The sequence below is a fragment of the Phyllobates terribilis genome, unplaced genomic scaffold (assembly GCF_046119375.1).
Source record: "Phyllobates terribilis strain yellow unplaced genomic scaffold, ASM4611937v1 Scaffold_36__1_contigs__length_13169755, whole genome shotgun sequence".
NCBI lineage: Eukaryota > Metazoa > Chordata > Amphibia > Anura > Dendrobatidae > Phyllobates > Phyllobates terribilis.
Window position 1 is genome coordinate 8159619 of NW_027362796.1, and position 144179 is coordinate 8303797.

Consider the following 144179-nt stretch of genomic DNA (forward strand, 5'->3'; position numbering starts at 1 on the left):
GAGGTGTACGGAGCGGAGCCGCGCGTGAACGAGGTGTACGGAGCAGAGCCGCGCGTGAACGAGGTGTACGGAGCAGAGCCGCGCGTGTACGAGGCGTACGGAGCGGAGCCGCGCGTGTACGAGGCGTACGGAGCGGAGCCGCGCGTGTACGAGGCGTACGGAGCGGAGCCGCGCGTGTACGAGGCGTACGGAGCGGAGCCGCGTGTGTACGAGGCGTACGGAGCGGAGCCGCGTGTGTACGAGGAGTACGGAGCGGAGCCGCGTGTGTACGAGGCGTACGGAGCGGAGCCGCGTGTGTACGAGGCGTACGGAGCGGAGCCGCGCGTGTACGAGGCGTACGGAGCGGAGCCGCGCGTGTACGAGGCGTACGGAGCGGAGCCGCGCGTGTACGAGGCGTACGGAGCGGAGCCGCGCGTGTACGAGGCGTACGGAGCGGAGCCGCGCGTGTACGAGGCGTACGGAGCGGAGCCGCGCGTGTACGGGGCGTACGGAGCGGAGCCGCGCGTGTACGGGGCGTACGGAGGGGAGCCGCGCGTGTACGGGGCGTACGGAGCGGAGCCGCTTGTGTACGGGGCGTACGGAGCGGAGCCGCGTGTGTACGGGGCGTACGGAGCGGAGCCGCGTGTGTACGGGGCGTACGGAGCGGAGCCGCGTGTGTACGGGGCGTACGGAGCGGAGCCGCGTGTGTACGGGGCGTACGGAGCGGAGCCGCGTGTGTACGGGGCGTACGGAGCGGAGCCGCGTGTGTACGGGGCGTACGGAGCGGAGCCGCGTGTGTACGGGGCGTACGGAGCGGAGCCGCGTGTGTACGGGGCGTACGGAGCGGAGCCGCGTGTGTACGAGGTGTACGGAGCGGAGCCGCGTGTGTACGAGGTGTACGGAGCGGAGCCGCGCGTGTACGAGGTGTACGGAACGGAGCCGGACGTGTGCGAGGTGTACGGAGCGGAGCCGGGCGTGTACGAGGCGTACGGAGCGGAGCCGGGCGTGTACGAGGCGTACGGAGCGGAGCCGGGCGTGTACGAGGCGTACGGAGCGGAGCCGGGCGTGTACGAGGAGTGCGGAGCCGGGCGTGTACGAGGCATGCGGAGCCGGGCGTGTACGAGGCGTACGGAGCGGAGCCGCGCGTGTACGAGGCGTACGGAGCGGAGCCGCGCGTGTACGAGGCGTACGGAGCGGAGCCGCGCGTGTACAAGGCGTACGGAGCGGAGCCGCGCGTGTACGAGGCGTACGGAGCGGAGCCGCGCGTGTACGAGGCGTGCTCAGCGGAGCCGCGCGTGTACGAGATGTACGGAGCCGCGTGTGTACAAGGTGTATGGAGCGGAGCCGCGTGTGTACGAGATGTACGGAGCGGAGCCGCATATGTACACCCTGGCCACACCCCAATATACGCCCATTTACTATTTCTTTCTTCCCTGGCAGGAGTTGTCAGAGGGGCGCTGGTATGAGGGGCATTCAGCAGACAGCCCTCATCCCCATTCCTGATATGCATGGCCCCCTCATCCCCAATCCTGCTATGTATGGCCCCCTCATCCCCCATACTGGTATGCATGGCCCCCTCATCCCACATCCTGGTATTCATGGCCCCCTCATCCCCCATCCTGGTATGCATGGCCCCCTCATCCCCAATCCTGCTATGTATGGCCCCCTCATCCCCCATCCTGGTATGCATGGCCCCCTCATCTCACATCCTGGTATTCATGGCCCCCTCATCCCCCATCCTGGTGTGCATGGCCCCCGCAGACCCAATCCAATCCTGGTATGCATGGCCACCTCAGCTCCAATCCTTGTATGCATGGCCCCCTCAGACCCAATCCTGGTTTGCATGGCCTCCTCAGATCTAATCATAGTATGCATGGCCTCCACAGACCCAATCCTGGTATGCGTGGCCCCCTCATCCCCAATCCTGGTATGCATGGCCCCCTCCTCCCCAATCCTGGTATGCATGGCCCCCTCAGACCCAATCATGGTATGCATGGCCCCCTCAGACCCAATCCTAGTATGCATGGCCCCCTCAGACCCAATCGGGGTATGCGTGGCCTCCTCAGACCCAATCCTGGTATGTGTGGCCCCCTCAGCCCCAATCCGGGTATGTGTGGCCCCCTCAGCCCCAATTCTGGTATGCGTGGCCCCCTCAGCCCCAATCCTGGTATGAGTAACCCCCTCCGCCCCAATCCTGGTATGCCTGGCCCCCTCAGCCCCAATCCTGGTATGCGTGGCCCCCTCCCACCCAATACTGGTATGCGTGGTCCTCTCACACCCAATACTGGCATACAGTACAGACCAAAAGTTTGGACACACCTTCTCATTTAAAGATTTTGCTGTATTTTCATGACTATGAAAATTGTACATTCACACTGAAGGCATCAAAACTATGAATTAACACATGTGGAATTATATACTTACCAAAAAAGTGTAAAACAATTGAAAATATGTCTTATATTCTAGGTTCTTCAAAGTAGCCACCTTTTGCTTTGATGACTGCTTTGCACACTCTTGGCATTCTCTTGATGAGCTTCAAGAGGTAGTCACTGGAAATGGTCTTTTTTTTTCAGTATGTCAGCAAAGTTTTTGGCACCGGTTTGCTGTTCAAAATAGTTACCTACAGGCCAGGTATTTAAAACTGTGGTTTTAGCCATTTGTAGTGAGCGTGGAAGATATTGTCGTCCATTTAAAATGGACAAGATGCGTGGCAAGGGAAGGGGAACTGGACGTGATGGTGATGGTGCATGCAGAGGCCGAGGCTGTGGGCAAGCTGAAATTGTGCCACAACAAACACCCTTCTCGCCTGACCTTCCTGTCCCAATTCCTAGGGGACCGCAGCACACCACTACTGAACCCAGAGCAGTGTCAAAAGGTTGTTGGTTGGATAGCGGATAATGCTTCCAGTCACTTAGCCACCACAATCACCCTGCCTTCCACACGGTCAAGTCTCAGTAGCCGTGAGTCTGGACCGCATATTCCTCACCCTGATCCTCCTTCCTCCCACCATGCCGAGTGCCCAGAGACAAATGATCCCACACTTGGACACTCTGAAGAGCTGTTCACTTTTCCATTTATACATTCAGGCCTCTCGCCCGGTCCACTTGAAGCGGGGCAAAAGGAGATTGCATGTAGCAATGTCAGAATATTTGAGCAGCCACGGTCACACGAAGGCAACGGTGGGAAAGTGTCACAAGAGGTGGACGATGAAGAGACACAAATGCCAGAAATTCAGGAGGAGGACCAGGGTGTGGAAGTGGAAGACGAGGTGGTGGATGATATAGTAACTGACCCAACCTGGCAGGAGGACATGGAGAGCAAGGACAGCAGCACACAGGGGGAGGGAGGCAGATCACCCAACAGGCAGGAAGAAGCAGTGTGGTGGCCGCAGACAGAAGGCAGGCATCCGTTCCCCGTAACACCAACACGAAGGAAGTTGCCAGTTAGGTCTTCCCGAGTCTAGTTGTTTTTTAAAGACTCTGTCGATAACCCCAAAAAGGCCATTTGCACCACCTGCCAGGCCAGCCTCAGCAGGGGTGGCAAAATTAGCAGCCTGACCACCACCAGCATGATCAAGCACATGGCAGCAAAGCACCCGACTTTGTGGGCCGAACCCCAGGGTCCAGGAAGAGTGTCTGTGGGTGGCACTATTGCTTCTTCCGCTGTTGGGCATGCAAGCCAATCCCCTGTCCATGGTGCATGCGAAAATGCCTCCTGCCCTGCACACTCTCAAGAAGCAGCATCAGGAAGCACGTCCTTGTCCCAGGGCAGCGTTCATTTGTCTATACCCCAGTCCTTGGAACGCAAGCGCAAATACACAGCCAACACCCCACAGGTCACACTACTAAATTCTCACATTTCACGACTGCTTGCTTTCGAAATGTTGCCTATTAGGCTCGTGGTGACGGAAGCATTCCGCAACCTGATGGCAGCGGCCGTCCCTCGGTACTCGGTCCCCAGCCACCACTATTTCTCCCGGTGTGCCGTCCCTGCATTACACAAGCACGTGTCCCAAAACATTAGCCGTGCCCTCAACAGCGCATTTACTGGGAAAGTCCACCTAACCGCGGACACGTGGACAAGTGCTTGTGGGCAGGGATGGTACATCTTGCTGATGGCACACTGGGTTAATATAGTGGAAGCCGGGACCCAGTCGGACCTTGGGATGGAACACATCCTCCCGACGCCAAGGATTGCGGTCCCTAGGTCAATCAGGGTTGCCCCCACAGTCTACAACTCCTACACATCATCCTCCTTAGCCTCCTCCTCCTCTACAGCCTCCATCTCCAAAATGACCACATCAGTCACAAGCTGGAAGCACTGTAGCACTGCCTTGGCCATGCGGCAACAGGCTGTGCTGAAGCTAATACGCTTAGGTGACAAACCACACAATGCTGAAGAGTTGTGGACAGCTCTGAAAGAGCAGGCAGATCTCTGGCTCACACCGCTGAACCTACAGCCAGGCATGGTCGTGTGTGACAATGGCGGAAACCTGGTGGCGGCTCTGAGGCGAGGCGAACTCACACACATACCATGCCTGGCCCATGTGCTTAACCTCGTGGTTCGGTGGCTTCTCAAATCCTACTCAGAGCTGCCGGATCAGCTTGTTAAAGTATGCGCCGCCTGTGTGCCCATTTAAGAAAGTCACCTACAGCTTCCGCTGCCCTTGCCATGTTCCCACGCGTTGGACCTCTACACTGCAGATGTTGGGACGGATTTGTGAGCAGAGGAGGGTAGTTGTTGAGTACCAGCATCAACAAGGCAGTCGGTATTCAGTTCAGACTCCACACATAAGACCTCAGGAGTGGACATGGATGTCAGACATATGTACCATCCTCCAAAACTTTGATGACTCCACCAAGATGGTGATCTCGCTTCTCTGTCATCTGAAATGCTCTCTGCTCACAATCAAAGAGGATGCATTGCAGGCGGAGCACGATGAGATGGAGCAAGGAACCATACAGGGTGATTACACACAGCCCAGCCTCATCTCATCTCTCATCCCAATGTGGATTGGGTGACAATGAGGAAGAGGAGGAGGAGGAAGAACAGGAGCTAGTTTCATAGGCTATAGACGGTACTACCTGCACAGCTGTCATACCGTCTGTTCAGCGTGGATGGCCAGAGGACTGAGAGGAGGAAGAGAGCATGGTCAGTCATCCTCTTGGTGAGGACACGGAAGCCTTTTCTGTTAGCAGTCTGGCACGTATGGCTGAGTTTATGTTATGCTGCCTTTCCCATGACCCTCGCGTTCTCAAAATTTTGGGTGACAGTCATTACTGGTTGGTGACACTTCTAGACCCACGCTACAAGGAGAACTTTATATCTCTTATTCCTGAGGCAGAACTATTAAAAAAAATCCCATCTGAAAACGCTGGGGGCATGGGTCACAGTTCGTTGGACAACCAAGGAGTACAGGCGAAAGAGACACAACTTCAATCCAGCAGAGGCAGGGGAACAGTGTCAAAGTTCTGGGAGAATTTTCTCAGCCCCTCCCATCGCACAGGCCCTGAGGCGCAGAGTACTCTCACAAGGAGTGCAAAGTTTGGGAAAGATGCTGAGGGAGTACTTTGCCGACCGTACCAACGTCCTCCGTGATTCCTCTGTGCCATATAATTATTGGGTATCCAAGCTGGATATGTGGAATGAACTGGCTCTCTATGCCTTGAAGGTCCTGGCCTGCCCTGCCGCCAGCGTTTTATCAGAGCGGGTTTTTAGTGCCACTGGTGGAATTATAAGTGATAAGCGCATCCGCCTGTCAACTGAAAATGCTGACAGGCAGACTCTTATAAAAATGAACAAGGGCTGGATTGGGCCAGACTTCTCAACACCACCGAATGATAGCAGCGTAACATAAACTCAAATCCAGTGTCTTTTCTTGAGAGGTGTATTCCCATGCACCTCCACACCCACACATGGGTATACGCTTCCGGATTTTGGCTATTTGCTCTTGTCCTCCTCCTTCTCCTCATCCTCCACCACCATATCACCAGGGTGACCGTGGTCCGTGATGCAACATCCACATAATTTTTTTAAAGGGTGTTTATGATCAGGGCCGGCGTCAGCACCCGGCGCACCCGGGCAAGTGCCGGGCCCTGAGCAGGCAGGGGGGCCCACTGGCGGTCGCGCACCCCGCCGGGCTATGGGCGGAGGAGAGCGGTGTCAGCGCCCGCCCTTCTCCGCCGCTTGCTCAGGGCCCCGGCAGCCGGATACTTACCTCTCCCCGTGCCTCTGCAGATCCGCTGTCTTCCTGCTCCGCGCTCCCTGTGACGTCTCAGGTCAGAGGGCGCTGTGACATCTTTCCACCGAGCCATCATAGGGAGCGCAGAGCGGGACGACGCCGGCAACGCTGGAGTCCGGACCCGAGCAGCGGGCAGCAGGTGAGGAGGAGGGAGGTGAGTATTTTGATTTTTTTTTTAATGTATGGAGGCATGGGGCATAATATGGGGGGTAACATTCTGCATGGGGCATAATATGGGGGGGGGACATCTTGCATGGGGCATTATAAAGAGAGGTGGGGTGACATCCTGCATGGGACATTATAAAGAGAGGGGGTGGTGACATCCTGCATGGGGCATTATAGAGAGAGGGGTGACATCCTGCATGGGGCATTATAGAGAGAGGGGTTGACATCTTGCATGGGGTATTATAGGGAGAGGGGGTGACATCCTGCATGAGGCCTTATAAAGAGGGGGGTACATCCTGCATGGGGCATTATAAATAGAGGGGGTGACATCCTGCATGGGGCATTATAAAGAGAGTGGGTGACATCCTGCATGGGGCATTATAAAGAGGGGGGGGTGAAATCCTGCATGGGGCATTATAAAGAGTGGGGGGTGACATCCTGCATGGGGCATTATAAAGAGAGGGGGTGACATCCTGCATGGGGAATTATAAAGAGGGGGGTGACATCCTGAATGGGGCATTATAAAGAGGGGGGTACATCCTGCATGGGGCATTATAAAGAGGAGGGGTGACAGCCTGCATGGGGCATTATAAGGTGGGGAACAGCCTGCATGGGGCATTATAATGGGGGGGGACAGCCTGCATAGTGCATTATGTGGGGGGAACAGCCTGCATGGAGCATTATAAGGTGGGGGGGGACAGCCTGTATGGGGCATTATGTGGGGGTAACAGCCTGCATGGAGCATTATAAGGGGGGGGGACAGCCTGTATGGGGCATTATGTGGGGGGTAACAGCCTGCATTCAGCATTATATGGGGGCCAGTATCCTGTATGGAGCTTTATAAGGGGACCAGTATCCTGTATGGAGCGTTATATGGGGGCCAGTATCCTGTATGGAGCTTTATAAGGGGACCAGTATCCTGTATGGAGCGTTATATGGGGGCCAGTATTCTGTATGGAGCCTTATATGGGGGCCAGTATTCCGTATGGAGCCTTATATGGAGGCCAGTATTCTGTATGGGGGCCAAGTATTCCATATGGAGCCTTATATGGGGGCCAGGATTCAGTATGGAGTGATTCGCTGGTTTCTGAGCTATTGTGGAATTTACAATAGATATCGCTCATGTAATGTAAGAAGTGAAATCTTTGCATTGTACTATATATATATATTTCTCTGCGGTATCTGTGCATCATGAATCGTGGCATGTATTAAAGGGGCCCACTGAGACTCTTTCGCCCGGGGCCCAGAAAAACCTGGAGCCGGCCCTGTTTATGATGCCCATAAAAAAAAATTTTTATACAGTATGTTCATGTATACCCCCCAGGGGTAAATGTTTGTCGGCCCATACACTTAGTGCATGGCATTACAAGTATAGGAGGTCCGCTCCTTTCTAATAACATTTTTTTATGAGGCCCTCCTCCACGTCTCTTCCAAGGGGCGTTGGAGTGCCTCCCAAATTTTGGGAGCCCTTGCATTCACTGCATAGGCAAACAATAGGAGACCCACTTCCTAATAATGGGAACATTGTTTTCAAGAGACCCTCCTCTAAGTCTCTTCAAAGGGGTATTAGGGTGCGTCTAAATTTTGGGCAGCCCTGCCACTCACTGCATACGCAATAACAGTATAGGAGACCCACTCTTTAGTAATGGGAACAATAAAACTTAGCCGGCTAATGGCTCTCTAAGAATAGTGAAGGCCGACGACTGGCCCTTTAAGAATAGTAAAGGCCGCCTGATGGCCCTATAAAAATAGGCTTTGTGACTTTCAGAGTCCCTCCATCATAAATGAAACATGATGCGTCTGATGATATCTCACACACCACATGGCCAGATAAGGTTGTAAAATGTTAAAATGACATTACCTATTCTATGGGGCAGCTCAGATCACCATTTTTTTTCTCAAAAATGATTGGAGAATAATAGTTGCAGAGAAAATAAATGCATTGCATACTGATGTCATACGGATACACGGGCGAGAAAATATCGCATTACACATGGATTACCATACGGAGAACTCGTGCGACTCTCATCAGTGAAAATCGGAACGATTTTGTCTACGTGTAGTGTGACTCCGGCCTGAAGCTTCTGTTCTGCTCCTATAGTCTCAGAGATTAACAAGAACACATCCATCACAATAAGACTTTATACACACAAGACTTGTGTTATTGCGGAAATTTATACCTCAAACTGTGTTTTCATTTGAACTTTATGTCTATATCCATATATAGATGTACTGTATATGTATATATATAGATAGCTGTATATTTACATATATCTATGTGAGGACACAGCATTTCTTCTTAATTCTGCCAAACGCAATGTTAGTCAGTGGGCACAGGGACAGGAGCTATTGTCAGTGACTCTAGTTGTAGATGTAATTAATTGTTGGAATCTTGAATGGCTGCTGTGTACGGATTATAGCGCCCCCTACAGCTTATTGTCCTGCTCTCCTTGTGGAACAAAGGCACATACTAACTGACCCATTGATCATTGTTAGTTTCCTGTCTACCTATTGTATTAGTGCATTCAAGGTTGTTCTCATGCAAATATTGAAGGACTGGCTATGAACACTTGGACAATGAGAGAAGACCTTCTCCCAATCCTGTTGGAAAATACCTGACTACAAGCTGTGACCAAGAAAAGTAGGATCTGCCTCTTTTCCCACACACTCTACAGCAAGCCACCGACCAGCTGGAGGAACACAGATCTGCTCCACTGACCATCACTGAACCCTCAAAGACACTGGAGAATCCAGGTTGGGGACAATCAGGTCACCTGGCCACATACCTCACTGCACTCACTCAGCTTCCTAAGCTTGCCGCTACCTCCTCCCTGGTTGCCGGCCAGAAGTTGGGGTAGTCGGCCCTGGATGCTCCAAAGTCACAGCTGCTCAGAGCCAGTGGAAAGGTGAGACTATGTCATGTGCACCATCTCATGTACTTGCTGGGGCTGTACTGTATGTGACTGGCTGGTATTGGTGCAATAAATTATTGCCGCACTGTGTTACCCTCACCCTGTCTGGTCTGAGTGCTGTCCTGCCCACGGGAAAGGAGAGCGGGCGTTCAGTGGGGTGAGCCCTGGTCCATATGGTTTTCTAAAGATGAGACCACCCACTGACCCTCATGTCTCCACACTATCTATTTATTATATTTCAAAATGTTTATGAATTTCTCTATAAAATGATCTATGACAATGATTATATAATGTACATTGTGGACCATTCAGCCTCAGATGCAGAGTGTGAACATTGCCAAAAATCTATATTGTACATTTAACTGAAATAAATGATACAATTCATCAGAAATGTTAACCATTTAAACGGTTTTCGAAAAGTTCCGGATAAATATGAACAAAATGTAAATGTTCATTGATAAGACGTGAATTCAGCGGGTCGGTCCTGAGGGAATTTACATCCCAGGTAGGAATTCAGGGGATCTGGGAAGGGATTTCGCACCATATGAACAACACTGGATGGATGGGCCCAGATAACCCGGCACCCAGGCTGGAAAAGATCCATACGCTGGTTTTCTTCGATTCCTATATGAAAGAAATAAAAACAAATATTTTCTAACGCTTTTCTATTTTTTTTTTATAATTATTTGATATTAACCCCTTTACCACTTTGGGCTTCTCCATTTCGTTTTTTGCTCCCTTTCTCTCCAGAGCCATAAATGTTTTATTGTTCCGTCAATGGCCATGTGAGGGCTTGTTTTTTGCAAGACGAGTTGTACTTTTGAACAACACCATTGGTTTTACCATATTGTGTACTGGAAAACAGGAAAATAATTCAAAGTGTGGTGAAATTGCAAAAAAAAGTGCAATTTCACAATTGTGACTCACCGGCGCCTGCGCACAAGTTTCCTGCTCCACCTGGCTACACAGATGGCAGGAAGAAGAGCGCCGTCCATACAGGGCAAATTGCGCAGGCGCGGGATCCGGCCGGGAACTGCACGTCACAGGCCCCTGTGACGAGCAGGGGAGGAGGGGGGATAAGGAAAGGAAGCTAATAGGCGTGAAGCTTGCCAAAACTAATTTAATAAAAAGCTATTACACAGCAAGTAGACCTCTAATATGGGACATACAGGTGAGTATAGATTCATACTTCTATCACCTGGATCCCAATATTAGAGGTCAGATAGGTCCCAGGGGTGACAAATTCCCTGTAACATGTTAACAGCCATGGATGGATCGCAACTGCACCTGTGGCTGTTAGGGGCACGTGACAGCTGTACTGATCAGCTGTCAAGTCCCTGGAAAGGTGCGGTGTCATCGCCGGAGTCCATACGCCTCGTACACATGCGCGGCTCTGCTCCGTAACCTAATACACGTGTGGCTCCGCTCCGTAAACCTTGTACACGCGCGGCTCTGCTCCGTACATTTCGTACACGCGCTGCTCCGCCCCGTACAGCTCATACACGCGGCTCCGCTCCGTACACCTCGTACACACGTGGCTGGGCTCCGTACATCTCGTACACGCGCAGCTCCGTTCCGTACGCCTCGTACACGCGCGGCTCCGCACGCCTCGTACACGTGCGGCTGCGCTCCGTACGCCTCGTGCACGCACGGCTGCGCTCCGTACGCCTCGTGCACGCGCGGCTCCGCTCCATACGCCTCGTGCACGCGCGGCTCCGCTCCGTACGCCTCGTACACACGCGGCTCTGCTCCGTACACCTCGTACACACGCGGCTCTGCTCCGTACACCTCGTACACACACGGCTCTGCTCCGTACACCTCGTACACGCGCGGCTCTGCTCCGTACACCTCGTACACACACGGCTCTGCTCCGTACACCTCGTACACACACGGCTCTGCTACATCCACACTGTAAACCCCTCCTGACCCCACACATAAACTTCAGCTCATCCAGCACCATGACAACCAGCACAGCAGAGTCCTGCATCCACTGAGGCCCCTGATCATGTGACCCCTGACTCCTCCCCTCCTGTGACCTCATCACAGCTCCTGTGCGCACAGAGCAGCCATATATGTGGTGGCGGCTCTGCAGGTGGAGGTATGTGGAGACCCCATTACTGGGCGCAGGGGGCATTAACCCCTTTAGCGCGGAGACTCTTTTGGGGTCTTGTGTTGCCCCTTTATAAGAATCATAAGGTTTTTGTTCTGTTTCCTGTAATAGATACATACGACCCAACTATGGAGACAGGAAGGGAGGAAACGTATTGTTCTCATAATACAGGACCCCTTTACTGGCCCCACAGTGTAATGCCCCCATTATGCCCCTTATGCAGGATGTATGATGACCCCACACAGTGTAATGCCCCCATTATGCCCCTTATACAGGATGTATGATGCCCCCCACAGTGTAATGCCCCTTATGCAGGATGTATGATGCCCCCACACAGTTTAATGCCCCCATTATGCCCCTTATGCAGGATGTATGATGCCCCCACACAGTGTAATGCCCCCATTATGCCCCTTATACACAATGTATGATGCCTCCACACAGTGTAATGCCCCCATTATGCCCCTTATACAGGATGTATGATGCCCCCACACAGTGTAATGCCCCCATTATGCCCCTTATACAGGATGTATGATGCCCCCACACAGTGTAATGCCCCCATTATGCCCCTTATGCAGGATGTATGATGCCCCCACACAGTGTAATGCCCCCATTATGCCCCTTATGCAGGATGTATGATGCCCCCCACACAGTGTAATGCCCCCATTATGCCCCTTATACAGGATGTATGATGCCCCCACACAGTTTAATGCCCCCATTATGCCCCTTATGCAGGATGTATGATGCCCCCCACACAGTGTACTGCCCCCATTATGCCCCTTATGCAGGATGTATGATGCCCCCACACAGTGTAATGCCCCCATTATGCCCCTTATGCAGGATGTATGATGGCCCCACACAGTGTAATGCCCCCATTATGCCCCTTATGCAGGATGTATGATGCCCCCACAGTGTAATGCCCCCATTATGCCCCATATGCAGGATGTATGATGCCCCCACACAGTGTAATGCCCCCATTATGCCCCTTATGCAGTATGTATGATGCCCCCACACAGTGTAATGCCCCCATTATGCCCCTTATGCAGTATGTATGATGCCCCCACACAGTGTAATGCCCCCATTATGCCCCTTATGCAGGATGTATGATGCCCCCACACAGTGTAATGCCCCCATTATGCCCCTTATGCAGGATGTATGATGCCCCCTCACAGTGTAAAGCCCCCATTATGCCCCTTGTGCAGTATGTATGATGCCCCACACATTGTAATGCATTATGCCCCTTATGTAGTATGTATGATGCCCCCTCACAGTGTAATGCCCCCATTATGCCCCTTATACAGGATGTAGGATGCCCCCATTATGCCCCCTGTGCAGTATGTATGATGCCCCACACATTGTAATGCATTATGCCCCTTATGTAGTATGTATGATGCCCCCACACAGTGTAATGCCCCCATTATGCCCCTTATGTAGTATGTATGATGCCCCACACAGTGTAATGCCCCCATTATGCCCCTTATGCAGTACGTATGATGCCCCCCACACAGTGTAATGCCCCCATTATGCCCCTTGTGCAGTATGTATGATGCCCCCCACACAGTGTAATGCCCCCATTATGCCCCTTATGCAGTATGTATGATGCCCCACACATTGTAATGCCCTATTATGCCCCTTATGTAGTATGTGTAATGCCCCCATTATGCCCCTTATGTAGTATGTATGATGCCCCCACACAGTGTAATGCCCCGATTATGCCCCTTGTGCAGTACGTATGATGCCCCCCACACAGTGTAATGCCCCCATTATGTCCCTTATTTAGTATGTATGATGCCCCCACACAGTGTAATGTTCTCCCAGTACCGCCTGAGGTCCTGCAGTTGGAATAATCCCTCTGGAGTTGGTTTTCCCTTTGGCTGCTCCCCTACATGTAGACCCTCGAGCATGTATACATGCATGTAGGGGAGCAGGCCTCACTAGATATCGAGGCTTTGTACAGTAATATACCGCATGATGATGGTATCAGAGGAGTAAGACGTTTATTGAAATCGAGATCAATAGAGTGTAGCAGACATAATGACTTCATGGAGGATCATAGAATCATAGAATGGTAGAGTTGGAAGGGACCTCCTGGGTCATCTGGTCCAACCCCCTGCTCAAAGCAGGATTCACTAGATCATCTCAGACAGATGTCTGTCCAGCCTCTGTTTGAAGACGTCCATTGAAGGGGAACTCACCACCTCTCGTGGCAGCCTGTTCCACTCATTAATCACCCTAACTGTCAAAAAGTTTTTTCTAATATCTAATCTGTGTCTCCTCCCATTTAGTTTCATCCCATTGCTTCTAGTCTTTCCTTGTGCAAATGAGAATAAAGATGATCCTTCTACAATGTGACAGCCCTTGACATATTTGTAGACAGCTATTAAGTCTCCTCTCAGTCTTCTTTTTTGCAAGCTAAACATTCCCAAATCCTGCAACCGTTCCTCATAGGACATGGTTTGCAGACCAGTCACCATTCTGGTCGCTCTTCTCTGAACTTGCTCCAGTTTGTCGATGTCTTTTTTAAAATGTGGTGCCCAAAACTGTACACAGTATTCCAGATGAGGTCTGACCAAAGAGGAGTAAAGACCGATAATGACTTCACGTGATCTAGACTGTATGCTTCTGTTAATACATCCCAGAATTGTATTTGCCTTTTTTGCTGCTGCATCACACTGTTGACTCATGTTCAGTCTATGATCTATTAGTATACCTAAGTCTTTTTCACATGTACTGTTGCTTAGCTCTATTCCTCCCATTCTGTATATGCTTTTTGCATTTTTATTGCCCAGATGTAGTACTTTGCATTTTCCCCTGTTAAAAACCATTCTGTTGGTTGCTGCCCACTGCTCCAGTTTATTTAGGTCTTTTTGAATCCTCTCTCTCTCTTCTCTAGTATTAGCTATCCCTCCTAGCTTTGTGTCATCAGCAAATTTAATCAGTTTACCCTCAATTCCTTCGTCTAAATCATTGATAAAGATGTTGAACAATACAGGTCCCAGGACGGAGCCCTGTGGTACCCCACTTGAGACATTCATCCAGCTGGATGTGAAGCCATTTACAACCACCCTTTGAGTCCGATCACTAAGCCAGTTATGAATCCACCTAACAGTTGCCTGGTCCATTGCATACTTGGTCATTTTTTCAATAAGGATGATGTGAGATACTTTGTCAAATGCTTTGCTGAAGTCAAGATATACTATATCTACAGCATTTCCCTGATCCACCCAGTCAGTGATTCTGTCATAGAAGGAAATTAAGTTAGTTTGACATGACTTGTTAGTTACAAACCCATGCTGACTCTGGTTAATCACTTCATTCTTATCCATGTACTTACATACATGTTGTTTAATAATTTGTTCAAAGATCTTTCCTGGTATAGAAGTCAGACTCACCGGCCTATAGTTCCCTGGGTCCACCTTCTTCCCCTTTTTGAAGATAGGAACAACATTTGCTCTTCTCCAGTCTTCTGGGACTTCTCCTGTTCTCCAAGAATTTTCAAAGATTATGGAGAGTGGTTCTAAAATTTCTTCTACAATCTCCTTCAGTACTCTGGGGTGTAATTCATCTGGACCTGGAGACTTGAACTCATTTATGTTAGCTAAATATTCCCTCACAATCTTTCTGTTTACTGATAACTTGGATTCCTCTATTCCTTTAAAAGGACAGTGAAGATCAGTTGATGTTACATTTTCTTTCTGAGAGAAAACAGATGCAAAATAGGAATTAAAAAGTTCGGCCTTCTCAACATCCTCTCTTACCATTTCTCCATTTTCATCCTGTAAAAATCCTATAGCATCTTTGACTTTTCTTTTACTTTTGACATACCCCCAAAATCCTTTTTTATTGCTTTTGACATCTCTTGCAAGCCTTAATTCATTGTCAGCTTTAGCTAACCTGATACGTGCCCTGCAGGATCTGCAGACTGCATTATAATCTTCTTTAGATATGCCTCCCTCTTTCCATTTAATAAACATTTCTTTCTTTCTTTTTAGCATGTGTTTAAGTTCTGTGTTCATCCATCCTGGTTTCCTTAAATGCTTCCCATTCTTCCTACTTTTCGGGATTGTTAACGATTGTGCTTTGAGAATCTCATTTTTAAAAACTTCCCATCCTTCCTGGACATTTTTGTCCTTAAGGACATCCAGCCATTGGATCCCTCCTATTCTCTTTCTGAGTCTCTTAAAATCTGCCTTTCTAAAATCTAACCTTGAAGTTTGAGTCTTCACATGTCTTCCTCCTCTAGTTATCCAAAATTCTATAATAGCATGATCGCTGCCTCCTAGGGTCCCAGCCACCTTTACCTCCTCAACCATTTCCTCCCTGTTTATAAGGATTAGATCCAAAGTAGCAGATCCCCTTGTTTTCTCCCCTACCTTTTGGAAGATAAAGTTGTCAGCAAGAGAGGATAAGAATTTGCTTGACCTGTTAGTTTTACTTGAGAGAGATTCCCAACAAATGTCTGGATAGTTGAAATCTCCCATGACCACTACGTCATATTTTTTGGAGAACTTGGTCATTTGATACATAAAGAGTTCATCCATATCTTCAGCTTGCCCAGGTGGCCTGTAGTAAATGCCTACAATGGTGTCCTTTCCGTTGTTCTCTCCTTGTATTCTTACCCAAACAGTTTCCACAGAACTCCCAGTCTCTGAAGCTTCAATCTCTGTGCAGATATACGCTTTTCTAACATACAATGCGACACCTCCTCCTCGTTTATCAAGTCTGTTTCTTGCAAATAAGTTGTATCCTTTTAGCCTTTTATTCCAATCATGTGTATCGTCCCACCAAGTTTCAGTGATTCCAATGACATCATATTCCTTTTCCTGCATTAGTAGTTCCAATTCTCCTTGTTTGTTGCCCATGCTTTGTGCATTTGTATAAAAACATTTTAGTTTGTGATTGGTTTCTCTTCCTCCCATATTTTTATTATTTAGATTTTTTTGTCTTTGTTCTTCTTTTCCACTTCCAGTAGCAGAGATCTCAATAGTATTTGTCAGCTGTATGGCTTTTTCTGGCCTTTTGCTTCCCTTCCCACATTGTTCTAGTTTAAAGCTCTTCTGATGAGTGTAGCAAGGCGACTTCCAAATACATGTTTTCCAGTCTTCGTAAGGTGCACCCCATCTCTAGCAAGTAGTCCATCGTATAGGTAATTCATTCCGTGATCCAGAAATCCAAATCCTTGTTGACGGCACCATCGACGTAGCCAGTTGTTCACCTGTAGAATCTTATTCCACCTCATTGTTCCATGGCCATCCACTGGGAGGATGGATGAGAAGACCACCTGCGCTCCCAATTCTTTCACTTTCTTGCCTAAGTCTTCAAAGTCACTGCAGATGGTTTCCAGGTCCTTTCTTGCGGTGTCATTTGTCCCCACATGTATTAGCAGGAATGGGTAGTGATCTGTAGGTCTGAAGAGTCTTGATATCCTGTCAGACACATCTTTAATTTTTGCTCCTGGAAGACAGCACATTTCTCTTGAGGTTATGTCTGGTCTGCAGATAGCGGCCTCTGTTCCTCTTAACAGGGAATCCCCCATGACCACCACTCTCCGTTTTTTCTTCACAACATTCTTCTTTCTCCATCCAGGAGGATTCTGAGGGCTTACAAGGTTATTCATTGCTGGCAAAGTCTTATCTTGCTGTATTTCTTCATGGTTCTCCTGTGTGAGAGCCTGGTACTGGTTCCTGAGCAGTATGGGTGCTGACTGCCTCTCGATCCTCCTGCTTCTGTGGGTCACATGCTTCCATTCCTCTGTTTCGTCAGGTGCAGTTCGAATTTCTTCTCTTTCTGAATCATGAAGAGATAATTCTGCTCTGTCTAAGAACTCTTCACCTTCCTTAATGATTTTCAAGGTAGTTAACCTCTCTTCTAGATTTCGCAACTTTTCCTCCAACAGGGACACAAGCTTGCATTTCTGGCATGTGAAGTCTGGCTTTTCCACTGGCAAGTCTGTGAACATGTAGCAGGATATGCAGCTCACCAAATGGCTCCTGGACTCTTCCATGTTCTTATTGTTAATGTTCTGAAAACAGTGAAAAAAGCTTAAAAATGCGCGCGCCGAGAGGCGCGCGGTTTACCGATGTCCTCTTTTCAGCTCCAACAGCCAAAATCCAGTGTTCTTTGAGCTCGCGGAGACTCTTCACTTACCCCAAAATGCAGTGGGAATATGCAAATTATCTCCTCAGGACTCCTCCCCTGGTTTACCGATGTCCTCTTTTCAGCTCCAACAGCCAAAATCCAGTGTTCTTTGAGCTCGCGGAGACTCTTCACTTACCCCAAAATGCAGTGGGAATATGCAAATTATCTCCTCAGGACTCCTCCCCTGGTTTACCGATGTCCTCTTTTCAGCTCCAACAGCCAAAATCCAGTGTTCTTTGAGCTCGCGGAGACTCTTCACTTACCCCAAAATGCAGTGGGAATATGCAAATTATCTCCTCAGGACTCCTCCCCTGGTTTACCGATGTCCTCTTTTCAGCTCCAACAGCCAAAATCCAGTGTTCTTTGAGCTCGCGGAGACTCTTCACTTACCCCAAAATGCAGTGGGAATATGCAAATTATCTCCTCAGGACTCCTCCCCTGGTTTACCGATGTCCTCTTTTCAGCTCCAACAGCCAAAATCCAGTGTTCTTTGAGCTCGCGGAGACTCTTCACTTACCCCAAAATGCAGTGGGAATATGCAAATTATCTCCTCAGGACTCCTCCCCTGGTTTACCGATGTCCTCTTTTCAGCTCCAACAGCCAAAATCCAGTGTTCTTTGAGCTCGCGGAGACTCTTCACTTACCCCAAAATGCAGTGGGAATATGCAAATTATCTCCTCAGGACTCCTCCCCTGGTTTACCGATGTCCTCTTTTCAGCTCCAACAGCCAAAATCCAGTGTTCTTTGAGCTCGCGGAGACTCTTCACTTACCCCAAAATGCAGTGGGAATATGCAAATTATCTCCTCAGGACTCCTCCCCTGGTTTACCGATGTCCTCTTTTCAGCTCCAACAGCCAAAATCCAGTGTTCTTTGAGCTCGCGGAGACTCTTCACTTACCCCAAAATGCAGTGGGAATATGCAAATTATCTCCTCAGGACTCCTCCCCTGGTTTACCGATGTCCTCTTTTCAGCTCCAACAGCCAAAATCCAGTGTTCTTTGAGCTCGCGGAGACTCTTCACTTTCCCCAAAATGCAGTGGGAATATGCAAATTATCTCCTCAGGACTCCTCCCCTGGTTTACCGATGTCCTCTTTTCAGCTCCAACAGCCAAAATCCAGTGTTCTTTGAGCTCGCGGAGACTCTTCACTTACCCCAAAATGCAGTGGGAATATGCAAATTATCTCCTCAGGACTCCTCCCCTGGTTTACCGATGTCCTCTTTTCAGCTCCAACAGCCAAAATCCAGTGTTCTTTGAGCTCGCGGAGACTCTTCACTTACCCCAAAATGCAGTGGGAATATGCAAATTATCTCCTCAGGACTCCTCCCCTGGTTTACCGATGTCCTCTTTTCAGCTCCAACAGCCAAAATCCAGTGTTCTTTGAGCTCGCGGAGACTCTTCACTTACCCCAAAATGCAGTGGGAATATGCAAATTATCTCCTCAGGACTCCTCCCCTGGTTTACCGATGTCCTCTTTTCAGCTCCAACAGCCAAAATCCAGTGTTCTTTGAGCTCGCGGAGACTCTTCACTTACCCCAAAATGCAGTGGGAATATGCAAATTATCTCCTCAGGACTCCTCCCCTGGTTTACCGATGTCCTCTTTTCAGCTCCAACAGCCAAAATCCAGTGTTCTTTGAGCTCGCGGAGACTCTTCACTTACCCCAAAATGCAGTGGGAATATGCAAATTATCTCCTCAGGACTCCTCCCCTGGTTTACCGATGTCCTCTTTTCAGCTCCAACAGCCAAAATCCAGTGTTCTTTGAGCTCGCGGAGACTCTTCACTTACCCCAAAATGCAGTGGGAATATGCAAATTATCTCCTCAGGACTCCTCCCCTGGTTTACCGATGTCCTCTTTTCAGCTCCAACAGCCAAAATCCAGTGTTCTTTGAGCTCGCGGAGACTCTTCACTTACCCCAAAATGCAGTGGGAATATGCAAATTATCTCCTCAGGACTCCTCCCCTGGTTTACCGATGTCCTCTTTTCAGCTCCAACAGCCAAAATCCAGTGTTCTTTGAGCTCGCGGAGACTCTTCACTTACCCCAAAATGCAGTGGGAATATGCAAATTATCTCCTCAGGACTCCTCCCCTGGTTTACCGATGTCCTCTTTTCAGCTCCAACAGCCAAAATCCAGTGTTCTTTGAGCTCGCGGAGACTCTTCACTTACCCCAAAATGCAGTGGGAATATGCAAATTATCTCCTCAGGACTCCTCCCCTGGTTTACCGATGTCCTCTTTTCAGCTCCAACAGCCAAAATCCAGTGTTCTTTGAGCTCGCGGAGACTCTTCACTTTCCCCAAAATGCAGTGGGAATATGCAAATTATCTCCTCAGGACTCCTCCCCTGGTTTACCGATGTCCTCTTTTCAGCTCCAACAGCCAAAATCCAGTGTTCTTTGAGCTCGCGGAGACTCTTCACTTACCCCAAAATGCAGTGGGAATATGCAAATTATCTCCTCAGGACTCCTCCCCTGGTTTACCGATGTCCTCTTTTCAGCTCCAACAGCCAAAATCCAGTGTTCTTTGAGCTCGCGGAGACTCTTCACTTACCCCAAAATGCAGTGGGAATATGCAAATTATCTCCTCAGGACTCCTCCCCTGGTTTACCGATGTCCTCTTTTCAGCTCCAACAGCCAAAATCCAGTGTTCTTTGAGCTCGCGGAGACTCTTCACTTACCCCAAAATGCAGTGGGAATATGCAAATTATCTCCTCAGGACTCCTCCCCTGGTTTACCGATGTCCTCTTTTCAGCTCCAACAGCCAAAATCCAGTGTTCTTTGAGCTCGCGGAGACTCTTCACTTACCCCAAAATGCAGTGGGAATATGCAAATTATCTCCTCAGGACTCCTCCCCTTTTACTCATAACTTATTTATTTTTGACAGGAAGTACTTCCACCAGCTCAGTGGTACTGCGATGGGGAGCCCTTGTGCCCCCTCGTATGCTAACCTATTCCTTGGCTGGTGGGAGGAATCCACAATATTCAGGGATGATCATAAGTGATGGCATTCATATATTGGGGTATTGTACAAATATATAGACTACATTTTAATCATCTGGTCAGGGACGAGTGAACAATCTTTTGAATTTGTCAGAGAACTGAACATCAATAGAGTCGGCCTGAGATTTACATCGGAGTTTAATTATAACCAGTTGACTTTCCTGGATGTACTAATCTAGATAGAACGGGATGGGACCCTAGGAACACTCATCTACCATAAACCTACAAGCACTAATAAACTATTGAAGTGGAATAGCCACCACCCCATCCCCATAAAAAGAGGAATACCCAAGGGTCAATTTTTATGGTTGAGAAGGTACTGCCATAATGTCACAGATTTTAATATACTGGCAATAGACCTGAACACCAGATTAAGGGATTATAGGGTACTCATGGTACATTTTGGATTCCACATCATCGTTTGCAGAAAAATGGGAGAAACAGACTCCTCCATACCTAACCAAGAGACCAAGAAAAAGATGGGGTAGCACGAGTAAGAAAAACTTATGACAATCAGAGTGACCTGGGATATACTTGTGGCCGACCCAGCTCGGAGGGTGCTGTGTGATCTACTCCCACAATAACTTTCAGAAAGGGTTGGTCAATTAGGGACCGTTTAGTGCATAGTTTCTACCAAAAAACTGCACCCAAGGGGACTTGGCTAGATAGAAGAATCTGTGGTTTCTTTAGATGTGGAGAATGTTGTACATGTAATTGGATGAGACCATGTAAATCTTTCTCGAGTTCCTCCACGAGTAAAAACTTTTTTCAGAGGGGTTATTCCAACTGTAAAACCTCAGGACTTGTATATATGACCACATGCACCTGCCCCCTAGATTATGTAGGTAACATGTAAGCAAATAAGAAGAAAGGGTAGCACTCACCGGTCCGTAAAACGTACTTCTTTATTGTATGACATCGGTACACTATTCCTGGACCAATTGTCTTCCCCGTACAAAGTTGCCGGTTCTTGTTTTATTTTTTGTGTTTGGACAGATTATGTAGGCAAGACCAAGAGGGAGTCTAGGAGGAGGGTGGGGGGCATTTGGGTGACATATGCCATGGTCAGGACACCCGATTAGCGAGACACATGAATAGTGTACATCGAGGTGAAACCAGAGACATCTCCTTTTGTATCATTGATGTGGTTAAACCCAATGTGATAGGAGGTGATCACAATAGATATATCCTCAAAAAGGAAAGTGAGTGGATTTCCAGACTGGATTGACTAGACCCTAAGGGACTGAATGAGCCAATTTCCTATGCTTGTTTTGTGTGAATACAGCCCCATTCCGGATTACATTTTGGATTTTATACTCTATTCATTGCTACTCAGTTCCCAGTGATTGGAGTTCACATATTATTGTACGTCATCGAGATATCTGAGCTTCTATATCAGAATTATTTCTTATCAGTTATATCCTACATATACTATTTAGTAACTAGCAAATGTGATGATCCTTGTGTATCTCTAATTATGCAATGGGGGTCTAATGTGATCATTTAGGAATATACTGTGGGCCATCATCCCATATTTTATGTAGTGATAAAGTAGATCTACGTGCCTATTGCATGATGGGAGAATGTGAAATACTTGTTTTTAGTCTCCCATGACGCTGATCTCAGAGATAGGACTTTTCTATGTTGGTGGTATGCAATCCAAAACCATTATGCGATCCGGCGTGGAACGCATGCTTCCGGACATGCGCATTCGCAGATAGGAGACCGTGATGCACTCCAGCATGGAACGCACATGTCCGGTCACATTTGAGCTTTCTTCCGGCCTGTTGTTTTGTGCTGAATTGTGGGGAATACTTGAGAATTTATTTTTGTTCCATCTGTCTTTAGTTGATCCCACTGATACATCAGATAAGTCCTCAGAAAATTATAATTAGAGGAACCCATGGACACATTAGGATTTGTGAAGCTGACCTCCGCTCTCCTCTATTTCCTTTGAATTTATTGTGCGACCTGTATTTCAGAACAGTAGCTCTTGGTTTTTCATTTCCATGTGTAACTTGAATTTGACTCGTCTTTGATATCTCTTTCAAACTTAGTTTTTTCGATGTCTGAGATCCATCCTCCAGACTTTGTAAATTCTTTTACATATTTTGTTTGAGTTTTGTATCCAAAAAGGCGGAAAACTTTCACCTAGTTTTTTTTTCAAGAAACAAATATCAAACGCATTGTGACTTGGTTATCCTTTATAAATTTATCTTTATTAAGTTTTGAAAAGGAAATACAAATACAAACGCCGGGTACTAGTTGTGCAACAAGTAGTAGGTCAAACATGACCACATAACCATAACAATAACCAGTATTTCCAAAACATTTGAAAACAAAATGAAAGAAGTTAACACAATCCAAAGTAGAGTCGCTGGTAGAACATTGGTTCAATGTGTTTTAGGATATACCAGCGTGGTGACTCTGACTTAAACATTAAGTCATTACATATTCATGTTGGTTAACAAATAAGGGTTATAAAAGAAAAAACGAGTAGTTAAAACCAAAAACACAAATATACACAAAGACAAAGGGAAGTGGGGGAAGGGATGTATGGGTAAAAGGGTTAGGGTAACGTCAGAGAGGCTCCTGAAGTATAGACTTTACCTTGACCTCATAGGGGAAAGTTATCAGCGGAAGATTTAAACTCCAGTAGGACCATGTTTTATAAAATTTTTCATGGGAGTTATTGATCGTGTAGGTGAGCTCCTCCCTTAACATAATCTCATTTATTTTCGAGAACCATAGTGAGATTGTCGGGATAGTGTTACTTTTCCATAGCGAGGGAATACATGCTCTAGCAGACGTGATCAAGAGTCTCAGTATCGAGTTTTTATATGTTTTTAAAGGGATGTTGCTGTGATGGAGAAGGACGAAAGCTGGGTCATGTCTTGCTCCATCCACCAACGTCACGTTACAACACAGACTGTCCAGGAGTTTGCGGAACCTCATCAGGAGAATTCCCAGGCGTTGTAGGAAGGTCATACAGGCACGTGGAGGCCACACACAATACGGAGCCTCATTTTGACTTGTTTTAAGGACATTACATCAAAGTTGGATCAGCCTGTAGTGTGTTTTTCCACTTTTAATTTTGGGGGTGACTCCAAATCCAGGTCTCCATTGGTTAATAAATTTGATTTCCATTGATGATTTTTGTGTGATTTTGTTGTCAGCACATTCAACTTTGTACAGAATAAAGTATTCAATGAGAATATTTCATTCATTCAGATCTAGGATGTGTTATTTGAGTGTTCCCTTTATTTTTTTGAGCAGTGCATTTAATAGAATGTATAGTGAGTAAACTATAATATGTGGGATGCACGTCAGAGTCGCTAAAAAAAATGTATTAGAAGACATTTATCTGATGCAATCAATCCCACAACATTAAACGTCTGTGGTTTCAAGACGCTTCACCATGACATATGATTCAAGCCGTGTTAGTTTCCTTGATACCATGGTGATCAAGGATACACAGGGCCACCTAACTGACCACTATTCCAAGCCCACCGATCTCAATGGCCTATTACACTTTTCTAGCAATCATCCAAGGTCGATGAAGAAATCTATACCTACATCACGATTTCAGAGGGTCAAACGGATTGTGTCCAGTGAAACTATCCGCAATCAGAGGTTACAAGAAATGTCGACCAAATTCACTGAACGAGGCTATCCACCTAGCTTCTTGCATCCCCAGGCGTCGAATTCCAGAACTGATCGTCCAAACAGGACAGAAGGACAGAATCCCCTTTGTTCACACGTTACACCCCTTCGCCTACATCTTACATAAAACCATTAGGAAACACAGGAACATCTTACAAACCGGTTATTCCACGATCCCTGCGTTCCAACAACCCTTCCTACCGTGTTTTAAGAGAGCAACCAATATTAGAGACTCTCTGGTATGTGCCGATTTGGGCGCAGCGTACCTAGGTCCTAAACAATGTTTTTTGCAGAATCCCAAAATGGGCACATTCCCATGTCTCCAATGTCGTCAATGCAACAATGTCCTCAGGGGTAGCATTGTTCATCACCCACAAACTGGCAAAATATACAACATCAAAGGGTACTTTACATGTGACAGTTCATATGTGGTATATCTTATTAAATGTGCATTCGGCCGAATCTATGTGGGGGAGACGGCACAGCCCATAATGGATAGGATTTCAAAGCACAAGTCCACAATTTGGTGCAAAAACCTAATGTTACCCATTCCCCAACAGTTTATCACGGCAGGACATAGTATTTCTCAATTCAAATACCAGTTATTGGAACAAGTTTTGACACCACGTCGGGGAAGCGACCGAGTGAGCCTTCTCAAACGTAGATAAGCCTACTGGATTCATGAATTACAGTTCTTAGAGTCGAAAGGCCTTAATAGGGACTATGAACTACTGGCTTTTTATATAAGGTTTTTTTATGATTGGAGTTTGGTTCTCATTGAACAATTGGTATAGAGAAACTTGTCACCCAGGGATCTTATGTGACCCTATGTTGAAATGTATTTGACATTTGGAAATGTGGTCTTCAATTTGAATAGGTCAATAATATACATGTTTTGATCTCCATATCCTACTCATATATTGTATCCTTTATTGCAGATTATTCCTCTCTGGCACACTCTTGTCCCCTCTCCTGGATCCTTCTCCACTCCAACAAAGGCTCTGCCTCATGCCCATTGGGTCTTATGCTCTATACTGGTGGAACCCACATTCTCTCTCCCTGGCACTCAAACTTCCGGCTCACTGGAACGCATTTACACCAGCCTGCGGAACGCACAGCTTCCTGGGAGCAACGCGTCACTTCCGGTGACGTCACACGTGCACTTCCGAAGTGCACACTACACAGCACTGCGGGATTGGTGGCAATTGGTCAGCTGATACCATCCTGCCCCTGACAACGCTCACAGCACCAGGAACTAGCGGTGGACACCGCGTTCCTCTAAGCCACTACGTGCAGTACCACCTTATAACCAGGAACTAGGGGTCACAGGTATGCTACGTCCAGCTCTATTCGGTCTATCTCTGCCTCCATAGTCCCTCTCAGCTGATAACTCTGAGTCTGCCACTCTCTGCTCTTTTCTGCAGACCCAAGTAACCAGTGTCACCATATCTCCACACTTTTGAATTCCTACCTTTGAATACCATCCAGGAGGCTAGTAGGTGTCGTCACACGTGCACTTCCGAAGTGCACACTACACAGCACTGCGGGATTGGTGGCAATTGGTCAGCTGATACCATCCTGCCCCTGACAACGCTCACAGCACCAGGAACTAGCGGTGGACACCGCGTTCCTCTAAGCCACTACGTGCAGTACCACCTTATAACCAGGAACTAGGGGTCACAGGTATGCTACGTCCAGCTCTATTCGGTCTATCTCTGCCTCCATAGTCCCTCTCAGCTGATAACTCTGAGTCTGCCACTCTCTGCTCTTTTCTGCAGACCCAAGTAACCAGTGTCACCATATCTCCACACTTTTGAATTCCTACCTTTGAATACCATCCAGGAGGCTAGTAGGTGTCGCCTCTCTTCAATTTGTATATATACTTGCTCTATACTATGATGTTGTATCCGCATTAATGGGGTTTGACGAAATATTATACACTGTTTAAGAGGGGTTTGGGAGAAATTGTTAATATTTTCTCAATATTTCCCTGACAGTGCGTCTATGAGAAACGTATTCAGCTGCAGACTCCAAGGAAGAAACTGCTTGTTGTATGTGTCCTAAAATATAAAGGTTTTATTACTAGATATAAAGAAGAAAACTAAATACTGTAAAATAATAAATCTCCTTATATGTTTCCTCTCATTATCTCCAATAGTTGTATTATTACACAGGATTTTTATAATGTTCCATCAGCTTATCTTTTTCTCCTTCAGGTCTCTACAATATCGGATCCTCTCAGTGAAGATCTTCTATATAAGAAAATTTTTCTGATTTACCCATCAAAGATGGATATGGACAGAGACAAGATGGCGGAGAGGATATTACACCTCACCCTAGAGATCCTCTTCCGGCTTACTGGAGAGGTGAGAGATTCTGATGACGTCACATTACATCATTCTTATCTATGGAAATAACAGATGGACAGAACTGGAGAGGTGAGAACTCTGGAAATGTCTGGAGTGAGATTTATTACTGTGTCTCTCCATAACCAGAGATTAATCACGGGGCCTCCACCTCACCCCCTGATACATGAGGACATCAATGACCAGATCCTAGAACTCGCCTACAAGATGATTGAGCTGCTGACTGGAGAGGTGACACTGCTGGGAATGATGGGACATTATACAGTAACACTATGAAGGGATCGGGGAGATGACGGTATCATTGTGTGTGTCAGGTTCCTATAAGGTGTCAGGATGTCGCCGTCTATTTTTCCATGGAGGAGTGGGAGTATTTAGAAGGACGCAAAGATCTATACAAGAACGTCATGATGGAGGTTCCCCAGCCCCTCACATCACCAGGTAATAGACAGGACTAAATACACACGACCTATAATTATCTGTATGTAAAGAATGAATTCAGTCCCTGTATGTGTTTCCTCCAGATCTATCCAGTAAGAGGACAACACCAGAGAGATGTCACCGTCCTCTTCTTCCACAGGACTGTAAACAAGAAGATCCCAATGTTCCTCAGGATCATCAGGTAGATGGAGAGAAGGAGTCATGAGATCTCCCCTATGATGTGTAGACGGCTGTAAAGGTTTTGTATTTTTGGATTCAGTCTTGTTTTATCCACCATTATTATGTTTTATATTTGTGTAATGAGAACGGTGGAGAAGGCAGGATTAGAGCCAATCATAGATGTGACTTCTCCATCTGTCTGTGACTTTTACAATATTTGTTTCAGGGTGAAGATCTGACCCATAGTAATACTACAGAGACATATGTGAGGGATGATGAGCGGTGTAAAGAGGAGATTCCTACATATGACTACCCAGGTGAGTAGTAATCACTGAATACTGAGAAGTCACAGATTCTTCTCAGTCACCGGCTGTGGCTGCTTTATCGTTTGTGTAGTCCGGCTGTATCACAATCTTGTGATCACCATTTTGCCGCTAGACCACAACATTCTCCTCCGTCCGAAAATGTTCAGATTACTTTGGGAAATTGTGAAAGCCCTTTTCTATAGAACTTACAACCTGGAGGATCCACCTACCCCCTGGGATTAGATGATGCTGACCGTTACCTGCCCAGGTCTGTAAACTACAAAGCCAAATGACAGCGTACGCAGAATGTGCAGATGATCAGGCCCCATTTTTCAAATCTGACAGATGTCACTTTATGTGGTGATAACTTTGAAATTTTTCACAAAGGATAATAAGAAACAAATGGACCTTACAAATTATTTTCCAACTTCTTTTGAATTTGACAATACCCTATATACAGCTGTACACTACTGTCTGGGCACATGGCAGGTTAAGAAGGGAAGGAGCGACATTTAGCTATTAGGAATGCAGATTTTGCTGGAATAGTTTGCAGACACAATGTATTGGGGGCACTGTTCATGGTCACATGGAAGCTGAAAAGATGGCTACCATGAACAGGCTTGCCTTAACTACCCCATTTACATATTTCACAAATTACTTTCCTCATCACCCTTTAACCTCTCTACATGGATCTGGACTTACACAGAGACCCCTAGGCTTGGGCCACGGTGTTACCTGCTGTTCTGTGGAGTGACATGGGAAGAAGAATAGTCAGATAGCCGGGTCAGAACAGGAGGGCAGAGAAAATACAAAATCAGAAGACACAAGAGTAGTCAGTAAACGGGCCGAGGTCACAACAGAAACAAATACACAAGCCGGGAGCTGAGCACAGAGGACTGAACCAGAGGAGAACAAGGCTGTATCTGGCAGCTTCCGGCAATATGCTTCCAGCTTTAGTAGGGTGCGGTGCTTTCCAAATGGCTGAAGTAGGGAGCAGATTATTCCAGCTGGACAGCACACACACCCATACTGCAAAACTGGATGGTACTACTGGTCCCTGCAACCCTAATCTTAGTGGCTGCGCAGAGCCTGCGCCTCGCAGAGCTTCTGGTTCTGACGTCTCTTCCATCACCAGCGCCGCCTGCAGAATGAATAAGGCGGCTTCTGGTGTCAAAAGTAGACCTCACACAAGTCGAAGCAGGAGGAGAAGTAGACGTCCCAGAGGAGTTGGGACACACCTTTTGCAGAAGCAGTAGAAATCCCCATAAAGTGACTCCATTTTGGAAATTATAACCCTCAGTGAATTAATTTATAGGAGAAGTGACTATTTTGACTCTACAGTCACTCTCCAGAAATTAGCACGCAGTGGATGTTGGAGAGTGAAAATTGCAAATATGCTATTTTATTACCCAACACACAGTGCCCAGATTGTGCTCCAGGAGACACACACTGTAAATTAAGTGGGTTCTTCTCATTATAGTAATACCAAATACATGGATGCTGAATGTGACTTAGGCACATAAACTACTGCAAAGCTCAGAAGTGAGGGGGAGATCTGACTTTGGGAGAGTGGATATTGCTGGATTGGTTTATGGAAGCCATGTTGCTTTTCAAGAGCCTTTGAGCCACTAGTAATATGGAAACCTCTGTTTTTCCATTGACAGATGATGGATCTGAGTGGGGACTTGTTTTTTGTCAAATAAGTAGAAGTTTTTATTGGTATTATTTTCGCCTACATAACATTGTTTGGTGGCTTTTTATTCCATATTTTGGAGGCAGAATGAAAAAACAGTGGAACTCGCTCTACTGATCCATCCTATGAAGTTTCCTATTAGACAGTCATTGTCCTGGTGAATAAGTGAATTTTTTTTTATATAACTTGCCTTTTTTATGGAGAGTTTAAGTAGAAATGTTCAAAAATATAAAATTCAAGGATTTTTTATTAAAAATAATAATTGGTTTTATTCTTGGCAGATGTCTGTACCAGGAGATCAGAGGGACAGCTGACATTTTCAGTTTTCAAATCAGATAATTTTCAGATCCAACAGGATATAATTGAAATGAATGACATTTCTCCAGATTTACCATCATCCCTTCACAGCAAAGATCTGTCATCTGATCCTTTGATACAGGTCCTGTCTTCTGATTCATTACCGAACACTAAGGAAAATCAAAGTCACAAAACAAGCATTAAAAAACAAACTGCTTCTAAAGCAAAGAAGCCATTTTCACGTTCAGAATATAGAAATAGTTTTCCTCTCAAAAAGTCTTTTCTTAAACCTCAAAAAATTCACACAGAGAAGAATAGATTTTCTTGTTCCAAGTGTGGGAGATGTTTTAATCAGAAATCAGATCTTGTTAGGCACCAGAGAACTCACACAGGGGAGAAGCCTTTTTCCTGTTCAGAATGTGGTAAATGTTTTACAGAGAAATCAAATCTTATCGCACATCAGAGAATTCACACAGGGGAGAAGCCATTTTCCTGTTCAGAATGTGGTAAATGTTTTACAGAGAAATCAAATCTTATCGCACATCAGAGAACTCACACAGGGGAGAAGCCATTTTCCTGTTCAGAATGTGGAAAATGTTTTAACCAGAAATCAAATCTTAATATACATCAGAGAACTCACACAGGGGAGATGCCTTTTCCATGTTCAGAATGTGGAAAATGTTTTAACCAGAAATCTAGTTTTCTTAAGCACCAGAGAAACCACACAGAGGAGAAGCCTTTTTCATGTTCAGATTGTGGGAAATGTTTTGTACAGAAATCATATCTTAGTATACATCAGAGAACTCACACAGGGGAGAAGCCATTTTCCTGTTCAGAATGTGGGAAATATTTTACAGAGAAATCAACTCTTATCAACCATCAGAGAACTCACACAGGAGAGAAGCCATTTTCCTGTTCAGAATGTGAGAAATGTTTTTCAGAGAAATCAAATCTTATTGTACATCAGAGAACTCACACAGGGGAGAAGCCATTTTCATGTTCAGAATGTGGGAAATCTTTTGCAAAGAAATCAAATCTTACCAAACATCAGAGAACTCACACAGGGGAGAAGCCTTTTTCATGTTCAGATTGTGGAAAATGTTTTGGACACAAATCATATCTTAATAAACATCAGAGAACTCACAAAGGGGAGAAGCCATTTTCCTGTACAGAATGTGGGAAATATTTTACAGAGAAATCAACTCTTATCAACCATCAGAGAACTCGCACAGGAGAAAAGCCATTTTCCTGTTCAGAATGTGGGAAATGTTTTACAGAGAAATCAACTCTTACCAAACATCACAAAACTCACACAGGGGAGAAGCCTTTTTCATGTTCAGAATGTGGGAAATGTTTTACAGAGAAATCAAGTCTTATCAAACATCAGAGAACTCACACAGGAGAGAAGCCTTTTTCTTGTTCAGAATGTGGGAAATGTTTTAACCAGAAATCAGATATTGATAAGCACCAGAGAACTCATACAGGGGAGAAGCCTTTTTCATGTTCAAAATGTGGGAAATGTTTTAACCAGAAAGCGCATCTTGATAGCCACCAGAGAACCCACACAGGGGAGAATGCCGCAACTACACCCAACTAGTGTCTGTAGAAACTAGAAAAAAAACCTAGCTGCACAACTAAAAATGCCACCACACACCTAACTAACTAATAAGCTGTTGAGGAGTTTCTCATACCTCCTGAGGAACCAGAGAGGAGGCTGCAAAACACTCTCAACAAGGGGAAAGGAAAGTATGAAGTAAAATATGAAAACTCTGAATGAGAAACAAAAACACATTCATATAGGGCAAAGAAGGCAAGCTAAGGAGAACCAAAAATAAAAGGAACAAGTATAATCTCCCAGAAACTCATCACTGTTAGAATTAAAAGGTACTGGGAGGGAAAGCAAACTGACCGGGAGGATAGTTTCACCTTTGTGGTGAAACTTACAAAATTTATCCTCACCAACTGTGTACGTAAAACCCATCCATTTATAATGACCACGGACAAGATAAAGATTCCCAACTCACATCAGGACCACAAGATCCCAGGGACTTTCAGCTGCATCACAACTAATGTAATGTACTTAATTATATGTAGCAAATGTCCAGCTGGGGGTCTGTATGTAGGGGAGACCAGGCAAAAACTTAAAACAAGGATGAATTCTCATCACCACCCAAAAAAAGAAAAAAAGAATAGATCTACTTGTGTCCACACATATTTACCGCCACAACTGCTTATCCCTTTCCGAAACTGATAGTTCTGCTTCACGTCACTTGTCTTATCTATTGCATTATTCCTGTGCCCTGTTGTGTATAAATATGTGACTCTTCAGATTTTGTGTTATACTATGCCTGATGAAAGACCTGAGTAGTCTAGAAAGCTTACTGACTAATGGCTAACTGAAAAGATGGTATCCTCCACTGAGGACTTTCAAATTTTAAAGTTTTTCTCCAAACAGCAATTTTAAGATCTCTCCACAGGTGTTCAATGGGATTTAGATCCGGATTCATTGCTAGTCAGAACTGTCCAGCACTTTGTTTCCATCCATTTTCTGGGTGCTTCTTGAAGTATGTTTGGGGTCATTGTCATGCTGGAAGACCCATGACCTAGCATGCAAACCCAACTTTCTGACACTAGGCACTACATTGTGCCCCAAAATCCTTTGCTAATCTTCAGATTTCATGATTCCTTGCACACAGTCAAGGTACCTGACCTGAGGCAGCAAAACAACCCCAAAACCTCTTTGAAGCTCCACCATATTTGACTGTATGTGTTTGTAAATTTATTGATTATGTTGCACATTGGACAGAGGAACATCCGGATCTCAAAAGATGGACTTATAACCTTGAAATTATTGATATTTTTCAACAATTTTGGTTCTCAAGTCCTCAGACAGTTCTCTTCTCCTTTTTCTGTTTTCTCCATGCTTAGTGTGCCACACATATGCACACAATGCAAAGATTGAATCAACTTCTCCCTTTTTTATCTATTTTTAGTTGTGATTTTCTTATTGCCCACACCTGTTACTTGCCACAATTGCGTTTGAACAAGCTTCACATGCTTGAAACAGAGTTGTTTACCCACAATTTTGGCAAGGTGTCAATAATTTTGTCCGACCTATTTTATGTGGTTTTGTGTGAAATTATGTTCAATTTGCCTTTTTTTTCTCTGTTTTCTTGTGCTGTTTCAATAACCGCAAAGGAAATAAACGTGTATAATAAAACATGTAATTCCAATAATTTTCTGGGAGAATTACTTCATTTTCTGGCACAATTTCAAGGGATCCAACACTTTTGACCATGACTTGTTTTTGTTGCCTTTTTAATTTGTTGCAGCATATCATCCTCTTCATGTTTAGCTATATTAGGAGGCTTGTAGCAAAGTCCAGTTAGCAGCTTTCCATTATTGCCATTTCCATGTACATTACCCATACTGACTTTACATCAGGGATGTAAAGCTCAAAACATGTAGAGGGCCAAAATGAAAAGTTGTGGACCAACCAGTATACAGTATAATGGGCCCCACATAGTCCTCCATACAGAATAATGGGCCCCACAAAGTCCTCCATTCAGTATGATTGGCCCCACAAAGCTTTCCATACAGTAAAATGGATCCCACAAAGTCCTCCATGCAGAATAATGGCCCCACATAGGTGTGGTGGTTCTGGTGTCGTGGGTCAAATATAATCACCAAGAGTTGGGCATGTGTGCTGTACATTGTCGAAACTGCCCCCCATGTCGTCATTGAGCTTGAGGTCTTAAGTTGGTTTTAACGAAAATACCCACCCGTCTACCTATTTTTCTTTCCTATCCATTTGAATGTAGTGTAACCATCTATGTTTGACACCAAGTCATGGCTTTCATCCAACCAGGTTTCTGTAATCTGTGGCTGACCTAAGAGTCTAATTCATTCATTTTGTTTTCAAGACTTCTTTCATTTGCCTGCAGACATTTAATACTATTAGCACATTTATTACTGCTACTCGCCTCCTTACTTTCCTTGAATGTCTCACTCTGTCTATTCTACCCCCTTATTTGCACGGCTACCCTCCCTCCCCCAGATCCTAGTTTGAAAGCTCCTCCATCCATCTGACCATTTTTTTTTCCCCAGCACATCTGCTTTCTCCCCATTGAGGTGCAGCCTGTAGCCGACAGAGAAGTCAGCCCAGTTCTCCATGAACCTAAACCCTTTCTTCCTGACAATTATCTCCTTAAGTTCCCGCTGACTTTCTAGTGACGTAGTGGTATCAGCAGTATTTCTGAAAACACCAAAATGCCCTTCAGTACGGTTATCAATAAGGGAAAAACAAAAACATTAAACTTTAGGAGGGCGAAGTTTGATCAGCTGATAGAAAACCTTCAACTTATTGACTGGGACAAAGTTCTTAATCAAGGAAATACGAATAGTAAATGGGAAACCTTCAAAAGAATTCTGAATACTCAGTGCGAGAGATATATACCGTATGGGAATAAAAGGGCCAGAAATAAGAGGAAACCAATATGGTTGAACAAGAACGTAAAAGGGGCGTTAAATAGCAAAAAAGAGGCATTCAAGAGATTAAAACAGGAAAACAGTAAGGAGGCACTAATGTGTTACAAGGAAAAAACGAGAACCTGTAAAAAAACAAATAAAAATAGCGAAGGAGGAAACAGAGAAACGTATTGCTAGTGAAAGTAGATCAAATCCCAAACTGTTCTTTACGTATATAAATAGTAAAAGGATTAAATCGGATAATATTGGAGCGATAAAAAGTGAGGAAGGCAAAATCATAGAGAAAGATGAGGATAAAGCTAATCTATTAAATAATTTTTTTTCGACAACTTTCACAAAGGAAATAGAACTAACAGGAGAAATGAGAAGTGACAAGCTTAATCCTCCACTAAGTATGACAAATCTAACCCAAGCTGGGGTACAGAAACGCCTCAGTAACATTAAAATAAACAAATCACCAGGACCTGATGGCATACACCCACGGGTACTAAGGGAACTAAGTAAAGTGATAGACCGTTATATCTTATATTTAAGGACTCTGTTGAGACTGGGTCTGTACCACTTGATTGGCGACAGGCGAATGTAGTGCCAATATTCAAAAAGGGAGCGAAAAGTGACGCCGGAAACTATCGGCCGGTGAGTCTGACGTCCGTTGTGGGCAAAATTTTTGAAAGCTTCATTAAAGAGGCAATTACGGAGCATCTTGATGCTAATAATCTTTTAATCCCGAACCAACATGGATTCATGAGGAATCGCTCCTGCCAAACAAACCTGATTGACTTCTACGAGGAGGTTAGCTCTCGAGTAGATCAGGGAGAACCAATGGATGTCGTGTATCTCGACTTCTCAAAAGCGTTCGATAGCGTGCCACATAATAGGTTGGTATACAAAATGAGAATGATGGGGCTGGGGGAAAATGTCTGCAAGTGGGTAGCTAACTGGCTAAAGCATAGAAGGCAGAGGGTGGTTATAAATGGAATATACTCAGATTGGGTAAGCGTCACTAGTGGGGTACCACAGGGGTCTGTACTAGGCCCAATGTTATTTAATATCTTTATTAACGACATAGTCAACGGGATAAATAGTAAAATATCAATATTTGCAGATGACACAAAGTTATGTAAAACAATTAATACAAAAGAGGACAGTGCAGACCTACAGAGGGATTTGGATAAGCTGGGTAGGTGGAGCATTAAATGGCAAATGAGGTTTAACGAGGAGAAATGTAAGGTCATACATATGGGAAGGAAAAATGGAAGTCACCAGTACTCACTGAATGGGAAATCACTGGGGCATTCAGAGATGGAGAAGGACTTGGGCATCTTAATTGATAGCAAACTAAATTGGAGTGCCCAAAGTCAGGAAGCTGCTGTAAGGGCAAACAGGGTAATGGGATGTATCAGAAGAGGTATAGCTGCAAAGGATGAGAACATTGTTCTTCCACTGTACAAAGCTCTGGTCAGACCACACTTGGAATACTGTGCTCAGTTATGGGCCCCAATATATAGAAAGGATATAAATGAGCTTGAAAAGGTACAAAGGAGGGCAACAAAATTAATAAAGGGAATGGAGGGACTGCAATACCCAGAGAGGTTGGCAAAACAAGGACTATTCAGCCTGGAAAAGAGAAGGTTGAGGGGGGACATAATAAATGTGTACAAATATGTTAGGGGACAGTATAGAGATCTTGCCCGGGATTTGTTCAAAAGGAGGGATATTACGGTAACAAGAGGGCATTCACTAAGACTGCAAGAGAAAAGGTTCCAGCACCAGCATAGGAAGGGGTTCTTTACGGTAAGAGCAGTGAGAATATGGAATTCACTGAGTGAGGAGACGGTAATGTCAGATTCACTACACCAGTTCAAGCAGGGACTGGATGCATTTCTAGATACCAGGCAGATTTCAGCATATACTTAAAAATAAAATAAAATAGTAGGTTGATACAGGGATTTATTCTGACTGCTGGTTTCAGAGTCGGGAAGGAATTTTTCCTCAGGTGAAGATTGGATAAATCATTTGGGGTTTTTGCCCTCCTCTGGATCAACTTTAGCAATTACAGAACTAACAGGTCGAACTTGATGGACGCAAGTCTTTATTCGGCTTTACAAACTATGTTACTATGTTATGTATGTCACTTGCGCTCAACACTAGTCGCCTGTCACGCTGTCTCTGTGTACTGGAGGTAGGGGGCCTAAGCTAACCCTAAGCTGGGGCCCTGACTAATCCCTCTACCTGGAGGTACTGTTAAAGGTACAGAGGTCCAGGCCGCCAGCGTAACCCCTACCTCCTGAGGATCCCTGCACCTAAGTAATCTAGTCCTGAGAAGGACCCCGATCACAACAAAAGGGGACGAGTAATAATATGCCCACACTCAGTACTTTGACGAACGAGACAGTACAAGGGAAAAACCAAAACCACCTTGCATACAAAAACTACACAACTACAACAGAGGGAACACCAACGGGAAAGGAGATAAATGATAAAGCGAGGAAGGGAAAAAACTCTCCGAATACACTTATCTCTGAAACTCCAAATACCACGATCCGCTCTGTTAGTCTGCATGAAATGCTTTCACCGACACTTCCCTAACAGACCGGCAGGCATTTGAAGTAGTCTCACTACAGCAGCATTGATTGCAGCTGGGCGAGGCTGGACCTCGTCTAGCACAGAGAGAGAGAGAATTAACTCCCTCACTGCCGAAAAACACAAAGCACCAAAACCTCAGCTGCGAGAAGTCAGGCTGTGTAATCGTGACGATCTTCGTGGCGACACACCCGTGACAGTACCCCCCCTTCTACGAGGGGCCTCCGGACCTTCAGGGCCAGGTTTATCCGGGTGAGTCGTGTGGAAGGCCCGAACTAATCGGTCTGCGTTAATATCCGACGCAGGAACCCACATCCTCACCTCAGGACCATACCCTTTCCAATGAACCAGGTACTGAAGGGACCGGCGATTAAAGCGTGAATCGATGACCCTCGATACCTGGAACTCCAAGTTACCATTGACCACCACTGGAGGGGGAGGTAAAGGTGACGGTACCACCGGCGCCACATACCTCTTAAGCAACGATCTGTGGAACACGTTGTGAATTTTAAACGTAGGGGGGAGGTCAAGACGGAATGCCACCGGATTAATTATAGAACTGATTCTGTACGGCCCGATGAACCTGGGACCCAGTTTCCAGGAGGGAACCTTAAGTTTTATATTCCTGGTAGACAACCATACCCGATCGTTCACACTTAGGTCCGGACCAGACACTCTCCTCCTATCAGCCATACGTTTGTATCGGTTCCCCATAGTATTCAGATTCTTCAGCACCCCTCTCCATACTGAAGCGAGTGATGAGGAAAATCGTTCCTCCTCAGGAACCCCCGAAGAGCCCCCCCTACTGAAAGTACAAAACTGGGGGTGAAAACCATATGCCCCAAAAACGGGGACTTACCAGTGGACTCACTCCGCCTATTATTAAGAGCAAACTCTGCCAGAGGTAAGAAAGAAGCCCAGTCCTCCTGGTTCTCTGACACAAAACACCGGAGATATGTCTCCAAGCTCTGGTTCATTCGTTCCGTCTGACCATTGGTCTGAGGATGAAAAGCCGATGAGAACGACAAATGCATCCCCCGCCGTGCACAAAACGCCTTCCAGAACTTGGACACAAACTGAGACCCCCGATCAGACACCACCTCGGAGGGTACCCCGTGAAGCCTCACAATCTCCCCAATGAACACCTGCGCAAGAGTTTTAGCATTAGGGAGAGCCGGAAGAGCGATAAAATGTGCCATCTTGCTGAACCTGTCCACTACAACGAGTATGACCATTTTACCCGAAGACGGAGGGAGGTCCGTAATAAAGTCCATAGACAGATGAGTCCAAGGACGCTCCGGGATCTTCAAAGGTAAGAGGGCCCCAGACGGACGGGTATGTGAGGTCTTAGAGCGCGCACAAACCCCACAGGACGCGACAAAAGTTACCACCTCCTTATGTAAGTTAGGCCACCAAAACCGACGCGAGAGGAGATCCACAGTTGCTTTACTCCCCGGGTGTCCTGCAAAAACTGAGTTATGGTGTGCCTCGATCACCTTTTGTCGCAACTGATCTGGAACAAACAGTCTCCCCGGAGGTCCAACAGGGCGTCCCCCTGAGCCTCCAATACCTCCTCCTCCAGCTCAGAGCATACTGCCGAAACCACCACCCCCTCCTGAAGGATAGGAATCGGGTCGTCCGTATTCCCGGCCCCAGGGAAACTACGAGATAAGGCATCCGCCTTTACATTTTTTGACCCAGGACGATATGTAACGACAAAATTAAACCTGGTAAAAAACAATGACCACCTAGCTTGTCTGGGATTCAGACGTTTCACGGACTCCAGATATAGCAGGTTCTTGTGATCGGTGATGACGGTGACCGGATGGACTGCCCCCGCCAAAAAATGGCGCCACTCCTCAAAAGCTAACTTAATGGCCAAGAGTTCCCTATTCCCGACATCGTAATTCCTCTCAGCGGACGACAATTTTTTTAGAGAAAAAGGCGCACGGATGCCACTTACCAGGGGACGAACCTTGTGACAATACTGCTCCCACCCCTACCTCGGAAGCGTCTACCTCTACAATGAATGGCTGTGACGCATCAGGTTGAATGAGTATGGGTGCCGAGGCAAAACATTTTTTCAAGGAGGAAAATGCTTGACAAGCCTTGTCAGACCACCTAGAAAAATCCGTCCCCTTTTTAGTCATGTCTGTGAGAGGCTTAACCATGGACGAGAAATTACGAATGAACTTCCGGTAATAATTAGCAAACCCCAGGAAACGTTGTAGTGCCTTAAGATTCTCTGGCCGATCCCACTCAAGAACTGCCCACACTTTCCCAGGGTCCATACGAAAACCGGACGCTGAAACCAGGAAGCCTAAAAACTGGAGTTCCTGTACGGCGAACACACACTTTTCCCATTTGGCATACAGTTTATTATCCCGCAAGATCTGTAACACCTGCCTAACGTGCTCCTGATGAGACACCAGATCCGGCGAGTAAATTAAGATATCATCCAGATATATGACAACAAACTGTCCCACCAGGCGGCGAAAAATGTCATTAACAAAGTGTTGGAACACCGCCGGGGCATTAGTCAGACCGAATGGCATGACAAGGTTCTCATAATGCCCCTCCGGAGTGTTAAACGCCGTCTTCCACTCATCCCCCTCCTTCATCCTAATCAGATTGTACGCCCCCCTAAGATCCAACTTAGAGAACCATTTGGCGCCCACGATCTGATTAAAGAGATCGGGAATAAGTGGGAGCGGATACGGATCTCGGACCGTAATCCGATTAAGTTCACGGAAATCCAGGCAAGGGCGTAGGCCTCCATCTTTCTTCTTAACAAAGAAGAACCCCACAGCCATCGGTGAAGATTAAGGTCTAATATGCCCCTTAGCCAGACTTTCTGAAATATAATCCTTCATGGCCTGCCTCTCAGGACCAGAAAGGTTATACAACCTAGCTTTAGGTAACTTGGCCTCAGGGAGCAGTTTTACAGAACAGTCATACTCGCGATGAGGAGGTAGTTCCTGACACCCTTTCTCCGAGAATACATCCTCAAAGTCCGCCAGAAATGGAGGTAAGACCCAAGGAGTAACCGCACCGATGACCGTGTTCATGCAGTTTTTATTACAGAATTTACTCCATTGGCTTATCTCTCTGGATTGCCAATTAATAACCGGGTTATGCTTAGTTAACCAAGGAAGGCCCAACACTATAGGAGTGGGAAGACCCTCCAACACGTAGCAAGACAACAGTTCTTTATGTATCGCCCCCACTTGAAGTTTTACGTTATGCACAGCTTGCAAAAAACTTCCCTGACCGAGAGGCCTGGCATCGATCGAGAATATGGGGATGGGTTTAGCCAACTCACTCAATCGCATACCTTGAACCCGGGCAAACCGAGCGTCCACCAGATTAGCCCCGGCCCCACTATCCAGAAGAACATATATCCTCACAGTTCTCGTACCCACCACCACCTCCGCAGGTACGAGAAACTGAGACGAACCTAGGGACGAAATACCTACTCCCAGATTGCCGTCCACCACACAACCTGGGATCAACAGTTTTCCGACGACTCTTCACTCTGCAAGGGACGGGATGGACACCCCCCAATAAAATGTCCCTTTCTCCCGCAGAAGAAACACCTTCCTGTCTTATGGCGCACCACCGGTCCCCTCCCCCGAAATGATGTCCCTCCTAATTGCATAGGCTCCTCTGGACTGACCAGGGGAACCACCATATGAGGGGACCTTGTAGGAGGTGGAGTCATCACAGGGGGTGGAGTTATCCCGCACCTCTCCCGAAGCCGTCTGTCAACGCGAATAGCAAGGGCCATAGCGGCTTCCAGTGACGCGGGAGAGTCATACTGTGCCAACACATCCTGTAATTTGTCGGATAAACCTTGACAAAACTGGCTCCTAAGAGCCGGGTCATTCAACTGGGTGTCCGTGGCCCACCTACGGAACTCCGAACAGAATTCCTCCGCCGGACGATCTCCCTGCTGGATCCTACGTAACTTAGACTCAGCAAGGGAGATCCGATCCGGGTCATCATATACGAGTCCCAGAGCAGCGAAAAACCTATCCACTGACTGGAGAGCCGGGGAACCCGAGGGAAGAGAGAACGCCCAAGATTGTGGGTCCCCTTGTAGGAGCGAGATGACAATTCCCACCCTTTGTTCTTCACTCCCCGATGACCGAGGCCGCAGCCGAAAGTACAACTTGCATGCCTCCCGGAAAACAAAAAACTTGTCCCGCCCCCCAGTGAACCTGTCAGGGAGAGCTACTTTAGGTTCTGGTCCGGCTTGCTCCTGAGGATACAAAACCTTGGACCTAACGTCCGCCAGCTCCATGGACAAACTCTGCAACTGCCGAGCTAGACCGGCTACTGGATCCATGGTAGCTGGAGAAAATCTAAGTGGTCGGTGAAAATGTCACGCTGTCTCTGTGTACTGGAGGTAGGGGGCCTAAGCTGACCCTAAGCTGGGGCCCTGACTAATCCCTCTACCTGGAGGTACTGTTAAAGGTACAGAGGTCCAGGCCGCCAGCGTAACCCCTACCTCCTGAGGATCCCTGCACCTAAGTAATCTAGTCCTGAGAAGGACCCCGATCACAACAAAAGGGGACGAGTAATAATATGCCCACACTCAGTACTTTGACGAACGAGACAGTACAAGGGAAAAACCAAAACCACCTTGCATACAAAAACTACACAACTACAACAGAGGGAACACCAGGGAACACCAACGGGAAAGGAAATAAATGATAAAGCGAGGAAGGGAAAAAACTCTCCGAATACACTTATCTCTGAAACTCCAAATACCACGATCCGCTCTGTTAGTCTGCATGAATGCTTTCACCGACACTTCCCTAACAGACCGGCGGGCATTTGAAGGAGTCTCACTACAGCAGCATTGATTGCAGCTGGGCGAGGCTGGACCTCCTCTAGCACAGAGAGAGAGAGAATTAACTCCCTCACTGCCGAAAAACACAAAGCACCAAAAACTCAGCTGCGAGAAGTCAGGCTGTGTAATCGTGACGATCTTCGTGGCGACACACCCGTGACATCGCCATATCCTCATCATTTTTTTCTTTACTTTTGAAAAAATCCCAACCCTAACATAACCCTAACCTTAACACAACTCTAGTCCTAACTGTAACCCTAATCCTAACCCCAACCCTAACCCTAACACAACCCTAACCCTACCCCAAGGGATCTATTCACTATAAAGAGGCAGCAGAGTTTCTCTGGACTCTATCTGGCCTCTGTTTAGCGCTGTCCTTTTTTTCAGAGGTTCACAAAACTGTGGCTAATGGCACTTTTATGCACATCTAATTAAAAGACAGACACCGTGGGATCACAGGCAAGACTGCGTCCACGTTGCCTCCATCTGACTCATTACAGGGAGTCTTCCGCAGGGGGTTCCATCTGAATCATGTATTTCAGAGATTTACACAGAAACCCCGGTGTAAGCCCTCAGCGCAGAATACAGGATAAATGTGAGCTGAGCCATCCTGCGATCTTTGGGAGGCAGAATGAACAAATCAGCAGCAGGTAAAGAATTGATTTTATTTATTTTTTATACCGTTCCTCATGTGGTATACCGTATTTTTCGGACTATAAGATGCACTGGACCATAAGATGCACCTAGGTTTTAGAGGAGGAAAAAAAAAATGTAAGCAAAAAATGTGGTCATGATGCACTTTTAAGGGGGAGGGGGTCTTCTGCTGACACTGGTATAGGGGTAATGTCCCCCAATTCTGACAATATCCCATATTCTGATATATGTGCCGCCCCCCTTCCTTTTATAAGTGGTCCCCATCCCCATCCTGGTATGCCTGACATCCCTCCATCCTGGTATGCATGGCACCCCTCATCCCTATCCTGGTATGCATGGCACTCCTCATCCCTATCCTGGTATGCATGGCACCCCTAATCCCTATCCTGGTATGCATGGCACCCCTCATCCCTATCCTGATATGCACGACACCCCTCATCCCTGTCCTAGTATGCATGGCACCCCTCATCCCTGTCCTGGTATGCATGGCACCCCTTATCCCTGTCCTGGTATGCATGGCACCCCTCATCCCTGTCCTGGTATGCATGGCACCCCTCATCCCTGTCCTGGTATACATGGCACCCCTAATCCCCATCATGCTGCACATTAAAAAAAAATAAACACTCCTACTCACCTCTCTTCTCTCCTCCAGCGCTGCGTCCTGTCTGCCTGCACTGATCTTTCCATGTGAGCCGCGCATGACGTCACTGCGATGCGCGGCTCACATAGAAAGCTCAGCTGCCGGAAGACACTGCTCCCCACGCCGGGACTGTGTGCACGGGGAGCAGTGACTTCACTCTCCTTCATAGCGGCACACAGCGGAGCTGCGCTGCGGCTGCTGCTGGCTATCTCCTGTGCTCGCTCATTAAAGGGCATGAATATTCAAACCCTCCCCACGCCCATGGGCGTGGAGAGAGGTTGAATATTCATGCCCTTTAACAGAGTGCACAGGTGATTCCGGCAGCAGCAGGAGCCGCAGCGTGGCTACACTGTGTACCGCTATTAAGGAGCATGAATATTCAGTGCTCCCCACGTCCCATGGGGCGTGGGGAGCAGTGAATATTCATTTTCTTTAGCAGCAGGGACAGTGTAGGCTGCAGCGGGCGGCTGCTGCCTCCTGTGCCCCGCTCCTCCACCTCTACCGCTCACCCCACACCCCACATATATAAACACCACCCACCCCCAACATTCGGACCATAAGACGCACCCCCCATTTTCCTCCAAAATTTGGGAGGAAAAAAGTGCGTCTTATGGTCCGAAAAATACGGTAAGTGATTAGACTACTTTATTCTTTGGGTCGGTGCGATTAGTGATACCAGATTTATATCGGGTTTTTATGTTTGGCTGCTGTCACACTAAAATACACTTATTTTTGCAAAGACTAGTTTTTGCATCGCCATATTTTGATAGCTATAATTTTTCCATATTTCGACCGACAAAGTCATGTAAAGGTTTGCTTTTTGCCGGACAATTTGAAGTTTTTATTGGTGCCATTTTCTGGCATGTGACATTGTTTAATGGCTTTTTATTCCAATTTTTGGGAGGAATAAACAAAAACCAACAGTTCAGGAAGTTTTTTTTATGCTGTTCCACATGTAGGGTGACCACTGAATTTAAATTCTTAGTGATATTGGACGTTTTTTGATATCTGAATTATTTCTGTCGTTACAGAGTGTCCAAGTAAAAAATTGTTTGATTAAATCCAAAATGGATCTTAAAGGCAGAGAACAGGTCTGGCAATCTAAGGCTATAGACATTTTTAAAAAAGGTAGTACATGTGGTTTTAGTGACACCTCCACCTCAAATAAAGAAACCATACGTCAATACAAAAATCTATTATTCAAGAAAACCAAACTTTGGTGGACCAAAACTTCACTTGAGAATTATCTAGATCAAAAAATAATTCCTGGGAGTCTGAGAATCCAGCTTTTTCCCACTTTAGAACTTGAAGATGAAATCCTTGTTAGTAAATGGATCACAGTAGCCACTACATGCTCCATGTTGTTCATTAAGATCAAAGTGGACAAAAATACCTCCTAAGGCTAAGTGCCAACGATGCAGAAATGCTGTAGATTTTTTCCGCATCTCCCTAGCAGGAAAAACGCATGCGGATTTTACATGCGTTTTTCCGGCCATATAGAAGTGTTTGTCAAGCGTTTTTGCATGCATTTCCGCATGCGGGTTATCAAGCGCTTTAACAAGCAATTTTAGCATCACTTGGAATAGTGCTTCACAACTTGGTCACACTATATAAATCCATGCAACCGGCATGGATTTATATAGTGTGACCAAGTGAATAGTTAAAAAAAAGAATAAAAATGGTAAAAAATAAAAATAAACATTATACTTACCCAGGGGTGGATTAAGAGTAGCAAGGGCCCCGGGCAGTTTAGAAGGCGCAGGCCCCCCCCCCACACCTGATTTATCACGTGACATGTCACATGATCCCCTGTGATAGATCATGTGATAGTTCACGGGAAATTAATTTGGCACAATATTAATTTTGCTTGCTTATCTGAGAGCAGCACAATATTGGGGCAGATACCCTGATTCCAGCGATGTGTCACTTTTTCAGCTGCTTGTTGTCATTTTGAGAAAATCAGTTTTATCTGCTGCAGATCTAGCAGCTCTCTGAATGCTGCGCTCTGTATAGCCCCGCCCACACCACTGATTGGCAGCTTTCTGCCCATGCTCAGTGTACACAGAAATCTACTGATCAGTGATGGGGGTGGGGTCCTACAGAACTTACTAGTCATCTAGTGATAATTACCTGCTGACAAATCAATGATTTTATCAAAACAACACTAAGCAGCCCAGTAAGTGACACATTACTGGAATCAGTGCCTCTAACCCTACATTATGCTGCTCTCAGATTAGGTGGCAAAAACCTGATGACAGATTCCCTTTAAAGGAGCTGTAAAGACAAAAAAGTTTGTATTAAAAAAAATACAAGCCATTTGTTAAATTAACTTTTTTTCATTGTTAATTCACATTAGACTGTATCTTCAACACTTTTGTCAGCAGGTCTTATTACAGACTCTGAATAGGGCAGCTCTCTCCCTCTCCCTCAGCAGAAAGTCACAGCATGGTTAAAAAACGGGATCTTTTATGATTTTCTCATAATAAATAAAAAAGGACATGCAAGTCCTCCAAACTATTTTCCGTTTCTCTATAGGGGAGGTCCTAAATCTTTCTTGTTCTTTAGTTGATCACATGTCAAAAAGGCAAAGCATTTACTATGAACTCGCCTAAAAAAATATACACTTGGAGAGTAATATCATCATCTGCATGTAAATACTCCTTGACTCTAAGGGCTCGCTCACACTGTCGTATAACACGGCCGAATGCTATGTGATGTTTTATCGGATAGGACTCGGCCCTATGTTATACTATGGGACAGTGCGATTATTGGCATGAGAAAATAATCTCATTCGATATTCGGACCATGTGCACCCATACAAGTCTATGGGTGCACGTAAAACATTGGACTGCACTCGGATGTCATCCAAGTGCAGTCCGATGAACACTCACAGAGACTATGGAGAAGATGGAGAAATTAAGCTCTCCATCTTCTCCATATCTGTGCTGCGAGAGAATCGGATCACACTCAGTTGAAGCTCTCACAGAGTTTGAGCCGAGTGTCATTAGCATAATTGGCCCTATTCTCTTGCATGAGAGAATATATGGCTTAGTGAGTGGACCCTAAAACTGAATAGTAGTGACGGACAGGCACCTCACAAGCGGGATCCATGTAGCTCTCAGATGTCATGTAGGTAGGGCTTCACTCCATGGGGTAGGGCTTAATTTCAAGGTATATAAAAAAATGAACTTCAAATAAAAATTAAATGAACACAAAAAGCAATAATTGAATTATTTTTTTCGTATTTATGTTTGCAGCCCCTTTAAAAACCCTTTGAGGACCAAGGCACATATATGTCCCATAGTTTTAAACTGGAAAAAAATTTGATTGAATAAAATTTAAGGTCCTCAAAGGTTTAAGTAGGTCATAAATTCATATGAATACTTGCTCATACAATTGCACATGCCAAAAGATGAAGAAGAACAGAATCAAAAATATGACATTAAGTGGAGTACTTACAGGTATTCAAGGTGAAAGAGACCAGCAAAGGCATCGTCTCGAATGACAATAAATGAGTTAGAATTCAACAAGACAGCAGGTTAGAAGCGAACCAGACTTTATGGTGCTCAGAATTAGTCAAGCAGAATTTATTGACTGCTCTTGCAAAGCACTGAGACTCCCGCTGTGTATAGATGGCGCCGTGCGGCCTCCCGCTGTGTATAGATAGCGCCATGCGGCCTCCCGCTGTGTATAGATGGCGCCGTGCGGCCTCCCGCTGTGTATAGATGGCGCCGTGCGGCCTCCCGCTGTGTATAGATGGCGCCGTGCGGCCTCCCGCTGTGTATAGATGGCGCCGTGCGGCCTCCCGCTGTGTATAGATGGCGCCGTGCGGCCTCCCGCTGTGTATAGATGGCGCCGTGCGGCCTCCCGCTGTGTATAGATGGCGCCGTATAGATGGCTACGTGCGGCCTCCTGCTGAGTATAGATGCCACACGGTGCTCCCCCCAGAGACAGCAGGAGGCCGCACAGCGCCATCTATACTCAGCGGGAGACCGCACGTAGCCATCTATACTCAGCGGGAGGCCGCACGTAGCCATCTATACACAGCAGGAGGCCGCACGGCGACATCTATACTCAGCAGGGGGCCGCACGTAGCCATCTATACACAGCGGGGGGCGCACGTAGCCATCTATACACAGCGGGGGGCCGCACGGAGCCATCTATACACAGCGGGGGGCCGCACGGCGCCCCCCCCGAGACATCAGGAGGCCGCACGGCGCCAACTATACTCAGCAGGAGGCCGCATGCAGTCATGCACACACACAAACATATACAGACACGCATAAACACATTTGAAACACAAAAATACATACAGACATCACACTGACATCTGCCCACACACACACACACACAAACAGACATCACACACACCTGCCCACACTCACGCACACATCTGTGTGTGTGTATGTATAGTGTGTGTGTGTGTGTGTATAATGTGTGTGTATGTATAGTGTGTGTATAATTTGTGTGTGTGTATTTTTTTTTTAAGTTAAAAACAAGTAAAATGCTTGTGGCATCAATATCAAGACTCCAGATATAAGGGCCTATTCACACTGAATTTTGCAATGCATTCATCTCCTCTTTCCAGGCTTCTATCTAAATCCCTGAAAAATGGCATTCAGATGTGCCTTGACATAGCCATTGATTTGAACAAAGGCAAACCGAGGCTAAAGTCTGAATCTTTAGGCTCCATTTTCTCTGCTTTCAGATGTCTCATTTCAGACAGCACAATCCTGAATTTCAGGGATTCAGTTGTAAGCCTTGTGTAAAGACCTGAATGCAGCGCTGAATGTAGTGTGAATAGGTCCTTACATCCTACACCACCTCAGGGGATTGTTGTTATGGAGTATTGCCCCTGGGTGGCCGCAGTTATGACCACCACCAGGGCTCGCGGTCACCCACCCTAGCTTTGGTATTCTGGGGAGCTGGTATAATGAATATCTGAGAAGAGCCCTAGAAAAGCAAGAACATTGGACAACCAAGAGGTGGTGGCCTCAAGTCAGGTGTAGTGTTCAACAGGGCAAGACTTTCTAACCTGCCCACACACACACACACATATATACACACACCTGCCCACACAGACACACACACACACACACACCTGCCCCCACACACACACACACCTGCCCACACACACACACACACACACCTGCCCACCCACACACCTGCCCACCCACACACACACTGGACATGGGTATACAGAGGATATGCAGCCGGTAGCATGCATACACACACACACACACTGGACAGGGGTATACAGAGGATATGCAGCCGGCAGCATGCATATACACACACACACACACACACACTGGACAGGGGTATACAGAGTATATGCAGCCGGCAGCATGCATATACACATACACACACTGGACAGGGGTATACAGAATATATGCAGCCGGCAGCATGCATATACACACACTGGACAGGGGTATACAGAATATATGCAGCCGGCAGCATGCATATACACACACACACACACACTGGACAGGGGTATACAGAGTATACGCAGCCAGCAGCATGCATATACACATACACACACTGGACAGGGGTATACAGAGTATATGCAGCCGGCAGCATGCATATACACATACACACACTGGATAGGGGTATATAGAGTATATGCAGCCGGCAGCATGCATATACACACACACACAAACACACTGGACATGGGTATACAGAGGATATGCAGCCGGCAGCATGCATATACACACACACTGGACAGGGGTATACAGAATATATGCAGCCGGCAGCATGCATATACACATACACACACTGGACAGGGGTATACAGAGTATACGCAGCCAGCAGCATGCATATACACATACACACACTGGACAGGGGTATACAGAGTATATGCAGCCGGCAGCATGCATATACACATACACACACTGAACAGGGGTATAGAGAATATGCAGCCGGCAGCATGCATATACACACACACACACTGGACATGGGTATACAGAGGATATGCAGCCGGCAGCATGCATATACACACACACACTGGACAGGGGTATACAGAGTATAGGCAGCCGGCAGCATGCATATACACACACACACTGGACAGGGGTATACAGAGTATATGCAGCGGGCAGCATGCATATACACACACACACACTGGACAGGGGTATACAGAGGATATGCAGCCGGCAGCATGCATATATATACACACACACACACACACACACACACACACTGGACAGGGGTATACAGAGGATATGCAGCCGGCAGCATGCATATATACACACACACACACACTGGACAGGGGTATACAGAGGATATGCAGCCGGCAGCATGCATATATACACACACACACACACACACACACACACACACACACACACACACACACACACTGGACAGGGGTATACAGAGGATATGCAGCCGGCAGCATGCATATACACACACACACACGTGTGTGAACCTGAACCACAAAGGAGCAAGTATGTACAAGTAGAATGAGGCCAAGCGTATAAAGCAATATGCCTAGTGCTTAGTGTAGCATGTCAATGATCCTGGGGTAGCCTAAAAATAATAACATATAGATGAGCTTAACTGTATAGCATAAGATGATTGTAGATATAAAGTGACCCTACACAGGCGGCGAGCCAACTGATGGGATCAGGGAATGAATCCCTCTTGTAAAAATTTAAATAGAGTCAATGACTAATGAAGGAAGTGTAATGTAAAGGCTCCGTCACACTTAGCGACGCTGCAACGACCCCGACAACGATACGACCTGTCAGGGATCGTTGCTGCGTCGCTATGTGGTCGCTGGTGAGCTGTCAAACAGGCAGGCTCACCAACGATCAGGGGAGCAGTGACATCGTCGAAAGAATCTTTCCACGATGTCCTGCTCCTGGTTACGAGCCAGCTGAAGCAGGATCAGGCTGGTAACTATGGTAAACATCGGGTTACTAGGGGCACACGCGCTCCTAGTAACCCGCTGTTTATCATGGTTACCACTCTGCTACAGTGAGCGGGAGGTTACCGCTCACTTTAGCAGGCTCGTAACCATGATAAACAGCGGGTTACTAGGAGCGCGTGTGCCCCTAGTAACCCGATGTTTACCATAGTTACCAGCCTGATCGCTGCTCCCGCTGGTCACACACAGCGATGTGTGCTGACCAGCGGGAGAGCAACAACCAAAAAATGGTCCAGTACACTTTGCAGCGATCAGCGACCTCATAGCAGGGGCCTGATCGTTGCAAAGTGTCACACATAGCGACATCGCTGGTGAGGTCACTGTTGCGTCACCAAAACCGTGACACAGCAGCGATCTCGCTAGCGATCTCGCTATGTGAGACGGGGGCTTAAGGTACGGAGTATTCCAAAGAGAGGGAAGGGGGAGGGGAAACAATGGACACAACACCAGATCAATGGCAGACAGTGTTATATATAAGAGGGGCTTAATGACCGGCTGTGGAGAGAAGTGCCCAGAAGATGCTGGTTAGGGGAAGTGTTCAACATGAGGGCCAGGTCAAAGCTTGTAGACAAGCAGACAAGATAGGTAATATGCCTTATACTTCTGCTCTAAGGGGTCCAGGGTACCGAGTATGCGCCACACTCTGCACCCTGGGCCACTTAGGTAATATGCCTTCCATGACGTCATGTTCGGTGTTTCTGCTTTGGGTTTTGGCTTGCAAAACGCAGATTTCATTAGAATAGATTGTGGACTCCATTAGCTGAGCCCCTGAGGTGTCAGCACACGCCCCAGATGACCCCATATTGGAAACACCACTGCCTAAGGAATTCATCTAGGGGTGTAGTAAGTATTTTGAACCCATAGGCGCCTTACAGAATTTTATAACATTGAGTCATGGAAATATGACATTTTAGTGGTAAAAATGCAATTTTTGTATTTGCTACAAATTTGTCAGGTACACAAGGGTTAATAGGTGAAACTGAACCCCATAATTTATTAAATAATATATCCTGAAAGCGGTGATGTCCCATATGTCGTCAGAAATTAGTTAGCCCACACCTCAGGGGCCACTCATTGCCATGGTGACTCGATGTCATCATGACAACATCCGGGTGACCAGAGCTAACAAGTTATTTAGGTCATGTGCAGTGCATGATCTACCTAACTGGTGTCAGTGCAGCACGAACAGTTATAAAGCATAGCAAAGCTCCTGAATATATATTATATATATATATATATATATATATATATATATATATACACATACATGCAGTTGTGCTCAAAAGTTTACATACCCCGGCAGAATTTTTTATTTTTTGGCCTTGTTTCAGAGAATATGAATGATAAAGTTTTTTTGTTTTCTCCCCTCATGGTTATTGGTTGGGTGAAGCTATTTATTGTCAAACTACTAAGTTTTCTCTTTTTATATCTTAATGACAACCAAAAACATCCAAATGACCCTGAGCAAAAGTTCACATACCCTGGTGATTTTGGCCTGATAACATGCACAGAATTTGACCCAAATGGGTTTGAATGGCTACTAAAGGTAACATCTCACCTGTGACCTGTTTGCTTGTAATCAGTGTGTGTGCGTAAAAGCTGAGTGAGTCTCTGGGATCCAGACAGACTCTTACATCTTTCATCCAGCCACTGACGTTTCTGGATTGTGAGTCATGGGGAAAGCAAAAGAATTGTCAATGGATCTACGGGAAAAGGTAGTTGAACTGTATAACACAGGAAAGGGATACAAAAAATATCCAAGGAATTGATAATGCTAGTCAGCAGCATTCAAACTATGATTAACAAATGGAAAATCAGGAGCTCTGTAAAAACCAAACCACGGTCAGTTAGACCAACCAAACTGTTGGCCACAACTGCCAGGAAAATTGTCTGGGATGCAAATTAAAACCCACAAATAGCATCAGCTGAAATTCAGAACTTTCTGAAAACTATTGATGTGGCAGTTTCAAGATGCACAATAAGGAGGCACTTGAAGAAATATGGGCTGCATGGTCGAGTCGCCAGAAGAAAGCCATTACTGTGCAAATGCCACAAAGTATCTCACCTAGAATACGCCAAACAGCATAGAGACAAGCCTCAAAACTTCTGGAACAGGGTAATTTGGAGTGATGAGACCAAAATTGAACTTTTTGGCCACAATCATAAACGTTACATTTGGAAAGAGGTCAACAAGGCCTATGATAAAAAGGAACACCATTCCTACAGTAAAGCACGGAGGTGGATCGCTGATGTTTTGGGGATGTATGAGCTACAATGGCACAGGAAACTTGGTAAAAGTTGAAGGAAAGATGAATGCCGCACGTTATCAGCAAATACTGGAGGCAAATTTGCACTCATCAGCTCGCAAGCTTCGCATGGGACGTACTTGGACGTTCCAACATAACAATGATTCAAAACACAAGGCCAAGTCGACCTGTCATTGGCTACAGCAGAGCAAAGTGAAGGTTCTGGAGTGATCATCTCAGTCTCCTGACCTCAATATCATTGAGCCACTCTGGGGAGATCTCAGGCGCGCAGTTCATGCTAGACAGCCCAGGAATTTACAGGAACTGGAGGCTTTTTGCCAAGAAGAATGGGCAGCTTTACCATCTGAGAAATTAAAGAACCTCATCTACAACTACCACAAAATACTTCAAGCTGTCATTGATGTTAAAAGGGGGCAATACACACTATTAAGAACTGGGGTATGTGAACTTTTGATCAGGGTCATTTGGATGTTTTTGGTTGTCATTAAGATTTAAAAAGAGAAAACACAGTACTTTGACAACAAATGGCTTCATCCAACCAATAACCATGAGTGGAGAAAAAGTTTTTTTTGTTATCATTCATATTCTCTGAAACAAGGCCAAGAAAGGAAAAATTCTGCCGGGGTATGTAAACTTTTGAGCACAACTGTAAGAGATTTCAAGAATGTGGAATGTTAATTGGAAGATCTAGGAACTGCAAGTTATCAGGCAGTAATGGGCAAGCTGAAAGGATATATAGGAGAGATGAATGTATGTGATCCTTATGGTATGTTGCTTTATTATTGCATGTACTGGTTTCTTGGTTTTGTCAAAAAAAAAAAAAACTAAATGAAAAAAATCTCAAATGTATTGGATTAAAAAAAAAAAGACTAAGAAAAAGTCTTCTCCACTGTGTGGGTTCTCTGGTGCCTAATCAAATCTGATTTCTGGTTAAAACATTTCCCACATTCTGAACATGAAAAAGGCTTCTCCCCTGTGTGAATTCTCTGGTGCTTAATCAAAGCTGATTTATGGTTGAAACATTTTCCACATTCTGAACAGGAAAAAGGCTTATCCCCTATGTGAATTCTCTGGTGTTTAACCAAATATGATTTATCGTTAAAACATTTCCCACATTCTGAACATGAAAAAGGCTTCTCCCCTGTGTGGGTTCTCTGGTGCTTAATCAAATCTGATTTCTGGTTAAAACATTTCCCACATTCTGAACATGAAAAAGGCTTCTCCCCTGTGTGAATTCTCTGGTGCTTAATCAAATCTGATTTCTGGTTAAAACATTTCCCACATTCTGAACATGAAAAAGGCTTCTCCCCTGTGTGAATTCTCTGGTGGATATTAAGATGTGCTTTCTGGTTGAAACATTTTCCACATTCTGAACAGGTAAAAGGCTTCTCCCCTGTGTGAGTTCTCTGGTGCTTGACCAAAGCTGATTTCTGGTTAAAACATTTTCCACATTCTGAACAGGTAAAAGGCTTCTCCCCTATGTGAAGTCTCTGGTGCTTGACAAAATCTGATTTCTGGTTAAAATATTTCCCATATTTGGAACAAAAAAATCTATTGTCCGCTGTGTGTATTTTTTGATGTTTAAGAAAATACTTTTCAAGGGTAAAACTATTTCCATTTTCTGAACATGAAAATGGCTTCTTTCCTTTAGGAGCAGTTCGTTTATTAATGCTTATTTTTTTATTTTGATTTTCCTTAGTAGTCGGTAATGAATCAGAAGACTGGAGCTGTTTCATAGGATCAGATGACAGATCTTTGCTGTGAAGGGATGATGGTATATCTGGAGTAATGGCATTCACTTCAATTGTATCCTGTGGGATCCCAAGATCATCTGATTTAAAAATTGAAGATGTCAGCTGTCCCTCTGATCTTCTGGTACAGTCATCTGCCAATAAATAAACAACTATTAATTTTGAATAAAATATCCCTGAAATTTATATTTTTGAACATTTCTACTTAAAACGCCTGTAGAAATGACAAGTTATTGACAGAATGACAGTGAAACGTGAAAACCTCATAGGATGAACCAGTAGACCGTGGTGTTCAACTGCTTGTTCATTCTGCCTCCAAAATATGGAATAAGAAGCCACCAAACAATGTTATGTAGGCAAAAATGATACCAATAAAAACTTCTCATCCATAAATCAATCCAGCAATATCTGCTCTCCCAAAGTCAAATCTCCCCCTCACTTCTGAGCCTTGAAATGTGCCCAAACCACATTCAGCATCCATGTATTTGGCATTACTATAATAAGAAGAACCCACTTAATTTACGGTGTGTGTCTCCTGGAGCACAATCTGGGCACTATGTGTTGGGTAATAAAATGGCCAATGTGCAATTTTCAGTCTCCACCATCCACTTCGTGCTAATTTCCGGAAAGTGCCTGTGGAATCGATACGTCTATAGATTAATTCACTGCGGGTTATAATTTCCAAAATGGAGTCACTTTGTTATATTAAAGAAGTTGTCCAGTACTTTTTACAATTGCCCCAATGTCCCCCAATGTATTTACCCTGTACCCATAAGTCTTTTTGTAATTACCTTCTGCAGTCCTTCTTGCCTGTGAGCGGCACTATCGCTGGCCGCTGTCAGGCATCACGTGACCCCCGATAGCGTCACTCACAGGCTAGAAGGACAGCAGAAGGTGATTACAAAAATTCTTATGGGCACAGGGTAAATACATTGGGGTACATTGGTCAATTGTAAAAAGTACTGGACAACTTCTTTAAGGCTTCTGTAAATAGTGTGTCCAATCTCCCCTGGGATCTGCTCCCCCACGTCTGCTTCTGTCACCAGGCGCCGCCTTAATCATTCTGCAGGTAATGCTGGTGATGGATGAGACGTTGGAACCAGAAGCTCTGGGCAGCACAGGTTGTGTCCAAACACTAAGATTAGGCAGCCTGGGACCTGTAGTACCATCCAGTCTGGCAGTATGGTTGTGTATTCTGTCCAGCTGAAGTAATCTACTCCCTGCTTCATCCAATCGGAAAGCACCGCACACTACTAAAGCTGGAAGCATATTGCCGGAAGCTGCCAGATACAGCCTTGTTCTCCTCTCGTTCAGTCCTCTGTGCTCAGCTCCCGGCTTGTGTATTTGTTTCTTCTTGTGACCATTTACTGACTACTCCTGTCTGATTTAGTATTTTCTCTGTCCTCCTGGTTATGACCCGGCTACCTGACTATTCTTCTTTGGGTTAAAGGATGATGAGCAAGGCAATCCCTGGGATCAGGAAAATGGAGTACATATCGCCAAGCCTATTCGTGGTAGCCATCTTTTGAGCTGCCAGGTGACCATGAACAGTGCCCCCAATACATTGTGTCGGAAATATATTCCAGCAAGATCTTCATTCATAAATGGCGCTCCTCCCCTTGTGCCCAGACAGTAGTGTACAACCGTATATAGAGTATTGTTGGATTCAAGAGAAGTTGGAAAATAATTTGTAAGGTCCATTTGTTTCCTTTTATCCTTTGTGAAGAATTACAAAATTATCACCACATAAAGTGACACATGTCAGATTTGAAAATGGGCCCCGATTAGGGACAGAAAACTGGCTGCAGGAAGGGGTTAAATCAGAGTATTTTGGGCACTAACTACTGTAGTCAAAAACTGACTATAGACAAGAACACATCTACTAAAATGATCAAACTCAACAGTCTTCATCAGTAATAAATGAGTAACTAGTGGTGAAACCTCTCTGGGGTAATTGGAGTATGGGGCTCGGTGGCTCTTAGCAATCTAAACTATCATAAGGGACAATATTTTCTGTCAGGTGAGTTTCAAGAAGAAATATTAGACATTGAAACAGAACTTTTTATAATAGTGCAAAGATGAGGGGTCTTAAATTTAGATCTCGGGCATTGGGAAGAGGTAATGGAGACCTTCTTTTAAAGACTACCAGGGAGTTACAGAGTCAAATAAGTGAGTCAGGCCGATCACACCAAAATCAAACAAAATGAACCTGTAAAAAAAGACAGAATAAAAGATATGTTACATCCTCAACAACAACGTATATACAAGGGAGAGCTCCAACACTAAACCGGAGTCACACTCATTTATGGTGGACCATTGGAGCTACTATGAGTCCTGACCAGAAGAGTAGAGAAAGTATTAGTGCCCCCATTTCAGGAGAGATTGTGCAGTAATCTGAATTCCTTAGGACTGAAAACATAATGGAATTTATGACGCGGTGTGAATCCATGAAACCAGGGCTCGAGTCATGCCAACACATCTCCTGCAGGTGTGAATAAATGTATATTTTTGCCATCACCTAGGCACAGCTTAGAGATATATCATGGCACAGGTGTAATGATTTTTATGTAGTTTATCAAGATCCTGTTTGAAGTTAGATGGTTTAAAAAGAAATTGAAAAGTCAGGATAAAGGGAAACTCTGTTGTTATTGTACAGAAATTCACACTTGCCCCTCACTACACATTTAATGTTGTAGATCATAAAAGTGAAGTTTGGCCAGAAAGACTGGACCTGGTCTTGTAGAGCCCATAAGAGCACATTCAGCAGCACAGAAGGGAGAGAAGGTAGATTCATCCAATAAGATATCAGGGATCTAGGAAGCCAACAGCATCATTACCCTCCGCTTTCTCTTACAGGCCCATCATAATTTTGATTTTCTCACTTCTCAGCACATTCTATGTACGCTGTCATTTGGCTTTGTAGTTTATAGATCTGGGCAGGTAATGGTCAGCGTCTCCTAATCCCAGGGGGAGGTGGATCCTCCAGGTTGTAAGTTCTACAGAAAAGATATTTTACAATTACACATAGTAATGTGAAAATTTTCGGATGGAGGAAAATGTTGTGGTCTAGCGGTAAAATGATGATCACACGATTGTGATACAGCCGGACTACACCACCGATAAAGCAGCCACAGCCGGTGACTGAGAAGAATCTGTGACTTGTCAGCATTTAGTACCCAGTACTCACCTGGGTAGTCATATGTAGGAATCTCCTTCTTACACTGCTCATCACCCCTCACATATGTCTCTGTAGTATTAATATGGGTCAGATCTTCACCCTGAAACAAATATTGTAAAAGTCACAGACAGATGGAGAAGTCACATCTATGATCAGCTCTAATCCTGCCATCTCCACCGTTCTCATTACACAAGTATAAAACATATAATACTGGTGGATAAAACAAAACTAAGCACAAGACCTTCACAGCCATCTACACATCATAGGGGAGATCTCATGATATCTTCTCTCCATCTACCGGATGATCCTGAGGAACATTGGGATCTTCTTGTTTACAGTCCTGTGGAAGAAGAGGACGGGGACATCTCTCTGGTGTTGTCCTCTTACTGGATAGATCTGGAGGAAACACATACAGAGACTGAATTCATTCTTTACATACAGATAATTATAGTCCGTGTGTATTTAGTCCTGTCTATTACCTGGTGATGTGAGGGGCTGGGGAATCTCCATCATGACGTCCTTGTACAGATCTTTGTGTCCTTCTAAATACTCCCACTCCTCCATGGAGAAATAGACGGCGACATCCTGACACCTTATAGGAACCTGACACATACAATGATATCGTCATCCCCCCGATCCCTTCATAGCATTACTGTATAATGTCCCAGCATTCCCAGCAGTGTCACCTCTCCAGTCAGCAGCTCAATCATCTTGTAGGTGAGTTCTAGGATCTTCTGGTCATTGATGTCCTCATGTATCAGGGGGTGAGGTGGAGGCCTCGTGATTGGGCTCAGGGGTCTTCCCCGTCCCTCAGACACAGGGTCCTGGCAGCGCTCACTAGAGGTCTTCTTCACTACTGTGTAATCCTGGTTATGGAGAGACACATTACTAAATCTCACTACAGACATTTCCAGAGTCCTCACCTCTCCAGTTCTGTCCATCTGTTATTCCCATAGATAAGAATGATGTAATGTGACGTCATCAGAATCTCTCACCTCTCCAGTAAGCCGGAAGAGGATCTCTAGGGTGAGGTGTAATATCCTCTCCGCCATCTCGTCTCTGTCCATATCCATCCTTGATAGGTGATTTAGAAAAATTCTCTTATATAGAAGATCTTCACTGAGAGAATCCGATATTGTAGAGACCTGAATGAGAAGAAGATGAGCCGATGTAAAATCATAAAGAATCCTGTGTAATAATACAATTACTGGAGATAATAAGGGAAATATATCAGAAGATGTGTAGATGTTGTATTCTCTAGTCTTTTATGGAGTTGAATTGCTGACTTAGACATCTCCTCCATACTTCCAATCACTGACTAAGTTGGCCACTGCTTCAGTAAGAATCACCCAGAAACCCAAGCAGCAATGGTATTTTTATTATTTTACAACATTCTGCTTTTGTCCCTGACGTACTAATAAAACCTATATATTTTAGGCCACAGACAACAAGCAGTTTGTTCCTCGGAGTCTGCAGCTGAATACGTTTCTTATAGACTCATCTTCCATAACGCTAATTCTCGTCATATACATTACACGTGACATGAGAAATAACAACTTCATGATGAGGACGACATCTACATCTTCTAATGCGGCTCTAGAAACAAATTTGGCCACAGTCCGCCCCTGACTACATCACCACCGACTGTCCACATGAATGTTTCCCGTCTTTCCCAGGTTGTAATCTTTTATCACGTTAGATCTCATTTATAAGAGCTGGTTTGTAAGAACACAGACAGGAGTTATTTGATGCGAATGTCTCCATGTACAGTGTTTTTTTTTCATGGATATTATGTTTCTTTTAGCATTTTCCTGGAGGTTTCCATATATTACATGAAAAACACCAAAAAAAGAAAACCAAGTGTTAATACATAAAATAAAATTAGGGGATGGCGGCACTGTGACAACATTATACTGTATGTGGGTAGATGGCGGTACTGTGACAACATTATACTGTATGTGGGGGATGGCAGGACTGTGACAACATTATACTGTATGTGGGAAGATGGCGGCACTGTGACAACATTATACTGTATGTGGGAAGATGGCGGTACTGTGAGAACATTATACTGTATGTGGGTAGATGGCGGTACTGTGAGAACATTATACTGTATGTGGGTAGATGGCGGTACTGTGAGAACATTATACTGTATGTGGGTAGATGGCGGTACTGTGACAACATTATACTGTATGTGGGAAGATGGCGGTACTGTGACAACATTATACTGTATGTGGGTAGATGGCGGTACTGTGAGAACATTATACTGTATGTGGGAAGATGGCGGTACTGTGGGAACATTATACTGTATGTGGGTAGATGGCGGTACTGTGAGAACATTATACTGTATGTGGGTAGATGGCGGTACTGTGAGAACATTATACTGTATGTGGGAAGATGGCGGAACTGTGAGAACATTATACTGTATGTGGGAAGATGGCGGTACTGTGGGAACATTATACTGTATGTGGGGGGGGTATTGTGGGAACATTATACTGTATGTGGGTAGATGGCGGCACTGTGACAACATTATACTGTATGTGGGAAGATTGCGGTACTGTGAGAACATTATACTGTATGTGGGGGGGTATTGTGGGAACATTATACTGTATGTGGGTAGATGGCGGTACTGTGACAACATTATACTGTATGTGGGAAGATTGCGGTACTGTGGGAACATTATACTGTATGTGGGAAGATGGCGGTACTGTGAGAACATTATACTGTATGTGGGTAGATGGCGGTACTGTGAGAACATTATACTGTATGTGGGAAGATGGCGGTACTGTGAGAACATTATACTGTATGTGGGAAGATGGCGGTACTGTGGGAACATTATACTGTATGTGGGAAGATGGCGGTACTGTGAGAACATTATACTGTATGTGGGAAGATGGCGGTACTGTGAGAACATTATACTGTATGTGGGAAGATGGCGGTACTGTGGGAACATTATACTGTATGTGGGGGGGGTATTGTGGGAACATTATACTGTATGTGGGTAGATGGCGGTACTGTGAGAACATTATACTGTATGTGGGTAGATGGCGGTACTGTGAGAACATTATACTGTATGTGGGTAGATGGCGGTACTGTGAGAACATTATACTGTATGTGGGAAGATGGCGGTACTGTGAGAACATTATACTGTATGTGGGTAGATGGCGGTACTGTGAGAACATTATACTGTATGTGGGAAGATGGTGGTACTGTGACAACATTATACTGTATGTGGGTAGATGGCGGTACTGTGAGAACATTATACTGTATGTGGGTAGATGGCGGTACTGTGAGAACATTATACTGTATGTGCGTAGATGGTGGTACTGTGGGAACATTATACTGTATGTGGGGGGGGTATTGTGGGAACATTATACTGTATGTGGGTAGATGGCGGTACTGTGGGCACATTATACTGTATGTGGGAAGATGGCGGTACTGTGGGAACATTATACTGTATGTGGGAAGATGGTGGTACTGTGGGAACATTATACTGTATGTGGGAAGATGGCGGTACTGTGAGAACATTATACTGTATGTGGGAAGATGGCGGTACTGTGGGAACATTATACTGTATGTGGGAAGATGGCGGTACTGTGGGAACATTATACTGTATGTGGGAAGATGGCGGTACTGTGAGAACATTATACTGTATGTGGGGGGGATGGCGGTATTGTGAGAACATTATACTGTATGTGGGAAGATGGCGGTACTGTGAGAACATTATACTGTATGTGGGAAGATGGCGGTACTGTGAGAACATTATACTGTATGTGGGTAGATGGTGGTACTGTGGGAACATTATACTGTATGTGGGGGGGGTATTGTGGGAACATTATACTGTATGTGGGTAGATGGCGGTACTGTGGGAACATTATACTGTATGTGGGAAGATGGCGGTACTGTGGGAACATTATACTGTATGTGGGAAGATGGTGGTACTGTGGGAACATTATACTGTATGTGGGAAGATGGCGGTACTGTGAGAACATTATACTATATGTGGGGGGGATGGTGGTATTGTGAGAACATTATACTGTATGTGGGAAGATGGCGGTACTGTGACAACATTATACTGTATGTGGGAAGATGGCGGTACTGTGACAACATTATACTGTATGTGGGTAGATGGCGGTACTGTGACAACATTATACTGTATGTGGGTAGATGGCGGTACTGTGAGAACATTATACTGTATGTGGGTAGATGGCGGTACTGTGAGAACATTATACTGTATGTGGGAAGACGGCGGTACTGTGGGAACATTATACTGTATGTGGGTAGATGGCGGTACTGTGAGAACATTATACTGTATGTGGGAAGATGGCGGTACTGTGGGAACATTATACTGTATGTGGGTAGATGGCGGTACTGTGAGAACATTATACTGTATGTGGGAAGATGGCGGTACTGTGGGAACATTATACTGTATGTGGGAAGATGGTGGTACTGTGGGAACATTATACTGTATGTGGGAAGATGGCGGTACTGTGAGAACATTATACTGTATGTAGGGGGGATGGCGGTATTGTGAGAACATTATACTGTATGTGGGAAGATGGCGGTACTGTGAGAACATTATACTGTATGTGGGAAGATGGCGGTACTGTGGGAACATTATACTGTATGTGGGAAGACGGCGGTACTGTGAGAACATTATACTGTATGTGGGAAGACGGCGGTACTGTGAGAACATTATACTGTATGTGGGAAGACGGCGGTACTGTGGGAACATTATACTGTATGTGGGAAGACGGCGGTACTGTGGGAACATTATACTGTATGTGGGAAGATGGCGGTACTGTGACAACATTATACTGTATGTGGGAAGATGGCGGTACTGTGACAACATTATACTGTATGTGGGTAGACGGCGGTACTGTGAGAACATTATACTGTATGTGGGAAGACGGCGGTACTGTGGGAACATTATACTGTATGTGGGTAGATGGCGGTACTGTGAGAACATTATACTGTATGTGGGAAGATGGCGGTACTGTGGGAACATTATACTGTATGTGGGTAGATGGCGGTACTGTGAGAACATTATACTGTATGTGGGTAGATGGCGGTACTGTGAGAACATTATACTGTATGTGGGAAGATGGCGGTACTGTGACAACATTATACTGTATGTGGGTAGATGGCGGTACTGTGAGAACATTATACTGTATGTGGGAAGATGGCGGTACTGTGACAACATTATACTGTATGTGGGTAGACGGCGGTACTGTGACAACATTATACTGTATGTGGGTAGACGGCGGTACTGTGAGAACATTATACTGTATGTGGGAAGACGGCGGTACTGTGGGAACATTATACTGTATGTGGGTAGATGGCGGTACTGTGGGAACATTATACTGTATGTGGGTAGATGGCGGTACTGTGAGAACATTATACTGTATGTGGGAAGATGGCGGTACTGTGGGAACATTATACTGTATGTGGGTAGATGGCGGTACTGTGAGAACATTATACTGTATGTGGGTAGATGGCGGTACTGTGAGAACATTATACTGTATGTGGGTAGATGGCGGTACTGTGAGAACATTATACTGTATGTGGGAAGATGGCGGTACTGTGAGAACATTATACTGTATGTGGGTAGATGGTGGTACTGTGGGAACATTATACTGTATGTGGGGGGGGTATTGTGGGAACATTATACTGTATGTGGGTAGATGGCGGTACTGTGGGAACATTATACTGTATGTGGGAAGATGGCGGTACTGTGGGAACATTATACTGTATGTGGGAAGATGGTGGTACTGTGGGAACATTATACTGTATGTGGGAAGATGGCGGTACTGTGAGAACATTATACTGTATGTGGGGGGGATGGTGGTATTGTGAGAACATTATACTGTATGTGGGAAGATGGCGGTACTGTGAGAACATTATACTGTATGTGGGAAGATGGCGGTACTGTGGGAACATTATACTGTATGTGGGAAGATGGCGGTACTGTGAGAACATTATACTGTATGTGGGAAGACGGCGGTACTGTGAGAACATTATACTGTATGTGGGAAGACGGCGGTACTGTGAGAACATTATACTGTATGTGGGAAGATGGCGGTACTGTGGGAACATTATACTGTATGTGGGAAGATGGCGGTACTGTGGGAACATTATACTGTATGTGGGAAGACGGCGGTACTGTGACAACATTATACTGTATGTGGGAAGATGGCGGTACTGTGACAACATTATACTGTATGTGGGTAGATGGCGGTACTGTGACAACATTATACTGTATGTGGGTAGATGGCGGTACTGTGACAACATTATACTGTATGTGGGTAGATGGCGGTACTGTGACAACATTATACTGTATGTGGGTAGATGGCGGTACTGTGAGAACATTATACTGTATGTGGGAAGACGGCGGTACTGTGGGAACATTATACTGTATGTGGGTAGATGGCGGTACTGTGGGAACATTATACTGTATGTGGGGGGGGTATTGTGGGAACATTATACTGTATGTGGGTAGATGGCGGTACTGTGGGAACATTATACTGTATGTGGGAAGATGGCGGTACTGTGGGAACATTATACTGTATGTGGGTAGATGGCGGTACTGTGACAACATTATACTGTATGTGGGAAGATGGCGGTACTGTGACAACATTATACTGTATGTGGGAAGATGGCGGTACTGTGACAACATTATACTGTATGTGGGTAGATGGCGGTACTGTGACAACATTATACTGTATGTGGGTAGATGGCGGTACTGTGAGAACATTATACTGTATGTGGGAAGACGGCGGTACTGTGGGAACATTATACTGTATGTGGGTAGATGGCGGTACTGTGAGAACATTATACTGTATGTGGGAAGATGGCGGTACTGTGGGAACATTATACTGTATGTGGGTAGATGGCGGTACTGTGAGAACATTATACTGTATGTGGGTAGATGGCGGTACTGTGAGAACATTATACTGTATGTGGGTAGATGGCGGTACTGTGGGAACATTATACTGTATGTGGGAAGATGGCGGTACTGTGGGAACATTATACTGTATGTGGGTAGATGGTGGTACTGTGAGAACATTATACTGTATGTGGGTAGATGGCGGTACTGTGAGAACATTATACTGTATGTGGGTAGATGGCGGTACTGTGAGAACATTATACTGTATGTGGGTAGATGGCGGTACTGTGGGAACATTATACTGTATGTGGGTAGATGGCGGTACTGTGAGAACATTATACTGTATGTGGGAAGATGGCGGTACTGTGGGAACATTATACTGTATGTGGGTAGATGGCGGTACTGTGGGAACATTATACTGTATGTGGGTAGATGGCGGTACTGTGAGAACATTATACTGTATGTGGGTAGATGGCGGTACTGTGAGAACATTATACTGTATGTGGGTAGATGGCGGTACTGTGAGAACATTATACTGTATGTGGGAAGATGGCGGTACTGTGGGAACATTATACTGTATGTGGGTAGATGGCGGTACTGTGAGAACATTATACTGTATGTGGGAAGATGGCGGTACTGTGGGAACATTATACTGTATGTGGGTAGATGGCGGTACTGTGGGAACATTATACTGTATGTGGGTAGATGGCGGTACTGTGAGAACATTATACTGTATGTGGGTAGATGGCGGTACTGTGAGAACATTATACTGTATGTGGGTAGATGGCGGTACTGTGAGAACATTATACTGTATGTGGGAAGATGGCGGTACTGTGGGAACATTATACTGTATGTGGGAAGATGGTGGTACTGTGGGAACATTATACAGTGTGGGGAAATAGAGGTACTATGAGAGCATTATATTGAGAGGCTTAATGACCGCAGTCGCTCCTGTGACCGGGCCCAGCCACCACCAACCCCTGCTGCAGCTGGATGTGTGCTCTCGGACTGACATTCAGCTTAGTGCCACAATACACGCTGCCGACCAATCAGAGCCCAGCAGCTGACATCGGCATGTACGTCATTAGGGGCGCATGGAAGTAACATCATGCTCTCCTGTCACTTCCAGCTGAAGTCAGCGGCAGCTCCAGAAAAGACACCGCGCGGCGAAGGAGCGGAGAGAAGGCGAGTATAATGTTTTGGTATTTTTTAAATCAGCGAGTACATGGAGCCCTTGGCCATAATACTACATGTAAGAGGATGGGCTGTGCATTATACTACATGTACGGACTATGGGCTGTGCATTATACTACATGTACGGACTATGGGCTGTGCATTATACTACATGTACGGACTATGGGCTGTGCATTATACTACATGTACGGACCATGGGCTGTGCATTATACTACATGTATGGACTATGGGCTGTGCATTATACTACGTGTACGGACCATGGGCTGTGCATTATACTACATGTACGGACTCTGGGCTGTGCATTACACTACATGTACGGACTATGGGCTGTGCATTACACTACATGTACGGACTATGGGCTGTGCATTATACTACATGTACGGACTATGGGCTGTGCATTATACTACATGTACGGACTATGGGCTGTGCATTATACTACATGTACGGACTATGGGCTGTGCATTATACTACATGTACGGACTATGGGCTGTGCATTACACTACATGTACGGACTATGGGCTGTGCATTACACTACATGTACGGACTATGGGCTGTGCATTATACTACATGTACGGACTATGACCTGTGCATTACACTACATGTACGGACTATGGGCTGTGCATTATACTACATGTACGGACTATGGACTGTGCATTATACTACATGTACGGACTATGGGCTGCGCATTATACTACATGGATGACTGTGGGCTGTGCATTATACTACATGTAAGACTATGGGCTGTGCATTATACTACATGTACGGACTATGGGCTGTGCATTATACTACATGTACGGACTATGGGCTGTGCATTATACTACATGTACGGACTATGGGCTGTGCATTATACTACATGTGCGGACTATGGGCTGCGCATTATACTACATGTACGGACTATGGACTGTGCATTATACTATACTACATGTACGGACTATGGGCTGTGCATTATACTATACTACATGTACGGACTATGGGCTGTGCATTATACTACATGTACGGACTATGGGCTGTGCATTATACTACATGTACGGACCATGGGCTGTGCATTATACTACATGTACGGACTATGGGCTGCGCATTATACTACATGTACGGACTATGGACTGTGCATTATACTACATGTACGGACTATGGGCTGTGCATTATACTACATGTACGGACTATGGGCTGTGCATTATACTACATGTGCGGACTATGGGCTGTGCATTATACTACATGTGCGGACTATGGGCTGTGCATTATACTACATGTACGGACTATGGGCTGTGCATTACACTACATGTACGGACTATGGGCTGTGCATTACACTACATGTACGGACTATGGGCTGTGCATTATACTACATGTACGGACTATGGGCTGTGCATTACACTACATGTACGGACTATGGGCTGTGTATTATACTACATGTACGGACTATGGGCTGCGCATTATACTACATGTACGGACTATGGGCTGCGCATTACACTACATGTACGGACTATGGGCTATGCATTATACTACATGTACGGACTATGGGCTGTGCATTACACTACATGTACGGACTATGGGCTGCGCATTACACTACATGTACGGACTATGGGCTGCGCATTACACTACATGTACGGACTATGGGCTATGCATTATACTACATGTACGGACTATGGGCTGTGCATTACACTACATGTACAGACTATGGGCTGTGCATTATATTACATGTACGGACTATGGGCTGTGCATTATACTACATGTATGGACTATGGGCTGTGCATTATACTACATGTACGGACTATGGGCTGTGCATTATACTACATGTACGGACTATGGGCTGTGCATTATACTACATGTAAGAGGATGGGCTGTGCATTACACTACATGTATGTGACTCACCCCCTGGGCCAGTGCTGTAGTGCGGCGCGCGGGGGATACCCGAAGCCGGATCCGATCGGGGTAGTAGTCTTCGTGTGGCGGTGACCCGGTCCGCGCCCAGGGTGGTCAAACTAAGTGGCAGTTATTGGTATGATGGTATTAGTGTCCGACTAGGCCACCCGTTGAATGCGGTTATGAAACCGCCGCTGCAGGGCAGACCGCTGAGGCCGGTGGTATAGGTGTGCAGCAATGTTGATATAACCCCCAACGGGAGAGGTATGGCCTCAGGGCAGCGGATGTGGGTGATGTTGGGTGTGATGGTGTGGATGTCCCAGCACTAACGGTGCGACAAGGAAGCACGGAGACGCGAGGGTACAGTTCAGGGCCTTTACTGATGGTACAAGGAAAATTCCCCCGGGAGTACTGGCTAGTAGTTGGGGCCTGGTTAGTCTGCGAGTAAGCCGGAGTTCCCCTGGCCAGGTGGAGTTGTAGGCCTTCCCATTAGTCTGTACCCTTCCTGGCTACCCTGCTTTCGGCGGTTACAAGTAGCCCACGTCCCTGGGTATACCGTGTGGTGCTCACCCGTATGGCTGGTGACCTGGGGCCTCCTGTTAGCCTCCGCTCTGGGATGGCGGTGCTGGTCCCTTCGTTGTGACTGAGCCTCCGGGCTTTTATGGCCAGAGGACCTGGAATCCCCTGCCGGATGGATTCTGCTGCTGGGTATATCTTAGTCCCCACAGCCTCGGACTCCTGTGTCCGGTTTTAGTACCTTCTCCCAGGGCGAGCTCTGCACAGCTCCAGCCCCTGGCGCTTCTCATTAGCTCCTACAGAGCTCCTGATGTCTATCTGTCCCTGTTTCTGCGTGTCCAGACCAGACTCAGTCTCTGTCTGGAACTCCTCTCTCTAACCCTGCCTCAGCCCCAGTTTATGTAGGGGAAGTTCTTCCCCTCCCAGGACTGGGCAGGAGGTGTGGCATGCTCAGGATTCCTGCCCAGGAGACCTCCCACCTGCTCACAGACGTAATACTGCTATTACTGTGGAAACCAGACCCCTGGGGTGCCACATTCCCCCCTAGTGAAATTTAGTACTCCCGGACTAAACATAACAGGGTATAAACAATAACAATTAAATACATGAGATGGTCACGGCGTGTCCGTAACCGGGAAGCAATAAGGGTGTCCATTTCACCAAAGAACAGGGAGCCGTAACCAGGTAGGGGTCTGTCCCGCCCCGAGTCCCCAACAGTCTTTAGTCCATTCCTGGGTCACGCTCCAAACATATTTACAACAGAGTTCCGGTTACTCACTGTCCATAACCTGTCAGTCCATATAAAGAAATCTGTAACTGAAAAACATAATTAGCAACGGCTACAACAAAAACAGGTAAACATAAAATAGTTAAAGCAACTAGCCAACTTAGATTCTCCAACGTACGGGCAACTGGCCTCTGGTAACCCTAGTGGACCTACGGAGCTCACTAACTGGTCCTGCACTACAAGGTGTAGGAGGTGTTATGGGCAGACTGGGCAGCTTTCTGCGCACTCTTTGGCTCACTAGGGGCACGGCAGGCTCACTACTAGCAGAGGGTTGATCCTCCTGTACTGCTGGTGTGGACTCTTCTGCCTCTTGGGCCGGCTGCTCTTCCAGCTCTACTGGTTCTTCTGTAGGCACTTGCGGGGCTGGCTGGAGAAAGGTGAGGACGGGTACCACGACAGCACCGTTTACTTGTGTCCAAGACCGGGGGAAGTCTCCGAGTACAGTCCTGATCATTTCTTCCCTTTCCTCTGCAGGTCGAGGGTTTTCTTGATCTTCTTCTTCAGGGTTTTGCAGCTGCTCGGGACACTTCTTCAGGTGGTCTCTGGAGACAACGGCTGTGGTTTCTCCTCCATCCTTACTGATCACGCAAATCTTTGGGTTCTCATGGCTTGATGGCAGTACGGTGTACGGGTCCTTCTCCCACTGGTCGTCCAACTTGTGGAGCCGTCTTTTCCTCTTCAAGACCTGCTCTCCAGGTACCAGGGGAACAGCGGGAGCATACTGATTATAAGCCTTCTCTTGCCTTTCTCTAGCTTGAGACAGACTTCGCTCCACGCTCTCCTGCACTTTCCGATACTGCTGCTGCCGTCCTGTATCCCAGTCTGCCTCTGGCGAGGTGTCCTCGGGCGTCAGGACTCCCATATCCAGGTCGATAGGCAGCTTACCAGGCCTCGCTCTCATTAGGTAAGCCGGGGTACAGTTGGTAGAACCTACAGGGATGTGGTTGTATAGGTCCACCAGATCAGGCAGCTTCTCAGGCCACAGACTGCGTTCTTCCAGGGGCAATGTTTTCAGGAGGTCTATCACCACCTGGTTCATCTTCTCGCAGAGTCCATTAGTTTGTGGGTGATAGGGCGTTGTTCTTATCTTCGTGCAGCCATACAGGTTGCAGAACTCCTGGAAGACTTCCGCTTCGAAGGCTGGCCCTTGGTCTGTCAGCACTTGGTCCGGGTACCCGTGTGGACGGCAGAAGTGCTGCTGGAAGGCTCTAGCTGCTGTTTGAGCCGTTAAGTCCTTGACCGGGACCACCACCAGGAACCGGGAGTAATGATCTACGATTGTGAGGGCGTAGACATACCCAGATCTGCTTGGAGCCAGTTTCACATGGTCCAGGGCTACCAATTCCAGTGGCTGTCGGGTGATGATGGGCTGCAAGGGAGTCTTCTGGCTGGCACGGTCCTTCCTTCTTAGGTGGCACGGTCCACAGTCTCTGCACCACCTCTCGATGGCTCCTCTCATGCCTACCCAGTAGAACCGTTCACACAATAAGAACTCCAGCTTCTTCCACCCGAAATGTCCTGCTCCGTTGTGGTACGCCTCCAGAATCATAGCCGTGTCTCGTCTGGGGACCACTACCTGCCAGGTCAACTCATGTGTTCGAGAGTTAACCATTCTCCGGCACAACTTCTCCCTGTAGAGGAACAGCCTACTTTTCTCCTTCCACAGTTGCTTAGTCTCCTCTGGGGCGTCTGGGTCCAGACTGGCATCGGCTTGGGTCAGCATTTCCTTCACCAGACGGACTGCAGGATCACTGTCTTGCGTCTCCGCCCAGTTGTAGTGGGGCAAGGGATTGAACGTCGCGGAGCGCCTGTCCTTCACCCGGTGGGAATACAGGGTAATCCCATGACGGTGGAACGCAGGGAGCTCAACTTCTTCCAGATCTTCTGGATCTTCCCCTACGTCCGGTAAGTTCGGCATTTTAGACAGGGCATCCGCGTTGGCATTTGAGCGTCCTGCCCGGTATTTGATGGTGAATTCAAAGTTGGACAGGCGAGCCATCCATCTCTGTTCCAGAGCACCGAGCCTTGCAGTGTCCAGGTGTGTCAACGGGTTGTTATCCGTGTACACGATGAATTTGGAGGAGGCAAGGTAATGCTTGAAACGTTCGGTCACTGCCCACACTACTGCCAGGAACTCCAGCTTGAATGAGCTATAATTCTCAGGGTTCCTTTCGGTGGGTCGTAGCTTTCGGCTAGCGTAAGCGATTACTCGTTCTTTTCCTTGCTGGATCTGGGACAGCACGGCTCCTAGCCCGATGTTACTTGCGTCCATGTGGAGGATAAAGGGCTGGCTGTAGTCTGGATATGCCAGGATTTCATCCCCCGTGAGGGCCATCTTCAGCTGGCAAAAGGACTCCTCTTCCAGCTTTTCCCACCTGAAGGGCGGCTTCTGGTTTTTGGCTTTTCGAAATTGACCTATCAGGAGGTCCTGCATAGGGGCTGCCATTTTGGTGAAACCGGGAATGAATCTTCGGTAGTAGCCTACCAACCCGAGGAACTGCCGCACTTCCTTTATGCTGGAGGGTCTTGGCCAGTCCTTAATCACGGTGATCTTATCAGGGTCAGGAGCCACTCCGTCAGCACTCACCACGTGTCCCAGGTATTGCACCTTTGGTTTCAGGAGGTGACACTTGGAGGGTTTCACCTTTAGGCCGTAGTTTGACAGAGCTTCGAACACTTCTGCCAGGTGTTTCAGGTGGTCCTCGTAGGTCTTGGAATAGACGATGACATCGTCCAGGTATAACAGGACCGTCTCGAAGTTCCGGTGTCCCAGACAGCATTCCATCAACCGTTGGAAGGTTCCTGGTGCGTTGCAGAGCCCGAACGGCATACAGTTAAATTCGCTGAGACCCATCGGGGTGGTGAATGCGGTCTTCTCCCGGTCTGCCTCTGCTACAGGAACCTGCCAGTACCCGCTAGTGAGATCCAAAGTAGAGAAGAAGTCAGCAGATTTTAATGCAGCTAAGGACTCTTCTATCCTTGGTAACGGGTACGCATCTTTGTGTGTGATACGGTTGACCTTCCTGTAGTCTACACACATTCTCATAGTGTTGTCCTTCTTTTTCACTAAGACTAGTGGAGCTGCCCAGGGGCTACAGCTGTCCCTGATTACCCTAGCCTCCTTCATGTCTCTAAGCATCCCCTTGGCGTGTTGGTAGTGTGCAGGGGGTACGGGTCGGTATCTCTCCTTTATGGGAGGATGGTCTCCCGTGGGGATGTGGTGTTCTACCCCCTTTACTCGCCCGAAGTCTAACGGGTGTTTACTAAACACTCTCTCGTACTCTTGAACCACCCGATAGACTCCTTGTTTCTGGTGTGAGGGAGTGGAGTCAGTACCCAGATGTAGTTGCTGACACCAGTCCTCCACTGGTTTCTTAGAGCCGTTACCTTCCTCTGGTTGAGATGGAGGCAAGGGTTCCACGGCCTGTACAGAATTCTGGTTTATGGTGAACAATTTAGCTAGCGTGGCATACCGGGGCAGGTGTACTTCTCTCTCACCGATATTTATGATGCGAACGGGCACCCTCCCATGGCGTACATCGACCACCCCCCGTGCTGGCAAAATGGTGGGCCTACTGTCTGAGTAGACGGGTTCTACCATTGCTTGGTAGTCTCTACCTCTTAGACCAATAGCTGCCCGGCACCAAATCATCATCTCACTTTTTGGGGGCATGGCAATAGGGAACGGGTCACACATTCTCACGCTACCTATCTCACCACCAGATAGTTCCACCTGTTGCCGCTTCATCAGTGCCCGGATCTCTTTTTGGAGCACACGCTGCTGGCCGGAACTGGCGTTCTTGGCAACCTGCTGTAAAATGAGAATCACCTCTGCAAGACAATTTTCAATTACATTGGTTCCCAGGGTGATTCTAGGGTGACTCTCATGACGGTCTATGTCCACTATAATCAGTCCTTGTGCCGCCAGTTCGACTTTACCGATTTTAATGGTCACCTCCTTGAATCCCACCTGCGGCACGGGCTGACCATTGCTGGCGATGATACTCAGGTCGTCGTCTGGGTAGCGGGTTATGTCCGAATCATTCCAGTACTGCTTGAAGAGCACGTACGGGATGGTGGTGACCTGTGACCCAGTGTCTAGTAGGGCACTCATAGGAATGCCATCCAGTACCACAGGCAAGATTGGACGTCCCCCTATGTATTTATCACGCCAGTTTGATGGGCCTGATGGTCTTATGCCTGGGGGTTGGCCCTCTACCCCAGGTTGTGCCCGTTTAAATGACAGTACCTTGCCACATGTCCGGGTTGATTGCAGCGGCGGCAAATAGGTCGTCCGTCCTCGTTGTATCGATCGCTGGGTCTTCCTCTGGCCGGTGGGGTCCTCCTTGGTCGGCGCCACGGGATGTCCTCCGGTCCGGATGCCAGCTCGATCTTCCCTGCAGTAGAAACCTGTAAAGACTGCACGGTTCGCGTTAGCGCGGCAACGCTTTTAGTTAGCTCTTGGACCTGATGGTGCAGGTCTGTAGCCGGGTCACTGTTTAAAGCCTGCGCATCAGCTCCCACAGGCCCTGCAGACAAGGGCGCCGTCTCCTGGTGATAAGTGATAGCAGGGCGCCTGTGGGTCACAGCGCCACCTGGTGCCGGTTCTCGGAGCACCCGGATGGCTCTGTCCTTGAACTTTGCAAAGTCCAGGTCAGGGTCCTGTAAGGCCATTGCCCGCAACTGGGTTCGGTGGGCATTGCACAGTAGACCCTCAATGAATTGTTCAGTCAACAGCTTATCTTCGTTTCCCACGCTGTCAGGGTCTGCCTGCTTAATGGCTCTCAGGGCCTCTTGTAGGTTTAGAGCATAGTCTCTTATACTCTCATGTGCCCATTGTTTGCACCCATAAAATCTTAGTTTTATTTCGGCTGAGGTGCGGGTGTCAAATGTGTCTTTCAGCCGGGTTAGTATGTCTCTGACAGTCCTCTTCCTCCCAGGTGGCCAGGACTTTACCTCCCTTTGAGCTGCCCCGATTAATTGGGCCACCAGGATGCTCACTTTTTGCGCCTCCGTGAGGGGATACACCTGGAAGAGGCTATCCAGCCTTTCTCTGAAGTCATTTAGGGTATGTGACTCCCCTGAGTACTGGGGTAGCCAGGCTGCCCCCGGGATATAGGGCATGGTGAAAGGCATGACCGCAGCAGCGGTGGCGCTGGCGGCGGCTGAGGCGGTGAAGCTCTCCTCCGTATCCGACATCCTCCTCCCCCCTAGTGGACCGTGGCCTACCTTGCGATGATCCTCTTCCGTAGGCCGCGGCTCCGCAGTGGATCGTCAGGGTTGAGGACCTTCCGTCGCGCTCCTATGACGTCGGCGTCTGCTGGGCTCCTTCCAGGACCTTACGCAACGTCCGGACGTGAGGAGGGGCTTCAGTTCTCGCGGGCTTTCGGAGTCCACGCCCCTCTTCTTCCCGCGCGGCGCCCTCAGGATGGCGTCCAATGGCGGGAAAACTCCACGGATGGCGGGAAGAAGGCAGAAGATGGCGTCGGATGGCGGGAATCGGCTCCAGATGGCGGGAAACTTCACCACAGGTAAGTATAAAAGTCTCTTTTTTCAGGCACGCAGTACCCGGTGGTTGCGGGCACGTAATCCTGCCGACTACGCCAAAGTTGACTCACCCCCTGGGCCAGTGCTGTAGTGCGGCGCGCGTGCGCGCGGGGGATACCCGGATCCGATGGGGGTAGTAGTCTTCGTGTGGCGGTGACCCGGTCCGCGCCCAGGGCAGCGGATGTGGGTGATGTTGGGTGTGATGGTGTGGATGTCCCAGCACTAACGGTGCGACAAGGAAGCACGGAGACGCGAGGGTACAGTTCAGGGCCTTTACTGATGGTACAAGGCAAATTCCCCCGGGAGTACTGGCTAGTAGTTGGGGCCTGGTTAGTCTGCGAGTAAGCCGGAGTTCCCCTGGCCAGGTGGAGTTGTAGGCCTTCCCATTAGTCTGTACCCTTCCTGGCTACCCTGCTTTCGGCGGTTACAAGTAGCCCACGTCCCTGGGTATACCGTGTGGTGCTCACCCGTATGGCTGGTGACCTGGGGCCTCCTGTTAGCCTCCGCTCTGGGATGGCGGTGCTGGTCCCTTCGTTGTGACTGAGCCTCCGGGCTTTTATGGCCAGAGGACCTGGAATCCCCTGCCGGATGGATTCTGCTGCTGGGTATATCTTAGTCCCCACAGCCTCGGACTCCTGTGTCCGGTTTTAGTACCTTCTCCCAGGGAAAGCTCTGCAGAGCTCCAGCCCCTGGCGCTTCTCCTTGGCTCCTACAGAGCTCCTGATGTCTATCTGTCCCTGTTTCTGCGTGTCCAGACCAGACTCCGTCTCTGTCTGGAACTCCTCTCTCTAACCCTGCCTCAGCCCCAGTTTATGTAGGGGAAGTTCTTCCCCTCCCAGGACTGGGCAGGAGGTGTGGCATGCTCAGGATTCCTGCCCAGGAGACCTCCCACCTGCTCACAGACGTAATACTGCTATTACTGTGGAAACCAGACCCCTGGGGTGCCACATATGGACTATGGGCTGTGCATTATACTACATGTATGGACTATGGGCTGTGCATTACACTACATGTACGGACTATGGGCTGTGCATTATACTACATGTACGGACTATGGGCTGTGCATTATACTACATGTACGGACTATGGGCTGTGCATTATACTACATGTACGGACTATGGGCTGTGCATTATACTACATGTACGGACTATGGGCTGTGCATTATACTACATGTACGGCCCATGGGCTGTGCATTATACTACATGTACGGACTATGGGCTGTGCATTACACTACATGTACGGACTATGGGCTGCGCATTATACTACATGTACGGACTATGGGCTGCGCATTATACTACATGTACGGACTATGGGCTGCGCATTATACTACATGTACGGCCCATGGGCTGTGCATTATACTACATGTACGGACCATGGGCTGTGCATTATACTACATGTACGGACCATGGGCTGCGCATTATACTACATGTACGGACCATGGGCTGCGCATTATACTACATGTACGGACTATGGGCTGCACATTATACTATATGTACGGACCATGGGCTGTGCATTACACTACATGTACGGACTATGGGCTGTGCATTACACTACATGTACGGACTATGGGCTGTGCATTACACTACATGTACGGACTATGGGCTGTGCATTACACTACATGTACGGACTATGGGCTGTGCATTACACTACATGTACGGACTATGGGCTGTGCATTACACTACATGTACGGACTATGGGCTGCGCATTATACTACATGTACGGACCATGGGCTGTGCATTATACTACATGTACGGACCATGGGCTGTGCATTACACTGTGTTCCAAATTATTATGCAAATAATATTTTCTCAGATTTTCCCAAATTACCTATATGAATTGCAGTCATTGTAATTTTCCAGTCAAATAACTATTAGAGTACAATTGAAAGGTTTTTGTACAAACTGCCTATGATAACAGTATATTTAAAAAAAAATAAAACACTCAAACTGCACTCAAAATGCATGTTCCAAATTATTATGCACAGCAGAGTTTTCAACCTTTTCATTTTAATAAAGAACAAAAAAATGGTCATTTTTGAAATTATAAGCATTAGCAGGTTATTACACACTGAAATCAAACAGTTTTCAACTCAAAACTTTATTCTAGGTGATGTTACATTTTCACATAGGACCCCTTGTTGGAAAGGAGCTTCTGAACTCTCTTATCTATTGAATTTGTCAGGTTTTGGATGGTTTCTGCTTCAATTGTTTTGCATGAGGACAGAATACCCTCCCAGAGCTGTTGCTTAGATGTGGCAAGCAATCCCCGCAATGTGCATATCCGAGCACCCGATGCAAACTCAAGTAGCGAACACTTGCGCTCAACACTAGTCGCCATATCGTCATCTATTTTTTTTTTAAATATCCCAACCTTACCCCCAACCCTAATACAACCCCAACCCTAACCCTAGAGTTTGTTTTTTGCGCCGTTCCTTGTGTGGTATAAGTGATTAGACGACTTTATTCTTCGGGTTGGTGCGATTGCAGCGATACTAGAATCATATCGGGTTTTTATGATTGACAGCTGTCACTCACTAAAAGACGCATTTTTTGTAAAATCTAGCTTTTGCATCGCCATATTTTGAGAGCTATAATTTTTCTATATTTTGGCCGACAGAGTCATGTGACAGCTTGTTTTTTGCGGGATGAGTTGACGTATTTATTGGTATCATTTTCAGGCACGTCACATTGCTTTCTATTCCGATTTTTGGGAGGCAGAATAAACAAAAAACAACAATTCAGGAAATGTTTTTTTTTTTTTATAATTTTTTTATGCCGTTCCGCGTGTGGTAAAATTGATAAGGTAGCTTTATTCTTCGGGTCAGTACGTTTACAGCGGTACCACATTTATATAGTTTTTCTATGTTTTGGCGCTTTTACACAATAAAAGCTATTTTATAGAATTTTTTTTTTGCATCGCTTTATTCTGAGAGCTATAACTTTTTTATTTTTCGGCTGATTGAGCTGTATGGCGGTTTGCTTTTTTGTGGGACAAGATGACGTTTTCAGCGGTACCATTTTTATTTATATTCGTCTTTTTGATCGTGTGTTATTCCATTTTTTGTTTTTGCGGTATGATGATAAAGCATTGGTTTCTGCTTAGTTTTTTTTTTACCGTGTTCACTAAAGGGGTTAACTAGTGGGACAGTTTTATAGGTCAGGTCGTTCCGGACGCAGCGATACCAAATATGTGTACTTTTATTGTTTTGTTGTTGTTTTTTCATAATAATATTTATTGATGGGTACATTATATTTTTATTTTTGGTGGATTATTTTTTTGATTTTTTTTTTTTAAATATTTTTACAATTTTTTTTTCATTTTTTAACAATTTTTTTTTTACTTTTAGACTTTTTCCCACAATAGGACTTTTTTCACTCTGATCACCTGTATAGCATAGGGATGGAGCACCATCCCTGTGCTATACAGGCTGTCAGTGCTGCAGATGCAGAAGATACTTTGGTCGTGCACTGCATATGACCAAAGTATCCTCCTGCTGTCTGGTGACCCGGATGTTTTTATGACATGGCAACATCCGGGAAGCCGCGGCAGACAGTGTTGGACGCCGGCAGGAGAGGTGAGTATGGGCGATCACCTCCCCAATCGACTTTGATCGTACATTGCATGGGTTAATGTGCCAGGCACATAACACCGGGTGTCAGCTGTGACAATCAGCTGACACCCGGCGGCGATCACGCCCGCACAGCCTATGTGCGGACAAAATCAACAGGGCGCACTAATACGTACCTGGCTCTGAAAGCCCAGGGGGCAGGTGCGTATTAGTACGCCCTGGGCTTTTAAGGGGTTAAAGTACACTCTGCACCCCATCTTGACTGAAAAAAAACAGAAATGTAGAAACTTTTGCAAATTTAATAAAAAAGAAAAACTGAAATATCACATGGTCATAAGTATTCAGACCCTTTGCTCAGTATTGAGTAGAAGCCCCCTTTTGAGCTAGTACAGCCATGAGTCTTCTTGGGAATGATGCAACAAGTTTTTCACACCTGTATTTGGGGATCCTCTGCCATTCTTCCATGCAGATCCTCTCCACTTCCGTCAGGTTGGATGGTGAACGTTGGTGGACAGCCATTTTCAGGTCTCTCCAGAGATGCTCAATTGGGCTTAGGTCAGGGCTCTGGCTGGGCCAGTCAAGAATGGTCACAGAGTTGTTCTGAAGCCACTCCTTTGTTATTTTAGCTGTGTGCTTAGGGTCATTGTCTTGTTGGAAGTTGAACCTTCAGCCAAGTCTGAGGTCCAAAGCACTCTGGAAGAAGCATTCATCCAGAATATGTACTTGGCCGCATTCATGTTTCCTTCAATTGCAAGCAGTCATCCTGTCCGTGCAGCTGAAAAACACCCCCATAGCATGATGCTGCCACCACCATGTTTCACAGTTGGGATTGTATTAAGCAGGTGATGAGCAGTGCCTGGTTTTCGCCACACCTACCGCTTAGAACTTTTTGATGATAATTCTATCTTCGTCTCATCAGACCAGAGAATCTTATTTCTCATAGTCTGGGAGTCCTTCATGTGTTTTTGTTCAAACTCTATGCTGGCTTTCATATGTTTTGCACTGCGGAGAGGCCTCCGTCGGGCCACTCAGCCATAAAAGCCCGACTGGTGGAGGGCTGCAGTGATAGTTGACTTTGTGGAACTTTCTTCCATCTCCCTACTGCATCTCTGGAGCTCAGCCAAGTGATCTTGGGGTTCCTCTTTACCTCGCTCACCAAGGTTCTTCTCTCACGATTCCTCAGTTTGGCTGGACAGCCATGTCTAGGAAGACTTCTGGTGGTCCTAAACTTCTTACATTTAAGGAATATGGATGCCACTGTGCTCTTGGGAACCTTGAGTACTACAGAAATTCTTTTGTAACCTTGGCCAGATCTGTGCCTTGCCACAATTCTGTCTCTGAGCTCCTTGGGTAGTTCCTTTGAGCTCATGATTCTCATTTGGTCTGACATGCACTGTGAGCTGCGAGGTCTTATATAGACAGGTGTGTGCCTTTCCAAATCAAGTCCTATCAGTTTAATTAAACACAGCTGGCCTCCAATTAAGGAGTAGAACCATCTCAAGGAGGATCACAAGGAAATGGACAGCATGGGACTAAAATATGAGTGTCTGAGCAAAGGGTCTGAATACTTATGACCATGAGATATTTCAGTTTTTCTTTTTTAATAAATTTGAAAAAACTTCTACATTTGTTTTTCTTTCAGTCAAGATGGGATGCAGAGTGTACTTTAATGAGAAAAAATGACCTTTTTAGAAGTTACCAAATGGCTGCAATGAAAAAAAGAGTGAAAAATGTAAAGGGGTCTGAATACTTTCCGTACCCACTGTATATATCAGGATGGGTGGTGGTCAAAATCAACAAGCAACAGGTCCCATCATAGTTATGCCTCTGATTATACTGTGTGGGGGGATGGCGGTACTATGGGAACAATACACTGTATGGGGGCGTCATACATCCTACATAAGGGGCATAATGGGGGAATTACACTGTGTGGGGCATCATACATCCTGCATAAGGGGTATAATGGGACATTACACTGTGTGGGAGCATCATACATCCTGCATAAGGGGCATAATGGGGGCATTACACTGTGTGGGGCATCATGCATCCTGCATAAGGAGCATAATGGGGGCATTACACTGTGTGGGGGGCATCATACATCCTGCATAAGGGGCATAATGGGGGCATCATACATCCTGCATAAGGGGCATAATGGGGGCATTACACTGTGTGGGGGGCATCATACATCCTGCAAAAGGGGCATAATGGGGGCATTACACTGTGGGGGCATCATACATCCTGTATAAGGGGCATAATGGGGGCATTACACTGTGTGGGGGGCATCATACATCCTGCATAAGGGGCATAATGGGGGCATTACACTGTGTGGGGGCATCATACATCCTGCATAAGGGGCATAACGGGGGCATTACACTGTGTGGGGGCATCATACATCCTGCATAAGGGGCATAATGGGGGCATCATACATCCTGCATAAGGGGCATAATGGGGGCATTACACTGTGTGAGGGCATCATACATCCTGCATAAGGGGCATAATGGGGGCATTACACTGTGTGAGGGCATCATACATCATGCATAAGGGGCATAATGGGGGCATTACACTGTGGGGGCATCATACATAGTGCATAAGGGGCATAATGGGGGCATTACACTGTGGGGGCATCATACATCCTGCATAAGGGGCATAATGGGGCATTACACTGTGTGGGGGCATCATACTTCCTGTATAAGGGGCATAATGGGGGCATTACACTGTGTGAGGGCATCATACATCCTGCATCAGGGGCATAATGGGGGCATTACATTGTGTGGGGGCATCATACATCCTGCATAAGGGGCATAATGGGGGCATTACACTGTGGGGGCATCATACATCCTGCATAAGGGGCACAATGGGGGCATTACACTGTGTGGGGGGCATCATACATCCTGCAAAAGGGGCATAATGGGGGCATTACACTGTGGGGGCATCATACATCCTGTATAAGGGGCATAATGGGGGCATTACACTGTGTGGGGGGCATCATACATCCTGCATAAGGGGCATAATGGGGGCATTACACTGTGTGGGGGCATCATACATCCTGCATAAGGGGCATAATGGGGGCATTACACTGTGGGGCATCATACATACTGTATAAGGGGCATAATGGGTGCGTTACACTGTGTGGGGGGCATCATACATACTGTATAAGGGACATAATGGGGGCATTACACTGTGTGGGGCATCATACATCCTGCATAAGGGGCATAATGGGGGCATTACACTGTGGGGGGCATCATACATACTGCATAAGGGGCATAATGGGACATTACACTGTGGGGGCATCATACATACTGCATAAGGGGTATAATGGGGGCATTACACTGTGGGGGCATCATACATACTGCATAAGGGGCATAATGGGGGCATTACACTGTGGGGGCATCATACATGCTTCATAAGGGGCATAATGGGGGCATTACACTGTGGGGGCATCATACATGCTTCATAAGGGGCATAATGGGGGCATTACACTGTGGGGGCATCATACATCCTGTATAAGGGGCATAATGGGGGCATTACACTGTGTGGGGGGCATCATACATCCTGCATAAGGGGCATAATGGGGGCATTACACTGTGTGGGGGCATCATACATCCTGCATAAGGGGCATAATGGGGGCATTACACTGTGGGGCATCATACATACTGTATAAGGGGCATAATGGGGGCATTACACTGTGTGGGGGGCATCATACATCCTGTATAAGGGACATAATGGGGGCATTACACTGTGTGGGGCATCATACATCCTGCATAAGGGGCATAATGGGGGCATTACACTGTGGGGGGCATCATACATACTGCATAAGGGGCATAATGAGGGCATTACACTGTGGGGGCATCATACATACTGCATAAGGGGTATAATGGGGGCATTACACTGTGGGGGCATCATACATACTGCATAAGGGGCATAATGGGGGCATTACACTGTGGGGGCATCATACATCCTGTATAAGGGGCATAATGGGGGCATCATACATCCTTCATAAGGGGCATAATGGGGGCATTACACTGTGGGGGCATCATACATCCTGTATAAGGGGCATAATGGGGGCATTACACTGTGTGGGGGGCATCATACATCCTGCATAAGGGGCATAATGGGGGCATTACACTGTGTGGGGGCATCATACATCCTGCATAAGGGGCATAATGGGGGCATTACACTGTGGGGCATCATACATCGTGTATAAGGGACATAATGGGGGCATTACACTGTGTGGGGCATCATACATCCTGCATAATGGGCATAATGGGGGCATTACACTGTGTGGGGGCATCATACATCCTGCATAAGGGGCATAATGGGGGCATTACACTGTGGGGGCATCATACATCCTGCATAAGGGGCATAATAGGGCATTACACTGTGTGGGGGCATCATACCTCCTGCATAAGGGGCATAATGGGGGCATTACACTGTGTGAGGGCATCATACATCCTGCATAAGGGGCATAATGGGGGCATTACACTGTGTGAGGGCATCATACATCCTGCATAAGGGGCATAATGGGGGCATTACACTGTGGGGGCATCATACATACTGCATAAGGGGCATAATGGGGGCATTACACTGTGGGGGCATCATACATCCTGCATAAGGGGCATAATGGGGCATTACACTGTGCGGGGGCATCATACTTCCTGCATAAGGGGCATAATGGGGGCATTACACTGTGCGAGGGCATCATACATCCTGCATAAGGGGCATAATGGGGGCATTACATTGTGTGGGGGCATCATACATCCTGCATAAGGGGCATAATGGGGGCATTACACTGTGGGGGCATCATACATCCTGCATAAGGGGCATAATGGGGGCATTACACTGTGTGGGGGGCATCATACATCCTGCATAAGGGGCATAATGGGGGCATTACACTGTGTGGGGGGCATCATACATCCTGCATAAGGGGCATAATGGGGGCATTACACTGTGGGGGCATCATACATCCTGTATAAGGGGCATAATGGGGGCATTACACTGTGTGGGGGGCATCATACATCCTGCATAAGGGGCATAATGGGGGCATTACACATCCTGCATAAGGGGCATAATGGGGGCATTACACTGTGTGGGGGGCATCATACATACTGTATAAGGGGCATAGTGGGGGCATTACACTGTGTGGGGGGCATCATACATACTGTATAAGGGACATAATGGGGGCATTACACTGTGGGGGGCATCATACATCCTGCATAAGGGGCATAATGGGGGCATTACACTCTGGGGGGCATCATACATACTGCATAAGGGGCATCATACATACTGCATAAGGGGTATAATGGGGGCATTACACTGTGGGGGCATCATACATACTGCATAAGGGGCATAATGGGGGCATTACACTGTGGGGGCATCAAACATCCTTCATAAGGGGCATAATGGGGGCATTACACTGTGGGGGCATCATACATCCTGTATAAGGGGCATAATGGGGGCATTACACTGTGTGGGGGGCATCATACATCCTGCATAAGGGGCATAATGGGGGCATTACACTGTGTGGGGGCATCATACATCCTGCATAAGGGGCATAATGGGGGCATTACACTGTGGGGCATCATACATACTGTATAAGGGGCATAATGGGGTCATTACACTGTGTGGAGGGCATCATACATCCTGTATAAGGGACATAATGGGGGCATTACACTGTGTGGGGCATCATACATCCTGTATAAGGGGCATAATGGGGGCATTACACTGTGGGGGGCATCATACATACTGCATAAGGGGCATAATGAGGGCATTACACTGTGGGGGCATCATACATACTGCATGAGGGGTATAATGGGGGCATTACACTGTGGGGGCATCATACATACTGCATAAGGGGCATAATGGGGGCATTACACTGTGGGGGCATCATACATCCTTCATAAGGGGCATAATGGGGGCATTACACTGTGGGGGCATCATACATCCTGTATAAGGGGCATAATGGGGGCATTACACTGTGTGGGGGCATCATACATCCTGCATAAGGGCATAATGGGGCCATTACACTGTGGGGCATCATACATACTGCATAAGGGGCATAATGGGGGCATTACACTGTGTGGGGGGCATCATACATCGTGTATAAGGGACATAATGGGGGCATTACACTGTGTGGGGCATCATACATCCTGCATAAGGGGCATAATGGGGGCATTACACTGTGGGAGGCATCATACATCCTGCATAAGGGGCATAATGAGGGCATTACACTGTGGGGGCATCATACATACTGCATAAGGGGCATAATGGGGGCATTACACTGTGTGGGGGCATCATACATCCTGCATAAGGGGCATTACACTGTGGGGGCATCATACATCCTGCATAAGGGGCATAATGGGGGCATTACACTGTGTGGGGGCATCATACATACTGCATAAGGGGCATAATGGGGGCATTACACTGTGTGGGGGCATCATACATACTGCATAAGGGGCATAATAGGGGCATTACACTGTGGGGGCATCATACATACTGCATAAGGGGCATAATGGGGGCATTACACTGTGGGGGCATCATACATCCTGCATAAGGGGCATAATGGGGGCATCATACATCCTGCATAAGGGGCATAATAGGGGCATTACACTGTGTGGGGGCATCATACATCCTGCATAAGGGGCATAATGGGGGCATTACACTGTGGGGGCATCATACATCCTGCATAAGGGGCATAATGGGGGCATTACACTGTGTGGGGGCATCATACATACTGCATAAGGGGCATAATGGGGGCATTACACTGTGGGGGCATCATAAATACTGCATAAGGGGCATAATGGGGGCATTACACTGTGTGGGGGCATCATACATCCTGCATAAGGGGCATAATGGGGGCATTACACTGTGGGGGCATCATACATCCTGCATAAGGGGCATAATGGCGGCATTACACTGTGGGGGCATCATACATCCTGCATAAGGGGCATAATAGGGGCATTACACTGTGTGGGGGCATCATACATCCTGCATAAGGGGCATAATGGGGGCATTACACTGTGGGGGCATCATACATCCTGCATAAGGGGCATAATGGGGGCATTACACTGTGTGGGGGCATCATACATACTGCATAAGGGGCATAATGGGGGCATTACACTGTGGGGGTATCATACATCCTGCATAAGGGGCATTACACTGTGGGGGCATCATACATCCTGCATAAGGGGCATAATAGGGGCATTACACGGTGTGGGGGCATCATACATACTACATAAGGGGCATAATGGGGGCATTACACTGTGGGGGCATCATAAATCCTGCATAAGGGGCATAATGGGGGCATTACACTGTGTGGGGGCATCATACATCCTGCATAAGGGGCATAATGGGGGCATTACACTGTGTGGGGGCATCATACATACTGCATAAGGGGCATAATGGGGGCATTACACTGTGGGGGCATCATACATACTGCATAAGGGGCATAATGGGGGCATTACACTGTGTGGGGGCATCATACATCCTGGATAAGGGGCATAATGGGGGCATTACACTGTGTGGGGGCATCATACATACTGCATAAGGGGCATAATGGGGGCATTACACTGTGGGGCAGTAAAGGGGTCCTGTACTATGAGAACAATACGTTTCCTCCCTTCCTGTCTCCATAGTTGGGTCGTATGTATCTATTACAGGAAACAGAACAAAAGCCTTATGATTCTTATAAAGGGGCAACACAAGACCCCAAAAGAGTCTCCGTGCTGAAGGGGTTAATGCCCCGTGCGCCCAGAAATGGGGTCTCCACATACCTCCACCCGCAGAGCCGCCACCACATATATGGCTGCTCTGTGCGCACAGGAGCTGTGATGAGGTCACAGGAGGGGAGGAGTCAGGGGTCACATGATCAGGGGCCTCAGTGGATGCAGGACTCTGCTGTGCTGGTTGTCATGGTGCTGGATGAGCTGAAGTTTATGTGTGGGGTCAGGAGGGGTTTACAGTGTGGATGTAGCAGAGCCGTGTGTGTACGAGGTGTACGGAGCAGAGCCGTGTGTGTACGAGGTGTACGGAGCAGAGCCGCGTGTGTACGAGGCGTACGGAGCGGAGCCGCGTGTGTACGAGGTGAACGGAGCGGAGCCGCGTGTGTACGAGGTGAACGGAGCGGAGCCGCGTGTGTACGAGGTGTACGGAGCGGAGCCGCGTGTGTACGAGGTGTACGGAGCGGAGCCGTGTGTGTACGAGGTGTACGGAGCGGAGCCGCGCGTGTACGAGGTGTACGGAGCGGAGCGGAGCCGCGTGTGTACGAGGTGTACGGAGCAGAGCCGTGTGTGTACGAGGTGTACGGAGCGGAGCCGCGTGTGTACGAGGTGTACGGAGCGGAGCCGCGTGTGTACGAGGTGTACGGAGCGGAGCCGCGTGTGTACGAGGTGTACGGAGCGGAGCCGCGTGTACGAGGTGTACGGAGCGGAGCCGCGCGTGTACGAGGTGTACGGAGCGGAGCCGCGCGTGTACGAGGTGTACGGAGCGGAGCCGCGCGTGTACGAGGTGTACGGAGCGGAGCCGCGCGTGTACGAGGTGTACGGAGCAGAGCCGCGCGTGTACGAGGTGTACGGAGCAGAGCCGCGCGTGTACGAGGTGTACGGAGCAGAGCCGCGCGTGTACGAGGTGTACGGAGCAGAGCCGCGCGTGTACGAGGTGTACGGAGCAGAGCCGCGCGTGTACGAGGCGTACGGAGCAGAGCCGCGTGTGTGCGAGGTGTACGGAGCAGAGCCGCCTGTGTACGAGGTGTACGGAGCAGAGCCGCGTGTGTACGAGGCGTGCGGAGCGGGCTTGTACGAGGCGTGCGGAGCGGAGCAGCGCGTGTACGAGGTGTACGGAGCGGAGCCGGGCGTGTACGAGGTGTGCGGAGCGGAGCCAGGCGTGTACGAGGCGTACGGAGCGGAGCCGCGCGTGTACGAGGCGTACGGAGCGGAGCCGCGCGTGTACGAGGCGTACGGAGCGGATGCTGCCCCTCTCCAGGAGCGATCACAGCAGCACGGCATGAGACGTTCTTGTACTACACTGACTGTCCTGACAGAACACAGCTCGTCAGGACGTAGCCCCGACCTCCATCGACAGCCGGACAGTCCTATTGGATCGGGGACGGTTGGGGGGTTTCTGTATATAAGTTGTGTGTGAGAATTGTAGAATTATTAATGTCTTAGCATAAAAGGATGTACCGGAGTGTTTGTGCCGGGGTCCACATGCATGGAGGGGTTGAGGCGGTGCTGGCTGTATTATGCAGACGGCATCTGCCTGTAACAGTAGTAACCAGAAACTACTAGAAACTCTGCACCAAAATGAAGCAAATCCTTATTCTGGGACCTTCGCCTTGTACGTAACACCCCCGGATCCGGTACAAGCCGGGCAGATGTTCTCATTCATGTCACTTTCTGCTTAAAGTTCTGCGGTTTTCTGGCCAACTATAAAAAAGAAAAAGCGTAAAACAATATTTGTTTCTGCTGCATTGACATAAGTACAATCTTTCATTATATATAAATCTATTACACGTCGGGTCAATGCTGTAAAGGACAGTAAAGTGCCATGGTTGTGGTTGTGGTTTTTGGGTCACTCTTCTTCCCTCCCAAAAATGCAATCAGAAACTTGTAACTACTGATCTCTCCACAAGAAGAAGCCGACAACTCCATCAATGGGATCATTTTATAAAATTAGGTCTTCGCAAGATGAAAATGGTCTCACAAACCACATTTTTTTTTTAAAGTTCCTAAAAAACCCCAAAGAAACAAAAATAATAACCTTACTTTGATTTTTTACCCATTTTTCAATACTTTATGTGGTAAATTGAATGTTGTCATTCCAAAGAGCAACTAGTCCCACAAAACACAAGCCCTCCGTCTGTTAATGAAAAAACAAAGTTATATTTTTTGGGAAAAGGGGAGGAAAAAAATAAAAAATTGGTCTTGTCAGAATAATGTAATTGCTATATATATTTTTAAAATTGAATAATTTTACCCCAAAATTTTTATCTGTTATAATATTATCATTCTTCATGCGAGATTAATCATTAGTCTGTAAATAAATCCAAACATCTGGAAGATGTAGAACAATATATCTGTGATTCTCTTCTGCCAGGATAAGCGCCTCCTTTCTGTCCTTTCTGTGATGGAGAAAACGCTGGAAAGATTCAGAAAGTCCGATGAGTTTTTGGAGCTTATTGTAAAGGGCCTTAATGACGACCTGGGAAAGAAACCACCAGAAACAAAGGATCCAACCAGGTAAGTTCTAATGATCCCATCTGATAAAATGATCAGCTTTATTTCCATGGGATTGTTCTGTAGAAGAGATGGGACCTGCAGCATTTTGATCCTGAGCTTCACTATGTATAGATGTAGCAAAGCTTAATGTGACAATTCACACAGCGCAGTGATAGATTGTCTCAGAAGGTTAGCTCTCAGAACAGAATTAACATCACTTAATAGTGGAACTAAACTTAAATTTTTTTTCAGAATTGTGAAAATTATGGCACTTTGCAAAGCACTTCATTAGTTTCTTTGGCGTCATATCCATAAAATGATGATATTAAAGTGTCCTCCAGACCCTGCTTTTCCCCAGTGCAGGAGCGTTGCTGGGGTCCTAAGAGATCAGGGACCCCAGCCCCAAAGTACATGTTTCCCCATATAACCTCCCCGCCACTTAAAAGAGGATTTATACATATATAATTACAGTATACCACTGCTGCTAATCTAAAATACACTATACAAAGACCAATATTCCCCAAATTACTACTATACAAGGTCAAAATGATCCTGCTACACAATGTCCTCTACCATCACCACCACACAGTGACTCCATATATGAAAGAAAACCCCGCAGGGTAAAAGACGATCAAAGGAGTCCAGGGAGTATAAAATCTATCATATTTATTCAGCAATAGAAAAATAGGATGATGGGGGAAGGGACACAACACATATGTGATTGTTAGACATGTAAGTGAAAAAAAGGCACGCAAGGAAGAGGCCATTCCAGGTATAATGGCTGTCTATAGTATCATCATGGGTGTACTAAAATATCCCAAAACAGACACCGCATATATTCCACTGGGGTCAACAGTCATCATATGCAGGTGCATCTCACTAAATTACAATATCATCAAAAAGTTAATTTATTTGAGTTCTTCAATACAAAAAGTGAAACTCCTATATTATATAGAGTCATTACACACAGAGAGATCTATTTCAAGTGTTTATTTCTGTTAATGTTGACGATTATGGCTTACAGCCAATGAAAACACTAAAGTCATTATCTCAGTAAATTAGAATAATTAACAAAAAACAACTGCAACGGCTTCCTAAGTGTTTAAAAATGTCCCATAGTCTGTTTCAGTAGGCTCCACAATCATGGGGAAGACTGCTGACTTGACAAATGCCAAGAAGGCACTCATTGACACCATCCACAAGGTCCCAGAGTTCCAATTTTCCTTTGGAAATCAAGGTCCCAGAGTCTGGAGGAAGAGTGGAGAGGCCACAATCCAAGCTGCTTGAGGTCTAGTGTGAAGTCTCCACAATCAGTGATGGTTTGGGGGGCCATGTCATCTGCTGGTGTAGGTCCACTGTGTTTTATCAACACCAAAGTCAGCGCCGCCGTCTACCAGGAAATTTTACAGCACTTCATGCTTCCCTCTGCCGACAAGCTTTTTGGAGATGGAAATTTCATTCTCCAGCAGGACTTGGCACCTGTCCACACTGCCAAAATTACCAATACCTGGTTTAAAAACAACAGTATCACTGTGCTTAATTGGCAGAAAACTCACATGACCTTAACCCCATAGAGAATCTATTATAGAGAATCTATGGGGTATTGTCAAGAGGAAGATGAGAGACACCAGACCCAACAATGCAGAGGAGCTGAAGGCTGCTATCAAAGCAACCTGGGCTCCATAACACCTCAGCAGTGCCACAGGCTGATCGCCTCCATGCCACGCCGCATTGATGCCGTAATTGATGCAAAAGGAGCCCTGACCAAGTATTGAGTGCATTTATTGAACATACATTTCAGTAGGCCAACATTTTGGATTTTAAAAACATTTTTCAAGCTGATGTTATAAAGTATTTTAATTTACTGAGATAATGACTTTTGTGATTTCATTGGCTGTAAGCCATAATGAGTGGCGCACCGCCAATGGTGGCCCGCCACACCACTGCTATGGGGCCCGTGAGCCTCGGGGCAGCGAGGAGGATAGGTGAGTATTGGGGGGGTGGCGGGTTGCGGCGGCGGAGGAGCGGGCACACACAGTAGCGGCTGCTGTAGCTACCACGTGTGCCCGCTGCTAAAAGGACATGAATATTCTCTCTTCTCCACTTCCATGGGCGTGGAGAAGAGGGAATATTCATTCTCTTTAGTAGCGGGCACGGAGGAGCGCTGAGCCGTGGCTCCTGCTTATAGTGCCCGCTACTAAAGAGAATGCATATTCACGCTTGTCAACTCTCATAGTCCCGGCGTGGAGAGGAGTGAATATGCCGGCAGCAGCAGCAGCTCACCTCGGCAACTGAGAGCGCGCGCTGCTCAGATACCAACATGAGCTGCTGGCAGACAGAACACAGCAGCTCTGGAGCGGAGGTGAGGAAGGAAGGTGAGTATAAGTGTTTATTTTTTGTGTGTGCAGTGATGGGGCCACACATACCAGGATTGGGGGGTGAGGAGGCCATACATACCAAGATTGGGGGATGAGGGGGCCATGCATGCCAGGATTGGGGGATGAGGGGGCCACACATACTAGGATTGGGGGATGAGAAGGCCAGACATAACATTCTTGACCCCATTTCTGGCGATTGGATATTTCCCTGGATCTCGTGTATCCTGCTGCATATTGCTGTATATAACATAGGCTTACGTCATGTGAACAATGGCCAAATAGCTGTTGGCTGAGAACTCGTCCTGTATGATAAAATCTGCGATGGAGGTTCCTAATACGGCTTCCAACGAAGATGTGAAATCATCCAAATGTGTATAAGAACTAGCGAGTGATAAAGGAGACAATGGCTGGTAGGTAATAAGTCATTACCTGTCTGCCAATATCTTGTTCTGGAAGACTTCAAGATATCATGTATTACATATTACATATTATTTTGAAAGAGCACCATGTAATACCACATGTGTCCTGGAGAGGCCACTACGTCCAGCAAAAAACAGCTGATTGCTGAGGGTGTTCACTGCCAGACCCCCGACTATCAACTGATCACCTGCAAGTCCTCATTTGGGGACAGGAGTTGTTCACACTTGGCATATTTTGTGATTCATGAGGGGAGGACAGTAGGGATGAGGGGTGCCATATATACCAGGATTGGGGGATAAGGGGTGCCATACATACCTGGATTGGTGATGAGGGAGCCATACATACCAGGATTGGGGGATGAGGGGGCCGCACATACCAGGATTGGGGGATGTGGGGGCCATGCATACCAGGATTGGGGGATGAGGGTTGCCATATGTACCAGGATTGGGGGATGAGGGGTGCCATACATACCAGGATTGGTGATGAGGGAACCATACATACCAGGATTGTGAAATTTTCCAGTAGCTGCTGCATTTCCCACCCTAGGCTTATACTCAACTCAATACGTTTTCCCAGTTTTTTTGTGGTAAAATTAGGGGCCTCGGCTTATACTCGGGTCGTCTTATTTAAAACATACGGTATTTTAAAATCAGTGAGTACGTGGTGCCCATAATACTGCATGACTGTGTGGTGCATTATACTATATGGGGGCTGCATTTTACCCTTTGGGGTGTGAATTATACTGTATGGAGGACTATGAGGAGTGCATTATATTCTATCGGGGACCATGGGAAGTTCATTATACTATATGGAGGATTATGGGGGGTGCATTATACTATATGGAGGACTTTGGAGGGTGCATTATACTATATGGAGGATTATGGGTGGCATATTATACTATATGGAAGTCTATGTGGGGCCATTATGATATTTTGAGGGCTATGTGGGGGGCCGTTATACTGTATGAAAGCAATTATACGGTGTGAAGGTTTGTGTGGGGTCCATCATACTGTTTGGAGGCCTGTGTGGGGCCATTATACTGTTTGGAGGGCTAGTGTGGGCCATTATACTGTATGTAGGCCCATTATACTGTATGGAGGGCTGTGTGGGGCCATTATACTGTTTGGAGGGCTAGTGTGGGCCATTATACTGTATGGAGGGCTGTGTGGGAGTCACAGTTGGGGGAATCATACTGTGTTAGGGTCATCATACTTTGCCTTGGGAGTTGAAGTGGGGTACAATAAGGTCATTATACTGTTCATGTAGAGGCTAATGTGGAGGAATGCACCATGGGGGTATCGTACTGTGTTTGGGGGGCACTTTTATTGGCATCATACTTCATGGGGGCAATGAAAGAGGGATCTAGGACTTCAGTAGGAGGAAAATTAGAAAAACGAAGTAAAGGCTGGAAAGTTGTGAGATCGGCTCTTCTGTGACACAGACAAATATTTCTTTATTTTTTTGGTGGGGGTGGGGGTCCAATTAGAGCTTCTGCTATGGGGTCTCATGATTTCTATGTGCGCCCCTGGCCATAATCATCAACATTAACAGAAATAAACACTTGAAATAGATCACTTTGATTGTAATGACTTTATATAATATATGAGTTTCATTTTCAGCATTGAAGAACTAAAATAAATAAACTTTTTGATGATATTCTAATTTAGTGAGATGCACCTGTATATATAAGGGGTGTGGGTGCAATCATACTATAAGGGGCTATGGGAGTCATCATGCTATATATAAGGGGCAGTGGGGCCATCATATTATATAAAATGGGGAGTGGGTTCCATCATACAGGGCGTAGAGAGGTGTAGAGACCATTATGCAATGCATAGTGAGCTGTGGGGACCATCATACAGTGCATAGGGAGCTGTGGGGACCATTATGCAGTGTATAGGGAGCTGTGGAGACCATTATGCAGTGCATAGGGAGCTGCGGGGACCATCATACAGTACATAAGGAGCCGTGGGGACCATCATACAATGTGTAGGGAGCTGTGGGGACCATTATGCAGTGCGTAGGGAGCTGTGGGGACCATTATGCAGTGCGTAGGGAGCTGTGGGGACCATTATGCAGTGCATAGGGAGCTGTGGGGACCATTATGCAGTGCATAAGGAGTTGTGGGGATTATCATACAGTGCATAAGGAGCTGCTGTGGGGACCATCATACAGTGTATAAGGAGCCGTGGGGACCATCATACAGTGTATAAGGAGCCGTGGGGACCATCATACAGTGCATAAGGAGCTGCAGGGACCATCATACAGTGCGTAGAGAGCTGTGGGGACCATCAGACAATGCATAGGGAGCTGTGGAGACCATCATACAGTGTCTAGGGAGCTGTGGGGACCCTCATACAGTATCTAAGGATCTGTGGGGACCATCATACAGTGTGTAGGGAGCTGTGGGGACCATCATGCAGTGTATAGGGAAGTATGAGGACCATCATACAGTATCTAAGGAGCTGTGGGGACCATCATACAGTGCATAGTGAGCTGTGGGGACCATCATACAGAGCGTAGATAGCTGTGGGGACCATCATACAGTGCATAGGGAGCTGTGGGTTCCATCATGCAGAGCGTAGATAGCTGTGGGGACCATCATACAGTGCATAGGGAGCTGTGGGTTCCATCATACAGGGCATAGGGAGATGTGGGGGCCATCATACAGAGCATAAAGAGCTGTAGGGACCATTATGCAATGCATAGGGAGCTGTGGGGACCATCATACAGTGCATGGGGGAGCTGTGGGGATCATCATACAGTGTCTAGGGAGCTGTGGGAACCCTCATACAGTATCTAAGGATTTGTGGGGACGCTCATACAGTATCTAAGGAGCTGTGGGTACAATCATACAGTGTCTAGGAAGCTGTGGGGACCATCATGCAGTGTCTAGGGAGCTGTGGGGACCATCGTACAGTATCTAAGGAGCTGTGGGAACCATCATACAGTGTGTAGGGAGCTGTGGGGACCATCATACAGAGCGTAGGGAGCTGTGGGGACCATGATACCAGTGCATATAGAGCTGTGGGTACCATCATACAGTGCATAGGGAGCTGTGGGGACCATCATACAGTGCATAGGGAGCTGTGGGGACCATCATGCAGAGCCTAGGGAGCTGTGGGGACCATCATACAATGTATAGGGACCTGTGGAGACCATTATGCAGTGCGTAGGGAACTGTGGGGACCATTATGCAGTGCTTAGGGAGCTGTGGGGACCATTATGCAGTGCGTAGGGAGCTGTGGGGACCATTATGCAGTGCATAGGGAGCTGTGGGGACCATTATGCAGTGCATAGGGAGTTGTGGGGATTATCATACAGTACATAAGGAGCTGCTGTGGGGTCCATCAACATACAGTGTATAAGGAGCCGTGGGGACCATCATACAGTGTATAAGGAGCCGTGGGGACCATCATACAGTGCATAAGGAGCTGCAGGGACCATCATACAGTGCGTAGAGAGCTGTGGGGACCATCAGACAATGCATAGGGAGCTGTGGAGACCATCATACAGTGTCTAGGGAGCTGTGGGGACCCTCATACAGTATCTAAGGAGCTGTGGGGACCATCATACAGTGTGTAGGGAGCTGTGGGGACCATCATGCAGTGTATAGGGAAGTATGAGGACCATCATACAGTATCTAAGGAGCTGTGGGGACCATCATACAGTGCATAGTGAGCTGTGGGGACCATCATACAGAGCGTAGATAGCTGTGGGGACCATCATACAGTGCATAGGGAGCTGTGGGTTCCATCATGCAGAGCGTAGATAGCTGTGGGGACCATCATACAGTGCATAGGGAGCTGTGGGTTCCATCATACAGGGCATAGGGAGCTGTGGGGACCATCATACAGAGCATAGAGAGCTGTAGGGACCATTATGCAATGCATAGGGAGCTGTGGGGACCATCATACAGTGCATGGGGGAGCTGTGGGGATCATCATACAGTGTCTAGGGAGCTGTGGGAACCCTCATACAGTATCTAAGGATTTGTGGGGACCCTCATACAGTATCTAAGGAGCTGTGGGTACAATCATACAGTGTCTAGGAAGCTGTGGGGACCATCATGCAGTGTCTAAGGAGCTGTGGGAACCATCATACAGTGTGTAGGGAGCTGTGGGGACCATCATACAGTATCTAAGGATTTGTGGGGACCCTCATACAGTATCTAAGGAGCTGTGGGTACAATCATACAGTGTCTAGGAAGCTGTGGGGACCATCATGCAGTGTCTAAGGAGCTGTGGGAACCATCATACAGTGTGTAGGGAGCTGTGGGGACCATCATACAGAGCGTAGGGAGCTGTGGGGACCATGATACCAGTGCATATAGAGCTGTGGGTACCATCATACAGTGCATAGGGAGCTGTGGGGACCATCATACAGTGCATAGGGAGCTGTGGGGACCGTCATGCAGAGCTTCGGGAGCTGTGGGGACCATCATACAGAGCCTAGGGAGCTGTGGGGACCATGATACAGTGCATATGGAACTGTGGGTACCATCATACAGGGCATAGGGAGCTGTGGGGACCATTATGCAGTGCGTAGGGAGCTGTGGGGACCATTATGCAGTGCATAGGGAGCTGTGGGGACCATTATGCAGTGCATAGGGAGTTGTGGGGATTATCATACAGTACATAAGGAGCTGCTGTGGGGACCATCATACAGTGTATAAGGAGCCGTGGGGACCATCATACAGTGTATAAGGAGCCGTGGGGACCATCATACAGTGCATAAGGAGCTGCAGGGACCATCATACAGTGCGTAGAGAGCTGTGGGGACCATCAGACAATGCATAGGGAGCTGTGGAGACCATCATACAGTGTCTAGGGAGCTGTGGGGACCCTCATACAGTATCTAAGGAGCTGTGGGGACCATCATACAGTGTGTAGGGAGCTGTGGGGACCATCATGCAGTGTATAGGGAAGTATGAGGACCATCATACAGTATCTAAGGAGCTGTGGGGACCATCATACAGTGCATAGTGAGCTGTGGGGACCAACATACAGAGCGTAGATAGCTGTGGGGACCATCATACAGTGCATAGGGAGCTGTGGGTTCCATCATGCAGAGCGTAGATAGCTGTGGGGACCATCATACAGTGCATAGGGAGCTGTGGGTTCCATCATACCGGGCATAGGTAGCTGTGGGGACCATCATACAGAGCATAGAGAGCTGTAGGGACCATTATGCAATGCATAGGGAGCTGTGGGGACCATCATACAGTGCATGGGGGAGCTGTGGGGATCATCATACAGTGTCTAGGGAGCTGTGGAAACCCTCATACAGTATCTAAGGATTTGTGGGGACCATCATGCAGTGTCTAGGGAGCTGTGGGGACCATCGTACAGTATCTAAGGAGCTGTGGGAACCATCATACAATGTGTAGGGAGCTGTGAGGACCATCATACAGAGTGTAGGGAGCTGTGGGGACCATGTTACCAGTGCATATAGAGCTGTGGGTACCATCATACAGTGCATAGGGAGCTGTGGGGACCATCATACAGTGTATAAGGAGCCGTGGGGACGATCATACAGTGCATAAGGAGCTGCAGGGACCATCATAAAGTGCGTAGAGAGCTGTGGGGACCATCAGACAATGCATAGGGAGCTGTGGAGACCATCATACAGTGTCTAGGGAGCTGTGGGGACCCTCATACAGTATCTAAGGATCTGTGGGGACCATCATACAGTGTGTAGGGAGCTGTGGGGACCATCATGCAGTGTATAGGGAAGTATGAGGACCATCATACAGTATCTAAGGAGCTGTGGGGACCATCATACAGTGCATAGTGAGCTGTGGGGACCATCATACAGAGCGTAGATAGCTGTGGGGACCATCATACAGTGCATAGGGAGCTGTGGGTTCCATCATGCAGAGCGTAGATAGCTGTGGGGACCATCATACAGTGCATAGGGAGCTGTGGGTTCCATCATACAGGGCATAGGGAGATGTGGGGGCCATCATACAGAGCATAGAGAGCTGTAGGGACCATTATGCAATGCATAGGGAGCTGTGGGGACCATCATACAGTGCATGGGGGAGCTGTGGTGATCATCATACAGGGTCTAGGGAGCTGTGGGAACCCTCACACAGTATCTAAGGATTTGTGGGGACGCTCATACAGTATCTAAGGAGCTGTGGGTACAATCATACAGTGTCTAGGAAGCTGTGGGGGCCATCATGCAGTGTCTAGGGAGCTGTGGGGACCATCGTACAGTATCTAAGGAGCTGTGGGAACCATCATACAGTGTGTAGGGAGCTGTGGGGACCATCATACAGAGCGTAGGGAGCTGTGGGGACCATGATACCAGTGCATATAGAGCTGTGGGTACCATCATACAGTGCATAGGGAACTGTGGGGACCATCATACAGTGCATAGGGAGCTGTGGGGACCATCATGCAGAGCCTAGGGAGCTGTGGGGACCATCATACAATGTATACGGACCTGTGGAGACCATTATGCAGTGCGTAGGGAACTGTGGGGACCATTATGCAGTGCTTAGGGAGCTGTGGGGACCATTATGCAGTGCGTAGGGAGCTGTGGGGGCCATTATGCAGTGCATAGGGAGCTGTGGGGACCATTATGCAGTGCATAGGGAGTTGTGGGGATTATCATACAGTACATAAGGAGCTGCTGTGGGGACCATCATACAGTGTATAAGGAGCCGTGGGGACCATCATACAGTGTATAAGGAGCCGTGGGGACCATCATACAGTGCATAAGGAGCTGCAGGGACCATCATACAGTGCGTAGAGAGCTGTGGGGACCATCAGACAATGCATAGGGAGCTGTGGAGACCATCATACAGTGTCTAGGGAGCTGTGGGGACCCTCATACAGTATCTAAGGAGCTGTGGGGACCATCATACAGTGTGTAGGGAGCTGTGGGGACCATCATGCAGTGTATAGGGAAGTATGAGAACCATCATACAGTATCTAAGGAGCTGTGGGGACCATCATACAGTGCATAGTGAGCTGTGGGGACCATCATACAGAGCGTAGATAGCTGTGGGGACCATCATACAGTGCATAGGGAGCTGTGGGTTCCATCATGCAGAGCGTAGATAGCTGTGGGGACCATCATACAGTGCATAGGGAGCTGTGGGTTCCATCATACAGGGCATAGGGAGCTGTGGGGACCATCATACAGAGCATAGAGAGCTGTAGAGACCATTATGCAATGCATAGGGAGCTGTGGGGACCATCATACAGTGCATGGGGGAGCTGTGGGGATCATCATACAGTGTCTAGGGAGCTGTGGGAACCCTCATACAGTATCTAAGGATTTGTGGGGACGCTCATACAGTATCTAAGGAGCTGTGGGTACAATCATACAGTGTCTAGGAAGCTGTGGGGACCATCATGCAGTGTCTAGGGAGCTGTGGGGACCATCGTACAGTATCTAAGGAGCTGTGGGAACCATCATACAGTGTGTAGGAAGCTGTGGGGACCATCATACAGAGCGTAGGGAGCTGTGGGGACCATGATACCAGTGCATATAGAGCTGTGGGTACCATCATACAGTGCATAGGGAACTGTGGGGACCATCATACAGTGCATAGGGAGCTGTGGGGACCATCATGCAGAGCCTAGGGAGCTGTGGGGACCATCATACAATGTATACGGACCTGTGGAGACCATTATGCAGTGCGTAGGGAACTGTGGGGACCATTATGCAGTGCTTAGGGAGCTGTGGGGACCATTATGCAGTGCGTAGGGAGCTGTGGGGACCATTATGCAGTGCATAGGGAGCTGTGGGGACCATTATGCAGTGCATAGGGAGTTGTGGGGATTATCATACAGTACATAAGGAGCTGCTGTGGGGACCATCATACAGTGTATAAGGAGCCGTGGGGACCATCATACAGTGTATAAGGAGCCGTGGGGACCATCATACAGTGCATAAGGAGCTGCAGGGACCATCATACAGTGCGTAGAGAGCTGTGGGGACCATCAGACAATGCATAGGGAGCTGTGGAGACCATCATACAGTGTCTAGGGAGCTGTGGGGACCCTCATACAGTATCTAAGGAGCTGTGGGGACCATCATACAGTGTGTAGGGAGCTGTGGGGACCATCATGCAGTGTATAGGGAAGTATGAGAACCATCATACAGTATCTAAGGAGCTGTGGGGACCATCATACAGTGCATAGTGAGCTGTGGGGACCATCATACAGAGCGTAGATAGCTGTGGGGACCATCATACAGTGCATAGGGAGCTGTGGGTTCCATCATGCAGAGCGTAGATAGCTGTGGGGACCATCATACAGTGCATAGGGAGCTGTGGGTTCCATCATACCGGGCATAGGGAGCTGTGGGGACCATCATACAGAGCATAGAGAGCTGTAGAGACCATTATGCAATGCATAGGGAGCTGTGGGGACCATCATACAGTGCATGGGGGAGCTGTGGGGATCATCATACAGTGTCTAGGGAGCTGTGGGAACCCTCATACAGTATCTAAGGATTTGTGGGGACCCTCATACAGTATCTAAGGAGCTGTGGGTACAATCATACAGTGTCTAGGAAGCTGTGGGGACCATCATGCAGTGTCTAGGGAGCTGTGAGGAGCATCATACAGTATCTAAGGAGCTGTGGGAAACATCATACAGTGTGTAGGGAGCTGTGGGGACCATCATACAGAGCGTAGGGAGCTGTGGGGACCATGATACCAGTGCATATAGAGCTGTGGGTACCATCATACAGTGCATAGGGAGCTGTGGGGACCATCATACAGTGCATAGGGAGCTGTGGGAACCATCATGCAGAGCTTAGGGAGCTGTGGGGACCATCATACAGAGCCTAGGGAGCTGTGGGGACCATGATACAGTGCATATGGAACTGTGGGTACCATCATACAGGGCATAGGGAGCTGTGGGGACCATTATGCAGTGCGTAGGGAGCTGTGGGGACCATTATGCAGTGCATAGGGAGCTGTGGGGACCATTATGCAGTGCATAGGGAATTGTGGGGATTATCATACAGTACATAAGGAGCTGCTGTGGGGACCATCATACAGTGTATAAGGAGCCGTGGGGACCATCATACAGTGTATAAGGAGCCGTGGGGACCATCATACAGTGCATAAGGAGCTGCAGGGACCATCATACAGTGCGTAGAGAGCTGTGGGGACCATCAGACAATGCATAGGGAGCTGTGGAGACCATCATACAGTGTCTAGGGAGCTGTGGGGACCCTCATACAGTATCTAAGGAGCTGTGGGGACCATCATACAGTGTGTAGGGAGCTGTGGGGACCATCATGCAATGTATAGGGAAGTATGAGGACCATCATACAGTATCTAAGGAGCTGTGGGGACCATCATACAGTGCATAGTGAGCTGTGGGGACCATCATACAGAGCGTAGATAGCTGTGGGGACCATCATACAGTGCATAGGGAGCTGTGGGTTCCATCATGCAGAGCGTAGATAGCTGTGGGGACCATCATACAGTGCATAGGGAGCTGTGGGTTCCATCATACCGGGCATAGGGAGCTGTGGGGACCATCATACAGAGCATAGAGAGCTGTAGGGACCATTATGCAATGCATAGGGAGCTGTGGGGACCATCATACAGTGCATGGGGGAGCTGTGGGGATCATCCTACAGTGTCTAGGGAGCTGTGGGAACCCTCATACAGTATCTAAGGATTTGTGGGGACCATCATGCAGTGTCTAGGGAGCTGTGGGGACCATCGTACAGTATCTAAGGAGCTGTGGGAACCATCATACAATGTGTAGGGAGCTGTGGGGACCATCATACAGAGTGTAGGGAGCTGTGGGGACCATGATACCAGTGCTATAGAGCTGTGGGTACCATCATACAGTGCATAGGGAGCTGTGGGGACCATCATACAGTGCATAGGGAGCTGTGTGGACCATCATGCAGAGCTTAGGGAGCTGTGGGAACCATCATACAGAGCCTAGGGAGCTGTGGGGACCATGATACAGTGCATATGGAACTGTGGGTACCATCATACAGGGCATAGGGAGCTGTGGGGACCATTATGCAGTGCATACGGAGTTGTGGGGACCATCATACAGTGTCTAGGGAGCTGTGGGGACCATCATGCAGTGTATAGGGATCTGTGGGGACCATCATACAGTTCATAGGGAGCTGTGGGGACCATCATGCAGAGCCTAGGGAGCTGTGGGGACCATGATACAGAGCCTAGGGAGCTGTGGGGACCATGATACAGTGCATATGGAACTGTGGAGACCATCATACAGGGGATAGGGAGCTGTGGGGACCATTATGCAGTGCATACGGAGCTGTGGGGACCATCATACAGGGTATAGGGAGCTATGGGGATCATGATACAGTGCGTAGGGAGCTGTGGGGACCATCATGCATTGTATAGCGATCTGTGGGGACCATCATGTAGTGCATAGGGATCTGTTGGGACCATCATACAGTGCATAGGGAGCTGTGGGGACCATCATACAGTGCATAGGGAGCTGTGGGGACCATCATACAGTGTGTAGGGAGCTGTGGGACTATCATACAATATACAGGGTGATATGGGGGCACTCAGGACATTATTTCTTTTAAATGGGTGCATCATCAGAAATTTCTTCTTTCAACACCCCGAAATCATCGTCCATAGACTTGAAGAAGAACTTTGTAGTTGGGTGTAGTTTGATTGTGGCTTTAAGGGGGCATTATTACTTAAAGGGGATACTCAACGGTATTTGTTGCTTGGAGGGAACACTTCAGATATTGAAACTTTCATAAGAGCATATCTGGCATTATTACTTGCTAGGTAGCACAGTGGGGTCTTTACTACTTTCTATGGGACGCTATTATTTTTATAGGTCCCCTCTATCTGGCACACAGTCTTTGTAGCATTAATTGGTGGAGGGTAATCATAGTAATGACATAATTTTTGAAGTATTGAGGTTCCTATTCCACGTGGGAAGAGCAGGCAGCATGGGGAGGTTGTGCAGGGTGGGAATAGATGGGGACGGGGCTGGAAATGTGAGAAGTCAGATGGTCTTTGTACAGTGTGTTTTTTTATGTAGAGGCAATGGTCATATCATAATACTATGTACTCACTGTGTAGTGTTGATGGTAGAGGGCATTGTGTAGCGGGATTATTATTGCCTTGTATAGAAGTAATTTTGGGAATATTGGTCTTTCAGTTGTGTATTTTAGGTTAGCAACAATGGTGTACTGTAATTATATATGTATAGGTCCTCTTTTAAGTGGCGGGGAGGTTGTATGGGGAAACACCTACTTTGGGGCTTTGGCCCCTGATCTTTTAGGACCCTAGCAACGTCCCGGCATACAAGGGATATCGGGGGGCACAAAGTGTTCTGGAGGTTTCCTTTACAGTATGAAGCATTTTCCACACAGTATCCTTCCTCTGTAATATACTCCAGGACTGGTGAGGCGCACTGTCGCTCCCTATTTCTCCATAACTCGGCCTCAGCGCTGCAGTGCTGATCAGCAGGTCTGCTTACTTGTTCTCCGGTTTCGCGCACTATGTCTTCCATTACTGGCGCCCTTGAACCCTTGCACTCGTGACTCCCACTAGTACATCATATTCAGTGCTGCTTTGGGGTCCGTAACTTGGCGTCCAATCCAAGGACCCTTCTCTGTAAGGCCACTCTGTCTCATCTGTCCAAAAAAGTCGGGTTCACTTCATGGCCGCCTCATATAGAATGAATGGAGCAGCATTTTAGCATGCGGACCACCGTTCCAATCTAAAGGGGATGAAGGTTCCTGTAGATTGGAGCTTGTTTTCATTGGACAACCCCTTTAATTTTTCACACACTGTTTCTGCATTTAAGTCTATTTTTTGGTAAATATTCGATGACCTGGTGTAATTTGTGATGTGTTGTTCTTCACCTGAGGTTGTATTGACCTCATTTTATAACTTCTAAGGACCAGACTTTTTTTTAATATATCCTGAATAGAACACAATAGAATTGTATGGAAAACATTATTGTGTTCTTCACAATTCAAGGCAACGTGTCCTTATGAGATCTTTTTCTTGAAGGTATATGGCCCTCAGGTTCTTTATCACCATGCAATCTGACGACCCAACTTAGACTAAGAGTGGCCACCACTGGGCATACACCATGGTGCAGCAAGGGCTAGCAATCTGTCCCTCCAATTGTGTGGGTACTTATTGCTTAGGGAATGTCAGTCCAATTCTTCTTTTTAAGAGGGTTCACTGTCTGTGCATCTCTGAGCCCGAAGAATATTAACCTGGTGTTACTGTATTACTGCTGTTCCAAGTGGCAAGCGCATGGTTCTCTTAGAGACAGGACCCTTGTTTAAACCCAAGTAGACTTGAATTGGAAAGGCCACTGGTCTGGACCAGGACTCTGGTTGTGGACGGTGATGGCGGCATGCACGGTGTCTATGTAGGTGTCTGTGTGTAGTCAGAAAAGAATTTCAGTGGTGGCCTAATAACTGCAAGGAGCGACGGAGGTGTTGGAGAAAGGTAAACGAGTGGCTGCAGAACGGTTGGTAAATGTGGCCACTTCATGGGAATATTGGCCACTGATGACTGAGGCCTCCCTCCTGGTTTGGTCCTGGAGCCCCCCGGCCACTTGTTGAACATCTTTCCTGTTTTTACTGTTACACAAGACCCTGTGTCTCCTGTATTCTGCAGCTGCGTCCCCCCGTTCTTCAGTCTTCTTTCTGTAGCATGGTGTGTACGACGTCCTGGATACAATGTTACTGCTCCATCACAGACTGAACCCCAGAACAATTCTCATGGAATTTGGTACCAGAGTTCTCTCTGTGTATGGAGCCCCCATATTTTGTGATTACTCTTATCATTCTCACTGTGTAAGGTGAAATCCAGGAAAAAAACACACAAAACAATATATATATATATATAATTATTTTTTTTATTGAAATAGCAATAAGCAACATTGTAATGAAAATATTACTGGTCCTTTAAGAAATTAAACTATGGTCACAGTCACTCTCAGATTGGCCCCAGTGGAGACCACAAAACGAGCTGCGGTCATTGGGGACCACCTGAGAGTCATTGGGACCCAAAGATCCAGAAGAAGGCAAAGAAACCCCCCAAAAGAATTCTGATTCAGGGGGGAAAAAAATTCCTTCCTGACCCCATTTCTGGCGATCGGATATTTCCCTGGATCTGGTGTATCCTGCTGCATATCGCTGTATATAACATTGGCTTACGTCATGTGAACAATGGCCAAATAGCTGTTGGCTGAGAACTCGTCCTGTATGATAAAATCTGCGATGGAGGTTCCTAATACGGCTTCCAACGAAGATGTGACATCATCCAAATGTGTATAAGAACTAGCGAGTGATAAAGGAGACAATGGCTGGTAGGTAATAAGTCATTACCTGTCTGCCAATATCTTCTTCTGGAAGACTTCAAGATATCATGTATTATATATTACATATTATTCTGAAAGAGCACCATGTAATACCACATGTGTCCTGGAGAGGCCACTACGTCCAGCAAAACACAGCTGATTGCTGAGGGGGTTCACTGCCGGACCCCCGACTATCAACTGATCACCTGCAAGTCCTCATTTGGGGACAGGAGTTGTTCACACTTGGCATATTTTGTGATTCATGAGGGGAGGACAGTAGCTGGATATAGACTTTTTCTATAAAGTCAGATTAAAGGGGTTTTCAGGAATGTTTTTATGTAATATATAGGAGGTTCCCAGTGGTAGAGAAAACACACAGAGCTTTACTTTCTCCTGCTGCTCCAGCTCTGGATCTTCAGCTCTTCCTGTGCTCTATTGTGACAGGCTGCAGGGGTGATGGCTCAACTTCAGCACACATCATTGCTGCAGCCAATCACTGAGCTTAGAAGCTCTGTCAGCGTGGCCACTGAGCCAAGTGATTGGCTGCAGAGCTGCAGTCATGATGTCACCCTTGAAGCCAGTGACTAAAGATCAGCGGCAGCGGTGAAGTGCTGGAGCTGGAGCAGGAGGTAGTAAAGCTTCATCTGTTCTACTTAAGTGACGATTTATAGGATTTATATTTAAGTGATGAAAAAAAAAACAGAAATTTGTAAAAAAAATAATAAAAATAATTTGCTTGTGTCGCCACTTTCCGAGATCTGAAAGCCGCGGCGTTTTCATGTTTCGGGAATGGGGCTGCGTGAGGGCTCGTTTTTTGCACCACAAACTGATGGTTATATTGATATCATTTTGGGGTATATACAATGTTTTGATTGTCTGTTAATATATATTTTTTTCTTGTTGCAACGACTGAAAATCTGTAATTCTGGCATTTTATGTAATGTTCTAGTTACGCCGTTTACTAAATGGATTAATTTATTTTATATTTTGATGGATCTGACTTTTACAAACGCAGCGATACCAAATATGTGTATTTTTTAAATGTTTTATATTTCTTAATTTTTAATGGGGGGAAAACTGGGATGATTTGAACTTTTATACTTTTTTCATTTTTTTTTACTTTTCACTGTATTTCTTCGTCTCTTTAGGGGGCTTGAACCTGCGATCATCTGATTGCTTGTGCTATATACAGCATTGCTATATATAGCAGAGATCACGGTCTCCTATGAACACTAGCAGCAGGCTGGCTGTCACAGGAATCCAGTGATGACAGACACAGGGATCTTCAGTGATCAAGTCACGGGTGCGCCAATGAAGAGATGGAATGGTGCACCCCCTGCTGGCGCACATTAAATGCCGCTGTCACACACTGATAGCAAGATTTAATAGGCTAACTGTCGTGGGCAGAGCTCCGCTCAACCTGCGACTGTTAGAGGCATATGATTGCTGAATAACACAGCCATCATCTGCCGAGAAAGATGCAGACTCGGCGTGTGAGCCTGCAAGAAATGCGGGGAGCAGAATTATGACGGATATAGTCCTTCATAAGTTAAGATGCATTTCTTAGTTAAAGAGTGACCGTCATTAACTGTATTTTCTAGACTATATGACGCACTTTTTAACAACAAAAAATCTTGCTCAGTATTGTGTGCGTCCTATAGACCAGAAGCAGCGTCCTATCAAGTATGCTTATTATGTGTCTGGCACCTGCTGGAGCAGATTTCAGCTGATCGTGGGGGTGCCAGGTGTCAGACCCTCCGATCTCATACTGATCAGCTATCTTACAGATAGGTCATCAATTCTTAAGTCCCAAATAACCCTTTAAGGGGACTGGGAATGAAATCACCACCAAGGCACCAACAGAATAATAAATATGTCCTTGTATAAACTGTTGGTTCATTATAAGCTCATTGTCTACACAATGCAGAAATGAATGATTTATACAGGGGCATCTTTATAAACTCATTACACAGTGGTATTTCACAATGGTGGTGGTTTAGGGGCCTGAAATGAAGTGATGGGTTACCTTTAATACATCCATGAACATTCACACACATACACACTCACCTCAACACACACATACATACACACACAGACACAAATACACACTCACCTCTATACACATACATACACACACACACACACATACACACTCACCTCAACACACACATACATACACACACACACATACATACACACACAGACAAACACACGTGCACACACCCCTTCAGTGCTGCAGTGTTGAGGACACAAACACACACCCCATTAGTGCAGGGACACACAAACCATCACACAGCCACCCCTTTATTGATGGGGCCATAGAGACACAGCCCTTCATTGCTAGGGTCACAGACACACATCCCTTTGGTGCTGAGGTCACACAAACAGACACAGACACACACCTTCAGTGCTGGAGACACACACACAGCCCTTCAGTGCTGCATTTCTGGGGACATGTACACGTGTACCAAACACACGTGTACACACCCCTTCAGTGTTGCAGTGTTGAGGACACAAACACACACCCCATTAGTGCAGGGACACACAAACCATCACACAGCCACCCCTTTATTGATGGGGCCATATAGACACAGCCCTTCATTGCTGGGGTCACAGACACACATCCCTTTGGTGCTGAGGTCACACAAACAGACACACACCTTCAGTGCTTGGGCCACACACACAGCCCTTCAGTGCTACATTTCTGGAGACATGTACATGTGTGCCACACACACGTGCACACACCCCTTCAGTGCTGCAGTGTTCAGGACACAAACACACACCCCATTAGTGCAGGGACACGCAAACCATCACACAGCCTCCCCGATATTGATGGGGCCATAGAGACACACATCTTTACTGCTGGGGTCACAGACACACATCCCTTTGGTGCTGAGGTCACACAAACAGACACAGACACACACCTTCAGTGCTGGGGCCACACACACAGCCCTTCAGCGCTGCATTTCATGAGACATGTACACTTGTGCCAAACACACGTACACACACCCCTTCAGTGCTGCAGTGTTGAGGACACAAACACCCACCCCATTAGTGCAGGGACACACAAACCATCACACAACCACCCCTTTATTGATGGAACCATAGAGACACACCCCTTCATTGCTGGGGTCACAGACACACATCCCTTTGGTGCTGAGGTCACACAAACAGACACACACCTTCAGTGCTGGGGCCACACACACACCCCTTCAGTGCTGCATTTCAGGGGAAATGTACACGTGTGCCAAACACACGTGCACACACCCCTTCAGTGCTGCAGTGTTGAGGACACAAACACACACCCCATTAGTGCAGGGACACGCAAACCATCACACATCCACCCCTTTATTGATGGGGTCACATAGACACCCCTTCATTTCTGGGGTCTCAGACACACATCCCTTTGGTGCTGAGGTCACACAAACAGACACAGACACACACCTTCAGTGCTGAGGCCACACACACAGCCCTTCAGTGCTGCATTTCTGCGGACATGTACACGTGTACCAAACACACGTGTACACACCCCTTCAGTGTTGCAGTGTTGAGGACACAAACACACACCCCATTAGTGCAGGGACACGCAAACCATCACACAGCCTCCCCTATATTGATGGGGCCATAGAGACACACATCTTTACTGCTGGGGTCACAGACACACATCCCTTTGGTGCTGAGGTCACACAAACTGACACAGACACACACCGTCAGTGCTGGGGCCACACACACAGCCCTTCAGTGCTGCATTTCAGGGGACATGTAGACGTGTGCCAAACACGCGAGCACAAACCCCTTCAGTGCTGCAGTGTTGAGGAAACAAGCACACACCCCATTAGTGCAAGGACACGCAAACCATCACACAGCCACCCCTTTATTGATGGGGCCATAGAGACACAACCCCTTCATTGCTGGGGTCACAGACACATCCCTTTGGTGCTGAGGTCACACAAACAGACACACACCTTCAGTGCTGGGGCCACACACACAGCTCTTCAGTGCTGCATTTCAGGGGACATGTACACTTGTGCCAAACACACGTGCACACACCCCTTCAGTGCTGCAGTGTTGAGGACACAAACACACACCCCATTAGTGTAGGGACACACAAACCATCACACAACCACCCCTTTATTGATGGGGCCATAGAGACACAGCCCTTCATTGCTGGGGTCACAGACACACATCCCTTTGGTGCTGAGGTCACACAAACAGACACAGACACTCACCTTCAGTGCTGGAGCCACACACACAGCCCTTCAGTGCTGCATTTCAGGGGATATTTACACGTGTGCCAAACACGAGAGCACAAACCCCTTCAGTGCTGCAGTGTTGAGGACACAAACACACACCCCATTAGTGCAGGGACACGCAAACCATCACACAGCCTCCCCGATATTGATGGGGCCATAGAGACACACATCTTTACTGCTGGGGTCACAGACACACATCCCTTTGGTGCTGAGGTCACACAAACAGACATAGACACACACCGTCAGTGCTGGGGCCACACACACAGCCCTTCAGTGCTGCATTTCAGGGGAAATGTACACTTGTGCCAAACACACGTGCACACACCCCTTCAGTGCTGCAATGTGGAGGACACAAACACCCACCCCATTAGTGCAGGGACACACAAACCATCACACAACCACCCCTTTATTGATGGGACCATAGAGACACACCCCTTCATTGCTGGGGTCACAGACACACATCCCTTTGGTGCTGAGGTCACACAAACAGACACACACCTTCAGTGTTGGGGCCACACACACACCCCTTCAGTGCTGCATTTCAGGGGAAATGTACACGTGTGCCAAACACGTGCACACACCCCTTCAGTGCTGCAGTGTTGAGGACACAAACACACACCCCATTAGTGTAGGGACACGCAAACCATCACACATCCACCCCTTCATTTCTGGGTTCACAGACACACATCCCTTTGGTGCTGAGGTCACACAAACAGACACAGACACACGCCTTCAGTGCTGGAGCCACACACACAGCCCTTCAGTGCTGCATTTCAGGGGACATGTACACGTGTGCCAAACACACGTTCACACACCCCTTCTGTGCTGCAGTGTTGAGGAAACAAGCACACACCCCATTAGTGCAGGGACACGCAAACCATCACACATCCACCCCTTTATTGATGGGGTCACAGAGACACCCCTTCATTTCTGGGATCACAGACACACATCCCTTTGGTGCTGAGGTCACACAAACAGACACAGACACACACTTTCAGTGCTGGGGCCACACACACAGCCCTTCAGTGTTGCATTTCTGGAGACATGTACATGTGTGCCAAACACACGTGCACACACCCCTTCAGTGCTGCAGTGTTGAGGACACAAACACACACCCCATTAGTGCAGGGACACACAAACCATCACACAGCCACCCCTTTATTGATGGGGCCATAGAGACACAGCCCTTCATTGCTGGGGTCACAGACACACATCCCTTTGGTGCTGAGGTCACACAAACAGACACAGACACACACCTTCAGTGCTGGAGCCACACACACAGCCCTTCAGTGCTGCATTTCAGGGGACATGTACACGTGTGCCAAATACACGTGCACACACCCCTTCAGTGTTGCAGTGATGAGGAAACAAGCACACACCCCATTAGTGCAGGGACACGCAAACCATCACACAGCCTCCCCGTTATTGATGGGGCCATAGAGACACACATCTTTATTGCCGGGGTCACAGACACACATCCCTTTGGTGCTGAGGTCACACAAACAGACACACACCTTCAGTGCTGGGGCCACACACACAGCCCTTCAGTGCTGCATTTCAGGGGACATGTCCACTTGTGCCAAACACGTGCACACACCCCTTCAGTGTTGCAGTAATGAGGAAACAAGCACACACCCCATTAGTGCAGGGACACGCAGACCATCAGACAGCCTCCCCGTTATTGATGGGGCCATAGAGACACACATCTTTATTGCTGGGGTCACAGACACACATCCCTTTGGTGCTGAGGTCACACAAACAGACAAAGACACACACCTTCAGTGCTGGGGCCACACACACAGCCCTTCAGTGCTGCATTTCAGCGGACATGTAGACGTGTGCCAAACACACATGCACACACCCCTTCAGTGTTGCAGTGATGAGGAAACAAGCACACACCCCATTAGTGCAGGGACACGCAAACCATCACACAGCCTCCCCGTAATTGATGGGGCCATAGAAACACACATCTTTATTGCTGGGGTCACAGACACACATCCCTTTGGTGCTGAGGTCACACAAACAGACACAGACACACACCTTCAGTGCTGGGGCCACACACACAGCCCTTCAGCGCTGCATTTCATGAGACATGTACACTTGTGCCAAACACACGTGCACACACCCCTTCAGTGCTGCAGTGTTGAGGACACAAACACCCACCCCATTAGTGCAGGGACACACAAACCATCACACAACCATCCATTTTATTGATGGGGCCATAGAGACACACCCCTTCGTTGCTGGGGTCACAGACACACATCCCTTTGGTGCTGAGGTCACACAAACAGACACAGACACACACCTTCAGTGCTGGGGCCACACACACAGCCCTTCAGTGCTGCATTTCATGGGACATGTATACGTGTGCCAAACACACGTTCACACACCCCTTCTGTGCTGCAGTGTTGAGGAAACAAGCACACACCCCGTTAGTGCAGGGACACGCAAACCATCACACATCAACCCCTTTATTGATGGGGTCACAGAGACACCCCTTCATTTCTGGGATCACAGACACACATCCCTTTGGTGCTGAGGTCACACAAACAGACACAGACACACACCTTCAGTGCTTGGGCCACACACACAGCCCTTCAGTGCTGCATTTCATGGGACATGTACACGTGTGCCAAACACACATTCACACACCCCTTCTTTGCCGCAGTGTTGAGGAAACAAGCACACACCCCATTAGTGCAGGGACACGCAAACCATCACACATCCTCCCCTTTATTGATGGGGTCACAGAGACACCCCTTCATTTCTGGGATCACAGACACACATCCCTTTGGTGCTGAGGTCACACAAACAGACACAGACACACACTTTCAGTGCTGGGGCCACACACACAGCCCTTCAGTGTTGCATTTCTGGAGACATGTACATGTGTGCCAAACATACGTGCACACACCCCTTCAGTGCTGCAATGTGGAGGACACAAACACACACCCCATTAGTGCAGGGACACGCAAACCATCACACAGCCTCCCCGATATTGATGGGACCATAGAGACACACATCTTTACTGCTGGGGTCACAGACACACATCCCTTTGGTGCTGAGGTCACACAAACAGACACAGACACACACCTTCAGTGCTGGGGCCACACACACAGCCCTTCAGTGCTGCATTTCAGGGGAAATGTACACTTGTGCCAAACACACGTGCACACACCCCTTCAGTGCTGAAATGTGGAGGACACAAACACACACCCCATTAGTGCAGGGACACACAAACCATCACACATCCACCCCTTTATTGATGTGGGCACAGAGACACCCTTTCATTTCTGGGGTCACAGACACACATCCCTTTGGTGCTGAGGTCACACAAAGAGACACAGACACACACCTTCAGTGCTTGGGCCACACACACAGCCCTTCAGTGCTACATTTCTGGAGACATGTACATGTGTGCCACACACACGTGCACACACCCCTTCAGTGCTGCAGTGTTCAGGACACAAACACACACCCCATTAGTGCAGGGACACGCAAACCATCACACAGCCTCCCCGATATTGATGGGGCCATAGAGACACACATCTTTACTGCTGGGGTCACAGACACACATCCCTTTGGTGCTGAGGTCACACAAACTGACACAGACACACACCGTCAGTGCTGGGGCCACACACACAGCCCTTCAGTGCTGCATTTCAGGGGACATGTAGACGTGTGCCAAACACGCGAGCACAAACCCCTTCAGTGCTGCAGTGTTGAGGAAACAAGCACACACCCCATTAGTGCAGGGACACGCAAACCATCACACAGCCACCCCTTTATTGATGGGGCCATAGAGACACAACCCCTTCATTGCTGGGGTCACAGACACATCCCTTTGGTGCTGAGGTCACACAAACAGACACACACCTTCAGTGCTGGGGCCACACACACAGCCCTTCAGTGCTGCATTTCAGGGGACATGGACACTTGTGCCAAACACACGTGCACACACCCCTTCAGTGCTGCAGTGTTGAGGACACAAACACACACCCCATTAGTGTAGGGACACACAAACCATCACACAACCACCCCTTTATTAATGGGGCCATAGAGACACAGCCCTTCATTGCTGGGGTCACAGACACACATCCCTTTGGTGCTGAGGTCACACAAACAGACACAGACACACACCTTCAGTGCTGGGGCCACACACACAGCCCTTCAGCGCTGCATTTCATGAGACATGTACACTTGTGCCAAACACACGTACACACACCCCTTCAGTGCTGCAGTGTTGAGGACACAAACACCCACCCCATTAGTGCAGGGACACACAAACCATCACACAACCACCCCTTTATTGATGGGACCATAGAGACACACCCCTTCATTGCTGGGGTCACAGACACACATCCCTTTGGTGCTGAGGTCACACAAACAGACACACACCTTCAGTGCTGGGGCCACACACACACCCCTTCAGTGCTGCATTTCAGGGGAAATGTACACGTGTGCCAAACACACGTGCATACACCCCTTCAGTGCTGCAGTGTTGAGGACACAAACACACACCCCATTAGTGCAGGGACACGCAAACCATCACACATCCACCCCTTTATTGATGGGGTCACATAGACACCCCTTCATTTCTGGGGTCACAGACACACATCCCTTTGGTGCTGAGGTCACACAAACAGACACAGACACACACCTTCAGTGCTGAGGCCACACACACAGCCCTTCAGTGCTGCATTTCTGGGGACATGTACACGTGTACCAAACACACGTGTACACACCCCTTCAGTGTTGCAGTGTTGAGGACACAAACACACACCCCATTAGTGCAGGGACACGCAAACCATCACACAGCCTCCCCGATATTGATGGGGCCATAGAGACACACATCTTTACTGCTTGGGTCACAGACACACATCCCTTTGGTGCTGAGGTCACACAAACTGACACAGACACACACCGTCAGTGCTGGGGCCACACACACAGCCCTTCAGTGCTGCATTTCAGGGGACATGTAGACGTGTGCCAAACACGCGAGCACAAACCCCTTCAGTGCTGCAGTGTTGAGGAAACAAGCACACACCCCATTAGTGCAGGGACACGCAAACCATCACACAGCCACCCCTTTATTGATGGGGCCATAGAGACACAACCCCTTCATTGCTGGGGTCACAGACACATCCCTTTGGTGCTGAGGTCACACAAACAGACACACACCTTCAGTGCTGGGGCCACACACACAGCCCTTCAGTGCTGCATTTCAGGGGAAATGTACACTTGTGCCAAACACACGTGCACACACCCCTTCAGTGCTGCAATGTGGAGGACACAAACACACACCCCATTAGTGCAGGGACACACAAACCATCACACATCCACCCCTTTATTGATGTGGGCACAGAGACACCCTTTCATTTCTGGGGTCACAGACACACATCCCTTTGGTGCTGAGGTCACACAAACAGACACAGACACACACTTTCAGTGCTGGGGCCACACACACAGCCCTTCAGTGCTACATTTCTGGAGACATGTACATGTGTGCCAAACACACGTGCACACACCCCTTCAGTGCTGCAGTGTTGAGGACACAAACACACACCCCATTAGTGCAGGGACACACAAACCATCACACAGCCACCCCTTTATTGATGGGGCCATAGAGACACAGCCCTTCATTGCTGGGGTCACAGACACACATCCCTTTGGTGCTGAGGTCACACAAACAGACACAGACACACACCTTCAGTGCTTGGGCCACACACACAGCCCTTCAGTGCTACATTTCTGGAGACATGTACATGTGTGCCACACACACGTGCACACACCCCTTCAGTGCTGCAGTGTTGAGGACACAAACACACACCCCATTAGTGCAGGGACACACAAACCATCACACAACCTCCCCGATATTGATGGGGCCATAGAGACACACATCTTTACTGCTGGGGTCACAGACACACATCCCTTTGGTGCTGAGGTCACACAAACAGACACAGACACACACCTTCAGTGCTGGGGCCACACACACAGCCCTTCAGCGCTGCATTTCATGAGACATGTACACTTGTGCCAAACACACGTACACACACCCCTTCAGTGCTGCAGTGTTGAGGACACAAACACCCACCCCATTAGTGCAGGGACACACAAACCATCACACAACCACCCCTTTATTGATGGGACCATAGAGACACACCCCTTCATTGCTGGGGTCACAGACACACATCCCTTTGGTGCTGAGGTCACACAAACAGACACACACCTTCAGTGCTGGGGCCACACACACACCCCTTCAGTGCTGCATTTCAGGGGAAATGTACACGTGTGCCAAACACACGTGCACACACCCCTTCAGTGCTGCAGTGTTGAGGACAAAAACACACACCCCATTAGTGCAGGGACACGCAAACCATCACACATCCACCCCTTTATTGATGGGGTCACAGAGACACCCCTTCATTTCTGGGGTCACAGACACACATCCCTTTGGTGCTGAGGTCACACAAACAGACACAGACACACGCCTTCAGTGCTGGAGACACACACACAGCCCTTCAGTGCTGCATTTCAGGGGACATGTACACGTGTGCCAAACACACGTTCACACACCCCTTCTGTGCTGCAGTGTTGAGGAAACAAGCACACACCCCATTAGTGCAGGGACACGCAAACCATCACACATCCACCCCTTTATTGATGGGGTCACAGAGACACCCCTTCATTTCTGCGATCACAGACACACATCCCTTTGGTGCTGAGGTCACACAAACAGACACACACTTTCAGTGCTGGGGCCACACACACAGCCCTTCAGTGTTGCATTTCTGGAGACATGTACATGTGTGCCAAACACACGTGCACACACCCCTTCAGTGCTGCAGTGTTGAGGACACAAACACACACCCCATTAGTGCAGGGACACACAAACCATCACACAGCCACCCCTTTATTGATGGGGCCATAGAGACACAGCCCTTCATTGCTGGGGTCACAGACACACATCCCTTTGGTGCTGAGGTCACACAAACATACACAGACACACACCTTCAGTGCTGGAGCCACACACACATCCCTTCAGTGCTGCATTTCAGGGGACATGTACACGTGTGCCAAATACACGTGCACACACCCCTTCAGTGTTGCAGTGATGAGGAAACAAGCACACACCCCATTAGTGCAGGGACACGCAAACCATCACACAGCCTCCCCGTTATTGATGGGGCCATAGAGACACACATCTTTATTGCCGGGGTCACAGACACACATCCCTTTGGTGCTGAGGTCACACAAACAGACACACACCTTCAGTGCTGGGGCCACACACACAGCCCTTCAGCGCTGCATTTCATGAGACATGTACACTTGTGCCAAACACACGTGCACACACCCCTTCAGTGCTGCAGTGTTGAGAACACAAACACCCACCCCATTAGTGCAGGGACACACAAACCATCCCACAACCATCCCTTTTATTGATGGGGCCATAGAGACACACCCCTTCATTGCTGGGGTCACAGACACACATCCCTTTGGTGCTGAGGTCACACAAACAGACACAGACACACACCTTCAGTGCTGGGGCCACACACACAGCCCTTCAGTGCTGCATTTCATGGGACATGTACACGTGTGCCAAACACACATTCACACACCCCTTCTGTGCTGCAGTGTTGAGGAAACAAGCACACACCCCATTAGTGCAGGGACACGCAAACCATCACACATCCTCCCCTTTATTGATGGGGTCACAGAGACACCCCTTCATTTCTACGATCACAGACACACATCCCTTTGGTGCTGAGGTCACACAAACAGACACAGACACACACTTTCAGTGCTGGGGCCACACACACAGCCCTTCAGTGTTGCATTTCTGGAGACATGTACATGTGTGCCAAACACACGTGCACACACCGCTTCAGTGCTGCAGTGTTGAGGAAACAAACACACACCCCATTAGTGCAAGGACACACAAACCATCACACAGCCACCCCTTTACTGATGGGGCCATAGAGACACAGCCCTTCATTGCTGGGGTCACAGACACACATCCCTTTGGTGCTGAGGTCACACAAACAGACACAGACACACACCTTCAGTGCTGGAGCCACACACACAGCCCTTCAGTGCTGCATTTCAGGGGACATGTACACGTGTGCCAAACACACGTGCACACACCCCTTCAGTGTTGCAGTGATGAGGAAACAAGCACACACCCCATTAGTGCAGGGACACGCAAACCATCACACAGCCTCCCCATTATTGATGGGGCCATAGAGACACACATCTTTATTGCCGGGGTCACAGACACACATCTCTTTGGTGCTGAGGTCACACAAACAGACACAGACACACATCTTCAGGGCTGGGGCCACACACACAGCCCTTCAGTGCTGCATTTCAGGGGATATGTACACGTGTGCCAAACACACGTGCACACACCCCTTCAGTGTTGCAGTGATGAGGAAACAAGCACACACCCCATTAGTGCAGGGACACACAAACCATCACACAACCACCCCTTTTATTGATGGGGCCATAGAGACACACCCCTTCATTGCTGGGGTCACAGACACACATCCCTTTGGTGCTGAGGTCACACAAACAGACACAGACACACACCTTCAGTGCTGGGGCCACACAAACAGCCCTTCATTGCTGCATTTCTGGAGACATGTACATGTGTGCCAAACACACGTGCACACAGCCCTTCAGTGCTGCAGTGTTGAGGAAACAAGCACACACCCCATTAGTGCAGGGACACGCAAACCATCACACAGCCACCCCGTTATTGATGGGGTCACAGACACACACATCTTCAGTGCTGGGGTCACAGGCACACATCCCTTTGGTGCTGAGGTCACACAAACAGACACAGACACACAGCCCTTCAGTGCTGCATTTCAGGGGACATGTACACGTGTGCCAAACACACGTGCACACACCCCTTCAGTGCTGCAGTGTTGAGGACACAAACACACACCCCATTAGTGCAGGGACACACAAACCATCACACAGCCACCCCTTTATTGATGGGGCCATAGAGACACAGCCCTTCATTGCTGGGGTCACAGACACACATCCCTTTGGTGCTGAGGTCACACAAACAGACACAGACACACACCTTCAGTGCTTGGGCCACACACACAGCCCTTCAGTGCTACATTTCTGGAGACATGTACATGTGTGCCACACACACGTGCACACACCCCTTCAGTGCTGCAGTGTTGAGGACACAAACACACACCCCATTAGTGCAGGGACACACAAACCATCACACAGCCTCCCCGATATTGATGGGGCCATAGAGACACACATCTTTACTGCTGGGGTCACAGACACACATCCCTTTGGTGCTGAGGTCACACAAACAGACACAGACGCACACCTTCAGTGCTGGGGCCACACACACAGCCCTTCAGCGCTGCATTTCATGAGACATGTACACTTGTGCCAAACACACGTACACACACCCCTTCAGTGCTGCAGTGTTGAGGACACAAACACCCACCCCATTAGTGCAGGGACACACAAACCATCACACAACCACCCCTTTATTGATGGGACCATAGAGACACACCCCTTCATTGCTGGGGTCACAGACACACATCCCTTTGGTGCTGAGGTCACACAAACAGACACACACCTTCAGTGCTGGGGCCACACACACACCCCTTCAGTGCTGCATTTCAGGGGAAATGTACACGTGTGCCAAACACACGTGCACACACCCCTTCAGTGCTGCAGTGTTGAGGACAAAAACACACACCCCATTAGTGCAGGGACACGCAAACCATCACACATCCACCCCTTTATTGATGGGGTCACATAGACACCCCTTCATTTCTGGGGTCACAGACACACATCCCTTTGGTGCTGAGGTCACACAAACAGACACAGACACACGCCTTCAGTGCTGGAGCCACACACACAGCCCTTCAGTGCTGCATTTCAGGGGACATGTACACGTGTGCCAAACACACGTTCACACACCCCTTCTGTGCTGCATTGTTGAGGAAACAAGCACACACCCCATTAATGCAGGGACACGCAAACCATCACACATCCACCCCTTTATTGATGGGGTCACAGAGACACCCCTTCATTTCTGGGGTCACAGACGCACATCCCTTTGGTGCTGAGGTCACACAAACAGACACACACTTTCAGTGCTGGGGCTACACACACAGCCCTTCAGTGCTGCATTTCTGGAGACATGTACATGTGTGCCAAGCACATGTGCACGCACCCCTTCAGTGCTGCAGTGTTGAGGACACAAACACACACCCCATTAGTGCAGGGACACACAAACCATCACACAGCCTCCCCTTTATTGATGGGGCCATAGAGACACAGGTCTTCATTGCTGGGGTCACAGACACACATCCCTTTGGTGCTGAGGTCACACAAACAGACACAGACACACACCTTCAGTGCTGGAGCCACACACACAGCTCTTCAGTGCTGCATTTCAGGGGACATGTACACGTGTGCCAAACACACGTGCACACACCCCTTCAGTGTTGCAGTGATGAGGAAACAAGCACACAACCCATTAGTGCAGGGACACGCAAACCATCACACAGCTTCCCCGTTATTGATGGGACCATATAGACACACATCTTTATTGCTGGGGTCACAGACACACATCCCTTTTGTGCTGAGGTCACACAAACAGACACACACCTTCAGTGCTGGAGCCACACACACAGCCCTTCAGTGCTGCATTTCAGAGGATATGTACACGTGTGCCAAACACACGTGCACACACCCCTTCAGTGCTGCAGTGTTTAGGAAACAAGCACACACCCCATTAGTGCAGGGACACGCAAACCATCACACAGCCACCCCGTTATTGATGGGGTCACAGAGACACCCCTTCATTTCTGGGATCACAGACAGACATCCCTTTGGTGCTGAGGTCACACAAACAGACACAGACACACTCTTTCAGTGCTGGGGCCACACACACAGCCCTTCAGTGCTGCATTTCTGGAGACATGTACATGTGTGCCAAACACACGTGCACACACCCCTTCAGTGCTGCAGTGTTGAGGACACAAACACACACCCCATTAGTGCAGGGACACACAAACCATCACACTGCCACCCCTTTATTGGTGGGGTCACAGGCACACATCCCTTTATTGGTGGGGTCACAGACACACATCCCTTTATTGGTGGGGTCACAGACACACATGCTTTTAGTGCTGGGGTCACAGACACACTTCCCTTTAGATCTGGGGTCACACAAACCTTCAATGCTGTGCCTACAAACACACTCACATGCACACACACCTACCTTCTTGCTGAATCCCAAAAAGTCTTCTCAGTTGATAATTGCCGGACGTATGATAGTTACTCCACAGATCTCAGAACAGCCTTGAGGAAGGTCAGGAAGAAAGAAAACAATGCAGCTAATAATCATCTGGAAATATCATGGGGATGAGGACACAGTCCATACAGCACACACTGCAGATCTCTTCCTGATCCTACTCTGCTGTTTGTGCTGTGACACAATGCTGTGCAGCCAGTCCTCCTGCCTTTCCGATGTGACCCGATCCCCAGCTTTCAGTGATGAGCTACTTACCTGGACTGGTCCTCTTCAAGCTGTGACACAAGATGGCTCAGGAATAGAACTTTGTACATTCTGTAGCAGTTATGATGTCATGTGAGGTCTATGATGTCATGTTCTCGGTGCTGTCGTGTGCTTTGTGATATCATCATAACGGACACTGCTGTTTTATGTATCAAGTTTACACTTCAGGAAATAAATTACTAAACAAAAAAGTCACAGACTGCAAATATCCCACAGCCCCATGTTATAATTCATGACAGCTATTTAAATGAACCTTTATTTTAATCCATATAACCTACTGCTATATGAAAAAAACCTCGAGATATGAACTGGAATTTAAATTGTCGTGCATGCAGCATGTAAGAGCATGTTCACACATGGCCACTAACCAGAATAAAACTAAGACAGAAATACAATACACAAACACCCTGCAGTAAATAAATAAATCGCAATAGTGCATGAAAATAATAAAGCGTACTTAGTTAACATAATTTTTATCTAAATAATGCGAAAGCCATCCCGCCTCGTAACGGTGACTCTTATGGGACAGTCCTAACTCTAATATTTAAAACTTTACCGTTATTTGTGTATTGTGTTTCTGTCTTTGTCTTCTACTGCTATGTGAGTTACAGGAAAACACTGGACTAAAATCACTGACTGCGGTGGATTCCCCAATAAAATGTACATTTTATTTCCTTAAATAACATTTTCCTATACACACCTTACCTAATAATCGTGACAATTTGTGGAGCGTGCCAAATATTACCCTCCATTTAAAGTCTGCCAGCTGTGTTTTGTTGAACCTATTCACACTTGGTCGCAGACCAATACCACACTGCAAGACCAGTGCCGAAAACCGTGATTTATACAGCTGACATGTGCCCCCAACAGCCGCGGGTGGAATCGCGATCCACTTGCGGCTGTTAACATGTTAAATGCTGCTGTCTGTAGCGTCGGCGTCCCTGCCTCCTGCTAGGCAGGGACGCCGTTCCCCTCACCTCTCCGCTCAGTGCCCGGCAGCTTCCTCCCGCTCTGCTGGCAGCGCGCGCTGCTTCCCGGCCTCTGTGCTTAGGGCACGCGCGCGCGCGCTCTCCCTCTCTTAAAGGGGCCGCGCGCACCGTCCTAAGGAGTCCCCGGCCAATGGCCGGAGGACCTCACCATATATAAGGCACCTCCTCCAAAATGGAGGTGCCCGAGCAATGTTGTTGCAAAGCCTTTCAACTCTGCTTCAGCCCTCAGGTCCCGTTACCAGATACCTGCCAGTTACCTGCCAGATCTCTGTTTGATACCTACCTGATTCCTGTCTATCTGCTTGCATTCCTGCGGTCCGACAGTCTGCCTTCCAACACCTGTCAGTCTGTCTATAGATCTGCCCGCCCGCTCACCTGGGAGCGCTCACCTGCTACCTGCCTGCTAGCCTACCTGGAGGCTCTGCCGTCACTTGCCGTGACCACCTGCCTGTCCAGAGACTCCTGCCCGCTCACCTGGGAGCGCTCACCTGCTACCTGCCTGCTAGCCTACCTGGAGGCTCTGCCGTCACTTGCCGTGACCACCTGCCTGTCCAGAGACTCCTGCCCGCTCACCTGGGAACGCTCACCTGCTACCTGCCTGCTAGCCTACCTGGAGGCTCTACCGTCACTTGCCGTGACCACCTGCCTGTCCAGAGACTCTTGCCCGCTCACCTGGGAGCGCTCACCTGCTACCTGCCTACTAGCCTATCTGGAGGCTCTGCCGTCACTTGCCGTGACCACCTGCCTGTCCAGAGACTCCTGCCCGCTCACCTGGGAGCGCTCACCTGCTATCTGCCTGCTAGCGTACCTGGAGGCTCTGCCGTCACTTGCCGTGACCACCTGCCTGTCCAGAGACTCTTGCCCGCTCACCTGGGAGCGCTCACCTGCTACCTGCCTGCTAGCCTATCTAGAGACTCTTATCCTGCTGTCACTTGCCGTGACCACCTGCCTGTCTAGAGACTCTTACCCTGCTGTGACTTGCCGTGACCATCCGCCTGTCAAGAGACTGTCCCCGTCACTTGCCGTGACCTCCTGCCCTTCTACCCAGAGACTCTCCCTGTCACTTGCCGTGACCTCCTGCCCTTCTACCCAGAGACTGTCCCCGTCACTTGCCGTGACCTCCTGCCCTTCTACCTAGAGACTGTCCCTGTCACTTGCCGTGACTACCTGCCCGCCTTCCCTGGGAGCCACCCGCTTCCTTACAAGGACTGCCCCTTTGTATAGTTGCTCTGAGGTTCCACCTCCCAGACCCGTTACACTGTCAATCTCTGACAGCGGCATTTAACAGCGCTGCGCCGGAAGCGCTTCACTTACCCCGCCCATCTGTGACCCCGTCACGTAATCGCGGGTCACTGATGGGTGGGCATGACAACCCTGGGTCTGCAGCAGACCCCAGTGATTGTCATGTACTGACTCTATGAGCGCCACCTAGTGGTCGGCGCTCATAGCACAGGAGCATTTCTGCTACACAGAGCTGATCTGCTCATCCCCTGTATGTAGCAGAGGTGATTGGACAGTTGCTGCTTCTAGCCTCCTAATGAGACTATAGAAGCAAGCAAAAAGTGTAAAAAAAAATATATATTTTTAATAATATAAAAAAATTAAAAATATATAAAAGTTTAAATCACCCCCCTTTCGCCCCATTCCAAATAAAATTCTAAAAATACCACCCACATACACATATTTGCTATTGCCGTGTTCAGAATCGCCCGATCTATCAATATAAAAAAATAATTAATCCAATCGGTAAACGGCGTAGCGAGAAAAAAATTCTAAATGCCAGAATTACGTTTTTTGGTCGCCGCAACATTGCAATAAAATGCAATAACGGGCGATCAAAACATCGGATCTACCCCAAAATGGTATCAATAAAAACTTCAGCTCGGTACGCAAAAAATAAACCCGGCCCCAGATCCCGAAAAATGGAGACTCTACGGGTCTTGTAAAATGGTTCCATTTTATTTTTTAATTATGGCACTTTGCAAAGCACTTCATTAGTTTCTTTGGCGTCATATCCGTAAAATGATCATATTAAAGTGGCCTCCAGACCCTGCTTTTCCCCAGTGCAGGAGCGTTGCTGGGGTCCTAAGAGATCAGGGACCCCAGCCCCAAAGTACATGTTTCCCCATATAACCTCCCTGCCACTTAAAAGAGGATTTATACCTATATAATTACAGTATACCACTGTTACTAATCTAAAATACACTATACAAAGACCAATATTCCCAAAATTACTACTATACAAGGCCAAAATGATCCTGCTACACAATGTCCTCTACCATCACCACCACACAGTGAGTCCATATATGAAAGAAAACCCCGCAGGGTAAAAGACCATCAAAGGAGTCCAGGGAGTATAAAATCTATCATATTTATTCAGCAATAGAGAAATAGGATGATGGGGGAAGGGACACAACACATATGTGATTGTTAGACATGTAAGCGAAAAAAAAGCAAGGCACGCAAGGAAGGGGCCATTCCAGGTATAATGGCTGTCTATAGTATCATCATGGGTGTACTAAAATATCCCAAAATAGACACCGCATATATTCCACTGGGGGCAACAGTCATCATATGCAGGTGCATCTCACTAAATTAGAATATCATCAAAAAGTTCATTTATTTGAGTTCTTCAATACAAAAAGTGAAACTCCTATATTATATAGAGTCATTACAGACAGAGAGATCTATTTCAAGTGTTTATTTCTGTTAATGTTGATGATTATGGCTTACAGCCAATGAAAACACTAAAGTCAATATCTCAGTAAATTAGAATAATTAACAAAAAGCACCTGCAACGGCTTCCTAAGTGTTTAAAAATGTCCCATAGTCTGTTTCAGTAGGCTCCACAATCATGGGGAAGACTGCTGACTTTACAAATGCCAAGAAGGCAGTCATTAACACCATCCACAAGGTCCCAGAGTTCCAATTTTCCTTTGGAAATCAAGGTCCCAGAGTCTGGAGGAAAAGTGGAGAGGCCACAGTCCAAGCTGCTTGAGGTCTAGTGTGAAGGCTCCACAATCAGTGATGGTTTGGGGAGCCATGTCATCTGCTGGTGTAGGTCCACTGTGTTTTATCAAGACCAAAGTCAGCGCAGCCGTCTACCAGGACATTTTACAGCACTTCATGCTTCCCTCTGCCGGCAAGCTTTTTGGAGATGGAAATTTCATTCTCCAGCAGGACTTGGCCCCTGTCCACACTGCTAAAAGTACCAATACCTGGTTTAAAGACAACAGCATCACTCTGCTTAATTGGCAGCAAATTCACCTGAACTTAACCCCATCGAGAAACTATGGGGTATTGTCAAGAGGAAGATGAGACACCAGACCCAACAATGCTGTCGAGCTGAAGGCTGCTATCAAAGCCACCTGGGCTTCCATAACACCTCAGCAGTGCCACAGGCTGATCGCCTCCATGCCACGCCGCACTATGCAGTAATTGATGCAAAAGGAGCCCCGACCAAGTATTGAGGGCATTTACTGAACATACATTTCAGTAGGACAACATTTCAGATTTTAAAAACATTTTTCAAGCTGATGTTATAAAGTATTTTAATTTACTGAGATAATGACTTTTGTGATTTCATTGACTGTAAGCCATAATCAGTGGCGTACCGCCAATGGTGGCAGGCCACACCACTGCTATGGGGCCCGTGAGCCTCGGGGGAGCGAGGAGGATAGGTGAGTATTGGGGGGGTGGGAGGTTGCGGCGGCGGAGGAGCGGGCACATGCAGTAGCGGCTGCTGTAGCTAACACGTGTGCCTGCTGCTAAAGGGACATGAATATTCCCTCTTCTCCACTTCCATGGGCGTGGAGAAGAGGGAATATTCATTCTCTTTAGAAGCGGGCACGGAGGAGCGCTGAGCCGTGGCTCCTGCTTACAGTGCCCGCTACCAAAGAGAATGCATATTCACGCTTGTCAACGCTCATAGTCCCGGCGTGGAGAGGAGTGAATATGCCGGCAGCAGCAGCTCACCTCGACAACAGAGAGTGCGCACTGCTCAGATACCAACATGAGCTGCTGGCAGACAGAAGACAGCAGCTCTGGAGCAGAGGTGAGGAAGGAAGGCGAGTATAAGTGTTTATTTTTTGTGTGTGCAGTGATGGGGCCACACATACCAGGATTGGGGAGTGAGGAGGCCATACATACCAAGATTGGGGGATGAGGGGGCTATGCATACCAGGATTGGGGGATGAGGGGACCATGCATACCAGGATTGGGGGGATGAGGAGGCCACACATACCATTCCTGACCCCATTTCTGGCGATTGGATATTTCCCTGGATCTCGTGTATCCTGCTGCATATTGCTGTATATAACATTGGTTTACTTTATGTGAACAATGGCCAACTAGCTGTTGGTTGAGAACTCGTCCTATATGATAAAATCTGCGATGGAGGTTCCTAATACGGCTTCCAACGAAGATGTGAAATCATCTAAATGTGTATAAGAACTAGCGAGTGATAAAGGAGACAATGGCTGGTAGGTAATAAGTCATTACCTGTCTGCCAATATCTTCTTCTGGAAGACTTCAAGATATCATGTATTACATATTACATATTATTTTGAAAGCGAACCATGTAATACCACATGTGTCCTGGAGAGGCCACTACGTCCAGCAAAACACAGCTGATTGCTGAGGGGGTTCACTGCCGGACCCCCGACTATCAACTGATCGCCTGCAAGTCCTCATTTGGGGACAGGAGTTGTTCACACTTGGCATATTTTGTGATTCATGAGGGGAGGACAGTAGCCGGATATAGACTTTTTCTATAAAGTCAGATTAAAGGGGTTTTCAGGAATGTTTTTATGTAATATATAGGAGGTTCCCAGTGGTAGAGAAAACACACAGAGCTTTACTTTCTCCTGCTGCTCCAGCTCTGGATCTTCAGCGCTTCCTGTGCTCTATTGTGACAGGCTGCAGGGGTGATGGCTCAACTTCAGCACACATCATTGCTGCAGCCAATCACTGAGCTTAGAAGCTCTGTCAGCGTGGCCCACTGAGCCAAGTGATTGGCTGCAGAGCTGCAGTCATGATGTCACCCTTGAAGCCAGTGACTAAAGATCAGCGGCAGCGGTGAAGTGCTGGAACTGGAGCAGGAGGTAGTAAAGCTTCATCTGTTCTACTTAAGTGACGATTTATAGGATTTATATTTAAGTGATGAAAAAAAATTCTGAAATTTGTAAAAAAAAATAATAAAAATAATTTGCTTGTGTCGCCACTTTCCGAGATCTGAAAGCCGCGGCGTTTTCATGTTTCGGGAATGGGGCTGCGTGAGGGCTCGTTTTTTGCACCACAAACTGATGGTTATATTGATATCATTTTGGGGTCTATACAATGTTTTGATTGCCTGTTATTATATATTTTTTTCTTGTTGCAACAAATGAAAATCTGTAATTCTGGCATTTTATGTAATGTTCTAGTTACGCCGTTTACTAAATGGATTAATTTATTTTATATTTTGATGGATCTGACTTTTACTAACGCAGCGATACCAAATATGTGTATTTTTTAAAATGTTTTATATTTCTTAATTTTTAATGGGGGGAAAACTGGGATGATTTGAACTTTTATGATTATTTTTTTACTTTTCACTGTATTTGTTAGTCTCTTTAGGGGGCTTGAACCTGCAATCATCTGATTGCTTGTGCTATATACAGCATTGCTATATATAGCAGAAATCACGGTCTCCTATGAACACTAGCAACAGGCTGGCTGTCACAGGAATACAGTGATGACAGACAGTGTGCAGTGATGGGGCCACACATACCAGGATTGGGGGGGGTGAGGAGGCCCCACATACCAGGATTGGGGGATGAGGGGGCCATGCATACAAGGATTGGGGGTTGAGGGGTCCACACACACCAGGGAATTGGGGGATGAGAAGGCCACACATACCAGGATTGGGGGATGAGGAGGCCACACATTCCAGGATTGGGGGATGAGGAGGCCACACATACCGAGATTGGGGGATGAGGAGGCCACACATACCAAGATTGGGGGATGAGGAGGCCACACATACCAGGATTGGGGGATGATGAGGCCACACATACCAGGATTGGGGGATTAGGGGGCCACGCATACCAGGATTGGGGGATGAGGGGTGCCATATGTACCAGGATTGGGGGATGAGGGGTGCCATACATACCAGGATTGGTGATGAGGGGTGCCATACATACCAGGATGGTGAAATTTTCCAGTAGCTGCTGCATTTCCCACCCTAGGCTTATACTCAACTCAATACATTTTCCCAGTTTTTTTGTGGTAAAATTAGGGGCCTCGGCTTATACTCGGGTCGTCTTATTTAAAACATATGGTATTTTAAAATCAGTGAGTACGTGGTGCCCATAATACTGCAGGACTGTGTGGTGCATTATATTATATGGGGGCTGCATTTTGCCCTTTGGGGTGTGAAATATACTGTATGGAGGACTATGGGGAGTGCATTATATTCTATCGAGGACCATGGGAAGTTCATTATACTATATGGAGGATTATGGGGGATGCATTATACTATATGGAGGATTATGGGGTGTGCATTATACTATATGGAGGATTATGGGTGGCATATTATACTATATGGAAGTCTATGTGGGGCCATTATGATATTTTGAGGGCTATGTGGGGGGCTGTTATACTGTATGAAAGCAATTATACGGTGTGAAGGTTTGTGTGGGGTCCATCATACTGTTTGGAGGGCTGTGTGGGGCCATTATACTGTTTGGAGGGCTAGTGTGGGCCATTATACTGTATGTAGGCCCATTATACTGTATGGAGGGCTGTGTGGGGCCATCATACTGTTTGGAGGGCTAGTGTGGGCCATTATACTGTATGTAGGCCCATTATACTGTATGGAGGGCTGTGTGGGGGTCACAGTTGGGTGAATCATACTGTGTTAGAGTCACCATACTTTGCCTTGGGAGTTGAAGTGGGGTACAATAAGGTCATTATACTGTTCATGTAGAGGCTAATGTGGAGGAATGCACCATGGGGGTATCATACTGTGTTTGGGGGGCTCTTTTATTGGCATCATACTTCATGTCGGCAATGAAAGAGGGATCTAGGACTTCAGTAGGAGGAAAATTAGAAAAACGAAGTAAAGGCTGGAAAGTTGTGAGATCGGCTCTTCTGTGACACAGACAAATATTTCTTTATTTTTTTGGTGGGGGGGGGTCCAATTAGAGCTTCTGCTATGGGGCATCATGATTTCTATGTGCGCCCCTGGCCATAATCATCAACATTAACAGAAATAAACACTTGAAATAGATCACTTTGATTGTAATGACTTTATATAATATATGAGTTTCATTTTCAGCATTGAAGAACTAAAATAAATAAACTTTTTGATGATATTCTAATTTAGTGAGATGCACCTGTATATATAAGGGGTGTGGGTGCCATCATACTATAAGGGGCTATGGGAGTCATCATGCTATATATAAGGGGCAGTGGGGCCATCATATTATATAAAATGGGGAGTGGGTGCCAGAATACAGTTTATAAGGGGCTGTGGGGCCATCATACAGTATAAAGGGAGCTGTAGGGGCCATAATATAGTGTACAAGTGGGTATGGGGGCCATCATACAGTATATATTGGGCTGCGGGGGCCATCATACAGTACTGTATATATGGGGCTGTGAGGGCCATTATACAGGATATAGGGAGTTGTAGGGACCATCATGCCAGTTATAAGGAGTTGTAGAGACCATCATACAGTGCATAGGGAGATGTGGAGACCATCATACAGGGCATAGGGAGCTGTGGGGACCATCATACAGTGCATAGGGAGCTGTGGAGACCATCATACAGTGCATAGGGAGATGTGGAGACCATCATACAGGGCATAGGGAGCTGTGGGGACCATCATACAGTGCATAGGGAAATGTGGAGACCATCATACAGGGCATAGCGAGCTGTGGGGACCATCATACAGTGCATAGGGAGCTGTGGAGACCATCATACAGTGCATAGGGAGATGTGGAGACCATCATACAGGGCATAGGGAGCTGTGGGGACCATCATACAGTGCATAGGGAGCTGTGGAGACCATCATACAGTGCATAGGGAGCTGTGGGGACCATCAGACAATGCATAGGGAGCTGTGGGGACCATCAGACAATGCATAGGGAGCTGTGGGGACCATTATGCAGTGCATAGGTAGTTGTGCGGACCATCATACAGTGCATAGGGATATGTGGGGACCATCATACAGGGCATAGGGAGCTGTGGGGACCATTATGCAGTGCGTAGGGAGCTGTGGGGACCATTATGCAGTGCATAGGGAGTTGTGGGGACCATCATACAGTGCATAGGGAGTTGTGGGGACTATCATACAGTACATAAGGAGCTGTGGGGACCATCATACCGTGTATAAGGAGCTGAGGGGACCATGATACAGTGTATAAGGAGCCGTGGGGACTATCATACAGAGCGTAGAGAGCTGTGGGGACCATCATACAGTGCATAGGGAGATGTGGGGACCATCATACAGGGCATAGGGAGCTGTGGGGACCATTATGCAGTGTATAGGGAGCTGTGGGGACCATCATACCGAGCGTAGGGAGCTGCGGGGACCGTCATACAGTGTATAAGGAGCTGTGGGGACCATCATTCAGTGCATAAGGAGCTGCGGGGACCTTCATACAGTGCGTAGAGAGCTATGAGGACCATCATACAATGCATAGGGAGCTGTGGAGACCATCATACAATGCGTAGGGAGCTGTGAAGACCATCATACAGTGCATAGGGCACTGTGGGGACCATCATACAGAGCGTAGGGAGCTGTGGGGACCATCATACAGAGCATAGGGAGCTGTGTGGACCATCATACAGAGCATAGGGAGCTGTGGGGACCATCATACAGTGTCTAGGGAGCTGTGGGGACCCTCATACAGTATCTAAGGAGCTGTGGGGACCATCATACAGTGTGTAGGGAGCTGTGGGGACCATCATACAGTGCATAGTGAGCTGTGGGTTCCATCATACGGAGCGTAGAGAGCTGTGGGTTCCATCATACAGAGCGTAGATAGCTGTGGGGACCATCATACAGTGCATAGGGAGCTGTGGGTTCCATCATACATGGCATAGGGAGCTATGGGGACCATCATACAGAGCATAGAGAGCTGTGGGGACCATTATGCAATGCATAGTGAGCTGTGGGGACCATCATACAGTGCATGGGGGAGCTGTGGGGATCATCATACAGTGTCTAGGGAGCTGTGGGGACCCTCATACAGTATCTAAGGAGCTGTGGGGACAATCATACAGTGTGTATGAAGCTGTGGGGACCATCATATAGTGTCTAGGGAGCTGTGGGGACCATCGTACAGTATCTAAGGAGCTGTGGGGACCATCATACAGTGTGTAGGGAGCTGTGGGGACCATCATACAGTGTATAGGGAGCTGTGGGGACCATCATACAGAGCGTAGGGAGCTGTGGGGACCATGTTACCAGTGCATATGGAGCTGTGGGTACCATCATACAGTGCATAGGGAGCTGTGGGGACCATCATACAGTGCATAGGGAGCTGTGGGGACCATCACACAGAGCGTAGGGAGATGTGGGGACCATGATACAGTGTATATGGAACTGTCAGTACCATCATACAGGGCATAGGGAGTTGTGGGGACCATTATGCAGTGCATACGGAGCTGTGGGGACCATCATACAGGGTATAGGGAGCTATGGGGATCATCATACAGTGCGTAGGGAGCTGTGGGGACCATCATACAGTGTCTAGGGAGCTGTGGGGACCATCATGCAGTGTATAGGGAGCTGTGGGGACCATCATACAGTGTCTAGGGAGCTGTGGGGACCATCATACAGTGTGTAGTGAGCTGTGGGACTATCATACCATATACAGGGTGCTATGGGGGCACTCAGGACATTATTTCTTTTAAATGGGTGCATCATCAGAAATTTCTTCTTTCACCACCCCAAAATCATCGTCCATAGACTTGAAGAAGAACTTTGTAGTTGGGTGTAGTTTGATTGTGGCTTTAAGGGGCATTATTACTTAAAGGGGATTCTCAACGGTATTTGTTGCTTGGAGGGAACACTTCAGATATTGAAACTTTCATAAGAGCATATCTGGCATTATTACTTGCTAGGTAGCACAGTGGGGTCTTTACTACTTTCTATGGGACGCTATTATTTTTATAGGTCCCCTCTATCTGGCACACAGTCTTTGTAGCATTAATTGGTGGAGGGTAATCATAGTAATGACATAATTTTTGAAGTATTGAGGTTCCTATTCCACGTCGGAAGAGCAGGCAGCATGGGGAGGTTGTGCAGGGTGGGAATAGATGGGGACGGTGCTGGAAATGTGAGAAGTCAGATGGTCTTTGTACAGTGTGTTTTTTATGTAGAGGCAATGGTCATATCATAATACTATGTACTCACTGTGTAGTGTTGATGGTAGAGGACATTGTGTAGCGGGATTATTATTGCCTTGTATAGAAGTAATTTTGGGAATATTGGTCTTTCAGTTGTGTATTTTAGGTTAGCAACAATGGTGTACTGTAATTATATATGTATAGGTCCTCTTTTAAGTGGCGGGGAGGTTGTATGGGGAAACACCTACTTTGGGGCTTTGGCCCCTGATCTTTTAGGACCCTAGCAACGTCCCGGTATATAAGGGATATCGGGGGGCACAAAGTGTTCTGGACGTTTCCTTTACAGTATGAAGCATTTTCCACACAGTATCCTTCCTCTGTAATATACTCCAGGACTGGTGAGGCGCACTGTTGCTCCCTGTTTCGCCATAACTCGGCCTCGGCACTGCAGTGCTGATCAGCAGGTCTGCTTACTTGTTCTTCGGTTTCGCGCACTATGTCTTCCACTACTGGCGGCCTTGAACCCTTGCACTCGTGACTCCCACTAGTACATCATATTCAGTGCTGCTTTGGGGTCCGTAACTCGGCGTCCAATCCAAGGACCCTTCTCTGTAAGGCCACTCTGTCTCATCGGTCCAAAAAAGTCAGGCGCACTTCATGGCCGCCTCATATAGAATGAATGGAGCAGCATTTTAGCATGCGGACCACCGTTCCAATCTAAAGGGGATGAAGGTTCCTGTAGATTGGAGCTTGTTTTCCTTGGACAACCCCTTTAATTTTTCACACACTGTTTCTGCATTTAAGTCTATTTTTTGGTAAATATTCGATGACCTGGTGTAATTTGTGATGTGTTGTTCTTCACCTGAGGTTGTATTGACCTCATTTTATAACTTCTAAGGACCAGACTTTTTTTTAATATATCCTGAATAGAACACAATAGAATTGTATGGAAAACATTATTGTGTTCTTCACAATTCAAGGCAACGTGTCCTTATGAGATCTTTTTCTTGAAGGTATATGGCCCTCAGGTTCTTTATCACCATGCAATCTGAAGAGCCAACTTAGACTAAGAGTGGCCCCCACTGGGCATACACCATGGTGCAGCAAGGGCTAGCAATCTGTCCCTCCAATTGTGTGGGTACTTATTGCTTAGGGAATGTCAGTCCAATTCTTCTTTTTAAGAGGGTTCACTGTCTGTGCATCTCTGAGCCCGAAGAATATTAACCTGGTGTTACTGTATTACTGCTGTTCCAAGTGGCAAGCGCATGGTTCTCTTAGAGACAGGACCCTTGTTTAAACCCAAGTAGACTTGAATTGGAAAGGCCACTGGTCTGGACCAGGACTCTGGTTGTGGACGGTGATGGCGGCATGCACGGTTTCTATGTACGTGTCTGTGTGTAGTCAGAAAAGAATTTCAGTGGTGGCCTAATAACTGCAAGGAGCGACGGAGGTGTTGGAGAAAGGTAAACGAGTGGCTGCAGAACGGTTGGTAAATGTGGCCACTTCATGCGAATATTGGCCACTGATGACTGAGGCCCCCCTCCTGATTTGGTCCTGGAGCCCCCCGGCCACTTGTTGAACATCTTTCCTGTTTTTTACTGTTACACAAGACCCTGTGTCTCCTGTATTCTGCGGCTGCGTCCCGTTCTTCAGTCTTCTTTCTGTAGCATGGTGTGTACGACGTCCTGGATACAATGTTACTGCTCCATCACAGACTGAACCCCAGAACAATTGTCATGGAATTTGGTACTAGAGTTCTCTCTGTGTATGGAGCCCCCATATTTTGTGATTACTCTTATCATTCTCACTGTGTAAGGTGAAATCCAGGAGAAAAAAAACACACAAAACAATATATATATATAATTAATTTTTTTATTGAAATAGCAATAAGCAACATTGTAATGAAAATATTACTGGCCCTTTAAGAAATTAAACTATGGTCACAGTCACTCTCAGATTGGCCCCGGTGGAGACCACAAAACGAGCTGCGGTCATTGGGGACCACCTGAGAGTCATTGGGACCCAAAGATCCAGAAGAAGGCAAAGAAACCCCCCGAAAAGAATTCTGATTCAGGGGGGAAAAAAATTCCTTCCTGACCCCATTTCTGGCGATCGGATATTTCCCTGGATCTCGTGTATTCTGCTGCATATTGCTGTATATAACATAGGCTTACGTCATGTGAACAATGGCCAAATAGCTGTTGGCTGAGAACTCGTCCTGTATGATAAAATCTGCGATGGAGGTTCCTAATACGGCTTCCAACGAAGATGTGACATCATCCAAATGTGTATAAGAACTAGCGAGTGATAAAGGAGACAATGGCTGGGAGGTAATAAGTCATTACCTGTCTGCCAATATCTTCTTCTGGAAGACTTCAAGATATCATGTATTATATATTACATATTATTCTGAAAGAGCACCATGTAATACCACATGTGTCCTGGAGAGGCCACTACGTCCAGCAGAACACAGCTGATTGCTGAGGGTGTTCACTGCCGGACCCCCGACTATCTACTGATCGCCTGCAAGTCCTCATTTGGGGACAGGAGTTGTTCACACTTGGCATATTTTGTGATTCATGAGGGGAGGACAGTAGCCGGATATAGACTTTTTCTATAAAGTCAGATTAAAGGGGTTTTCAGGAATGTTTTTATGTAATATATAGGAGGTTCCCAGTGGTAGAGAAAACACACAGAGCTTTACTTTCTCCTGCGGCTCCAGCTCTGGATCTTCAGCGCTTCCTGTGCTCTATTGTGACAGGCTGCAGCGGTGATGGCTCAACTTCAGCACACATCATTGCTGCAGCCAATCACTGAGCTTAGAAGCTCTGTCAGCGTGGCCTCTGAGCCAAGTGATTGGCTGCAGAGCTGCAGTCATGATGTCACCCTTGAAGCCAGTGACTAAAGATCAGCGGCAGCGGTGAAGTGCTGGAGCTGGAGCAGGAGGTAGTAAAGCTTCATCTCTTCTACTTAAGTGACGATTTATAGGATTTATATTTAAGTGATGAAAAAAAATTCAGAAATTTGTAAAAATAATAATAAAAATAATTTGCTTGTGTCGCCACTTTCCGAGATCTGAAAGCCGCGGCGTTTCCATGTTTCGGGAATGGGGCTGCGTGAGGGCTCGTTTTTTGCACCACAAACTGATGGTTATATTGATATCATTTTGGGGTATATACAATGTTTTGATTGTCTGTTATTATATATTTTTTCTTGTTGCAACAAATGAAAATCTGTAATTCTGGCATTTTATGTAATTTTCTAGTTACGCCGTTTACTAAATGGATTAATTTATTTTAGGTTTTGATGGATCTGACTTTTACAAACGCAGCGATACCAAATATGTGTATTTTTTAAATGTTTTATATTTCTTAATTTTTAATGGGGGGAAAACTGGGATGATTTGAACTTTTATACTTTTTTCATTTTTTTTTTTACTTTTCACTGTATTTGTTCGTCTCTTTAGGGGGCTTGAACCTGCGATCATCTGATTGCTTGTGCTTTATACAGCATTGCTATATATAGCAGAGATCACGGTCTCCTATGAACACTAGCAACAGGCTGACTGTCACAGGAATCCAGTGATGATAGACACAGGGATCTTCAGTGATCAAGTCACGGGTGCGCCAATGAAGAGATGGAATGGTGCACCCCCTGCTGGCGCACATTAAATGCCGCTGTCACACTCTTATAGCAAGATTTAATAGGCTAACTGTCGTGGGCAGAGCTCCGCTCAACCTGCGACTGTTAGAGGCATATGATTGCTGAATAACACAGCCATCATCTGCCGAGAAAGATGCAGACTCGGCGTGTGAGCCTGCAAGAAATGCAGGGAGCAGAATTATGACGGATATAGTCCTTCATAAGTTAAGATGCATTTCTTAGGTAAAGAGTGACCATCATTAACTGTATTTTCTAGACTATATGACGCACTTTTTAACAACAAAAAATCTTGCTCAGTATTGTGTGCGTCCTATAGACCAGAAGCAGCGTCCTATCAAGTATGCTTATCATGTGTCTGGCACCTGCCGGAGCAGATTTCAGCTGATCGTGGGGGCGCCAGGTGTCAGACCCTCCGATCTCATACTGAGGAGCTATCTTACAGATAGGTCATCAATTCTTAAGTCCCAAATAACCCTTTAAGGGGACTGGGAATTAAATCACCACCAAGGCACCAACAGAATAATAAATATGTCCTTGTATAAACTGTTGGTTCATTATAAGCTCATTGTCTACACAATGCAGAAATGAATGATTTATACAGGGGCATCTTTATAAACTCATTACACAGTGGTATTTCACAATGGTGGTGGTTTAGGGGCCTGAAATGAAGTGATGGGTTACCTTTAATACATCCATGAACATTCACACACATACACACTCACCTCAACACACACATACATACACACACAGACACAAATACACACTCACCTCTATACACATACAATAAACAGACGTGCACACACCCCTTCAGTGCTGCAGTGCTCGGTACACAAACACACAGACCGTTAGTCCAGGGACACACAAACCATCAGACAACCACCCCTTTATTGATGTGGTCACAGAGACACACCCTTTCATTTCTGGGGTCACAGACACACATCCCTTTGGTGCTGAGGTCATACAAACAGACACAGACACACACCTTCAGTGCTGGAGCCACACACACAGCCCTTCAGTGCTGCATTTCAGGTGACATGTACACGTGTGCCAAACACACGTGCACACACCCCTTCAGTGTTGCAGTGATGAGGAAACAAGCACACACCCCATTAGTGCAGGGACACGCAAACCATCACACAGCCTCCACGTTATTGATGGGGCCATAGAGACACACATCTTTATTGCTGGGGTCACAGACACACATCCCTTTGGTGCTGAGGTCACACAAACTGACACAGACACACATCGTCAGTGCTGGGGCCACACACACAGCCCTTCAGTGCTGCATTTCAGGGGACATGTACACGTGTGCCAAACACGCAAGCACAAACCCCTTCAGTGCTGAAGTGTTGAGGAAACAAGCACACACCCCATTAGTGCAGGGACACGCAAACCATCACACAGCCACCCCTTTATTGATGGGGCCATAGAGACACAACCCCTTCATTGCTGGGGTCACAGACACATCCCTTTGGTGCTGAGGTCACACAAACAGACACACACCTTCAGTGCTGGGGCCACACACACAGCCCTTCAGTGCTGCATTTCAGGGGACATGTGTTATGTTCTGCTACCAAAGCTAAGGAAAGAGAGGAGATCTGTCCCTACTATAAGACTCAGCTGAATCCCTACGATGTAACAGGGAACCTGATCCTGCGATCAGACCTGCTAAAGTCCTAATCTAGTCTGTACGGAGACCTATAGATGTGAGGAGGGAATCCCTACAAGTACTAAGGACTGGGAGGAATATGGGACACCTCCTAACAGAAATAGTAGCAGACAGACGAACAAACAAAATAGATAGAACATAGAGGTCCGTAGACCAAGCAAACTAACAGAGTTAGATACAGAGCACAGGCTAGCTAGAAAGTAGATATACAATGAAGTCCAGCAAAGCCAGAAGGGCGGAGCAGGATAAAATAGGCCAACAAGGTCATGTGACCAGCAAAGGAAAAAAAACCTAACAGCAAGGTTCTAACAGTACCCCCCCTTCTAAGAGGATCCTCCGGATCCCCTAGGACCAGGCTTATCAGGAAATCTCCTGTGAAACGCTCTGATAAGTCTGGACGCGGAAACATCATCTGACCTCACCCAAGAGTTATCCTCGGGTCCGAAACCTTTCCAGGCCACAAGATACTGCAAACTACCTCTATACCGTCTAGAGTCAAGGATGCGAGAAATTTCATATTCCCCGTCCTCCACCACCGGAGGAACAGAGGCAGAGGCGTCACCATCCGACACGACAGCTTTTTTTAACAGAGAGACATGAAAGACCGGATTAATTCTCCAGGAGGTAGGAACCTCCAACCTAACAGCAGATTGGTTGACAACCTGAAGCACCTTAAAGGGCCCTACAAACTTGGGACCCAATTTCTTAGAAGGAATCCTCAACCGCAGATTCCTAGAGGACAACCAAACCATGTCACCAACAGCGAACAAAACCTCCTGTCGTTTCCTATCAAAGTAGTCTTTAGATTTTCTGTTGGCCTCCTGAAGATTACCACGCACATCCGTCCAAACTCTTTCCAAATCACCGGAAAAATTCTCCTCCTCAGGCACGGCAGATCCCAACTTGGAGAACGACCCAAACGACGGATGTCTCCCAGAACAACAAAAAAAAGGCGAACAACCAGCAGAAGAAGATGTATGATTGTTCAGAGCAAATTCGGCAAGTGGCAGAAACTCAGACCACCCCTCTTGATTGTCTGCCACAAAACAACGCAAGAACTGCTCAACATCCTGGTTTTTCCTTTCTGTCTGGCCATTAGATTCAGGATGATATCCGGACGAAAACGACAAATGAATTCCCAACCTGTCACAAAAGGCACGCCAAAAACGAGCCACGAACTGAGGACCCCTATCAGAAACAATGTCAGTAGGAACGCCATGAAGTCTGACAATTTCCTTGACAAAGGCCTTAGCGAGAGTTTTAGCGCAGGGCAGTTTGATGAAGGGAACCAAGTGACACATCTTACTAAAACGGTCCACGACCACCCAGATGACAGTAAAACCCTCAGAGGGGGGAAGGTCAGTTATAAAGTCCATAGCCAAATGTGTCCAAGGAGCACTGGGGACCTCCAAAGGACAAAGCAACCCCGCAGCAGGAGTATGTGAGGACTTAGATCTAGCACATATAGTACATTGGCGCACCCACTTAATGACTTCCTTCTGCCATCCAGGCCACCAAAAACTGCGACCCACCAGTCTCTTGGTCTCAGAGATTCCGGGATGACCTGCCAACCGAGATTCGTGACACTCAACAAACAAATCTCTCCTAAAGGTCCCAGGCACAAACAACCTCCCATGAGGAGTGTTAGATGGGGCATTCTCCTGAGCTTTAAGAATCTCATCTTCCAAAACGGAGTCTAAAGCAGCTATCACAACACCTTCTTGTAAAATGTTTTCCTCTTTCTCAGCACCGACTATGGGAGAAAAACTGCGAGACAAGGCATCCGCCTTAACATTCTTAGTACCAGGGATGTAAGTAACGGAGAAATTAAACCGCGAGAAAAACAGTGCCCACCTAGCCTGACGGGCATTCAGGCGCTTGGCAGCATCAAGATATATCAGATTTTTATGATCCGTAAGAACCTGAACGGGAAATTCCGCACCTTCCAAGAAGTGGCGCCAGTGTTCAAATGCGAGTTTAATAGCCAATAATTCCCGATTACCAATATCGTAATTCAGTTCAGTCTCCGAAAATTTTTTTGAAAAAAAGGCACAGGGATGTAATCCATCCCCGTTATCCTGAGACAATACTGCGCCAACCCCCACAGAGGAAGCATCAACCTCAACCAAAAACGGCCTAGTAACATCAGGCTGCATAAGGATGGGAGCAGAGGTGAACCTCTCCTTGAGATACACAAAAGCTTCAATGGCCTCAGAAGACCACTGAACCGCATCAGCACCTTTCCTGGTGAGATCAGTCAGAGGTTTGACAATACTAGAAAAATTTTTTATGAATTTTCTGTAGTAATTGGCGAAACCCAAAAACCTCTGTATCGATTTCAAACCAATAGGCCTAGGCCATTCCTGCACAGCCTGAACCTTAACCGGATCCATCTCAAAACCTTTGCTGGAGATAATGTAGCCCAAAAAACTAATTCTCTGTACAGCGAACTCACATTTCTCCAGCTTAGCAAAAAGCGAATTGTCCATTAATAACTGTAATACCTCACGCACGCTCCGCCAATGAGACTCCAGATCTGGCGAATAAATCAAAATGTCATCCAAATACACAACCACATTTTTACCGATCAAAGGTCTAAGGATGTCATTAATCAGATTCTGAAAAAATGCAGGAGCATTAGTAAGACCAAAAGGCATAACCAGATTCTCAAAATGACCCACAGGAGTGTTAAAAGCAGTCTTCCATTCATCACCCTCCTTCATGCGCAACAGATTGTATGCCCCCTTAAGGTCAATTTTAGAGAACCACTTGGCCCCCAATAACTGGTTAAACAGATCAGGAATCAATGGCAGTGGGTAAGGATTGCGTACCGTAATTTTGTTAATCTCACGAAAATCCAGACAAGGACGTAAACCGCCGTCCTTTTTTTTTACAAAAAAAAATCCAACCGCCACAGGAGACTTAGAGGGCCTAATGTGACCGGCGGCCAAACTTGTCTGTATGTATTCCTCCAAAGCCTTCCTCTCAGGAATGGTAAGGTTAAATAAACGACTTTTAGGAAGAGTCGCTCCAGGGACAAATTCAATAGAACAATCATAGTCTCTATGGGGAGGCAAAACCTGCGATTCCTTCTCAGAAAAAACTCTCCAAAAATCCTGAATAGGAACAGGCAATTCTCCCCTATCCAAAGCTGCAATACGCCCGTTACAACACTTGTCATAACATTTATGGCTCCAGGATTTAATTTCACTGGTAGACCAATCCAGTACAGGATTGTGAAATTTTAACCAGGGCAAACCCAATATTACTGGAGAAGGCAAGTTATTCAACACTACCAAATCCAATTTCTCATGGTGAACACCATTAATAGTGAGAGGAAATTCACTGACCTTGAGAGTAATATTCTTCAAAGGGGAGCCATCCACAGAAACCACAGCAATGGGGGATGATAAAGGTTCAGGTTTTAAATTGAGTTTTTCCACGAATCCCCCATCAATTACATTCAGTGTAGACCCGCAATCAACAAACACCCGAAATTCCATTAATTTTTCCTGAGCAATCGTGGAAGCAGCTAAAAATATACCCTTGGAATTTAAACAGGCAATACGGGCGTGACTGACCATTTTTTTTTCTTTCTTCATACGAAGCTCACAGCCTTTAATCAAATGACCAGATTTTCCGCAATAGAAACACAAGCCTTCTGAAAAACGACGGTCTTTTTCTTGAGAGCGAGGTGCCACCGATCCAATCTCCATCGGTTCACCACTGTTAGTACACACATTATCATAACCAGAAACTGACATAGCAGAGGATTTGCTCTCATTAACCCTAGCACGCAGTCTTCTATCCACCCGTATAGCTAATTGCATAGCCTGTTGCAAATCCTCAGGTGTAGGATAAGCAATTAGCAGGTCTTTAACCCTTTCACTGAGCCCAGCAAGAAATAGACTTTTCAGAGCAGAATCGTTCCACCCTGTTTGAGTGGACCAACGACGAAAATGAGTACAATATTTTTCGACATTACCTGATCCTTGTTTTAAACGTCTCAACTCAGTCTCAGCTGATGCCACACGGTCAGGATCATCATATAATAGTCCTAAAGCAGAAAAAAAACTATCCACTGATCTGAAGCATGTATCACTAGGTTGCAAAGAAAAGGCCCACTCCTGAGGCTCTTTGCGCAAAAGTGACATTATGAACCCTACGCGCTGGGATTCATCCCCAGAGGACTTGGGTCTCAAACGAAAATACAATAAGCAAGCATTTTTAAATGAAAAAAATTCTCGATGTTCACCAAAAAATAAATCCGGCAAACATACCTTAGGCTCCAAGAAATATGCTCCAGGACAGTTACTCACGTGCTGACGGAGCTCGGCCACTTCCAGAGAGAGTCCCTGCAGGTGTTTAGCCAAATCCTGAACCGACACCATGATGGAACAAAAAAAAAAAAAAATCTTTCCTTAGAGAATTTGCAGGCTGGACTTACTGTTATGTTCTGCTACCAAAGCTAAGGAAAGAGAGGAGATCTGTCCCTACTATAAGACTCAGCTGAATCCCTACGATGTAACAGGGAACCTGATCCTGCGATCAGACCTGCTAAAGTCCTAATCTAGTCTGTACGGAGACCTATAGATGTGAGGAGGGAATCCCTACAAGTACTAAGGACTGGGAGGAATATGGGACACCTCCTAACAGAAATAGTAGCAGACAGACGAACAAACAAAATAGATAGAACATAGAGGTCCGTAGACCAAGCAAACTAACAGAGTTAGATACAGAGCACAGGCTAGCTAGAAAGTAGATATACAATGAAGTCCAGCAAAGCCAGAAGGGCGGAGCAGGATAAAATAGGCCAACAAGGTCATGTGACCAGCAAAGGAAAAAAAACCTAACAGCAAGGTTCTAACAACATGAACACATGTGCCAAACACACGTGCACACACCCCTTCAGTGCTGCAGTGTTGAGGACACAAACACACACCCCATTAGTGCAGGGACACACAAACCATCACACAACCACCCCTTTATTGATGGGGCCATAGAGACACAGCCCTTCATTGCTGGGGTCACAGACACACATCCCTTTGGTGCTGAGGTCACACAAACAGACACAGACACTCACCTTCAGTGCTGGAGCCACACACACAGCCCTTCAGTGCTGCATTTCAGGGGACATGTACACGTGTGCCAAACACGAGAGCACAAACCCCTTCAGTGCTGCAGTGTTGAGGACACAAACACACACCCCATTAGTGCAGGGACACGCAAACCATCACACAGCCTCCCCGATATTGATGGGGCCATAGAGACACACATCTTTACTGCTGGGGTCACAGACACACATCCCTTTGGTGCTGAGGTCACACAAACAGACACAGACACACACCTTCAGTGCTGGGGCCACACACACAGCCCTTCAGTGCTGCATTTCAGGGGAAATGTACACGTGTGCCAAACACACGTGCACACACCCCTTCAGTGCTGCAGTGTTGAGGACACAAACACACACCCCATTAGTGCAGGGACACACAAACCAACACACATCCACCCCTTTATTGATGGGGTCACATAGACACCCCTTCATTTCTGGGGTCACAGACACACATCCCTTTGGTGCTGAGGTCACACAAACAGACACAGACACACGCCTTCAGTGCTGGAGCCACACACACAGCCCTTCAGTGCTGCATTTCAGGGGACATGTACACGTGTGCCAAACACACGTGCACACACCCCTTCAGTGCTGCAGTGTTGAGGACACAAGCACACACCCCATTAGTGCAGGGACACGCAAACCATCACACATCCACCCCTTTATTGATGGGTTCACATAGACACACCCCTTCATTGCTGGGGTCATGGACACACATCCCTTTGGTGTTGAGGTCACACAAACAGACACAGACACACACCTTCAGTGCTGGGGCTACACACACAGCCCTTCTGTGCTGCATTTCAGGGGACATGTACACGTGTGCCAAACACACGTGCACACACCCCTTCAGTGCTGCAGTGTTGAGGACACAAGCACACACCCCATTAGTGCAGGACACGCAAACCATCACACATCCACCCCTTTATTGATGGGGTCACATAGACACCCCTTCATTTCTGGTGTCACAGACACACATCCCTTTGGTGCTGAGGTCACACAGACAGACACAGACACACGCCTTCAGTGCTGGAGCCACACACAGAGCCCTTCAGTGCTGCATTTCAGGGGACATGTACTTGTGTGCCAAACACACGTGCACACACCCCTTCAGTGTTGCAGTGATGAGGAAACAAGCACACACCCCATTAGTGCAGGGACACGCAGACCATCAGACAGCCTCCCCGTTATTGATGGGGCCATAGAGACACACATCTTTATTGCTGGGGTCACAGACACACATCCCTTTGGTGCTGAGGTCACACAAACAGACACAGACACACACATTCAGTGCTTGGGCCACACACACAGCCCTTCAACGCTGCATTTCATGAGACATGTACACTTGTGCCAAACACACGTGCACACACCCCTTCATTGCTGCAGTGTTGAGGACACAAACACCCACCCCATTAGTGCAGGGACACACAAACCATAACACAACCACCCCTTTTATTGATGGGGCCATAGAGACACACCCCTTCATTGCTGGGGTCACAGACACACATCCCTTTGGTGCTGAGGTCACACAAACAGACACACACCTTCAGTGCTGGGGCCACACACACACCCCTTCAGTGCTGCATTTCAGGGGACATGTACACGTGTGCCAAACACACGTGCACACACCCCTTCAGTGCTGTAGTGTTGAGGACACAAACACACACCCCATTAGTGCAGGGACACGCAAACCATCACACATCCACCCCTTTATTGATGGGGTCACATAGACACCCCTTCATTTCTGGGGTCACAGACACACATCCCTTTGGTGCTGAGGTCACACAAACAGACACAGACACACAGCTTCTGTGCTGGAGCCACACACACAGCCCTTCAGTGCTGCATTTCAGGGGACATAAACACGTGTGCCAAATACACGTGCACACACCCCTTCAGTGTTGCAGTGATGAGGAAGCAAGCACACACCCCATTAGTGCAGGGACACACAAACCATCACACAACCATCCCTTTTGTTGATGGGGCCATAGAGACACAGCCCTTCATTGCTGGGGTCACAGACACACATCCCTTTGGTGCTGAGGTCACGCAAACAGACACAGACACACACCTTCAGTGCTGGAGCCACACGCGCAGCCCTTCAGTGCTGCATTTCAGGGGACATGTACATGTGTGCCAAACACACGTGCACACACCCCTTCAGTGTTGCAGTGATGAGGAAACAAGCACCCACCCCATTAGTGCAGGGACACACAAACCATCACACAACCACCCCTTTTATTGATGGGGCCATAGAGACACACCCCTTCATTGCTGGGGTCACAGACACACATCCCTTTGGTGCTGAGGTCACACAAACAGACACAGACACACACCTTCAGTGCTGGGGCCACACACACAGCCCTTCAGTGCTGCATTTCAGGGGACATGTACACGTGTGCCAACCACACGTTCACACACCCCTTCTGTGCTGCAGTGTTGAGGAAACAAGCACACACCCCATTAGTGCAGGGACACGCAAACCATCACACATCCACCCCTTTATTGATGGGGTCACAGAGACACCCCTTCATTTCTGGGATCACAGACACACATCCCTTTGGTGCTGAGGTCACACAAACAGACACAAACACACACTTTCAGTGCTGGGGCCACACACACAGCCCTTCAGTGTTGCATTTCTGGAGACATGTACATGTGTGCCAAACACACGTGCACACACCCCTTCAGTGCTGCAGTGTTGAGGACACAAACACACACCCCATTAGTGCAGGGACACACAAACCATCACACAGCCACCCCTTTATTGATGGGGCCATAGAGACACAGCCCTTCATTGCTGGGGTCACAGACACACATCCCTTTGGTGCTGAGGTCACACAAACAGACACAGACACACACCTTCTGTGCTGGAGCCACACACACAGCCCTTCAGTGCTGCATTTCAGGGGAAATGTACATGTGTGCCAAATACACGTGCACACACCCCTTCAGTGTTGCAGTGATGAGGAAGCAAGCACACACCCCATTAGTGCAGGGACACGCAAACCATCACACAGCCTCCCCGTTATTGATGGGGCCATAGAGACACACATCTTTATTGCTGGGGTCACAGACACACATCCCTTTGGTGCTGAGGTCACACAAACAGAC

The 144179-nt window shown here is 47.3% G+C and overlaps 3 protein-coding genes across 7 annotated transcripts; 1 reads left to right on the forward strand and 2 right to left on the reverse strand.

The window, feature by feature from the left end:
* Positions 1–11306: 11306 nt before the first annotated feature.
* On the forward strand, positions 11307–32697 carry LOC141182828 (uncharacterized). 4 transcript variants are annotated; one of them, XM_073660954.1, is made up of 11 exons: positions 11307–11395; positions 25142–25532; positions 25628–25886; positions 25982–26052; positions 26201–26254; positions 26420–26569; positions 26699–26800; positions 26884–27007; positions 27091–27188; positions 27393–27483; positions 29446–32697. In XM_073660954.1, exons 6-11 carry the CDS (start codon positions 26492–26494, stop codon positions 31056–31058), a joined length of 2106 nt encoding a protein of 701 aa, XP_073517055.1. In that variant the 5' UTR covers positions 11307–11395; positions 25142–25532; positions 25628–25886; positions 25982–26052; positions 26201–26254; positions 26420–26491; the 3' UTR covers positions 31059–32697. The 4 variants fall into 4 exon arrangements, with proteins under 4 accessions (XP_073517055.1, XP_073517054.1, XP_073517056.1 ...); XM_073660953.1 differs by lacking the exon at positions 26201–26254; XM_073660955.1 differs by lacking the exons at positions 25982–26052; positions 26201–26254.
* A 19747-nt stretch (positions 32698–52444) lies between these two features.
* On the reverse strand, positions 52445–56935 carry LOC141182865 (uncharacterized). 2 transcript variants are annotated; one of them, XM_073660990.1, is made up of 2 exons: positions 56809–56931; positions 52445–53755 (listed from the first exon to the last, which is right to left on the reverse strand). In XM_073660990.1, the coding sequence occupies exon 2, from the start codon at positions 53604–53606 to the stop codon at positions 52740–52742; it is 867 nt and encodes a 288-aa protein (XP_073517091.1). In that variant the 5' UTR covers positions 53607–53755; positions 56809–56931; the 3' UTR covers positions 52445–52739. The 2 variants fall into 2 exon arrangements, 1 of the variants encoding a protein (XP_073517091.1); XR_012257975.1 differs by lacking the exon at positions 52445–53755 and adding an exon at positions 56525–56617 and having other exon boundaries at positions 56809–56935.
* Positions 56936–57440: 505 nt separating this feature from the next.
* Positions 57441–84975, reverse strand: LOC141182903 (oocyte zinc finger protein XlCOF29-like). The gene is made up of 3 exons (XM_073661015.1): positions 84924–84975; positions 57795–57944; positions 57441–57665 (listed from the first exon to the last, which is right to left on the reverse strand). The coding sequence occupies exons 2-3, from the start codon at positions 57870–57872 to the stop codon at positions 57441–57443; spliced, it is 303 nt and encodes a 100-aa protein (XP_073517116.1). The 5' UTR covers positions 57873–57944; positions 84924–84975.
* Between the last annotated feature and the right edge of the window lie 59204 nt (positions 84976–144179).

Coding starts and splice junctions, on each gene's coding strand:
- LOC141182828 (XM_073660954.1), top strand. CDS start 26,492: ATGGATATGGACAGAGACAAGATGGCGGAGAGGATATTACACCTCACC. Junction 26,570..26,698: donor TCTTCCGGCTTACTGGAGAG/GTGAGAGATTCT, acceptor CTCCATAACCAG/AGATTAATCACGGGGCCTCC. Junction 27,484..29,445: donor TCCTACATATGACTACCCAG/GTGAGTAGTAAT, acceptor TATTCTTGGCAG/ATGTCTGTACCAGGAGATCA.
- LOC141182865 (XM_073660990.1), bottom strand. CDS start 53,606: ATGAAACAGCTCCAGTCTTCTGATTCATTACCGACTACTAAGGAAAAT.
- LOC141182903 (XM_073661015.1), bottom strand. CDS start 57,872: ATGGATATGGACAGAGACGAGATGGCGGAGAGGATATTACACCTCACC. Junction 57,666..57,794: donor TCTTCCGGCTTACTGGAGAG/GTGAGAGATTCT, acceptor CTCCATAACCAG/GATTACACAGTAGTGAAGAA.